The 140,689-nt window shown below is 32.6% G+C and overlaps 9 protein-coding genes, 2 long non-coding RNA genes and 3 pseudogenes across 20 annotated transcripts; 8 read left to right on the top strand and 6 right to left on the bottom strand.

Annotated features, from left to right (window-relative positions):
- The first annotated feature begins 3,250 nt into the window (after positions 1-3,250).
- LOC146941661 (Transducin/WD40 repeat-like superfamily protein) lies at positions 3,251-8,172 on the top strand. Its single transcript, XM_085755481.1, has 7 exons — positions 3,251-4,975; positions 5,086-5,176; positions 5,324-5,481; positions 5,601-5,652; positions 5,764-5,843; positions 5,932-6,025; positions 6,755-8,172. Exons 1-7 carry the CDS (start codon positions 4,097-4,099, stop codon positions 7,285-7,287), a joined length of 1,887 nt encoding a protein of 628 aa, XP_085611607.1. The 5' UTR covers positions 3,251-4,096; the 3' UTR covers positions 7,288-8,172.
- A 1,925-nt stretch (positions 8,173-10,097) lies between these two features.
- Positions 10,098-14,455, top strand: LOC146941662 (heme A synthase COX15-like). 2 transcript variants are annotated; one of them, XM_085755455.1, is made up of 8 exons: positions 10,098-10,289; positions 10,472-10,680; positions 11,423-11,703; positions 12,023-12,248; positions 12,336-12,581; positions 12,694-12,804; positions 13,097-13,228; positions 14,029-14,455. In XM_085755455.1, the coding sequence occupies exons 2-8, from the start codon at positions 10,489-10,491 to the stop codon at positions 14,197-14,199; spliced, it is 1,359 nt and encodes a 452-aa protein (XP_085611581.1). In that variant the 5' UTR covers positions 10,098-10,289; positions 10,472-10,488; the 3' UTR covers positions 14,200-14,455. The 2 variants fall into 2 exon arrangements, with proteins under 2 accessions (XP_085611581.1, XP_085611582.1); XM_085755456.1 differs by having other exon boundaries at positions 10,098-10,269; positions 10,482-10,680.
- A 411-nt stretch (positions 14,456-14,866) lies between these two features.
- LOC146941663 (PHD finger-containing protein 1-like) lies at positions 14,867-22,846 on the top strand. 3 transcript variants are annotated; one of them, XM_085755458.1, is made up of 8 exons: positions 14,867-15,029; positions 17,399-17,464; positions 19,287-19,372; positions 20,691-21,140; positions 21,299-21,550; positions 21,714-21,926; positions 22,010-22,134; positions 22,225-22,482. In XM_085755458.1, exons 2-8 carry the CDS (start codon positions 17,429-17,431, stop codon positions 22,278-22,280), a joined length of 1,218 nt encoding a protein of 405 aa, XP_085611584.1. In that variant the 5' UTR covers positions 14,867-15,029; positions 17,399-17,428; the 3' UTR covers positions 22,281-22,482. The 3 variants fall into 3 exon arrangements, with proteins under 3 accessions (XP_085611584.1, XP_085611583.1, XP_085611586.1); XM_085755457.1 differs by having other exon boundaries at positions 14,963-15,029; positions 17,390-17,464; XM_085755460.1 differs by lacking the exon at positions 14,867-15,029 and adding an exon at positions 22,726-22,846 and having other exon boundaries at positions 17,324-17,464; positions 22,225-22,282.
- Positions 22,847-24,926: 2,080 nt separating this feature from the next.
- Positions 24,927-27,387, top strand: LOC146941664 (small ribosomal subunit protein uS2-like). Its single transcript, XM_085755482.1, has 5 exons — positions 24,927-25,158; positions 25,850-26,112; positions 26,266-26,463; positions 26,589-26,796; positions 27,091-27,387. Exons 1-5 carry the CDS (start codon positions 25,017-25,019, stop codon positions 27,177-27,179), a joined length of 900 nt encoding a protein of 299 aa, XP_085611608.1. The 5' UTR covers positions 24,927-25,016; the 3' UTR covers positions 27,180-27,387.
- Positions 27,388-36,607: 9,220 nt separating this feature from the next.
- On the top strand, positions 36,608-46,218 carry ATXR5 (TRITHORAX-RELATED PROTEIN 5). Of its 2 annotated transcripts, none has more exons than XM_085755484.1 (6): positions 36,608-36,964; positions 42,690-42,773; positions 44,661-44,890; positions 45,020-45,120; positions 45,214-45,426; positions 45,713-46,022. In XM_085755484.1, exons 1-6 carry the CDS (start codon positions 36,619-36,621, stop codon positions 45,870-45,872), a joined length of 1,134 nt encoding a protein of 377 aa, XP_085611610.1. In that variant the 5' UTR covers positions 36,608-36,618; the 3' UTR covers positions 45,873-46,022. The 2 variants fall into 2 exon arrangements, with proteins under 2 accessions (XP_085611610.1, XP_085611609.1); XM_085755483.1 differs by lacking the exon at positions 36,608-36,964 and adding an exon at positions 42,081-42,587 and having other exon boundaries at positions 45,713-46,218.
- Positions 46,219-62,716: 16,498 nt separating this feature from the next.
- On the bottom strand, positions 62,717-74,369 carry LOC146941666 (protein neprosin-like; annotated as a pseudogene).
- On the top strand, positions 68,996-72,897 carry LOC146941667 (Ribosomal protein L17 family protein). Its single transcript, XM_085755485.1, has 6 exons — positions 68,996-69,221; positions 69,323-69,377; positions 69,474-69,524; positions 72,118-72,209; positions 72,296-72,373; positions 72,603-72,897. The coding sequence occupies exons 1-6, from the start codon at positions 69,166-69,168 to the stop codon at positions 72,757-72,759; spliced, it is 489 nt and encodes a 162-aa protein (XP_085611611.1). The 5' UTR covers positions 68,996-69,165; the 3' UTR covers positions 72,760-72,897.
- Positions 74,370-76,141: 1,772 nt separating the features above from the next.
- LOC146941668 (UDP-glucuronate:xylan alpha-glucuronosyltransferase 1-like) lies at positions 76,142-80,518 on the top strand. Its single transcript, XM_085755487.1, has 5 exons — positions 76,142-76,273; positions 76,389-76,502; positions 77,848-78,054; positions 78,208-78,818; positions 79,247-80,518. Exons 2-5 carry the CDS (start codon positions 76,438-76,440, stop codon positions 80,275-80,277), a joined length of 1,914 nt encoding a protein of 637 aa, XP_085611613.1. The 5' UTR covers positions 76,142-76,273; positions 76,389-76,437; the 3' UTR covers positions 80,278-80,518.
- A 497-nt stretch (positions 80,519-81,015) lies between these two features.
- LOC146941669 (putative pectinesterase/pectinesterase inhibitor 51) lies at positions 81,016-83,473 on the bottom strand. Its single transcript, XM_085755488.1, has 2 exons — positions 82,361-83,473; positions 81,016-82,056 (listed from the first exon to the last, which is right to left on the bottom strand). Exons 1-2 carry the CDS (start codon positions 83,349-83,351, stop codon positions 81,347-81,349), a joined length of 1,701 nt encoding a protein of 566 aa, XP_085611614.1. The 5' UTR covers positions 83,352-83,473; the 3' UTR covers positions 81,016-81,346.
- Positions 83,474-89,694: 6,221 nt separating this feature from the next.
- On the top strand, positions 89,695-99,881 carry LOC146941670 (uncharacterized). 5 transcript variants are annotated; one of them, XM_085755491.1, is made up of 6 exons: positions 89,695-89,830; positions 90,543-92,508; positions 93,309-93,682; positions 96,086-97,596; positions 97,756-98,774; positions 99,594-99,881. In XM_085755491.1, the coding sequence occupies exons 3-6, from the start codon at positions 93,348-93,350 to the stop codon at positions 99,621-99,623; spliced, it is 2,895 nt and encodes a 964-aa protein (XP_085611617.1). In that variant the 5' UTR covers positions 89,695-89,830; positions 90,543-92,508; positions 93,309-93,347; the 3' UTR covers positions 99,624-99,881. The 5 variants fall into 5 exon arrangements, with proteins under 5 accessions (XP_085611617.1, XP_085611620.1, XP_085611618.1 ...); XM_085755494.1 differs by having other exon boundaries at positions 96,092-97,596; XM_085755492.1 differs by having other exon boundaries at positions 90,543-91,531.
- LOC146941671 (uncharacterized) lies at positions 91,561-94,607 on the bottom strand. The gene is made up of 2 exons (XR_015032465.1): positions 94,466-94,607; positions 91,561-94,228 (listed from the first exon to the last, which is right to left on the bottom strand). It is a non-coding gene; the product is annotated as an uncharacterized LOC146941671 (long non-coding RNA).
- A 2,263-nt stretch (positions 99,882-102,144) lies between the features above and the next one.
- On the bottom strand, positions 102,145-131,768 carry LOC146941672 (putative F-box protein At5g55150; annotated as a pseudogene).
- On the bottom strand, positions 105,359-108,170 carry LOC146941673 (uncharacterized). Of its 2 annotated transcripts, XR_015032457.1 has the most exons (5): positions 107,818-108,170; positions 107,175-107,337; positions 106,626-106,715; positions 106,218-106,307; positions 105,359-105,537 (listed from the first exon to the last, which is right to left on the bottom strand). It is a non-coding gene; the product is annotated as an uncharacterized LOC146941673 (long non-coding RNA). The 2 variants fall into 2 exon arrangements; XR_015032458.1 differs by lacking the exon at positions 106,626-106,715 and having other exon boundaries at positions 107,818-108,167.
- A 2,517-nt stretch (positions 131,769-134,285) lies between the features above and the next one.
- LOC146941674 (uncharacterized) lies at positions 134,286-135,132 on the bottom strand (annotated as a pseudogene).
- Positions 135,133-140,689: the final 5,557 nt, after the last annotated feature.

Consider the following 140,689-nt stretch of genomic DNA (forward strand, 5'->3'; position numbering starts at 1 on the left):
ATCTGTTATGTTAACGCCGGTAAGCATACTCTTAGTAAATATGATTACATAATTACAATATGATTACATATTACTCTAGGTTGGGTAGTTTATTTGGTTTGAGTTAAGGATTAAAAATTTGGAGAAAATGTGTAAATATTAATCTAACAACTAAGTGAATTAACTACTAATATTTATCATTAAAAAATAAAAATAACTTTGAAAAAAATCTATCCCAAAATATAAATCACTTTACTATACAACAAGTAAACCATATTCTCTTTCAAAAAAAAAAAAAACAAGTAAACCATATTCATATTTTTCTTTTACCCCTTACTATTTATCTTTCAATATTCTTTTAATTTTTTATAATTAATATTTCCTATGTCATTAATGAATGATGTTTTTTTTTTTTAGGAATTTAATGAATGATGATTTTGTAAAGTAACTCATAATTTTTTTTATTCCATTCAAAATCAGCTACATTGAAATGACCGAAAATATTAATAATTTGGGACGGAGAAAGTACATGGTCGAATATTCTTAGAGGAACTGAGTATTTTAAATTTGCTTTATCCTAATTTTGGAAATGAAGAGAAAAGTAAAAAAAAAAAAAAAATACTATGATTGATTGAAGATTATCCTCAATTAGTGATTGTCTTCTTAGCAATACGCATATAAAGACCTCAATTAGTGATTGTCTTCTTAGCAATACTATGATTGATCGAAGATTATCCTCAACTAGTAGTAATTCTCTTAACAATACGCATACTTAGAGAGGCCGGTTGAACATGTGAATGATTAGCTAGCTAATACATTCTGTATGATTTGTCAATTTGTCTAGCTGACATATAAAGACCTATGTTTAAACTTCCAAATTTTCCATGATATTTTTTGTTATTCATTTTAATTATTGGGGGCACATGATATTATACACATCATCACAACTTGGCATTTAACCAAACACGAGTGTAAGATTCTGAAACATATTCATTATATTATACACAGCTATTGCATTCTTCTGTGGTCAGGGATACATTAAGCAGATCACAATGAAGCCAATATTGTTTTAGAATTGAAAGGGGCTTCTCACAGAACACTGTAGTGCTATGGCTCCACGCTGATTGTTGAGGAATACACCAGCCACGGATATTTCTCTCAAACAAATCAATCAATTTAGTTAACCTTGTCCAATAGGATTATTTTGATGCCTATCAAAATATATTATGTGGTCCCGTTTTATATACATAAATACAAGATACACAATAATTTTTTAGAATAATTTTTGTCAAAAAAATAAGACACAAATAATTTTCGCCAAAAAGCTAACATCGTATAGTTTATCATGATATATTATTGCATCATAAACAAGGGTATTATTTTTTTCCCGAAGCATGCATCATAAACAAGAGATACATTTTAATTGTCCTCGTGAGCTTAACTCAGTTGTTAGGGACAATGCATAAAATATGAAAGGTTTGGGGTTCGAACCCCAACCACCACAAAAAAAATAACATTTTAAAAAAATATAAATTTTCTAACATTATTATTTTGGATTTAATTTATATACACTGATAATGTAATTTTTTTTATTGTCTAATCAAATCACTATATAATGTCACTTTTTAAGATTGTTATATAAAATATATGAATCTAAACAAAAAATAAAAATAAAATATATGAATTGTATAAAAATATTTTACACTTATTTATTATAGTGGTTAAGAATATTCTGCATTGGAAATATATGCAGAATAGGAAAAAAAAAATTAGGAAAGATTTTATTGAGTATGGATTAGAAAATAATTTATTTATTTTCAAAATTAAAATAGCAAGACCTATAATTGTGGTGAGATATAATGAATTGGAAAATGAAGGAAAAATCAACGGGTGTAAATGGGGAAAGAAAAGGGTGAACGAACGTGTGGACAGCTGAGGCAAGTTTTGGAAGGTTCGATCCATGCTAAAATGTTGATAATGATTTATACTATGATCCATCTTATCACTTATTATTTCCGAGTATTTTTTATTTTCCTTTCTAAAACATATATTACCATCTAGAATTAGAATTAAGTGAGAAGAGGATATTCTCTTCCGGTGTTTGAAATTGAATGGACTAATTTACACGGGTCCCCTATTTACCTGCCTTGGTTGGGTTGCACTTGAATCAACTGGGTCACGTGAGTTTCTAGTTGTGACTTGTAGTTGAAAAATCCACTCAAAAGGACAAGCCCAATTAAAAAGAAGTTTCTTTTTTCTGTAACCCCCTATACTAAAAAGAGTTATCATCTAGATAGCCTTTCAGAGAAAGAACTCCTAGCTTGGGGCATAGAAAGAAAGTGCCACTACATTAGAAGCACCAAGGTATATGCAAATTAATTTGTTTTCTTTTGTGTCATATCAATGACTTACTTAAGTCGTCCGTAAAACCTAACTCAACTAACAAATGTATTAAATCGAATATTTTTAAGCGACTTAAATCCGAGATATAACAGTTGTGTGTGTGAGTTTCAGATGATGATTGTCAATAAAAAAATTGAAATGCCAACCAAGTCTGTCTATATTAGGAGTACTAAGAAAGACGTAGGATAGGAGGTAGAGGAAGCATTAAAAGGTAGTAGGAGTGAAACACAGAGCCCAAGGAATTAAAAATGTGAGATGCAATGCAGTTGTGGTGGTAGTAATGTTTTGCTGTAATAAGGAGACCTACGAAGGTTCAAAGTGGACACCTATAACTCTTAGACCCTTTCATGTTTCGACTCATCGCTTTCTTTAAAACGGCATTTTTATAGCTCCAGTACTAGTTATTAGTTCTTGTGCCCATCACTTCTAGGGTACTACCCCCACCAATTACTTCTCCTATTTTTATTAGGTATATGTAACGCCCATTAGTAATTAATGCCACTTAAAAACTAAGCTAGGAAGAATATCAATCAATCATGGAATTATATCTACCTGTGTGTGCTCTCAGATTTTTAATTATATTATTACCACATTTTAATTTAATTCGCGTCACGCTCTATTATTACGCTTGACGCGTACGGGCAAATTATTCTTTATATAGAAAATAATTTTAAATAAATTATTTCCTTTTTGTCTTGAATTTAAATTTAATGTCATGATACACACATGATGAATGTTAATCTTGTGCCACTGATTATGATTAAAAATTCTTTCTATGTCTATGTGAATAATGTGTGTTTTGGTTTTTGTTATGACACAGAAAGCGATAGGTGGGGATTACAAGAAGAAGAAAGAAAAGCATGAAGGTGTTGTTGTTATTGTAGTACTAGTATAGAGTGGTGGTTGTTGCAGAGACAGACAAGAGAAGTAGTGGTAGCAGTAGTTGTAGTAGCCTAGCTTGTTCTTGTTTCTCGGGTCGCGCCGCTCGTGTTTCTTTGTCGCTCCTGTGGTGTGCGGGTGTGTTGTTCTTCATCTTCTTCTAATTGCAGTTGTTGTTTTTTCAATCCCAATAACCTCAAATCTCGAGGCTTGTTTTGTTTTCTCAAAGGGTGACACGACACAATCTCTCTTTCTTCTTCCGCCATTTTCTCTAGTGTCTTGAACCAGGGTACTGCCAGCTACACCCTCCCCTTTTCCTTTGGTTCACTGCACTTTGAGGTTTGTACTTAAGGGTGTCCTTAATAGCTGGAGGGTCGGTGTTCAACTTGAATTTTTTGTGCTTTTGCTTCACATTCACAAGACGGGTACCCTTTGTTTTTCTCATTTTTTTAGTTTGATTAATTTTTTATGTTATCGGGTTTTGGTTTCGGGATTAGTTTTTTAATAATAATATTATTATTTTTTACTACTTATTTAAGTATTGGGATCCTAGGTTTGAGTTTTTACACAACATGCAAAAACCTCTTGTCATTGGTTCTTTTCTGAAGCTGTTTCTTGGTTCCTCGAACTTGGTCTCTCTCTCTCTCTCTGCCTGTTGTTTTGACATTGAATTTCACATAATCACCGAGAGGATCTCGGACCCTTGATTTTGGGGGGTTTGATTGATATTTAAGGTGTGTGTGGAGTTGAGAAATTGAAATAATTTGTGAGCTAGTTAGTTGCATTTTTTCTTTTCATGTGGGACATTTTTGTTTGAGGAGGATTATTACAAGATATGTTGATGATCTCTGATGAAGGAGATAATGATGTGTTCTTTGACTCGTTGGAATGTTTGTCACCTCCTAAACAAGACTCTCTTTTGACTAAACAAGACCTTGGGTATGAGTTATGGCTTAATGAGCCTATTAGTGTGAAGGAAAGAAAAGAACGGTTTCTACAAGAGATGGGTTTAGTTGATGCTTCTTCTCAAAACGAAATAGTGTGTTGTGAGGAGAGGATCATGGATTGTAGTGGAACAGTATCAAATAGTTGTATTTTGTCTGATGCTGAACATGTTTATGAGAAGTTGGTTGATCCCAAAGATGATGATGATGATGATGATGATAAAGAGCTATCATGTTCCAGTCAAGATCTGAGACATAGAGAAGCTGAGACACTAGAAGAATCTAATGTTATTGATAATGGTAAAAAGAAGAAGAAAAAGTGGTGGAACAAAGTTCTGAACAGAGGGAAAGTTGGATCAAAATCTGGTAATGTGGGTACGAGGAAAGCTCTTCAAATCAATGTAAGGCACAATAAGAAAAGTTGGAATGAGTTCAGTGCTGTGTATACTGGACAAGAGATTAGAGCACACAAAGGTCTGATTTGGACTATGAAATTTAGTCCTAATGGTCAGTATCTAGCAACTGGAGGTGAAGATGGTGTTGTTCGTATATGGGGTGTTTCATCGTTGAAGGCTTCAAGTATTTGTTTTGCTAAAGAAGACAGTGACATTAGCAAATTGAAACATGACATGTCTTTTTCTCCAAAGAAATGGTCGAGCAAAACCCCAGCTGTTCTTCCAAGGAAAATTCTCAAAATTGAGGAATCCCCGCTGCAAGAACTATATGGTCATTCTAGTGATGTGATGGACTTGGCTTGGTCTGATTCTGATGTGAGTTTTCTGAATCTTAACACTTTTGTCCCTCAATTATGCTATAAGCTCTATTTGTTCTTTTTGCTTCTTATATTCAAATAAAAACTGAACTAGTTTACCTGTTGCAGATGCTTCTTTCCTCGTCTATGGATAAAACAGTTCGCATGTGGAAAATTGGTTGTAATCAATGTTTAAAAGTTTTCCATCACAATGATTATGGTAAATATAAGATCACCTTCTTTTCTTATTAATGTATTTGCAGCATATGCTTACTTCATTTTCATAATTTACTGCGATGTGAAGTATTACATCATCTTTATCACAGAAGTATCACAATAACTGTGTCTCTATTTTAATTGGAAACAGTGACATGCATTCAATTCAACCCAGTTGATGAAAATTATTTCATAAGTGGCTCCATAGATGGTAAAGTCCGAATATGGGGAGTACATGAAGAGCGAGTTGTCGACTGGGCAGACGTACAAGATATCATAAGTGCTATAAGTTATCAGCCAGATGGGAAGGTATGTTATGGATACTTTACTGAATGTATCTTTTCAGAATTTTGTTCCTTTTTTACCTATTGCATTTCTGGTAACTTTCCTTAGTATGATTTTTAACCTATTGCTTTTTATTTATGCAGGGGTTTGTAGTTGGTTCCCTTTCTGGTACTTGCCGCTTTTATGTTGCTTCAGGTATTTACTTATGTGTTACTCATGTGACATTTCTATAGTTATTATGAATACAATGCAAAAGGAATATTGACATGTTGAAAGTAATTTTTAATTTGAATTTTATGATTTTAGGTAAACAATTCCAGCTTGAGGCGAAGATTCGTGTCAGTGAAAAAAAGAGATCATCTAGCAACAAGATTACTGGCATTCAGGTTTTTCTTCTGAAAAAGCTTCACTGCAAACAAAGAGTTCTGCTTTTTACTTCCTTAATTAACAATGGAACACCCAATTTCATTGCAGTTTTCCCAGAAAAACCATCAGAGAGTTATGATCACATCACAAGATTCCAAAGTTAGAATATTGGAAGGCCATGAACTTGTTCAGACATATAAAGGTAGAGCACTAAGTTTTGATACTTCAATTGTTTGATTGGCATTGCAAAAAGATCTTATTTAAGAGCTTAGTTTTGTTATTTCTGACCTAGGCATTGTAGTTTAGTCCCCAAACGCTCTCTATTTTTTATTTGCTATGCATGTCTCGTCATTCTAAGGGTCGTCTTCTCTTTTAATTATGGTAATATCTGTTTTTCTGTATATTTTAAATTATGTAAAAATAAATAGTGGCTTGAATTTGTTAAATTTTTTAAACACATTGCATGATATTGCAGCTTGATCTGCTGTCCTTCCACTGTCACATACTTCTATTTTTAGGCTTCAGCAATGTTTAAGAAAATATATTGCTTTCAGTTTAAGACTTGACCTGTCATATGTATCCAATGAGAATCTTTCTCTTTCCATTTCTCTTCAAGGATAGGTTAGAAGTCTAGATTGTTGTTCATGGGCTAAATTACTTCGGTAGTATAATGTAGGAATTATCGGTTATGGACCTTGTGATTTTGAATCCTTCAGATCAATATAATTATGCATTCTATTCTTTTAGTCTTCTCATATAGTATGTATGCTTTAACTACAAGCTTTAAAGGTTTGTTTTAGCTATTCTGCGTGTAATTGTATATGTGCATTCCTTATCTGATACCCTGTTTTTAACTCAATTGTCTACATTACTGACACTTGCTTTAAATGGAATATTCAAAGTTGTCTGATCATGCTACTACAATTTGCAGGCCTTTCAATGTCAGGAAGTCAGATGTCTGGTTCCTTTACATCAAGTGGAAAACACATAATTTCAGTCGGAGAGGACTCCCGTGTGTATATTTGGAACTTCAATGACTCCGAAGGTTATTTTTCCAAACAGAGAAAAACCGAGAGTTCTTGTGAGTACTTTCGCTCCAAGGGGGTTACTGTTGCAATACCTTGGTCAGGCATGACTGCAGAAAGAAGCTGCTCTCTCAGCGATTTTGCCAACTATTCTTCCGAAACTCAACGACAATGCGTTAGAGAGTCTGAACGTTTTTCTTTTGGTAGTTGGTTCTCCATTGATGGTTCATGTCGAGGTTCTATGACATGGCCCGAAGAGAAACTTCCCAGTTGGGATTCGCCTCTTTCAGAAGTTGAATCTGATGATGAAGAGCTATGTCTTAAGAATCTATGCCATGACAATTGTGTGCCAGAATCATGGGGACTATCAGTTGTTGCAGCAGGTCTTGATGGAACGATCAAGACATTTCACAACTTTGGATTTCCTGCTAGGCTTTAAGACTCTGTCACTCATGGCAACTCTGCATGTTTAGTAATACAGCGACATTGCGGTGAATGTGAAACAGGTAGATTGATCTTCACTCCAGATGTATGGTATCACCGTTTTATCATGGGGACTATCAGTTGTTGCAGCTGGTTTTGATGGAACCATAAAGACATTTCACAACTATGGATTCCCTGCTTTGCTTTAAGACTCAGTTCTCATGGTAACTCTTTGCATGTTTCGCAGAGAACGTGAAACAGGTAGATCAAGCTTCACTCCAGACGTACGGTATCACCGTTTTATCATGGGGACTATCAGTTGTTGCAGCTGGTCTTGATGGAACCATCAAGACATTTAACAACTTCGGATTCCCTGCCAGGCTTTAAGACTCTCTCACTCATGACAACTCTGCGCATGTTTGGTAACACAGTGACATTGTGGAGAATGTGAAACAGGTAGATTGAGCTTCACTCCAGACATACAGTATCACCGTTATACTGTCGGTTTCCAAACTTACAATCCCTCAAATTCAAAGCTCTTTGAATTTTGCATTTTCTTAGTGGCTTTGATTGGTAAAAGTTGAAACATTCCTAAAGGAGTTTTCAATTTCAAGGCATTGGATTCCCAATATAGCATTGCAAAAAAAAAAAAAAAAATTGAAGCACGGTGCTTAGCTAGAACTTAGAAGTAGGATTTTGGTCATAGGTAAATTCATGTTAGATGCAAAATCTTCTGACATGTTGAGGATTTGTACATTTTATGTTAGTATGCCACTGATTGAAGTGGCCTGCTTGTAGAGTCAGGCCACAAGAATTGTGTCGCTTTTTTGTTTTAACATTTTTTTGTGTGAATATTAGTTAACTTATACAATAGATACAGATTTATAAAAAAAAATAAAAATTGTTGAAGTTTTGTTAGCCACTTTTATTAATGTAACAAATTTATTAGCCATTTTTTAGCGTATGAAATTAAAAATAAAAAGTGATATGAGTGTGAAACTGTGAAGGGCTAGAATTCAAGGTGATGTCGACGATGATGATGGTTTTGAGTGGGGATTAAATCAAGGACAGAGTTGCTTTCTTGACCAAAAATAAGGAATCCCTCTCTCTTTAATTATAATATCATTTTGTAACATTTGTTTGTCTTCTCGTATAAGGATCTCTACAAATTTTTGTAGGGTAACGAGTGTCCTATCTTAGTACATTTGTTAAAAAGTAGAATGTTTTCATTTGAGTCAATAATTTTTTAACTTTTAAAAAGTTGAATTCACCATTTTTCTATACAATATTTTCATTTTTGTTTTTTTAACCAGTGATTTTTTTTGTTACAATTTTAACCAATGATTTAAGGATAATTTTTTTAACATTTTTCTTTCTTTATATGTATTATTTAATTTTCTCTAAATATACGCAATGTTTTGCATCCTCCTAAAATTTTACCTTTCGTTTTTTTGTCCTAATGGTTAGTTTATATTCGTGTTTTTTATACTAAAAAGTGGTTCATGTTAATGTCAAAATTATGATAAGTTTTTGCTCAAGATATATTGAACGCTCCTGGTTATTTTTTATTTTTTTTTTGAAGAATGAACGCTCCTGGTTATTAAAATGTATTATATCCAACCTCTATGTATTATATTATCATGTTATGTTCAAGAAGGGTTAAGGACATATAAAAAATCAGCAATGCTATTTGTCCCGAAGCTTTTTATGTCTATTAAGAACCAATTTTTTTTTGATGAAAACATCTTGCTCTATTTTTTAGGAACTAAAATTAAAAATCGGTTCTACATTTTGTCACTATTATCAACAAAGAATAACCACCGTTTTAGAATCATTGAATTACTAATACATCTGGCCGTTTTCTTGCGACTTAAAATTATCTTTAAAATAAAATAAGTTGGGTATTCGAGATTCAAACTCTGTCCTTACATATATTATGTGATGTCCTTACCAACTAAATTAAACTCGCAGAGACAGTTTTTTTTTTTTTTTTTACTTCCGTACAATAGTGATAGAATGAAGTACTTCATCCGTCCTAAATTATAAGCAAAAAAAACTCATTTTCTTTGTCCCAAATTATAAGCAAAAAAGACCAATTTTATCATATTTAATTATATTGTTTCAAAAAATTATCTTTTCCAAAGGAAAATTAAATGCAAAGTGCATTCAATTTGCTCTCTTATTTCAAAGATAACACAAAAAACCATGTTACAAACTACTACACCCTTCGGTCACTAATATAAGCAAAAATCCAATTTCTAGGTCATTCAATTAATGATGTATGTGGTCTTTATTATAGGCTACATACATCATTTATTGAATGAACCTAGAAAGTGGATTTTTGCTTATATTAGTGACCGGAGGGTGTATGTTTTAGTTTTCTTAATAAGTACTCCCTCCGTTCCGTTTTATCTGAGCCAGTTTGATTTTTCACACATATTAAGAAAAATGTATAAATAAAGGGGAAAGTGAAATATATTGTATTGGAATGATGAAAGTAGTATTAATTAGAGTTATATTGTATTGGGAATGATGAAAGTTGTATTGAAAATTGAAATGACTCAGTTATTTTGGGACACTTTTTTTTAGAAAATGGGTCAGATATTCCGGGGCGGAGGGAGTATGATTTTTTTTTTTTTATATAATATGAGATGGAGGGAGGGAGTGTATTATTATGGACTAACTTTTGGATTTGACTAAAAACTTAATTAACCAATTTTTATTACCGAATTGATATTAATTTCACCCATCCTTAACTGGTCTAATAAGAAAAAAAAACATGGATGAACTAGGCGTACAAAACGACACGCGGAGGCAATAAGCGACAAAGAAAGTTTTCGCAAAACAAAACCTTTGGTTAAACCCTCAGCTCAAAGAGATTGCAGTGTGCAACAAACTCGCGACGCCGCTTCTCCCCTCCCCTGCCACGCGCCGCCGCCACCGCCACTGGCTTTTTGATACAGGCTGAGCTTGAGATCCTCTTCGTTCTTTTCTTCTTGTATCATCTTCAAAGACATTGTAAGTTCTTTTCTATAAGCTTATTCATTCCTTTTTTATTTATCACCACCCATTTAACCCCTTTGTTGAAATTTTCATTCTTTTTATGTGGGCATGGTGTTTCTCTTTTAAATTATAGAAATGCAATATGATTTACATATTTGATTTATGTATTTCTATAGTTTTATTTTGACTATTGGCAGTGTGGTGGAGAGATAAAATGTTTGGGAGAGCAATTTTAAAACGCAGCAAGGAAGCATGTTTGATTCACAAGCTCACTGGGAGGAAGACCGCTACGCCCACAATTCCTTTCTCTCATCCTTCTTCTATACAACAACAATCATTCAAGTTTTTTAACCCTTCCATTTCCACCCATTTCTTTCGTACTTTCCGATCCCATAATATTCCTAAGGTACTTTCTTATATTCTATGTATGCATTTATGTAGTATATTCAATTTATGATTTTTATTATTTATTTTTAGTTAAACTAAACACCTAATTCAACTACTTACCCAAAACTTGATCATGTATGTCATCAGAGAGATGCTTCAATTAGTGGATTTAGATGGGAGACTTGTGAATTTGATGACCAATACCATACCCTTTATGTTTTCAATGTTCATCAATATTTTTTTGAGCAATCTACGTGTTATCAAATGGTGATTCAATATGAGTCAAGTAGGTAAAAACAAACATTTTGTTTGATTTATAATTACAAACAACAAAGATTTACGGATGGATATTATCTGGATGCACAATCATGAACAATGTAAGGGCTGCCGTTGCAGTTGGGTTAACATGAACTAAGAAGATCACTCAGTCGTTTAATTGTACCATTTTGTATTCTAGGGATTCAAAAACTTGCAATCTTGGAATTTGATATTGCCAAATAACAGAGGTTTCAAAAAAGTGATGTGTAAAAGATGATTTGAGATTTTAAATTTAAACTCATGAGATGTTACTGTTTTAAAAACTTATAGTCATTGAATTGAAAGATGTTTAGTTGAATTGATTTTTATCTGTGAAATGTCAATGGCATTATGGGAAAATAGTTTCTTTGGTTCATGTTTTTATCGCCAATGTTTTGTGTGAATGTTTAGTATGTATATTGGCTTAGTTCTGACTTATGAGAAAACTGTTGTGGTGCTCTTAGGGTCATCGTGTTTCTAAGACGGTGTCTGCTGGGGCCATACATAACGAGGGGTTGAAACCGCTTGTGACAGGAGGTTCTCATGCACAGAAGGTGGTCGGAATATGGCTCTTTGGCTCTGCTGCATGGGTGTTTACTATGGTCATACTTGGGGGTTTAACCAGACTCACCAGATCTGGTCTTTCAATGACTGATTGGAAATTCACGGGTGAGTTCCCTCCTTTGTCTGATGAGGCGTGGTTGCAAGAGTTTGAGAAATATCAGCAGTCGCCTGAATACAAGCGGTAAAGTGCAAACACTTGCTTCACCTGAGCAAAATCATCTGATTGTGTGTTTAATGCTATATAGATGAGATGATAAGTAATAAGATAAAATGGATAATGTTAAAAAAAAAAGATAAAATGGATAATGATTTATCAAATTGATTTACATATTCGGAACCAGCTTTTTGGAACTGTGCAAAGGAGCAAATTTGTTTCTTAATAAAGTAGACTGCTAGTTATAATTTTAGTATTGACTGTGTATTTGTTATGAAAATCAAAGGATTGATTATGTAGTTTATACTAATGTTATGATAACACTTTGTTGCACACTTTTTTGCAGGGTAAACAAAGGGATGAAGATTGAAGAATTCAAGTTCATATATTGGATGGAGTATGGACATCGTATGTGGGGGAGGGCCCTTGGACTTATGTTTGTTTTACCGTATTCATATTTTCTTCATAAAGGGTATATTACATTGAGATTAGCACTAAGAGTTTCTGCTTTGTTTGGCCTGGGTGCCGGGCAGGGTCTCATTGGCTGGTGGATGGTTAAAAGTGGTTTAGAGGTTGGAACATAAAGAAAATAATATGTTTGTTTCAAGTCCAATTGACTAACTCATCCAGATTCTAATACCATAGTTTCTTTTCCTCAGGAACCACCAACTGAATATTCTCAGCCAAGAGTAAGCCCTTATCGTCTCGCAGCTCACCTCACATCAGCATTTGCTATTTACTGCGGTCTCTTTTGGACTGCACTTTCTGTTGTTATGCCTGAGCCACCGGCTGAATCACTACCATGGGTCCGTGGGGCTGCTAAAGTAAAGAGACTTGCGTTGCCTGTCAGCTTACTCGTTGGTCTTACTGCTGTCTCTGGTGCATTTGTTGCAGGAAATGATGCTGTATGTTAGTTTGTCGAACAATTTTGATGCCTATTTTATTTGTACTTGTAATGATAATTGAGTGGTTGGTGAGGATAAAAGATAATCATTCTGTTTACATGTTGATTGTCAGGGGCATGCATTTAATACTTTTCCGAAGATGGGTGATACATGGATCCCTGAAAACATTCTTGAAATGAAGCCTCTGATTCGAAATTTCTTTGAGAATACATCGACTGTACAGGTATTATCTATGCTAATTTATTGCTGAAAAGTTAAAAATTGCAGTACGTTTGTTTCTTGAATTGTGATCTGGTTGTCCTTTTATTTATTCGGAAAATAGTTTTTTGAAGGTAGTAAATTAGCAATACATTTATTTTTGTAATTATGGTTTTGCAGACAATGTTTACATCTCAGACGTCAGCAGTTCTTTCCTTTGTTACTTAAATTTTTTTGAAACTTAAACTGGACCGCCATTTTGCCTATCCGTGGAAATTTAACAACATAAATTTTTAATACATGTTTTGTTTTAACAGCTCAATCACCGGATCCTTGCAACTGCAACCCTAATTTCAGTGAGTGCCTTATGGTTGTCAACAAGAAAACTGGACATACATCCTGCAGTCCGGTCTGTGATCGGAGGAATCTCTGGCATGGCATCTGTTCAGGTTGTTATTTCAATTCTCAGTTTTCTATGATTTGTACCATTTATCGTTAAATATTGTTAGACCATTTACAATGGTCACCAACATTAAACACCCTTCAACACCCACTTTTTCAATTCCCAACACTCCACATCATCTTCTCTCTCTTAATTCAACACTCATTCAACTTTAACCTCTCCAATGGTTTTTTTTCATTCAACACTCTACCCCACCACCTTTTATTTCTTATTCTTATTTAATTTTATATTTTTGTTTTTATAATTACATAAAATTACAATTATCGATTATAATTAAATTAAAATAAAGAAACACTTAACATTTTTTTTTGTAAAAACAAAATTTATTTAAAAAATTTATTTTTATTTTCTCAGACTTTTTTGTGTGTTTGTATTTTTATTTTCTCAGACTTTTTTGCAATTTTTTTTCCTTCTACCCTTCAATTGAAAAAAATTGATGGATATGGCCCCATGTTTGATAAACAATTTGGCGAACAACAGCTTTTTTAAATTTTTTATTTGATGTTTGATAAATCATTTGGCGAGCATCATTTTCTCAATTTTGCTGTCCAACTGCGCGCCGCCACGTGGCATTCTGTGGCAGATTAAATGGTGTTGAATCTGTTAATCATCTCTCTCTTCCAGCGCCTCATTCAACACAGCTTCAACATGCATTGGACTGCTTTTTCTTGTTGAATGTCAGGTTCAACAGCACCATTGCACATAGTCTTAGGATCCTTCTGAGCGGAATATTGATTAATATTGTGGGGATGCTTTACATGATGTACTTGGTTTGTTTGGTTACAGGTCACCTTGGGAATTACGACCCTTCTCTCATATGTACCTGTTTCATTGGGTACCGCACATCAAGCTGGAGCCTTAACACTTCTGACTTTTATGTTACTGCTTAATCACACGGTTCGAAGGCCATCCTCGGCACTTCTCAAATCGCTGCCTCAGGTTGTCAAGGCAAACTAATTTGCAATAGTTGAGACTATTATTATTCAGGCTAAGCTTGAAATTGAGCTCGTTGTCCAATTGTCCACCAACCGAATTTTTTATTTCGTTTGTACATTTGAAGCGTGAAAATCCATGATGATGCAATTGATATGATAATAATGTCATCTATCATTTATGTAATTGATGCAGAAAATCAGTGTAGTAAATCATTATGTACTGTAAAATTATACATTTTCAAGGAAGAGGAGTCTAGAATGGCTGGTTGTTTAAGGCACATAGTAAAATTTTCAGTCGAATATTATTGATGATGGTTAACACTTAACATGATAATATATCATGTTAACGTGATAATATATCATCTGAGTCAGCAACAAGATTAATTCAGATTGGCAGTTGACTTTTCAGAAATGTTAAAATTACTTTTCACTATATAGCGTAGAAAGACTGGATAAAAGAGTGTGTTTGGATAAAGAACTTTAACTGGGGAATGTAATCTTTTGGAGTATTTGAATTGATTTGGACTAAATTTCACTGATTGGGAAAATATTTAATTCATTTTTGAAATTCAAGATATTTAGATAAGAATTTTTCTTTTCCAAAATTTGAAGCATTTAAAATAACACCTAAATTACAAAAAAAAAAAAATTCTGTCATTTTCATAACACGCGTTTCTCACACTACTCTCATTCTTTTTTCTTGCAATGCTTCTTCATTGTGCTTCTCTCTCCTCTCCGTGGTGGTGACTCTCTCTCCTCGTCGCCGTGTGCTTCTATCTCCTTGCCGTCGTAGTTCCCTTTGCTCGTCGTTCTAATCGCTTATCACATCATCTTCTTCAGATTCTAGCTTAGGTATGGAATTTTTTTTTGCTTGTAATTGATAGATCTCAATGCTTATTGAATTTAAACCGATAGAATTGATTGAATTCAGATTTTAAACTGGTGGAATTTGTTGATTTCAGGGTTTTTTGGATTTTAAATTGTTAGAAATGACTTATTTTATTGTTTTTCTGATTTTAAGTCATTAAAATTTAAAATCGATGGATTTCATTGTGTAAGCCGCTTGAATTTGTTGATTTCGGAGTTTTTTGGATTTTAAGTTGTTAGAGTTGACTTATTTCGTTTTTCTAATTTTGAATTTGTCATAAAAGAAAAATATCTTGTGGCGAGTGATGGATGAATAAGATTACAAGGATATCTTTTATTTTATTTTTTCATAAAAGAAATTTGTCATAAAAGAAGAATATCTTGTGGTGAGTGACGAATAAGAGTACAAGAACAATCGGTTAGGTGTCCAGTCACAAATTTGGATCTTTTGCGGCGGCCGCACAAATGCACACATTGGATTCAAAGTAGATGAAAATTAGACTGGTAATAATAATTTTAGTCACTGACTGTGTAACTAGTAGTCATAATAATCCATGTATCGAAATTCTAGAATAGTCCTTGATTTGTGCACTTTGTTAGCCAAAAGAGTCTCTGACATTAAAATATTTCGTTAATATTGTCATATTAGTCATTCAATATACTTATTTCTTATCGTATCAATCCATCTAAATACTTGATATCGGAGAGAATTTATATATATGTAACATAATATTTTAATTATAATTTATAAACAAACAAAACAATCGAAGTAAACTAATATTTGAAGGAATTTGACTATATGTAACATAATATTTTAATTATAATTTATAATAATATATTTAAATATGAAAAATTCAAGGGTGTGTGGTAAGAATAGGAGAATATTGTTATAACTGTCATCCAAAAAGCAACATTCAAATGTGCGTGCGAGTCCGTAGTTGTTACAGCAATTTTAAGTTATCTTTTTATTTGGGATGCATGGATTTTGATGAATGTCACAAATCTAATGAAGTTAGTGTTGTTGGAATATTTTATTATATTCAGGCATACATCAGAATAATATTTACATTAGTTATTTATCAATTAAAGTTTTAATTGAATAATGATCAAATTAAGTAAAAAGACAATTTAGATTTATATTTCGATAATTAATCATTTAATTAATTGATATGAGTTTAATATAAGTGGATGTAAGATGATCATTAATGGAAGGTGATGTCAATGACTGACGTACATAACACATTATTTCTTCTCCTCCATATGAAGAGTATATGAGACATTAGGAGTAACGACTGAGAAAAAACCAAGTCAACCGTCACTAACCTTTATTGTGTGTTTCAAATCACCACATCTCTATCTATGTTTTAAATGGTTGTCGTTGAGAGGCTATCATCAAAGGTTTATCAAGTGTTCCTAATACTTAACTCCTAACATCCTTGATAAATCAATTTGTAGTAGATGATATTTTATATGCATGCTCCTCTGTTTATTTTGCACTCAAATACAAATATGGTTTTAATCATCATAGAACATGTCTTGTATTGATGAATTATTAAATCAATTTCAACAATTGCAATTTTGACATTAGAATGTTAGTATTTTTTTCGAAAATCCTATTCATATTTTTAAAGGATTATTAAATTCATAGAAATCTTTTCCAAACGACCTAATTTTTCAATTTCTTTTAGAATGACAAACTAGAGTATGCTTGTGAGTAATTAATCATTGTATGGGCAATGCATAAAACATACAAGGTCCGAGGTTCGAATCCCGGCCACCACCAAAAAAATCACACGTCTAAATGATTATTGAATTCATCTCTAAAAAATACGTGTAGTTCACCGGTCAAAATTATTAAAATATTAATTTTTTATTTTGACGTTTAAAATGGTTAGGTGAGTTGGATTTAAGAGCTCACTAAGGTTAGATTAGATCTAAGACTTAAATAACCCTTATAATAATTAATCAACGAGATTGATTTTTGAGCATAAGTTAATTAAAGAAAATCACAATTACTTGTATGTTCTACTAATAATGCTTCAATAGTTGCATTTTAAATTCTCAATAGCAACAATCAAATTAGTTATCAACATGTTACACATAGATGCTCCTCCAATATGTTGAATAATGAAAAAAATTGGGCTAAATTAATGTTTGGAAAATGTTCGTGTATTAGTAACTACTTCTATTCGAAGAAACACACGCATTCCAATGCTTGTTAGAAAACGGCGTTTGATTTTTACCTCTTGAGAAAAATAAAAAGAAAAATATTTAACCAAAAAAAGCAATGTGGGTAAATAAATTGAAGAGTGTTGTGCTAAGATCAGATTACTTACTAATTGCAGACTTTGCAGTTGCAGCGCTTAGTGAGAAAGTTATTCACGATGGTTCCTCAACCGCGCCTCGTTGCCGCTGAAAAGGTACACACTATTTCTTTATTCATTTTCTGTAATTTTTATTTACCATAGTTCGGTGAAACATTTGTGTGATTTTGAATTAATTGATTCTGAACTAAAAAATAAGTTGAAGGTAAAGTGATTATGTTTGTATACATTCATTCATGTAAAAACTGAGTTGAACTATAAATTTCAGTTTAAAAATCAATTATAGAATCAAAACCCTAACTCTAACTTCAAGTTAGAATCAATTCTACGTCCAAAACATGTTAGAATCAATTCTATAGTCAAAACCAATTATAATCAGAGAGTAATCAAACGTATCGAAATCAATTATATACACTTTTTCTCTAAAATCAATTTTTGTTCTTCCAAAAGTGAAATCAAACAAGATTTTTCTTGGTATTTGAGACAAGCATCGTTTGTGTGTGTATACATGAAGACATGTTTGGTAAAAGAAGGACCAAATTGTGGGTAACGCAATAAAAAATCATAAAACAGTGTCCCAATTATCAATCACGTGCTAATTCTTAAATCTCAATCACCCAAATCAACTACTGTTACAACACTATCTCTTTGTTTTACTAAATACTGATAAAAATTTCAACTAAGCTAGGAATAATCCTTTCCCACAATTTATTACAGTTTTCTCCAACAATTACATCAATAGATATGGAATCTATAGTTTTATATATACTCTGGTTAAATTAAATATTGCATTAATTTCGTTGGTTCTCTTGAGAATTATAGGATAAAAACGGATTTTGGGGCAAGATTTTGTCCCCTTTATTAATTATCAGGTGTGTTTAGAATCTTTATATACACTTTTAAAATAAAGTTCTTTTATGATATGGCCTTTTTATAGGCTACTCTTCTTGGAAAGCATATCCAATTATTTAATTCATAACATTTTTAATTAATAAAAAACACTTTTTACTGTTAAAAAGCTTTAACAAATGGCACCATTGGAATTTGAATTCAATGCAATCACACAGTGGAAGAATCCGTGACCGTCTTGTCGAGATCGGGCGGTCCTAGAAAACATATTTAGATATTTTTTAAAACTAATATTATTGACTTTGAACTCTAGAACGTCTGATCTCAATTGAACGGTCACATTGACAAAGTGACTGGATGCAGTCTGTGATTGTACGAAATCCTGGTCCCTTCCATTGACACCGGTTCACCGTGAATCCATATCAGACATCATATCAACCATACAAAGCATAATTTGAAGTCGCGAGTATGTGCATGCCATGAAACTCAATGGAGAGTGTGCTACCAAAAAATTAGGGGCATTTCTTATAACTGTCACCCGAAAAGAAACATTAATGTGTCAGTTACAGCAATTTTCATTAATTTTTCATATTTTTGAGCAAGGTTGCATGGATTTGGAAGAAAGTTACAAATATTCTAATGTTAAAGTAATTTTGACTTTAGAATGTTTGTATTTTTTCCAAATATCCTTTTGATATTTTTGGAGTTGCAACTTCATAGAAATTTGTTGCAACTTGCAAGTGACACAGGCTTTCAGTTCTTTTCTGTCTGGCCTACTTGAGAATACCCCTATTTCTGAACATGTTCCAATAGGGGTTATGCTTGTGAGTTGTGAGTAATTAATCATATGTCTAACTGATTCTTGTGTTTACTTGGTGCATTGGAAGTGTGTGCGGTTCACTAGTAACTACTACAAACAACATATCCTCTAACAAGAAAATATTGACAGCACCCGTATATGTGTGTGGACGCACACGCTTTGCATTTCAAATGTTTTCTTTGAACTTATAGCGTATTTCATGGCTCAGTGTTACAATTGTTTCAATAATTATTTTAATGATCTTCACAGATAAATATCTGTCTAACATGTGGTAGTAAGGGAGATTCAAAGCGCCTCGTATATTGTATCCAGTGTAAATCTTGTGCTCAACATAGGTATGTTTAGATTTGTCATTTTCACTATTCAAATCATCAACAATATTGTGGTTTATGTTTGGAAAATGAGTTGCGATTCTCTTTAGCTGTAATTGAATATAGAAATCTTTATAACCTCTTCAGCCAAAAGTTGTCTCTCTACATTTTGTTAAGAAATATATCTATATATTAGTAAAATTTTGGTCCGATATTTAACTGCTTTATTATACTATTACTCCACTAAACCAGACAGTATTATAATCATTGTTTTACCCAAATGTTAAAATAAAAGATATTTTAAGGCGCACATTCTATTATAATTTATATTGTGTTATTTTGAAATTAAATGAGAGAAAAATATACTTTTAGAAAAAATTATGGATATAATCTGTTTTTATCATTTATGGTTCTCTGGCTTTTCAAGAAAACAAACAACTTGGTGTTTACTTGAAAAAGAGATGATAGACTTGAACTGTGTTTCTGATAAGGTAAAACAAGTAGTATAGTCTTCTTCTTCCTTTTTTTTTTTTGTAAAATTAGTTATATTTTTTGGAAGAAGAAAACTTAACTACCTACTATAAATACTCCTTAATTAGACGACTGATGGACTAATTGACTGTACACATACAATATATTTTCTAACATTACCTCAAGCTTGAGTGCGTGTACACACACCAATCTTGTTACTCGAGGACTTGTAGAAAATATCAGCCAGATTGTCACAATTGCAATAGCAACTTCTGCGTAGTTATATTTTTCTTTTGATGTTCTTTTTGAAATCGACCAGCAATATAAATTTGCTTGGCCCTTTGATAAATGACTAGATCAGATGCTATGTATATAGTATTATAGATGATCACATGTGAGTTTCATTGGTTAATGGCTATTATATAGATCTTTAATATTTGCAGTAGTTATCTCATTTGTATGAATTAAAATGCCGTGGCTCCAATTGGGTATGGGAATTACAGCTTGTGTACTATTATGGTTGAGGTAATTTTAGAATAATATGAAAATATAATGTAATCACTACTAATGAAGCTTATGTTATTGTTAAGCGTATCAACATATAGCCTCTATCATTTCTTTTGTGAAGGAACCAAGCATTTGCAAATTTAAATGATCAGGTAGCAAATATTTCACTAAATTCCTTAGAGGCTCTCAAAGCAACTATATATGTGACTAACTAGGTGCCTACAATGTACCACGCTCTTAGTATTTTAATATTAGTAAAGCTGTATGCTGATTTTAGAACTTGCTATTCTAAGATGTTTTGTGTAACATTTTTGTTGCTTGATATTTGTAAAATATGCCTAATAAGTAGCGTATACATTTGCAGTTATTGTTTAGATAAGATCCACCAGGATGATAATGGGACAGTAATCTGGAAATGCGAGGAGTGTGCTCCAAGTAACCCAAAACGCAAAACGGAACCGTTACGAAAAAGTGAACGCATAAGTTATGCAACTGATGCTAAGTATAAAAGGATGATAATGAAAAAGAAGAGTGGTGTAGTTAGAAAACAACCACTTGTCAGACCAAATGAAGGTGAAAGTTTTGGATGCCTTGCCAAAAAGGACACTGAGAAGATACTGCCAATCCTTGAGAATGAAAATGTTTTTTTTAAGCAGCCTGAATCACCTAAAGATCCTTCGAATATGTCACCTGACAAGCAGGCAAGGGAATGTGAGGTATATGCAGAGTCTGAAGTCGTAATGCCTCTGCTACTACAATATTCAGACTTTGACAAAAATAGCTGTGCTCAGCCACTCAGTGATCCGGTTTTGACGTGAGATCTTTAACTGTGTTGCTGTTGAGTTTTTCCTTTGAATATTTTTCTTCCTTAATTATTGATTTCAAGTTCTCAATAATATTGTTGATTTTCATTTAAGGAGTTATTTATGAAAATCAGTCATTTTCTTTATACTTGTCTCTCCTGTTTGTCAGATCAAATGAAGGTGAAAGTGTTGGATGCCTAGCCAAAAATGACACTGAGAATATATTGCCAATCCTTGAGAACGAAAATGTGTTTTTTAAGCAGCCTGAATCACCTAAAGATCCTTCGAATATGTCATCTGACATGCAGGCAATGGAATGTGAGATATATACAGAGTCTGAAGTCATAATGCCTCCGTTACTGCAGTATCCAGAGTTTGACAAAAATAGCCGTGCTCAGCCACTAAGTGATCCAATTTGGACGTGAGATCTTTAACCGTGTTTCTGTGGAGTTTTCCCTTTGAATATTTCTCTTAATTTTTTATGCTGTGTTCTCAATAATATTGTTTATTTGCATTTAAGGAGTTATTTATGAAAATCTGTCATTTTCTTTATACTCATTTCTCCCTCTCTTTTTCATTTATAGGGGGCAATTTAGAATGCACAATGAAACACATTTTCATCTTACTGCATATATATCAAGTAAAGCGTCCCCAAAAGTGAATTCGGCAGTAACAGTTCTCCCTGAACTGCTTGATTTAGAGATGTTATCAAAGCGTATCATTTGGCCTCAGAGTTTTGCTGACTATCCACCTAATAGTGATTGTATTGGGCTCTATTTTTTCCCCCAGTATGAAAGGTATGCTTCTTCAATGGATTATATTTTGCATACTAATTGGTAAGCTCATGTTCTAGATTTCCCTTGGTTTTTTTGGTAAATAGGGATGAGATGATCTTTGATCGTGTGATGGACAACATGATTGAACAAGATAAAGCTCTCAAAGCAGTCATTAACAACCTGGAACTCTTAATATTTTCCTCGCATTTATTACCTCCGGATGAAAGGCGTATGTCATTAGAAAACTTGTCCTTTTGCAGAAATTTTAGAATGATCTTGTAATTGGGTGTTTGATTCAGTGACTTATCTAATTTTTCAGGAATCTGCACAAAATATTACTTGTGGGGTGTTTTCAAATCAAAGTCAAGAAAATAGTGGTGAACTTCTAATCTGCTTTGTTAACTCTCAATATGTAATATCAAACATCTTCTCACCCATTGAACAAACCTTTGGCGGTGGAAACAAAGTAGTGACTTCCTTGCGAGTTATCAAAGTATGAATTTTAAAATCACACTAACGGTGGTGTGCTATGTTATAGCAGTATGGTATCCAATATCACAGGCTTAGTGTTACTTAATTCAATCTTTTCAATGGTTTTTGAAGAATTGAAACAGCTAACTGTGGAACTATAACGTTACACCCTTGAAGATAAAATGTTAAATGAACGAATATATAATTAAAAATAGAATTTCTGAAGAGGATTCTGGATTGTTTATTTAGTACCATGGTGCTTTTTTTCCTTCTTTTTTGCTTTGATAGCATATTTTGCCTCTCAAAACTTTTATATATCACTCATTTGCTTTTTCTTTATGATATATAGGAATGGATTCTCTCCATTTTTTTCTCTCATGTTTGCAATCTCGCGCTTAAACAATTTTTGCTCATATTTAATATCTCATTTGTATTCAACTGTTCACATTTCACTACTATCTCATGCCAACTGAGAGAATCTATTCTCGTATATAATTAGCTGTCTCTCTCATTGTCACATCAATAGTTATAAATTTGTATTTTTAAATGGTAAAATAATTTTAATTGTAATATGACATGATTGTAATATTTTAAAAACTTTAGACACTTGTAAATTATAGAACTTGGAAATTTCTTTGTCAATATTCAAGAATTGAGAACGATGGAAAATTGAATTTCAAATATGTGGGAAAAAAAATGCGGAAATAATGTGAATGATCCAGATCAGTAAAATATAAATAAAGAGTGGATAGTATTAAAATTGGAAGGAAAAAATGGAGAAAGATTGGTTAAAGGCTGAGGTGTGAAAATTGAGAAAACATAAGAAAAAATGGAAATGATTCATTTCCTCTAAATATTGACCTCACAAAAGGCTTGTTTTCTATGCCACGAAAATTGAAGTAGTGATTTAACGAAAACCAATAAAAACTTGTGAGGTTTTGTGTTGGAACTCCATTAGTATTTTTGGAGAGACGTAAATGTAATTTCTTTTGTAAATCTTGATTATGTGGGACTTTTTTAACTTGAAGGGAGACGTTTGAAATCATTATCCTCAAAATTCCCATCCAAAATTTCCAAGAAAAAAAACTACGAAATATTTCTTTTTACTTCAAAATTTCCATTTACTGTTTGAAATCTGAAGCCTCAACCTCGAATTTTATTATTTTTTATTGTAAATTATTTTTTTGGGTTTTTCTTAAAAAAAAAAAAATCAAAGCCTTTCAAGGCCAAAATATGGCTTTGTTTCACTTTTCTTTAACCTTGATTAAAATTTAGAACAACCACTTTTGCCAGCAATGAAAGTTTTTGTATGAAAAATAAAAATTGATATATTTGTAGGAACAACAAATATATTTAATAGAGTAAATTACGCTCCCCTCCCCTCAAAGATGTTTGAATTACACTCCCCTCCCCTCTTATATTAAAATATACACTCCCCTCCCTTGAAAAATAAAATTTACACTCCCCTCCCCTATAAGATGCTTGAATTACAACCCCCTCCCTTAATAATTAAATATGTACTACACTTTAATCTATTTTAACATAAATAAATATTTGTATAATATATATATTTTTTTTTTGAAAACTTGGTATCCGATCCAATAATCGACTAATCCGAGGGGACCAATCCCACCGCCCACTTGCGGGGGCCCCGTTTAAAGCCAGAGCAAGCTCTGTATGGACTTAGCCTACCGAAATTGGCACCAGAGGGAATCGAACCTGAGACCTCTGGAGGAGCAAACTCCAAGATCCCAAGCCAACCACTAGGCCAACCCCAAATGGGTTTGTATAATATATATTAATTTTGAATCACCATTTAAAAAATATAAATTCGTTTCTTTATAATCTAAATGTCAATAACAATTAAATTTAAATATTTTGTTATTAATTTTATAATTTAGAGTATAAAATTCACTTTTAAATAACCATACTTAATCGACTTTAGTAATTTTTCACATATTTTAATTTTATTTTGGGTTGTTTCATATTTTATAATAGGGTTTAAAATTATATGTTAATGAAATTGTGAATAAACAATAGAGAAAGATATGTATTCAAAATTTAATTATATTAAAATGAACCCGCAATGCTAATTTTCTTTAAGTGTGTTAGATTATTTATTTTTGTTAGATTATTAGAAATAAAAAAAAATTGAGGGACTAAAACGTAGATTTTAACATAAAAGGGGATTGAAATGTAATTCAAGCTTCTCTCAAGGGAGGGGAGTGAAATATTTTCTAATATGTTTTGAATAAGAGGGGAGGAAAATGTATATTTTAACATAAGAGGGGAGGGGAGTGTAATTCAAGCATCTTTGAGGGGAGGGGAGTGTAATTTACTCTATTTAATATTATATTTCAATAGGAGTAATTTTCTTAGAGCATATTTTAATACTTAATGATGATTACATTGCATTAGTACGAAATAATTCACATCGTACAGACATTAGGGCTAAGCATATTGGGCCGGGTCAACATATGTGAACCCATTAAGCTACAGAAGTGAACTACGGCTATTGCTGCTATATATTACGATTTAGATCCCTGAACCAAAACCCTAGCTGCCAAATTGTTATCACAGAGTGCCGCATCCAAGTTTCGGAGATTCGCTCCCGTCGCCGGCAGTAAACAGCATTCAATCATGGCTACCGAACAACTTTCATCCCGTCAGCTCTCTCAAAAAGAAGCTGACATCCAGATGATGTTGGCTGCTGATGTCCACCTCGGCACTAAGAACTGCGACTTCCAAATGGAACGTTATTGCTTCAAACGCCGCAACGATGGTAACGTTCAAATCTCTACTATTTTTATTTTTATTTTTATATTTCATGAATATTAATAGCCTCTAGTATTGTGTTTCTTAATCTTATATATATTGAATTTGACATTTGATTGTTAAGAATCGAGATTAAGTGGATCTGATGTCATTTACTTTCGTTAACAATCTAGTTTATAGGATAATTAATTACAATTTTGGTTTCGATCAATGTTCACTTTCATTTTGTGCTGGCTCTGTTTGGAATTCTGCAAAACGGTTTTTAGGCTCTGTTTGGTAGCGGTTTACTAGCTGATTGAATTTGAATTTGTAGTGTTTAGTAAAATTGAGATAAAAGTGATTATCTATAAGCTTTAACCTATAAAAAAGTGTAGCATTGGTTAACTATCAAAAATTGTTATATGCTCATTAAAATAGCTATAAGCTCATGAGAAAATGACAGTTACTAGACAAGCTTTATTCAGTCATACAAGCTTATAAGCTATAAGCCATTAGCTGATCCATAGTGTTGCGTTTTGTTTGTTTTACGGATAAGTTTGTCTTAAAATCAATTTTGCCCAATTAAGTTACACCTTGTGTTTGGGTTCCTTGATTATATCATCATTACAATCTTCTTTGCTTATACAAAATTATTCTGTTGCAAATGTTCAGTAGACTAAATATGGATTTTTGATAGTTTGTTTTTTGTTTTAATTTAGGTATTTATATCATTAATCTTGGAAAAACTTGGGAGAAACTTCAACTAGCTGCCAGGGTCATCGTTGCAATCGAGAACCCCCAGGACATTATTGTTCAATCTGCAAGGCCTTATGGACAGAGAGCCGTTCTTAAGTTTGCTCAGTACACTGGAGCTAATGCTATTGCAGGTAGACACACTCCTGGAACCTTTACCAATCAAATGCAAGTTTCCTTCAGTGAGCCTCGTCTTCTCATCCTCACTGATCCTAGAACTGACCATCAGGTGAAACCATTATCCTTAACATGTTTGCTTGTTAATATCAATTATGGCTATATTTTTTGTTGTTTTAGGCTTATATATTTCCTTTATTGGTTGATATTTGTGCATTTCGCTTTTATAAGGTTTTGATTTTTGCTTTGTCTTGTTTGTTTGCAGCCCATCAAGGAAGCTGCTCTTGGAAATATTCCAACTATTGCTTTCTGTGACACTGATTCTCCTATGAGATATGTTGACATTGGAATTCCCGCTAACAACAAGGGAAAGCATAGCATTGGTTGTCTCTTTTGGCTTTTGGCTAGGATGGTTTTGCAGATGCGTGGTACTATTCGCCCAGGTCTTAAATGGGATGTGATGGTAAACTATTTTTGATTTTATGTATCGTAATGGTATTTGCAGTCTTCTGTTAATATCAGAAAGCTTAACTGTGTCCCTTCTTTACACAGCACTGTGTCCATTGTCTAATGTTTTTCTTAATGCAGGTTGATCTATTCTTTTATAGAGAACCCGAAGAGGCCAAGGAGCAAGAGGAGGATGAAGTTCCTGCTCTAGATTATGCCATTGCTGACTTCAATGCTGGTGGTCCATCTGATGGTCAGTGGCCTACTGCAATTGAGCAGCCATGGACTGATGCAGCACCACAGCCTATTCCAGCAGCTCCTGGTGTCAACTGGGCTGCCCCAGAAGCTGGTAAAGAACATTTTTTTTTTTTTTTATCTTTTTGAATTCCTAACCTAAACTCAAGATTTTTTGGCATTTATCTTCAACTTTAATTTGGGTTGTCCCTTTGATCTTCAATTTGTTTTAGTGCCGTTATTGTCATCTTTTAAAATGATTTTTTACTTTCCCAAGACATCATTACTACACTCATTAATTCTCTATTTAAGATTTGTTGCGATCAAAATTGATGCAGCATATGATGTTGAGTTAATTTTTTCAGCACCATGTATTCATTTTTTTTATTAATTTAGTGTATTCTTTCAGTTGCAGGGGACTGGGGTGAAGCTGTACCACCACCGCAACAAATTCCCACTCCTGGAATTGAATCTGTGACAGCAACTGGCTGGGATTAAAAATAGTTTTTGATCTTATGATGTTCCCTCACAGTTAATTTTACTTCCCTTCCCCGAAAGTAAAATTTGGGTCAGTTTTTTGGTAGCTTAGTAACATTTTCTTCTAGTATGTTATGGGTGGCAGAAACATTATTTACTTCCTGAGATTTTAAGTAAAATTGTACTATTATTCTTGCAGTTATAATCTTTAATGTGCTGTTTGCATCAACTTATTCCAGTTAACCATGGTTTAATTTCAGAATAAATTTTTAGTGTAGGAATATGGTTTTTTACATGTATACGGTGCTTTGATTTCTAGTATAGGAATATGCCATTTTTTTTACATCAACTTTGGTATTCTTGCACGCATGTTCCATAATAATTAGCATTCCTCTTTTTTTACATTAACTGCTTGCCCAATTTTGTCTGAAATGAACGCCGCAAATCAAATCTGCAAAGTTGCAATAGTTCAGTTTTGTATTTACAGCAATCACTGTTTTTTCGTTGTTCAGTTGATTATTAAATTATCTCTTCTATGATTCAAACGGAGAATACTTCGGTGCCATTAATGGCACCGTGACATTGCATCCTGTCCACACAAACAAAGCATCCTGCACATGTGTCAGAAAATGGATGGTATGGATGGGGTTGGGCAGCTATGGCACGGTGACATTAAGTCACTGAAGTGCTGCCCGATTCAAACCTTGGTTATCACCATTCCTTGAATAAACAGTAAACATATATTGAATTAGGGAATGACAAATGGTCCTGATGTAAGTCCATAGTATAGTAAGCTAGAAACACTATACACTAGCTATCACTCCAAATTCACCATACTCCAGCTAGAAACTAAAAGGTATTATCCCCCCGCTTTCAGCAATTGTGAAACTTGTACCGGTAGAAAATGAAATTGTACAAGTGTTCAAAGCATATTTAGCTGAAGCCAGCCGACCAACTTTATTGAGAAACTTGTTCTTACAAAAGTTGAGGCTGCATTTTCTCTATTATAAACTGGAATTCAGGAATCTTTGCGCTACAAATCCCTGTAGTTTGGGTGCAGTGATTGACCTTCGTGGGAAGGACAACCGAGGAGAACAAGCAGCCCTTAAAACTTGTTAACATTCACGCATTCTTTCATAGTCACAAACACAAATGAATAGTGTTTGGTCACACACATAAAAAAGCTATTCATTCAAATACTAAATCATTTTATTATCAATTTCTTTTTCATTTTTTTTTTTTTAATGTGTGTGTCTAAAGTCTAAACACTATGCATTTGTATTTGTGACTATAAAAGAATTTCTCACAAGGAAATCAGGTTAAAGATAACGGTGAAACCTGGTGATCAGTTCTAGGGTCAGTGAGGATGAGAAGACGAGGCTCACTGAAGAAAACTTGCGTTTGATTATTAAAGGTTCCAGAAGCGCAGCTAAATTGATCAAAGAGAGCTATAGCAGCTCGTTAGGATCTTATACATCGGCAGCAAAAAAACCAATGGGAAAGTTCCTGGCTATCAACTATAATTTGTGCATTTCACGAATTAAAGTAGTGATTGATAAGTGTACTATTAATAGGAATGCATGAAATAAAAAACATTAATAATATATTTTTCTAAAAATATTATCTCCTTACATAAATAGTCAAGGGCGTAAGATTCAAACCAATAACTCGATAAACTTGAAGATCCAATCCTAATTGTTTAAATTGGTTTAGTTTTTTCTTTGTTTGAATCCAAATTGAGCCACACCTGTTAAACTCAACCTCTATATTAGTTTGAGGGTGGCATTTAGTTTGCACCATCAACTAGATGGGTCCAACTTGGACCATTTAATTTGAATCATTAATCAAATAAGACACACAGATCTTATCATAGTTCATACACACATGATTACTCTCACACTCTTCTATTTCTCTCTCCACCGAAACACCATTTTCAGTTCCACCATGAAAATCAATTCCACGTCCATGGCTCATGTCTCTCTTTGCTGCAATTGAAATGCAAAATCATAATGATATAATTATTATTTTCTTAACTTGAATTGTGGTTCATTGTTGATCAATTTTAAGAATATTCACATATCAGAAAACCAGTTTTATATGTTTTATATGTGATTTCCATAATTTCATTCACCTCGTACTGTTGATATTTCACGACCAAGTTGTTTCCAATGTTTTAGGTTTTGAAAATCCGCATGAAACTGAGTATTAATAAAAGTATTGGAGAATCCTTCTATGAATGAAATCTTGTCCATGTTGCACTTGTCTCTCACACCACAAAGCTAAATAAGAAGAAGGAACAAAAAGAAATCGATTGCAATTTTTGAACCATTTTTGAGGAAAGAAAAAAACCACCATTGTTGAAGAAGCTCAAAGGAGAGAGAAGAATTAATGGAAAAGCGAGGAGTTCTTTTTGGTTCGGGAGAGAGAGTTGCAGTGAGAAAGAGATGGAGTTAATGAGTTTGATTTGGTGTGGATGGACCATAGCAAGATTTGGTAGTACAATCTAATCTAACCATGAAAAAAATGGTCCAAGTTGGACTCATCTAATTGGTGGTGCGCACTAAATGCCACTTAGTTGGAGAGGTTTCACATCATTCAAAATGAGCCACTTGAAATTCAAAGCAACAATTTTATTTTACCATTATATTTTATTTCACACTATATTTACTTGTATTGTGTTTTTTTTTTTTTTTTTTTACTAATTTACTTGTATTGTGTTAAAAAGTATGTAGCAATCATGCATTGAATAATTATATATTTCACACTTAAATATGTAGCATATGTACTTGTTCTTTTTTGTGTCTTAATTTTTCGATTTTTATGAGACGGGCTTCCTAATCATTTAGAGTTTGGTCGAGAGACAACTAAAGAGTTTGGTCGAAAGACAGCTAAAGTATAGCAAAAAATTCTTTCAACTAGAAATCAAGCTCTATTTTTTTTCCGAACGATTCAACTTTAAGTGGAACTCATTATCTATTTGAGTCCAATCACTCTGTTAACTTAGATATTTGTTCTAATAATATAGAAAATCTATAGTTTTTTTAAAAAAAAAATATAAGTATATTTAGAATTTTCAAAATAAGCTTGTTTAATGTTTAAAACAGTCAATTCAATTGAAGCAGACCAAATCTAACATGTTTTTCATCAATTTGATTCGAATTTCATAAGAAAATATTACAATAAATTAATAAAATCATACTAATTGATGGCTTCTTCAAAAAAAAAAAATCATACTAATTGATATTGATTAGTTGGTATTCTTTTCCTTCCAAAATTCAAACCAAAACACCTCCTCATTACTCGCACCAAAAAATAAGATACACACACATACTTATCTCCGTTAATATTCGTTTTCCTTTTTTGATGAAATAAATTTAAGATAAAAAGATAATGCCCTGGAAATACTTTACCTTAGGCTCAAAGAATTTACAAAAGTCCTCGTGAGCTTAACTCAGTTGGTATGGACAATGCATAAAATATGCAAGGTCCGGAGTTCGAACCCCGGCTGCCACAAAAAAAAGAATTTACAAAATACAAAAATATTTACATTACAAAATTTAGTATTCCTATCATGACACAAAAGAAAATATTGTAGTGGAGTGAAAAATACATTACTTTTTTTGGGGTGAAATATGCACTTAAATTTTTGGCTTAAATGCACTTTTCACCCCCTATGTTTCAAAAAGTTACGATTTTGGCCCCCTATAAAAAAATGGATATTTTGACCCCCTAACTTTTGGCCCTCTTTTGATCAGCTGATTTTGATGGAGATTATGACAATTTCTCAGTCTCTGATGGTGTAAACTGACATGGGGATAGAAGGATGCTGATAAGTGGAGTCCAAACTTGCATGATGTAACTTTTGGCCCCCCTAAAGAAGGATCCACTTATCATGTCAGTTTGGACACCATGCAAGTTTGGACTCCACTTATCAGCATCCTTCTATCCCCATGTCAGTTTACACCATCAGAGACTGAGAAATTGACATAAAATCAGTTAATCAAAAGAGGGCCAAAAGTTAGGGGGTCAAAATATCTATTTTTTTATAGGGGGTCAAAATCGCAACTTTTTAAAACATAGGGGGTGAAAAATGCATTTAAGCCTAAATTTTTTTACCAAGGTCAGCATTTACTATATATCTATTTAACCATGAGCAGCACTTGGGTGCCATTGCTGCCTAGTAAAAATTAGTTATTTTCTTTGGGTCCCACTCCCACTCCAACCTTCTCTCTATCTCACAGTCCCATTTCACCATGAACCCACCGGCAAGCCACGTCAACCTTCTCTCAAAGTGAGCAAAGAATCCCGCAAGATCATCAAGAACGCGCCACCGCCTCAACAACCTCTCTCAGCCCATCGAAACCACCATGATCCACCGAGAGTTGTCTATTCTGTTGAACCAAGAGTCATTCATGTCAGTCCCCAAAACTTTAAAGACGTCGTCCAACGCCTCACCGGTAAACCACCAGATAACAAACAACCTGAAAGACCCGGTGAAGTGTCACCGGCGGCAAGGCTTGCTTCTATTCAAAGAACAAGTCCCAAGAAGAAACAAAGATTTTCTTGGAATAGAGATGATGATATGATGCAGATGTTGGATGAAGGCGTGCAAATGGGTCAAGTTCCTGGAATCTTGTTACCGGAGTCGACTACATTGCCGCCAATATCGTCGGAGAATTTTCTGCCGGCAACCGATATTCTCAGAGACTTTGCCGCCAACACCATCGTATGTTTTCTCACCAGAGAATTTTTTGCCGATAACATGAGATATTTTCTCGCCGCCGGAGACGAATATGCCGCTGGTGCCATCGGATATTTACCAGCAGATGAATATGCCGCTGATGCCGTCAGAGTTTTACACGCCAAAGACTATTCCACAGGAGTATTTATCGTCAAATACATTACAACAGATGCCATTTGAGGTAACTGTGCCGGAGTTTAACTCGCCGGTGATGCCATCGGGATTTTTCGCGTCCCCAGTTACAAGCATGCAGTCGCAGACGGTGGTATCTTTCAATGACGTTTGGCCTGGGAATAACATCTCTGCAAGTCAGTCGGCTTTTCCTCCCAGCGATTTTCCGCCGCAGATGCCACCGAACCAGTTCCGTCCTTTTGATTTCGACTAAGTTTATTTCTTCTTGTTCTTTAATACATTCTTTATATTCTCTTTAGTTATGATTGTGTATTTCAGAGGCTTTTTTATAATGTGTTATGCATGCCACAGTTTCATGACAACAGAAGATAAATTTTTTGTATTTGCATGCTTTTTATTTCTTTGTATTTAGCTTAACTTAATTAACTCCAGACTCCATAAAAAGAAAGCTTCGATTAGTTAACTTTCACACCAACTTATTGCTTTTTGTTTGGATGATGGATGTAATCTTGGAAATGTTACACAATTTTGATTTCTACTTTCATATACTTTTAATTGAATTATCTCAATTACATTGTTTATTTTGATATTCTTTATTCTTAACATTTTTATTTGGATAGAGTAATTCATTATAATATAAAAGTTGTGTCTATTTGAAATTTTGAAAATTATTATATCAACTTGAAATTTTATAAAAAGATAGATGTACTAATAATCTACAAAAAATGGAAAATGAATAGGACTGATGTGAACACAAAATAGTAAATACCGATTAATCTAAATAATTGAAAAGCTAGTAGGTGGACTAATTTCTGGTTCACATATTTTTGTATTAATCCTTTAATTCATAGTAGAAGGGATCATAGTAAGTCGAGTTTGATCGGAAGTAAAGTTTGACAAAAAATGGAATTCAAATTTCTGAACGATTTGAACTTTTCGTTGACAATTGTATCTGTATCATTACATAATTTAATTGATTGTTAAATTATGTCTTCTTTTATTCAAACCTTGGTTATCACCATTCCAAGAATAAACAGTAAACATGATCAAATGCACAAGTCTCGATCAAACTAAGGAATGAAAAATGGTAATATACCCCCTTTTGTAAAGTCAGTATGGTATAAGCTAGAAACATCATACACCAGCTAGCACTCCAAATGCACCATACACCAGCTATAAACAAAGGTATTATCGCCCTGGACCTAGCATTCAGGAATTGAGTCATGTCATTTGGTAAGCTACTGAAAATCAGTCTTGAAATCCCTGTATAAGTCCTTCAATCATGAAATTTTTGGTTACTTTATTAATTTGATTACAAATTCCTTGAGGAAGACAAAACGTGTGCATGATGGTTAGGGATAGTGTTCAAAACTTATTTAACTGAAGTTAACTGATCAACTTTGTTTATAAACTTGTTCGTGCAAGCGCTAAGTCGAGACTGCATTTTCTCTATTATATACTCGAAGTAAGGATTCTTAGTCCTCCCTTGAAGAATAGAAAAACCAAGATATTTCACCAACGATGTAGTAACAACAACGAGTTTGATTTTGCTTCATTTAGTCTATTTATGAAAGAGATAATACAATTGATAGCTTAGTGAAACCCGCTAGTGGGATCTAATAAATCACTAGTGGATCTTGTAGTAAATGGAGCAAAACTAAACTCGCTATGACTACATGTGGTTTGGGTGCACTTATTGGCCTTCGTGGGAGGAAGAACCTAGGAGAAGAAGCCTTTAAACTTGTAAGCATTCACCTTATGGCCAGAAGAGGTTCTTTATAACATTAATTAATATGAACAAGGATTTGAGGAATTCAAGTTATAATTTATACTAAAGACATAAATAAAAAATTTCAAGTACCGTCGTGAAAGAAATATTTGTTGAAATCAACAACGGTCTCTCTGTGCGCCTCATAGAAGTTATGAAAGCTAGAGAATCAAGAGTCAAACCAACAAAGGTTTTGAAGACGAGAAAAGTTGTGGAAATTTTGTCCCAAGAGCATGTCAACGAAGAAAAACACTTCAAGAATAAATAAAAATTAGAAAATTCGCCAGGGCCACGCACCCTGCCCATTGCATGTCCATAAAGGCCAGTTTATTACTGTCTCAAACGTCTCGCACATGCTGTAGCGAGAAAAACAACCTTTGTGTTGTTTTTAGGTATTTTTGGGCCAGGGAAAAGCCATGTAACCCAAGGCAAAACCAATGTGAATAATGCATGTATAAAAGCCTCTTTCATCCAGAATAATTCATTCAGAAACTTGGCGATTCAAAGGCGGGCAACCGAAGCAACAAAAAGGAGTGTTTTTAAACCTCCTTCCAATTGTTCTAGAGTATGTTTTGTTTTCCCTTGATTATGTATTTACTCGTATACGGGCCGGCCTGATAGGCTTGATAGGCTTTTTATAAGCGTAAGCATGACCTAATTAAATTAATAGGCTTTTTAAAAAGCTCAAGCTCAACCCATTTATTAAAGGAGCTAGGTCGAGCCGGGCTTTTAGTAGGCCGAGCCATAGGCCCCTGACGAGCAGCCTAGCCTATTCCCACCCCTAATCTCATATGTATTTAATTTACATATTTATTGTACTTAATGCTTTTCAAACTAGGAATTGACAACCGACTTGAATGGATCTTAGTTTAGGGTTTATAGATTGACATCTTGCTTTAACCGAAATCATTATTATGTATTTTACTCAAGAGTCGTTAAGAAATTAGGGATTATTAATATGATGGTTAGTGTCTAAGACACGTGTGAGAGTGTAAGTCTTGACTCTGGGAGCAATACAACACTTTGATATCTCTTGCGTTTGTGTGAGAGTGTAAGTCTCTTGACATCTCTAGACTCCCATTTGTTTATCTTTAAAAAGTGAATTTTTAATCACCAGACTACTTGACTAAATAATAAAAAAAAACATTGAGTGGGTTTAATTGTCATGAGTTTTCATAAATTAATATTAATTAATAAGTTGATTAAATATATTTTTTGACTCAATTTGATTAAATAATTAAATAAAATAATATGTAGTTTATATAAAAATTAAAAGTCGTAATGATTATTTAAAATGTAATTAAATACTTGATATCCTCTCCAAATTCAATGCCTTGTTATTTTATTTTATTTTTTACTTTTTTTCATGCTCTAACATGAAATTGTTCGTTTTTTTTTTTTTTACAGAAACATGATATTGTTCTTAAAATGCACATCATTCTTAAGCTTGTATTTTTATTTTTATTTTTTTAAAAAAATTATATCAAAAAAGTAAATGAAAAGAGGCACATCCAATGCAATATCATTGCCCAAAACAACACAAAAAACAGAAAACCTTGTGCGATATCATGGAGAATCACCATCTCATTAAAGATTTACTATTTGTTACAGATATAAGAAAATTGATTTTATGAATGCATGTACTCTAATAAAATAAGAGCAAATTTGGCATATCTAAGTTGTAATAAAATATATCTTTCTAAGAAAAAAAATATGGAATAAAATATAAGCAAATATTAATTTTTTTATAAATAAATTGAGCTTTCTCATATCACTGAGGAGTTTTTTTTTCATACACAAAGGATGTTTGTTTGAATGCCCCTTCTTTGGGTTGAATTAAATTGAAGTTCAATCCAAATGTTTTTTTTTTCTTTTCAACTTTTAGAGATGATAATGTTTCATCTCTTGGTTCTTTTAAAATACATTTTTTTTCTTGATTGCTGAACTAATTGGTGCCATTTGTTTACTAAGATAGTTGTTTGGGAATGATATATAGCACAATTTATGGTTTTAATGTGATTCACAATCGGTCATTCAAGGTTTTTGCAATAACAGGTTGCACAACTATTTATCTTATCATGTACATGTGCTATGGAGAAAGCTGTTCGAAAAGGGTGGCACAATATATGGCTTTGATGTGATTCACAGTCGGTCATTCAAGATTTTTGCAATACTTATACTGTTTATTTGAAATCGAGAAACAGGTGGCACAACTGTTTACATTGCCATGAATGCTATTGAGGTAGATGTTCGGAAAGGGTGGCAAAATGTATGGCTTTAATGTGATTCTTATCTAGTCATTTAAGCTTTTTGCAATGCATATATTGTTCATTGGAAATTGAGAAACATGTGGCTCAACTGTTTATCTTGACATGTATGGTATTGAGATAATTGTTCAGAAAGTGCGGCATAACTTATGGCTTTAATGTGATTTGTGGTCGGTCGTTCAAGCTTATTATAATAAATATATTGTTTATTGAAAAATGAGAAACAGGTGGCTCGAAAGTTTATCTTACCATTTATGTTATTCAAATACTTCTTCAGAAAGTGTGGCACAATTTATGGTTTTAGTGTGATCTTAAGTCAGTCACTCAAGCTTTTTACAATACATATGTTGTTTATTAGAAACTTAGAAATAGGTGGCTTCGATTGTTTATCTCGCGTGTATGCTTTTCATATAGTTTTTCAGAAAGGGTGGCATAATTTATGGCATAATTTATGACTTTAATGTGACCCTCAGTCGGTCATTTAAAGCTTTTACAATATATATATTGTTCAATGGAAATTGATAAAGACATAGCTCAACTGTTTATCTTGATATGTATTCCTCGCCACCTCCCCCTCGTAAGCTAACCAGCTTCACTCGCCGCACACATGCACCGTGCCACCGAAAGAAGAAGCCAACAGACTCGTCGTCGCGGGTGACGAAGTACAGGACGATGACTAATATAATGGCGAGGGCTAAATATGCAGTGGTTGAGAAGGAGGATTACAGTGACTGCATGTGTGAGCGATGTGGATCTGGTGAACAACCTGAGGAGCTTTTGTTGTGTGACAAATGCGACAAAGGTTTTCATATGAAGTGTCTGAGACCGGTTCTGGCTAGAGTTCCTATTGGTTCATGGATTTGCCCCAAGTGTTGTTCTGAGCTGGAGAGAGTGAAAAGTAAGTGATCAATATAATATGGTGTGAAAATAAAAAGACAGACGTTGTGTGACCGTCTTTGCTAAAATATTAGCTATCAATATAATATGGTGTGTAAATAAAAAGACGGATGTTATGTGACCGTCTTTGCTAAAAAAGTAATTGCCCAGTTGTTACAGTCTAGTGGTTTGGTTGTGTGGACGTTTTATGTGGAATCATGGGTTCAAACCTGGGTCACCACATTCCCCCTCCCTATGCATGTATGTTTAAGTACGTGTCAGTCACCAGGCCAATAATGAAAATAAAATATATATATTTATGCATAAATGTCAATGGGTTATTTATCAAGTTTATTGATTGACATTGGCACTTTGATGCATGACAGTGAGTTGATTATTATTCTTGATTCTTTACATCGACACCTTGATGCATAACCGTTAGTGAATCAATTATTAAGCTTGAATGTTTGTCTTGCCATGTATGTTATACAGATAGTTGTTCTGAAAGTCTGACATAGTTTATGACTTAAACATTAAAAATTGAGAAACAGGTGACTCAAATGTTTATCTTGTCATGTATGTTATTGAAATAGTTATTTGAAAAGGGTGGCGCAATTTATGGCTTTAATGTGATTCACGATTCAGATATTCATGTTTTTTTCGCAAAACATGTAGTGTTGAATAGAGATTGAAAAACAATTGACTCAACTGTTTATCTTGTCATGAAAATTTTTATTTTGAAAAACAATTGACTCAACTGTTTATCTTGAAAAACATATGGTGGCACAATTTATGGTTTTGATGTGATTCAGAGTTTGGTCATTGAAGATTTTTGCAATACATGCATTGTTCATTGGAAATTGAGAAAATGGTGGTTCAAGTGTTTATCTTGTCAAGTATGCTATCAATTTGTTTTGAAATTATGGCACAATTTAATGTGATTCATTGTCGGTCATTCATGTTTTTTGTAATACATATATTATTTAATGGAAATTGAGAAATAAGTGACTCAACTGTTTATCTTGCCGTATATTCTCTCTGTAGTTTCATATGATAAAAATATTGCATGAACATTGAATATGCTAGAACATAACGAGGTTTCTTTGAATCAACCTTCATTTGTTTGAATCAAGGGCAAACTAAAATAAGTTGCTCGTGACCATGCTTGTTTTGGAGCTTTTAAAGACCTCGTCTATTGGTTGTTTTGCAAATTAATCTTGAAGTATAATTTTTCTTTGAATACCAAGCTAACTGGTGCCACATATGCTAATGATATAGTTGTTAGGAAAGGGTGGCACGTTTTACGCCTTTAGTGTGATTCGTAGTTAACCATTCACACTTTTGCAATACATATATTATTCATTGGAAGTTGAGAAACAAGTGTGTTGACTGTTTATCTTTCCATGTATTTTATGTAAATAATTGTTCGGAAAGGGTGACACAATTTATGGCTTTGATGTGACTCGCAACATGTTGTTCAAGTTTTTTGAAATACATATATTGTTCATTGAAAGTTGAAAAGAAAGTGGCTCAACTATTTATCTTCCACATATGCTAATGAGATAGTTGTTCAAAAATGGTGGCACAATTTATGGCTTTAATGTGATTCGAAGTCGGTCATTTAAGCGTTTTGCAATACATTTATTGGTCTTTGGAAATTGGAAAACAGGTGGCTCGACTGTTTATCTCGTCGTGTATGCTATTAAGATACTTGTTCAGAAAATGTGCCACACAATTTATGGATTTAATGTAATCGCAAACGATTATTCAAGTTCTTTTGCAAAATATATTTATCGTTCATTGAAAATTGAGAATCAAGTAGCCTAACTATTTGTCTTGTCATGTATGTTATGAAAGTTATGAAATTTTGACACTAAAGTGATTCGTTGTCGGTCATTCAAGATTTTTAAAATGCATACATTGTTCACTAAAAATTGAGAAACAAGCGGATGACCTATTTATCTTACCATGTATGCTATTAAGATAGTTTTTTGAAAGTGGTGGCACAATTTATGGCTTTAATTTGATTCGCAGTCAGTAATTCAAGTTATTTGCAATACATATATTATTCGTTGGAGATTGAGAAACTAGTGACGCAATTGTTTATCCTGTCATGTATTCTATTGAGACAATTGTTCGGAAATGGTGACACAATTTAAGACTTTAATGCGAGTCATAGTCGGGTCATTCAAGCCTTTTGCAATGCATGTATTGTTCATTGGAAATTGAGAAGAGGTGCTTCAAGAGTTTATCTTGCCATGTATGCTATCAAGTTGTTTGTAAATTAGGACATAGTTTATGACTTTAATGTGATTCGTTGTTAGTCATTCATGTTTTTTTTGCAATACATAAATTGTTCATTAGAAATTGAGAAATACAAGTCTTAACCGATTATCTTGCCATATACTCAATCCGATTTCATATTATATAAACACAATTTTTTTTTTCATATACAAGTCTTAACCAATTTTTATTTCTTGTCTATATCTTTTTTGAAGGAATGTTTCTTGTTTATATTATAAACCATATAAGTTAATTATTCAATGAATCTGAAAAAATAAATCTTTGCTAATATGATATCAGAGAGCGTATGATGTTGAGACAGTTGTTTGCAAAAAGGTGACACAATTCATGACTTAAATGTAACTTCTTGTTGGCCATTCAAACTTTTTTTCAATACATATGTTGTTTATTAGAAATTGAAAAACGGTTGACCCAAAAAATAAAACAGAGAGGTGATTTAGGTAATAAAGCGGATTTTTTTTAACGAGGTTAACAAGAGTAAATGTGAATAATTAATTATTTCGATATAATATAATATTATTTTAAATTTGAGATATTATTTTAATAATCATCTAAAAAAGAAGTTATAATTTTTGCATAAACAGTAGTTAATATTCTCAAATATGATATTTCAGGGTCCCCCTAATATGGTCCTTTTGGTTAAGGGTCCGCCCATGGACCTCTCCCATTTACCGGCTATAGCCAGTTCAATTTATTCAGCTTTTATTTATTTATTTTCTGCTTCCTTCCTTCTTCTCCATATAGTCTATCATCTCGATGAAATCTCAGGTCCAGCCTGTACTACTTTTCTAGTTTTGATAAACATGTTTCTTTGTTTAATAACTATTAATTAATCAATATAAACTAATTCAGTTTTTTTGCATTTTTTTAAGTTCTAATTCCTGTTCTATTAACAACTACTGAAAATTTGTAAATCAACTTGATAAAATCTCAAAAAGTGATTTAGTACCTTCCATTCTTAAATCAACATGCTAAATACTGTTTCAACCATGTAAAAAACAAAAACTTTAAACTTGAAAGAAAAAAAAAAGCGGCGGAAATAGTGCTACAACCTACAATTAGTCGATCTACAAATCTTCACAAAAAATGATTCCTCGTAAAAGTAATAATCAAAACTTGAATTCCCTAACTAAGCAATTAGGAATGTGTGGTTTGGAGAAAGGGATACAAGAAAATGGGGGATACCTTTTCATTTTAATTTTAATTTATAAATAAATCAGCCGATTACATTACTTTCTGTGGCATGTAGAAATTAAAGGTTCATGGCTGGACCTTTTTCTAGAGGGTGCATGTTAGGGGCTCCCGATATTTCAATATAATATAGTATGATGTTAAATTTGAGATATTATTTTAATAAAGATAAATCTATATATTGATATTATGAATTTCATTTATAATGTTTTCAAATTGGAAACCACTATTTTCTTCTATATATTAAAGGAAATACCTTTTAGGATCAAAATTCTAAAGAAATCTACTATATTGTCAAACAAAGGAAACATAATATATTTTTTGAGAGGAAATAAAATATACTGTAATAAAAAAAATCTTTACACCAACCGTGCATAAAATTCAATTGTTGATATGACACGGAAATATATAGACATTTAATTCATCTAATTACAACTTATATGATATTATAAATGGCATACATGTTCTCGTGGATTTAACTTAATTAGGAGTATTATATTATTTGAGAGTCGGAGTTTGAACCCCTAGCACCAGATTTATTCACTTTAAAAAGGTGAATTTCTACCTAGAGACAAATGTTGCATACATTTGATATGATAGAACATAAATTTGAATATGCAATTCTCAACTTCTTACTTCTTCCGTCATAAATTATAAATTGTTTTACTCATTACACACAAATTAAGAAATATAATAAATTTTTATGAATAATAGAAATTACGAGTTATTGCAAATAAAAAAAATCATGAGTTATTTTACAAAAGTATCATTCATTAATAGTATATGAAAAATAAATAAAGAATTAAAAGAAAAAGAGCAATGCTATATCTCTAGAAAAATAACATCAAGAATTCTTCAAGAATAAAGAATAGCCAATCACAATGCACTATTTGCCACAATTCAAGGAGGTGTGGCTGAAAAATAGGAAGTGGACAAATAAATCATCCAATTAAAATTTGCCAACTATTTCTTGAAAAATTCTTGAAGCTATTTTTCTTGAGAAGTAGCATTTTCCAAAGAAAAAAGAGTAAAAATAATTAGAATGTAATAAAAAAGTTAACATTATTGTTTCATCAATATTGTAAAAAAAAATTATAAATTGGGATTTTTTTCTAAAACGATGAGTAATATTTAGAACGTTGAAAATAATAAAGACATATCATTAAATTCGAAAACTAATTTAAACATACAATGAATTCAAAATCTTACTTCAAAAACTAATTTAAACATACAATGAATTCAAAAATGTTTTTTGACCAAACAGTTAATGTGATTCAAACTTTTATTTTTCTTCTATTTTAGTAAAAATAATCTTGACCAAAAAATTTATAAAAAAAAAAAAAAAAGTAGTCAAAGTTTGACATCAAACCCAGCCTTTTTTTTTTTGGTTCATTCATGGAATGGAAACGGCTAAGACCAGAACAATGCGCACGCATAAAAGTCTGTGTAAAAAACCGGTGCACGTTAGCATAACCAACCAGAACATTCCACGTCATCAAACATAACATTCACCGGTAAGTGTCTCACTCTCCCGCGGGTGAGAGAGTAACGTAAACAAAAAAAAACATCAAAGGAAACAAAAACATAAATAAAAAAACAAATTATTTATTTTATTATTATTTTTTTCTTTCTATCACCACCATTTTAGAGTTAACACAAATTCTCGTCTTTGTCTATAAAATAGAAAAAACTTTCATCAAAAAAAAATTCTTCAAATTCTCAATTCCACCCTTCGAATTTCACAATCAACCTCACCTGAATGGCTCCGGCGACAGCTCCGGCGTCTCCATCGCCGTCTTCTATCAAGCTATCAAGCTTAATCCGCCGCACCCATGCACCTCACAAAATTCAAAAGAAGCTGTCATACTCCTCCTCTTCCTCCACCTTCGAGGAGGAGGAGGGGAATAAGTTACTATCGCTTGTTAATATATATAAGAGGGCTGAGTACACGGTGGCTGAGGAGGAGGAGGATTACGGTGACCTCCTGTGTGAGCAATGTGGGTCCGGTGAACAACCGGAGGAGCTGCTTTTGTGTGACAAATGTGACAATGGTTTTCATATGAAATGTGTCAGACCAATTGTTGTTCGAGTTCCGATTGGTCCGTGGATTTGCCCCAAGTGTTCTGATGTCAAGGTCAAGAAACTCAAAAGTAAGAGATAAAAATTGTGTTTTTGTTTTTGTTTTTGTTTTTGTTTTTGCTTTTCAGGTGTGATTGTGATTATTAATGTGGCATTGTTTTAATGTGTTACAGAGCTTTCTCAGAAGAAAATTCTCCATTTCTTCGGGCTTCGTAGGGATTCTCTTGATTCCGGGAACAATCGTGCTTCTTCTCAGGGTAATTTACTGTTAAATTCAGATATTGTTTAATATTTTAAAAAAAATATTTTTTTATTGGCTTTATTGTTTCATTATTTTTTAATATGTTTGATGATCATTTTGTCAATGCAATGTTTGGATATTTGATTTGGTAGTTTGAATCAAGTTTTTGATCAGTTGTTGTTTGGCTTTGTGAAAGTGATGTGGATTGAATTTTGTTTATGATATATGTGAACAAATTATTGTACATTGAATCTTGATTCGTGGATTATAAATATTTTTGGTAGATTGTTCTTTCAAATTTAATAGAGATTTGAATTAATTGTCAAAAAAAATTAAAGATATGAATTAATTCTTGTAATGATTATTTGGATTTTGTTTAAATTTTTGTGTGAACGAAGCATGCTTTGGCTTGGGGATTAGTATTTTTCAGCCTTATGAAAGTTGCCCGTTTGTGGCAGTGTTTCTTTACAAATTGTGTTGGACATGGACTATAGATTTTTCCATCATCAGGCTCCACAAATTTTAAGCTTGATTTGTTGTAGTTATTTTGGTGTCTTGGGTTGTGAGTTGAGTAATGCTGTCGATGGCGGAAGGTCAAAGATCCGCCATATAAACACGCCATTGCAACCTAAGGCGCCACCATTTGCCGGCATTCCTTCACAAATTGGTTATGGTGGTTACCGAAAAATCCGCCATGGCCTCCTATTTTTGCGATAGTAATGTTAGTCTTAAGATAAAGCAAACAAACATGACATTAGATGAAAAAAATTCATCTTTCAATTTCTGTTGCATGACAAGTTATATGTAAGGCAGCTATAAGGTCACATTTCACTAGCTTGCAGATTTTGGTGCAACTGGTTGATCAAACCTATTCTGTTGTTTGATTTGAAGGCAAAGGAGGCCCGATCAAACGCCTAACTGCTTAGCAGTTGTTATAGTTTTCTTGTTCTGATAGAGTTCTTAAATAAATAGTATTATATGACCATATTCTTAATCTAACTAGATTGTTTCTGAAAATTTGTGGGGATTCTAGCTATGTGGTTAATTCTAACATCCCTAAATGACTTTGTACAAAATATCAGTGTAATAGTTTGATGTTTTATTAATTTTTTTTATGTCACAAGTTTCAATTTATTTCACATACCAGTATTACCTTAACAGATAGCTCAAGAACCACCTGACAATAGAGATACCATCGTTTAATGGCACTTGAAATAGAGGCATCAAAAGGAAAACCATGTTTAGTGACACAAAAGACTAAGTGATTAAGTTGGAGTCTTCACGGAACAAGAAGAATTGAAATGGATGCTGGACTCACAAATTATACTACGACTTGAAGTTAGAAAGTATAATTTGACATTAATGTGGATAAATTGATTCAAAAGCAGTCCATGATTTGCTAGAGAATAAGTTACTAGGATAACTTATTCATTATAGTATCTAATATTCATGCATTTTCAAAAGAACTAGAAATTTTTTGGCTTACTAGGTGTATAGGATCTCTTCATTATACTAATGAATGAAACATAATAAATGATGCATGTTCATATCCCTTTTGATATTTGTTCCTTCATGTTTTTGCTGAAATTGTTCTTGTATGCTTATGTTTACCTAGAATGGTAAACACATTTACTCACATTACTTCTACTAGATGTACTACGAATCTTTAGAAAATATTTAATTGGTAAATGAATCTAAACAGTTACTTTTAAATACCTTTTTTTTTCCTACAACTTTTTTATGTTTTGATGTCATGTTCTAACTTCAAAAGTACTCGGGTGATCTGTAAAGAGTACTTGAAAGTATAATTCTGCTTCAGCTGTGTTGATGTCTATATATATATATATACATGATATCTAATTGGAAGTTCTTTTCTTCTTAATTTATCCATTCTGGACTTTAGATGCTATGAAGCGTCGGAGACGTCCAAGACCTCTGGTGGTACAGAAGAAAAGGAGAAGGCTTTTACCATTTGTTCCTACAGAAGATCCTGATAGGAGGCTGAAGCAAATGGCTTCCCTTGCTACTGCTTTAACAGCATTGGATATAGAGTTCAGTAATAAGCTGACGTACTTTCCAGGAATGGCTCCTAGATCTGCTAATCGATCCATTTTAGAGAACGGTGGCATGCAGGTCTCAACTAATTAATTTTCTTGTAGTTTTCTCACACTTACAAATGGACCTTTTGCAAACCGTCTAATTAGCATGCATATCTCCGTCATTGTGTTCTAGTTTGATAGACTATTTTTGTTTTCCTCTCAGGCTCTTACTAAGGAAGATACAAAGACCTTAAAACGCTGCATAGCTATGACTAAACGAGGCCAATTCCCTCCCTTAATGGTCGTTTATGATTCATGCCAAGGGTACATACTCATCTTACACTCATACCATAAAGTTGGAAATCATTGTTTATGTTATCTTAACTTTTCTTGGATTTTCCTTGATATGCAATGTAGCTATACTGTGGAGGCTGATAGCCCAATCAAAGATATGACATTTATTGCTGAATACACTGGCGATGTTGATTATATAAAGAAGCGAGAATCTGATGATTGTGACAGTATGATGACGCTGATTATTGCAGCAAAAGCTGCTGACAGTCTTGTTATCTGTGCTGATAAACGTGGAAACATTGCTCGCTTCATCAGTGGCATCAACAATCATACTCAGTAAGCCTGTCTCACTTATTGCATGTTAATCTTAAATTAAAGGGATAGAACACTAGGGGTGATGTGAACGACCATTTTTCTGTGGCATACCATTCATTTTGACATTCTTATTTCAAATAATCCTTCTTGCAGTCCATTTTATATGTTGTTTAGCTTTGGTATTCTCTTTAAAGAACTAAAATTTTGAGGACTCTACTATCGTAAAATGCTAATACCTTTTCTTTTGTGCAATGATATTGCTATTTCTTCGGCTTCTTGTATTAAAACATGTCCAATTTATATGCAGGGAAGGCAGGAAGAAGCAGAACTGTAAATGTGTGAGATATGATGTTAATGGTGAAAGCCGGGTCTTATTGGTTGCTACTCGAGATATTTCCAAGGGGGAGAGGCTTTATTATGACTATAATGGTTATGTGCATGAATACCCAACTCATCATTTTGTCTGAGCGAAGTTCATAAATATATCTTAATAATCCTATAGAATTAGGACCAATTTTTAGACCCTCGGGAAAGAATTTTCATGATTCTCTTCAAAACTTTAACTTATAGTCTTTTCAGATTCAACAAAAAATTTCTTAAAGTGTTACCGTGGGCAACTCGTTGTATTTTACGCCATATAGCTGGCCTAATTATGTGGCTTAGTAATTATGTGGCTTAGAGATGAATAGAGAACCCTAGGAAAACCTTCTTCATTTAGTTTTTTTTTTTAATCTCGAAATATGAACTGAGATATACATGTTTTTATTTTACTATAGTTTCAATCTAAGGGATTGAAAAGTTTTCCGGATTTTACTTTGAAGGTGTTGCATTCAATCTTTATTTTCTTTTGATATCATTTATTATTTCCTGTAAATATCGGTTTTGATTGTAATATTAGCTGATTTGTTTTGTATGCCAAAACCTAATCCTCTAGAGATGAGGGATGTGATTATACTTGAAAATCCATTTTTCAAAATTTATTTTCCCTCCATGCTAAGGGCCCGTTTGTTTGAGTTTTTTTTTTTTGAAAAAAAATCTATTTTTTTAACCAAAAAATCATTTTTTTTTGTTTTATTTTTGTAGCGTTTGTTTTAGATTTTTGAAAAATCCATTTTGTTAAAAAAATCATTTTTAGCCTCAAAATGAAAAATTATTTCTAGTAGCTTTTTCAAAATCTAATTTTTTTTTAAAGATGAAACAAACGCACCCTAAAGAAGGCATGATCATGTTTTTCATTTTTAGGAGTGCTACTAAAACTCTTTTCAACATTCTAACACTATTTTATTGGGTGAAATCAATGTGAGTTATAAACTTTGGAAACAGTCTCACATAAAGTGGCGCGATCCATATTGATTTCACCGAATAATTGAGCGAGTGTCAGAGATAGTGTTGAAAAGATAGTGTTCCTAACACTCATCTTTTTTAAAATAGTAGTATATGCATGGCTTCCTTTCTAGTCTCTAGGATGGAATGAGTTCTATCCTGCTGATACAGACTTCTGAATTAAGCTCTGTTGAAAATTCAAATCCTTGGTGGTTAAATTTTAGGGAACATACAGATACATTTAGTATTAGTATGTTATAGTTTTGTAATTTGTAAGCTTTAGTGAACTCTAAAATAAGGCATTTCAACCATAAAGAGAGAATCAACTGTAAGTATTTTTATCTTAAAGTGAACAATTTACTTTAAAGAAGGCAGATTTATTAAATTATTATGGCTTTAGGAAACTAGACTGACTTTGTAGTTTTAACATGTGTGTTTTGTACTTGACTTGCCATTTTGTACATGAGTCACGCAAAATAGTTTATTTATGATCTCAATTTCAGATGTAGGATTTTGATGTTAGCTTTGAAGATTATTATCCGCGAAGGATTTCATCACTATTTTGTACACCCTGTGGTTTATAATGCAGATATGTTAATAACTCTCCTTCAAAAGTTTGAGTAATTTTTCTTCCTCTTAAATAGAATTAAGGGTCTTGCTTGCGTAAAAAAAAAAAAAAAAAAATTATGGGTCTTGTTAGCATATGTTTGATTTCAAAAATATAAATTTTGTCTTGATTATATTTTTTAAACGTTTGAAAAACATATAACTTATACACAGTTTTTAAACAATGTCATGTTTTTGATTAAAAAGAAATCCAATAGTCCGTGTTGGATAAAGTGTTTTTAAGATACATATGTTCTCTTAGAAGTGTTTTTAAGATACGTATTTTCTTGACTAAATGTTCTTAAGATACATGTTAACATTGATTTGTCTTAAGTTATTTTTTGGTCAATGTAATTTCACGAATGCATACTTTTTGTTAGGTAGTTTCGATGGATTAAAGAAGTCTTCCAGTTACCAACAAGAGTTGAGTGTAGCTCAAGAGATTAGACTCCCACAAAGTGGTGAACTAAGATTCGAATTTTATTGTGAGAGATAACCACATTTAATGTTTGACGTGTCTTGAATAGGATTACTTCCATCGGAAGAAATATGTGGAAAACCAAAAAAAGAACTTCCATTTTTCTTCAATTGAGCAAATTAGTCTCAACGTTGCTAACGTAACATAAGCTGATGTAGATCACAGTTTTTTACGTGGTGATAGTAACAAATTGTGGCAAGATAGATACGCCATAAATTGGAGACAAGATTGTGAACATGATAGATTACGCCATAAATTGTGGCACAAGAGAGAAGATTGTGATTTTTTTTCTTCACTCCAATGAACTAGAGTTAGATTTTTATACACCTGTAAAGGACTGTTGTTTTGCCCACAGAGCATTGTGGGGAGCTTTTCTTTCCCGAATTTGAGAATGAATCATGGGTTTCGACTGATGCAGTGACTCTGTGAAGCCCGGATACGAGATACGATACGGATACGATACTGCACCGATACGCCGATACGGAAAAATTTCAAAAATCAAGATACGATACGGCTGGGATACGTTAATAAAAAAAATTATATAATTAAATGTACAATATAATTATAACCATTTTTTTAATATGCAAATATATTAACAAACACAAGAAACCAGGCTCGTAGCACATTAACATAAATATAAATAATATTGACGATTAAGAGAGTGGTCATTAGTCAATTACATATGCAATATATACCAAAGTTGAAACCCTAATTTCTTAGAAAGGGAAAGATGCAATTGTTTGTGTGGGGTGGTGTGGGTCGTACTGGCACCAAAGAAAGATAACGGAAATGTATATATATTATAGTAATATAATGTTTTTATTCTTATTTTTTGCAACAAAAAAAAAACAGAAATCAAAATAATATAAAAAAACACAAGTATCCGTGTGTATCGGGACGTATCGGAAAATATCGGATAATTAATTTCTAAAAAAATAAAATTTAATATTTGGATACTCTCCGGATACGTATCGGGAATTATCGGGCAGGTATCGGTGCAGGATACGCAGGGGATACGGTACGTCATCCATTTTGAAGTATCGGGGCTTCACATGTGGATCCTACGAAATCTTAATAAAAACTTCTATAGATTTAGGTAATCAATGTTCACTTTTGTTGGCCATGCATATTAATATCAGTATATAGTTTCATCTTCGTAAGTGATCAATAGATGTCTTTGACTATCATTCAGTACCTAAAGATTTTATTGGGTTTTATTTGTTAAGAATTGAGTTGTGGTCTCCAAACTCTTAGTGAAATAAAATGTAGCATTCTGTTTTTTATGTGGAGTATATCGAAAAAATAGGCTTTTTTTTTTAAGGATTTAAAATTTTAAATAAGTTTTTTCCTCTTAATCTTGTTTGTGTTAAATTAGCCGTTTATCTTTAAAAATGTTATACCGTTGAACCAACTTTGATTCTGACTCCACTTTACAAATTTGTTTATATGACCATTATTATAAATAATGTTTCATCATCCAACAACACAATTAGACATTCATTAACAACAACATCAATGTCACAAATTTTAGATAAATACTAAAAACATCATGTTAATTTTGATAGATTAGATATTATAACCTTTATTAATGATATAATTTAGATGTTATATTGATGAATTGAATATGCAATTTACCCTTTTAAATGGCAACTAAGACTTTTGGTAACATACATAATTGAAAAATGATGTTTGATCCAACATTGTTAACATAAATAACTAACTTGGCATGAAAAAAAGATAAATGAAAGTTGGAACTTTAAATTAAATTAAAGGGTCTCTGATATAATTCTGCCAAACGAAAAAGATAATCAAATTCATTCGAGAGAAAAAAGATGCAAGGTGCAAATAAATGCATTAGTGGTGAAAACTATGGCAATGAAGACAGGTAAGTAAGACCAAAAGTGGACAAGTTGGTAAATTAGACAGTGAATAAATTATGAAAGCAAGGACAAATATTATGATGCAAACGTGGAGGAGGTGAAAATCACCTATTAAAGTGAAAAATCCCGAATGTCTTGTTTGGAAAGGTGAAAAATCTCCGATTTGAGAGAACTAAAAAAGAAAGAATGACAAATGTAGAGTGAAGGATTATTATTTTTTATGTTTAAAATACTTAGATTTGGGAAGGATTAACCATAAGCCTAACACTCTTCTCCAAGTGATATGTTCGAGACTTTTTTTTTGTTGCTGATATTCATCGTTATGATCAACATTTACATGGAAAACTTCCATATATGTTGCACACAAACTAAACAAAATTGTAATATTAGCTAGGAATGCAACAAACATCTGAATATTAATCAGTGACAACAAATACGGTAGATGGAAATAGAAACCTTTGATGCAAGTACCGAGTTCTAAGAACACGGTTGATTAAGCATTGTATCCCTATCAGATTATCATACACCACACACTTATACACATATATGAGGATTATGAGTACATTTTGTGCATGGATAGTACAAATGTAGTAAACTAACATTTACCAATGACAATGAATGTTGTTTTATGTTTCTCTATCACACTTCATCACTCTCGTTCATCTATTAGCATAAATAACATGTCATAATTTAAATACATTGCCATACTTCATAATTCAATAGATCTATTGACCATAAATCATATGCCAAAATTAAAATACAATATCACCGTATTTATGTTATGTGGCGTGGTTGGATCCTCAATGACAGAAAATCTTCATGAATCATTGGTAACAGAAGGAATGTGTATCGATGTGGATCAATTTTAATGAGTGTTTTTTATAAGGGATTAATTTTAACGAGTCTTTTGGAGAGTTATTGTCGATATTATAAGATCATAATTTATAATGATGATATTGATATATTTGTATTTTCCTATAGAAATTTTCAATATTTGGAGATTGCTCCATAACAAGCTTCCTACTCATAATGCCTTAATGACAAAGGGAAGCAACATAGCCTATATCTGCAACCTTTCTTGGAGGGATTCTGAATCTTCAATGCATCTTTTCTGTCAATGCTTCTTTTCTAAAAACATTTGGAACTAGTTTACTAACCTTGTTGATTCTGCCATTAACTTCTAATTTCCTGAAGTTCTTGATCTCTGGTTGGTCCCCTCAGTGCATTGGAGAATTGCCATGGTCATTTCACACACCTCTCTCTCTCTCTCTCTCTCTCTCTCTCTCTCTCTCTCTCTCTCTCTCTCTCTCTCTCTCTCTCTCTCTCTCTCTCTCTATATATATATATATATATATATATATATATATATATATATATATATATATATATATATATATACATAACCCTATATATATATATATATATAGGGTTTCTCCAATGCTAATTAAATTCATATTCTATTTTTAAACTTAACACCACCACTAAATTTATTCATCTTTCCCGATTTCTTTTCCAGCCACGTCAACATTTGTATAGATTGCGATGATAGAATACTATCTTTTGTACAAAAACATACAATCTCCTTCAGCATGTGGCATTCAGCCTACACGAGTGCATTCATTTGTGCATCATACAAAAATGAGTTTTCATTATTGATATTTTATCATAAAATTCAATGGCTAAGATTGAAGAAAGGTAGCTTGTATTGTTGTTTGTTATTAGATTATTAAAATTTTATTTATGTACTTACCATTTTTCTGGAAAGCAATGTTTAGACCAACTGACCCTGCATTAAAATGGCAACGTTTTTGGAAAAAGCATCCCGACACTTTTCTAGGATAATGTCGGGTTTAGATTGATTAGTGAAAGCTTTGGGGAGAGAAGTAGGAAATATGCTCGACACAAATCAAGACGGTCTAGCTCACCTAAAGATTATTGAGTCCTTAGAAAAAAAATAGACTTCGCTCAATGGGAACACGATAATTGACGGTTGAAATCATGTCAGCCCAAGGAGGCAAGGACTGCACAATTGTATTAGGGAAGACGTTGGCCTACTCACACTGAAGATCAAAGAGGTGGCCTAATTGTGCCTGTTGTGTCAAGTAATAGAGGTATTTTTAAATTGAATTCCTTGGGGTGATATTGTTGAAGAAGAAGAGTCAAAAAACGACTTTATAGAATCAAACGTTGCCGTAGATCCAATTGACGAGCAACTTGGAAAAAAGGTCTATGTCATTTTTGATGGGCCTATGAAAGGAATTTATAAAAACTGGGCAATAGCAAAACTTCACATCGATGGAAAGCCAGTAAGACACAAAGCTTACTTAACAATGGAAGAAGCAAAAACTGCATTCAACGCAACATACAAAGAAATTGCCACTTCTGTTAACATGGGACAACCATCAACAATGGAAGTAAAAAAGAAAGTCTCAGTAGACTCAATAATCAATCTCCAAAAGATGAAGAAAAGAGAAGTCAGACTTGACGACTTCTTAGCTAAATGGAGATGGCTAGCATATTACAAAGAAGAACTCGCTTTGGAATGCTTCTATCCAGTAAATACTAAACTCAGTGTTAAAGCAAACACAGTTCCAGGAATATCAAAAGAACTCCTCAAAGACTTCTATGATATGGGACTTTTAAGGACCGTCTACCTGGAATAAAAGGAAGGACAAAGGTTTCAAGAACTCAGCAACCTTCCAAAAGAAATTGGTGATGTCGCAAAAAGGTTCAATGACCTGTTCGCAAAAGGAAGAGAGATATTTCTTCAGTTTGAACAGACTTATCCATGGTTTGATGAAGAAAACAACTTCATGGCAGTCGGACCAAGAACAGTCATAAAAATAGGAATTTCGAACAAATCCTATTTACCACCAAATCAAGAAAGTGTTGGATGGACAGTCCACTCGTTCATCTATCAAATGAAACGTTTTTATGATAATCTTATTAGATATGGTTCATCCATTATCAATTATAAGGTTTTATATGTTACATATTATTGTTTAATGGTCTGTGATGCCAAAAAGAAAGTACCAGAAGAACATCATAAGCAAACTCTTCATTTTGAAGATTTTTTTTCAGGATTTGAAAATGGTCTCTACAGAATACCAGAAGAAGTCCAGAAAGAATGTTGTTTGTATTTTCAAAAATACAAAGGACACGTGTGCAAATGGTGTGCGTCAAAACTGTCGTCACTAGAAGACAAAACTACAGAGAAAGATTGAGACACGCGTCATATAGGTGACATGCTGTAATAATGGAACCTTATCATCTGAGTCAGATGGGGTCCATTTAGGCAAGGAATCTTATCACATTAGGTGGTAATGTATTGTTTTTTCTTTGCGTGTTTTGATTGTCATTCTTTTTTAGCTGGCTTGGAAAAGGACATGTGAACCACTTGTGAGTCCTTTCCGCCTATAAATAAGAGCTTTCAGCTCATTGTAACATAAGAGTAAATGAACTAAGTTTTCTTGTATGAAATTGTTCTCTTAAACTCTTCCTAGTTTTTAACTAGCTGATTCTTGAGCTACTGCTCTGAAGGAATCACGTATTTCTTAGAAATACAACCCAAACTATTCAAAAATATAACCTCAGGTTATATCCAAAAACAAAATCTCAAACACTACAAAAAACTTCAAGCTAAAAGCAAATACATCAATAAACCTTCCGGATAATCAAGAGGATCAACAACTTTCAAGCCCTAGCAAAACAATCAGGTATGAATTTAATTACGATTTCTTATAAAAAATACTATTCAGTATTATATAACCAATCCGACTACTATCGACACAGATAATTTTACCATAAAATCATCAAACTAAAATGGAATTTAGTGTAATCAAGGAAGATGCATCAGGCTTCAGAGCTGATGTATTAATAGATCATATAGAAAAGGTAGATTTCACCTTAAAACCTGAAGAAAATTTCAGAGAAAAACAAAAGAATATTATTTCTTTAATAAAAGAAAAAATATCTAGAGAAAACATTCTAAAATATGGGATGATGATAGGAGAAATACCCATATTAATGGAATCAACAGATGAATCTGTTGTTATAACTATGATTGATAAAGAACAAATAGATGAAAGACTGAAACATCTATCGATAGAAAAAAGGAAAAAGATAGGATATATTCATATATCAACTATCCAAATAATCATAAAAAGTACTTTTATGACAGGTATAGATTCAGAATTAGAGCTTCTAATAGAAGATGCTAGAATGAATAAGAATAAATCACTAATAACAAAAGGTGAAGGAAATTTAAAATATGGAAAATTAAAATTTGACATAAATCTACAGATAGGTTTAAGTCTAAAAGATATAGATCTGAATAGATCCATAGTAATCCATTATAGACTTAAAGATCAAGATCTTATGAGGTCAGGAAATCATCCTTTTACTGTATGTTATAAGATGAATTATGCACTAAGCAACTCTCATCATAGCATAGAGTTTAGTGGAAAGGAAAAGATACAGATAGACGGACTATTTGCATCATTTTTAAAATTGGAATCACCAATTCAAAAATCATTAGAAAAATCAAAGTCAATCATGACTATTGATAGAACTCCTTTATTAAGGAGTAATAGTCTAAGGCCAAGACAAAATTCTTTGACAAAATTTTTAGCCCCTAGATCTTCGTTTGGAAATGAAGAAAAAGAAGAGCTTAAAAAAGTTATTTCAGAATTAAAATCAGAGGTTTCAAGTATTAATAAAAAGCTATAATGCCTGGAATAACAATAAAGAACGAACTAAGTTTATTCAAAATAAGATTAAAAACTTTAGTTGATAAAATAGAAGGAAATTTTCTAAGAATAGAAATGAAAAATACCCTTTGGGGAATTCGTGATTTAATTATTCAGCATATTTCATATGTGGAAGAAATATTAATAGAATTGGAAGAAATAGAAATTGTTTCCATCCAACAAAAAGAAAAAGCTGAGATCTTATTATGGCCTGCTGAAAAATTAAGCTATTTAGAAAACCTTTTGAAAAAGGCTGAAGAAAATTTCACCAATAATTCTGTACAAAACCAGTAATGCCTGGATTAGGACTTATAACAGAATTAAAACTTTTTAAGAAAAGACTAGAAGATATAGTCTGTGATATAGAATACTACAATCAAAGAATTGTTCTAAGACAAATTCTTTTTCATTCTAAAGAATTCGTACAATATCATATAGAATATATTGAAGACTTTCTAAGAGAAATAGAAGATTTAGAAAATCTTACAAATATACAAAAAGAAAGAGCTAAAACACTCTTAAAATCATTTCAAGGTTTAATCAAAATCGAACAAATGCTAAATCAAGTTCGAGAAAATTCCGCTGGCGATTCTGCCTCAAACCTGGTATCAGAGCCAGTAATACAATCCTAAGGGATAAAAATGAAAATAAAAATAAAGATAAAAATATTATATTTTCAAAAAAGACAAAAGTCTTTTAAAATCACTTTTTTAAATAACCGATTTAAAAGGTTAAGTACCATATGACACAATCTGGTTCGTTCAAAAAATTTCAACGGACACGATTTGTTGAAAGTCACGTGCCTTTCCCGCCATAAAGTCATGGAAGTGCTGCCCTAAATATACATGATGGAAACAATGATGGTGTTTTGGTTTGGAAATCAAGGTCAATCCTACGAATGCAACAATCCTCTGAAGGTTCTGCATTAGAAGAAAAATGAGCATCATTCTCTGATCTATATGTCATCATGATCTCAAAGCTAAGACATTAAAACGTCAAATCTTCAAGACAACAAGGAATTGATGGTGCTTGTTGAAGAAGAAGGAATTCAATTTCTTCAACGTTCGAAATCAGAGCCATATAAGACCAAGGAATTCAATTTCTTGTTTCAAAAGTGTTGACTTTTTTCTAGATAGAACAATACCTCTATCTTTTATTCTGTTTAAAACAGTTATAACATCTTTAACATGTTGTTCTTTACTTCCTTTAGTAAAAATTAAAATATCATCGATATATACAAAACAAATATGGTCAAGACCTTTAAGCGTATTGTCCATAAATCTTTGGTATATTGATGGTGCTTGTTTTAAACCAAATGGTAAAACATTCCATTCAAAATGTCCTTCTGGACAGCTGAAAGCTGTTAGAGGTTTTGTTTCTTCAGATAACCTTAACTGCCAATATCCAGATTTTGCATCTAAAGATGAAAACCAATTACATCCTTTTATTTTTTCAAAAATGTAATCTTTTCTTGGTAACTTATAAGAATCACTTATGGTTGCATCATTAAGTTTCTTATAGTTAATTACCATTCGAGCCTTACCTCTTTTTATCTCATTGTGTTTCCTGACATAAAAAGCTGGCGCTGAATGTGGACTGATAGAAGCTCTTATTAGACCTTTTTCTAATAATTCTGCTATCTCTTTTTTGAATTCTTCCTTATCATCTGGAGAATAAGGAATTTTATATAAGACTTTAACTTCCTTTTTAGGGTCTTTAAGTTTTATAGTGATTAAATCATGTATCTTGTTGACTACAGAATCTAATGGATTTTCAAAACAAACTTGATCTAAGTGGTGTTCTAAATTTTGTTCGACCGTTAAGTAAAACTTTCTCTTATCCCACATACATCTAAGTGTATTAAGATTTTCTGAAATTGCTTTTAAAATTTCATTTTTTGTTATAATGTTTGTTGTAACAAATTCACTATCTTCTGGGTTATTGACATCAAACCAATTTAATGTTATAGTATCAAGTTTTTGAATAAAAGGATTATATAACTTTAAAAAGTTATTTCCTATTATCAGATCTATTCCAGAATCATGTTCATAAATTGATCTTATATAAAAATATCTATGTTCAATTTTTATAAAAACATGTTTTAGAACAAACCAAATTTGGTGTTTTTCTTATCAGCAATGATAATTTCTTTTGGTTTTTGTAGTCTAATCCATCCTTCCTTTGTTATGGATCTCCTACCAAAACATAAAGTTGCACCAGTATCGATGTAACCCATACTTTTCTTTTTATTCAGTGTCACCTGGATAAATGTTGCATTAGGATTTCCATTTTTTAGGATTTTTCTGCTCATTCTTCAATTTCTTCTTCAGTAGTATATTCAAAAATACTACTTTCGTCAGAATCTATATCTGATTCTATTGGTTCGAAACCTACTTCCCAAATTAATTTCAAGGTTTCTTTTTTAGAATCTCTCTTTTTAGGACATTCATTTGCATAATGTCCTTCTTCATTACACAACCAACATGTGCATGTTTTCTTTCCTTTAGGACACGAATTCTTTTTAGGATATTTTCTATTTCTCCTAAAATATTTTTGTTTATTGAATTTTTTAGGAAATTTCTTTTTTCTTTTATATTCAGAACGATCTATTTTCCTAAAAAAAAATTTCTTTTTCTTTCTTCTAGGTTTACTACAACCGTAGTTTCCTACTTTGTCTCGAATCCTATCACAGCAAACGTTTATTTTTGCTTCTCTTTTAGCAGTTTTTTCCATGCATTTTTCGGATATCCATTTCCTTAATGCAGTTATTCTTGTTCCTAGAGTATCGTCTAATCCTACGATCACTTCTAGATGTTCTTGGATTACTTTTTCCATTATTGTTCCTACAGATGATGGAAGTTTATTGTAGAATAATCCTAAAAGATTATATTGTAATCTCTTTTGTGGAGATATTGCACAATAATATTTGCTAAACTCACATATAAATGGTTCAACATAACACATATCACAGATTCTTAGATTAAAGATTCTATGAATGTTTGTGCTTTCTAGGTCTGATTCTGCTTCTGGTGCATCAAAACCTACAAATTCTTTTTTTAAAATCGAATAAACATGATTTATTACTTCTTCAGTTGTTGATGGAAGTTCTGAGTCTGATTTTTCAGACATGAAACTCCAAGCATTTCCTATAGTGTTTGTCTTTAGATAGTTAAAAATACTTTTTGGACTTAGTTTCCCTAGTGTAGGGTCTAATTGGATTGTTACCATGTGATCATGATACCAACTTCTTAGTTCTTTTTTAACATCCTCACTACAATCAATGTTTAAAACATTATCTTCTTTGTGGCGATTTATAGTAGGTATATATTTAGATGATATATTTTTAAATTTTCTTTCATCCATTTTATCTTGAATGATTTGTTGGTCGATAAATTCTTCTTCACCTTCTCGGCGTCCTCTTTTTCGACCTTGTTCTGATGATTCTGGTTTCTCATCTGTTTTTACAAGTCCTACTTGTGTTCTTCTTCCATACTGAAAGAACTTTCTGATCCGAAGTCGTAGACAAATTTGTTTTCGTCGTCAGACTCTTCTGTTATTTGATTTTTTCTATTAATGTCTAAGGAAGCCATTAATGTTTGTAATTCATTTAGCTGATTAGCTATTTCTTCTTCTGTTTCTTCCATTTTTAAGGTAATGGTGCAAAAAAGTGAACTTCTTTTTCTGATTTTTCAATTTTTTCTGAAATTTCTATCATGTCTCCCCCTTCTTTTTTGACAAAAGTTTGTAATTGTTCTAGAGTTAGACATTTATCTCTTATAGGTAAGAGTTTTAATAGATCGATTAAGTCGTCTATTTTTATACAAAGTTTTTCATCTAATAATCTTTGGTTTTCTTCTAGATTAGATAATTTTTCATTGAGTTTTTCTTCAAACTCTTTTTCTAGTAGGACTTCTACTATTTTATCTAACTGTTTCTGAAGTACTGTTAGATTTTCAAAAATATCTTGTATATTTTCACTTACACCTTTACTAGCCATGTATAAACTTTTGTATTTTAAGGCTTAAAAGATTTGCAAAGTTTTCATACTCCCAATATGTAGAATAATCATTTTCAATTATTAGAAACCAATATGTTGTTTCTCTTAACCAATTAATTTGGTTTCTCATTCTAATTATATTATTATAATTAGGTTCTAATATGAATGGTTGAGGTATTATTTTTCCAAATGGATTTATAAGGCCTTCCATTATCTTGCTAATTTTTTAAGATTATTTCTGAGTTGTTCAGCTTTAATTACATATCTTGAAAAGAGATGATAATCAAAACTCTCTTTTAAATAATAGGTAGCTGTTTCATCGCACCATTTAATCTGTGCTTTAACCAAATAAATTTCTTGGTAATTTGGGTTTAAGATGAAAGGAACACGAACAATTTTCCCTTTTGGATTTTTAATCCATTTTATTATTTTTCTTTTAGTTCTAGCCATTTAAAGCCGGTTTTTGTAGGAACTGATTTTAAAAGATTTTGACATGTGTCAAAATTTTATTGGTTCAATGTTACAAAGGCACTGAGTGCCAAAGGCACTGAAGTTTTCTCCGTATATTTAGGGGGATTAGTCACTTTAGTCCCTGAATCGGAAGGGATTCGTCACTTTAGTCCCTGAATGCAGATAAATTGCAAAATAGTCCCTGAATGGAGACTTTGTTAGTCAATTTAGTCCCTGAATGCAGATTTCGTTAGTCAATTTAGTCCCTGAATGTAGACTCTGTTAGTCACTTTAGTCCCTGAAATTGACCATGCAGGGATTGTTTTGCAATTTCTCTTCATTCAGGGACTAAAGTGACGAATCCTCTCCCATTCAGGGACTAAAATGACTAATTCCCCTGTATATTTATGTTATTATTCTCATAGTATTAACTTCAATTGAGTGGAATGAACATTTTCTACACGTTGGTTACGTATTAGAGTATTCTCTAATTTGTGTTGGCTTCAAATGAAAATTGTTGAGATATCCTTAAGATTCACTTGGCCAAACTGTTAGGTTGACTTGCTTTCACATTTGATCATATTGTTGGTATCTCAATTAGAAGATTGTCGACTGTATGTATCCTGCATACTTGAACAACCAGTTGATAGACAAATTGTTCCTTTACTTTGTTATTCATCAAAAAGCCATTTTGTGAGATATTGTGGCTAAATCAAATTGATTGCTCATTTTGTTATTTATGATCAAAGAAATTAGGAGAATCTTGATAACAACTCAAAGGACGTTCTAGTTGAAAAGGAGCTTACTAGATAAATGAATCTTAATTTTCCCAATGACAAATACCATATGTTAATTATTCAAGAAAATTAAGCAATGGTGAGATTATTGATCGAAAATGGTTAATTTATTGCAAATATATTTGAAAAAGTATATTGTTTTCGTTGTAAATGTTTTAAATCTTCTACTTCTAGTAACTTGATTTTTCTAGTAACTTGAGTTTGCTAGCAAGAGAAGGTGTAAGTTATTGGAAGCATATTAGTCAAAGACTTGAACAACATGAAAATAGTGCCGAACATACGACTAATATGAATAGTTGGAATTAATTGAGAATAAGATTGGATAAAAATCAAACAAGTTATAAACACTTTCAAAATCATATGAGACACACTCAATATCATGAAATTCATCACCATTATCTTGGACATAAAATAAAAATGAATTTATTTTTCTTTTTTCACGAAGTATTAAAAGGTTAATCATTAAAATCACTAAAGAGGCAAAATATTTTTCGATAATTCTTGATTGTACCCCTCATATGAGAACAATTACTCTTATATTTGTTGTGTGAATATGTCAAATAATAAAATAAAGATCGAAGAGTTTGTTTTAGAATTTTTAAAAGTTAGTGATATATCCATATTAGGGCTTTTTAACGAATTATTAAATGTTCTAAGCTCCTGATCTTAATGTTGATGATGTGAGGGAGTAAGGTTCAGACAATGCTTCCAAAAGAAAAACATCATAATCTTAATCTTGGTGATATGGCACATTCTTGTTTTAAGGCTATTGTTTTAAGGCTATTTTATTCTTTGGAGTTATTCAACACTTGTATTAATTGTTTTTGGGATCTACAAAAAGATGTAAAATTTAGCTTGATAATGTTTCTAGTTTAACTATGAAATATTTGTCTAAAACTCATTGGAAAAGTTAAATTAAGAGTGTTAAAGTCACTAGATTTCAATGTCCTTAAATAAGATTGACTTTGTCGAAATTAATTATATGAATGTTATGATAATGATGCAAAGACAGAGTGATACAGAGAATTTGAATAATGCAGTAGAAAGTTTTGAATTTTTACTTAGTATGTTTGTTTAGTATGATATTTTATTTTCCATTGATATGGTTAGAAAAATGTTGTAATCTAAGTCTATGTGCATCAACGCTACAATATAACAATTAGAACATGTGTAATAATATTTTGTATAATATATCAAAATGAATGTTTTATAAAAAGTACGGATCTTGCAAAAAGTGTTGCACTTCAAATGAATATTGATCACGTATTTCCAACAAAACGTCGTGTGACTAGAAATAAAAAAAAAAATTATGGAGAGAATAATGAGGAACATGAAAATCAGTCGCCAAAAGAATCATTTAGAGTCGAATATTTTCTTATTGTTGTTGATATGAAAATTACTTCTTTTGAAAAATTGATTTGAGGAACTCAAGACATTTGAAAGTATCTTTGAACTTTGTATGATTCACAAAAGTTAAAGTCTTTCGATGATAATGAGTTGAATGAATGTTTATCGGATGTTGTTGTAGAAGATCTTTATACTAACTTAAAAGTGTTACTATTTATTTTACCAACTGAAATAATGTTTACCTGAATATTCTTAAATTTGCAAAGCTTGAATATTGTTATCTAAATATAGAAATTTCTTATAGAGTTTTAATAACAGTGCTCGAGACCGTAGCATCGATAGAAAGAACTTTTTAAAACTGAAGTTGATTAAAACCTATTTGAGATCATCAATGACACAAGAGAGATTGAACAGTTTGAAAACTTTGTAAATTGAGAATGATATGTTGGAGAACATAGATGTTGATTTGATTATAAATGATTTTTTATCTCAAAAAGCTTGGGAAAAAAAAATACTTCTTATGACTTCATGAGAAAATAGACATTTTTTTTTACTCTCTCCGTTTTAAAATGAGTGTCGTTTTAGCCAAAAAAATTGTTTCAAAATGAATGTCACTTTTAGTATCCAATGCAATAATATTTTTTTCTTTTCAATTGTACCCTTCAATTAATACTATATACACTACTTCCAAAATATTATTTTTTTCTTTAATGAAAAACAAACAAATAGTTGATTTGGATAATTTGGTAAAATAACATCTCTATTTCTTTTAATTAATGCATTTCTTAATATATGTGTAAAAATCTTAAACGACATTCATTTTAAAACGGAATGAGTATATTTTTTTAAAACAATTGTAGATTATCAGTGGTGTTTTATTTTTCCTAGTTTTATTAGGATTGATTTGCTTAGAGATAGAATTAGTATGTCTACCTATCATTTTTTTTTTTGGTAGATAGACGAAATGGCAAAGCCATTATAAACTCACACACATAAGTGGAGGTACCGGGGTTCGAACCCCGGTCATTACATCCGGCCTAACAATTTCGGCATTTTGCCAGTTGAGCTAGGACTTCTGGATTATTAATAGACATTTTTGTTCCAGACATTTTAATGACTTTATGCCAATCGTGAGAAGATGACCCCTTTACATAACTATTTTTTAATTTAAAATATTCAATAAAAGACAAAAAGTAATTTATTTTATTTAATATAATACGTCTTAATGCATTAGTTATGGATGTTGAAATCACAATTATGTTGGTACCTCAAGTCACTATAATACGATGTTTTGACTTCTCAGCTATGCTGGAATTCCAAAACCTTCTTTTCTTTTTTATTAATAATATATATGATGAGGTGCATTTGACATGCGGTGTTTTGGAATTCCAAAAACGCTAATGTGCAGTGGGATGAAATTAAAAAAACGTAAACATCAAAACTTGAAATCTAAAAATAAAAAATTTCATCTCTTTATCCCTCTGTTTTTCTTCTTCATCTCTCTGCCAATTTCATGTTTTTAAGAACTTTGATTTTAACATAGGAGTAAATCACCCCAACCAAAAAAAAGGCAAAAAGAAAAATTTCAAAAAAAATAAATAATAATTCACCATATTATTATTATTATTATTATTGGGTACAATTCACCTTATTATTCTTATTCTATATTACTATTTAATATTCCCTTAGGTACATTTTTCATTTCGACCAGGTCCACCATAATAAAGGTATTTTCCATCCCTATCATTCTCCTCGTGTATACTATAACAATTAGGGCTTGCTACAAAATATTTGAGATTTGGAGATGCCATCACATTACTATCTGAATCGAGAACTTGCATATCCGCAACATACGAAGCTTTTCCATAACCCCCTCCGCATAATGTCCACTACCCATTTGGGTGGAAGTGTGAGAGCCTGTTGACTTTTTATTTACTATTTCTCCACCAAACTCAATTTTATCTGCATTATCTTTCAATTGTGTGAGCAAGGAGGATGGCCAGTACCCAAGTGTAATCCCAGGTCCAAAATCAAGCCACCAATTCCCACCCTTTGGATCCTTCACACACAAAAAAGAATATGTTATCTTACTCAAACATAGACATATACATAATCATTATTAAGAACATGTTAGCTAGACAAGTAAGACAGCATGAGAAATGAAATGAATAGGTCAAAAAGAGGAAAATAAATGTGCCAACTGCCAAGGTGGTAAGTGATTAAATTACCTTCCAAATCGATAAGGTAATAGTCCATGGCTTTCCATTATACGTAGAAATTGGAGATATTGCAGCTCCAAGTGCAAATTTTTTGCTAATTTGAACAAAGCCTGGGCATTTTAAATTGTAGCACCCAGTATGTTGATACGCATCAGCCTGCAATGCAAGTATTATTTACTCGTCATTTTTGCTTTTACTAATTCATAAAGTTTTTATTTATGTGTCTGTATATTATTACACCTTCGATCAATTTACTTACCGTCCAATAAATAAAAATTCTAGGGCGGTTGTCCCCGTAGATCTGCGGGAAGACCTGCATATAAAAATTACTTACTTCAGCTTAATGTGCTTAATTAAATTAAGGGTTAATTATGTTTTTGGTCCCTACAAAATTGCAACCTTGTAAGTTTAGTCTTTACTTAATTTTAATAGCATTTTTAATCCCTACAAAAAAAAAATTTACTTATAATTTTAGTCCCTGCTAAAATAAATTTTGTTTAATTATCCTTAAACTCTTAAATTTTTTAACGATTCTTTTTATACAAGTTTAGAACACTATAAACGGTTCATTTACTAAAATCTATAATTTTTTAACATGAAATAAATTAAATATGAATTTTTTGAAACGACAAAAGTTTAAGATATAAGTAACAAAAATATGGACGTAGAAATCAAATTTTTGCGATATTTTTTTCGGAGGACCTTTTAATAACGTTCTTAACACGCCTGTAAAAAATTGTTGAAAAATTTAAGAGTTTAAGCATAAATTAAACAAATTTGGATTGAGTAAGGACTAATATTGAGTGCAGAAATTTTTTGTAGGGATTAAAAATGCTATTAAAATTAAGTAAGGACTAAACTTACAAGGTTGCCATTTTGTAGGGACCAAAAACATAATTAACCCTTAAATTAAACTATTAACCTAGTTGGTTGACATATAGATATTATCCTTCTTAAAAAAAAAAAATATAGATATTATCCTAATATTTTATAGTACCAATTAACTGGTAAAAAAAATGTATACCAATTAAACAAATAAAAAGACTATGCATGAGTATATGAATGAATTGATTTGAATAAAGTAATTAATGAGAGTAATAAACATGCCTGCCATCCAGCTTCAAGGGAATTTAGATCTTTTTCAAATGTGCCAGAGAGGACCCATATTTGACCCAAACTGAATTCTTGACTTTCTTCCACATGTGGGGCCCACACGCTTAGGGTTGCCTTTGCTCCTTTGTAGACACCCCCATCAAGATACCCAATTGAATGCTGTGTAGTGTAGAGCAATATCAGAAGAACCCATATGTTAATGTTATTTAATTTTCAAAATAGCATAAGTTTAATGTTGGTTTGTGTTTAAGTTTCTTGCTATAGAAGATAAAAATAAGTTGGAGCAAAGATATAAATAAATGAATTCAAAAGATAGACTCTTGCTTGTATGTGCATGATGAAACAATAATTTAAATAGGGGCCATGAAACTCATTGATCACTTTAAATGAAAAAAGGATAATGATCTCTACAAAATTATCACTTTAAAGAAATAAGTTTGTCTAATATGAACCCCTCAAAAATAATTTAAAGGAGAAGATATATAATATTGAGTTTTATAATGATAAAAAAGAAAAAGTATAGAATATTTTATTAAAGAAAGAATTTGATAGACGAAAAATCGAGTTTCTACACGTACATACTTCATGGCCATTGCCTACATCGATAAATTTTCTTCCAAATTTGTTTGAAGAGCTAGCTCTTAACATGTCTTGTTCTGTTGATCTTCTAATTGGAATTGTACCTTCAGGACATGATTCACCGGATAAGCTCCACAATTGAAAGATGTCACTCAAATTGCTTATTTGGTTGTGCCATTTTGGTCTTTCTGGAGGATCCTGTATATATTTATAAATATGCAAGGAAAATATTCAAGTTGTAAAGTTGGAATATAATAGTTTGCTTTCAAAAATTAATTCCAAATTTTTCTTATTAAATTCACACAAAAAAAAGTACAAAATACCAATGGTTTTTGCCCTTTCAATAGAGGATGATCAAAAGCTGGTTGTTTATGCGATAAAACACAATCTATGATATCACTGTCAGGACTCTGCTAAAATAAACACAAACATATAAATTAGACTCCGAGATTTAAGAGTGTGTTTAAAATACTAGAGAATTTAAAAATGAAACTTAAAAATTCAAATGTTTTACCGTATTCCTTCGCGATTATAATTATTTTTGTTTTGATAGAATACTTTTTTATTTAAAGTTTCAAAAATTTTGGGGTAAAAAAATATAAAAATAAACAAAAGTGATTAATTGTTTTTAGAAAATGTAATCGTTGAAATTTTGCAAAAGCTCAGGAGCCGATTCGCAAATTTTATAGCAATGAATTTGTAAAAATACAGAAATCAATTTGCAAATTTGAAAAATTAGAGTGGCCGATTCAATTTTTTAAAAAACATACGGAACAACATTGTAAATTTTGAAGGAAAAAAAAATCACAGTGACCATTTTAAGATTAACACATTTTATAAGGTGACGTGGGAATTTCAAAATTCTCATGTTTTAATTTTTAACATACGTGAATTGTCTTCACAGCTGGCTTGTTGATTCGTTGAAGTTCAATTGCTATCATCTTCTTCAACTTACGAAATTCTTCATCTGATCGAAAAGTTTGATTGATCAATTGATGATTGCTTGTTTCTAAAGAATTAATAGGATAAACCAAAGAAACAAGGACAATCAGATGTAGAAGAATGGAGATGATTGCTGGTCCACATTTGTGTTGTCTTTTTACATTGATAAAACAAACTTCTGTGTTCCTAGAATTTGGTTTTGTGCGTGGAATCAAATATAACCCCATAGTATTGCTAGTACTAATATTGTAAGACCGTTTAATTACTTGAGACCGAGTACTAATATATACTAAATGCTATACAACATTATAATGAATGTTTTGTCGGACAAATATACTATAATGAATGTTAAGGAATGCATTTAAATTTCTGTCAAAAAAAAAGAAGGAATGCATTTAAACATTTGACCCAAAAAAATAAAATACTACTATATGCAAACAAGTGAACAACTATTAAGAAAATAAAATATTACTATTTAGAGTATTATACTACTATTTTTTAAATAATCAAAATGTACCTCTAAGAAAAACGAGTAATCAAAACATATTTGGGTCAAAAACATTTAAGGCTCTGTTTGGTAACACCAAAAAAGAGCTTTTAGCTTTTAGCTCATAGCTTATAAGCTCGTCCTACAAAAAAAACTCTGTTTGGTAACGTTTTTTTACAACGAGCTTATAGCTTATTTCAGGAGCTTATAAGCTATTTTTCAGAAGCTACTTCAAGTAGCGTTTGAGCTTATAGCTTTTAGCTTATCCTATTTTGTTCAATTTTTACCCTTACTTTTTTTTATGTAAAATCCATGTTTACCCATTATATTTTATTACATCTATAATTTAAAATACCACGTCAACAGACTTTGTTTCTAATTTTCTTTATACTACAATATACCTTTTTTTTTACGGAACAATATAATATAAGTGTTACTTCAAAAAAAAAAATACTATATCCTCTGACGGAAAAATATATATGTTATTAGTGTTATTTTTTTTTTATTCTCCGGCCTTTCGTTGTACTTTCGGGTTACTGTTTATTGTTACATTTAATTGTTTTATAAAGAAGAAACACTTAAATAAAAATAAATATAAAATAAAATTTTAGTGAATAAATTTTAATTTAATATATAATATAAAAGATATATTAAATTAATAAATTTAAAGTACTTTTTTAAAGAAAATTTAGAAGACAAAATTACAAATACTTAAATATGAATTGATATAAATTTTATTATGAATTAAGAATGCCCTTTATGTCATTTTACATTTATCAGCTAATTGAACCGCTAGTTTTACCAAACACTTTAGTTAGCTTATCAGCTATCAGTCATCAGCTATAAGCTATCAGCTAGCTTATCAACTATCCGCTATTTTTACCAAACAGAGCCTTAAGGAAATACTAAGTTAAATGCACCTTGATCCTTAAAAAAAAAAATTAAATGCACCTTGCTCTATACATAGTATGTTAAGGGTGTTCGCAACCGAACCAATTTAATAGAAAAACACGCAAACTGAATCAACCCAAACCAAAACTGCAGATAACCACATTTGTTTTGGATGTATTCATATCACTTTCTTACTCAACTGCATGGTTTGGTTTGCGGTTTTTATTTTACCAACTGAACCAAACCAAACCAAACCAAACCGCAATCTAAGAAGAACACTAGCTAGATATATGCCACCAGAACCAATACTCATAGAAATTCAATAAAAACTTTTATAAAATGACTTTTTTTTTTTCTTGTTAAGTTTCTTCTTTGCTATTTATTTTAAATATGTATTTATGTACTACTTGAAATTTTAGAGAATGATAAAATTTTAGTTACATTTCTTACATAATAGAATTACTTTTCGCACACGTTTTTAATTTGGTATATGTTGTTTGGAGAAAATGAAATTGTAATGTTGAATTAAATTAAAAACATTGTCGGAAACATTGTTGAAAGTATGTTGTGTTTTACTTTTTAACTCGATTTTAATGTTGGAAGAGGAATGCTAGTAACATTCTCTTTTAAACACTCTCTAGCACTCACTCTTTTATTGAATGAAATTCATGCATGTCCCACCACTTTGTGTGGGTTCTATTTCCAAAGTGTGCACTCACAATGATTTAAACCAGTAAGAGAGTGAGTATTTGGGAGAGTATTCAAAAGAGTGTTGCTAGCATTACTAATGTTAGAAACAAAAAATTGTATTGTCTTGAAAAAAAATGCACCGTCCGATCCAACCCAAACCACATTGGTTTGATTTGGTTTGGATTTCATTTTAAAATTCAACCAAACCAAACCGTGTGTTATTTTATCTTGCGGTTCAGATGACTTTTCACCTCAAAACCGAACCAAACCGATAGATAACTACCGAATTATTGCCCATTTAACATGTTATCTGCCTCCGGTGGATAACTACTGAATGTAGATAACTACCGGATGCTCCTTTAAAAAATTCCATTTTGTAACTTTGATAGATAACTACCGAATTATTACCCATTTAACATTTTTTTACATAACAAACATACATCATCCAAAAATTCTCTCTCATCTTCTCGCATCTCTCCTCCAGCTCACTTCCTCCCCCATTTCACTCTGATTACCTAATCCAATTCATACCTAATCGAACCACCAATCTCAACCCACTCACCACACGTGAACGCCAAATCCGCACTGTCCAATTATCTACCATCATCAAAACCCCACCAAATATGTTAATTGATCGCAATTGAGTGAAGATTGACGCTATTTGTTCTATTGATTATGATGAAAACACAAAAAATCACTAAAAATCGTAAGGTTTAGAAGCATATTCAAGTTGAGTACAAAATAGGAAATAACCGCTTAAAAACTGCAATCTGGTTTATATAATGAGTATTTCGGTAGTCATCAACCAAAAGATTCAAAAACGAAAATTTTAAAATGAAGTCATCTACCGATGTACAAAATGAAAATTTTTAAAAATAATATCCGGTAGTTATCTACCATATGTAAAAAAATTAAAATTTTTAATATGAACATCCAGCAGTTATCTACGTGATGTGTTATTAAGAGCAATGTTAGGGGTTCTAAAGAGATACAAGGGGCCTAAAAAGAAATCTTCAAAGAAAATTTGATCAAACAGCCCCCAGCCCATGAGTTTTCTTTTCTGATTTCTATCAGCACGGACGCCGCGTTTTCTTTTCTTCTTCTTTCCAACCTCACAAGCACGCCGTGAGAGTAATTGAAATTGAAGCTCTTGTGCATAGCACAGTGTAAGAAAGAAAGATAGGGTTTTAGCTTCGCTTCTGCATCTGCCAAAATGACAAAGTTCAGGAAGCTCAATCGAGATACGTCTCACCGGTTATCCATGTTCAGGTTAACATGCTTTCAATCCAATCCTCCAATTCCTATATTTTTTTTCCATCCAAATTCTCAATTGTGGGTACTCATTTATTTATTTTATTTTTTTAATTTAGAACCATGGTCTCGCAATTGGTGAGGCATGAACGCATTGAAACTACTATTACCAAGGTAATATGAATAAAATTTGATCGTAATCATGTTCATTTTCGGTTTAAGAGTTTGTGAATTTCAATTAAAGTTTGGTGGTTGTAATTTTGATTTTAGGCTAAGGAGGTTAGAAGGCTTGCGGATAATATGGTACAGCTTGGTAAAGAGGTTAGTTCATTGTTTCATGTTGAATTGAATTGATTTACACAATTAATTTAACTATTTTGCATCTGGGTATGCAAATTTTAAATGGACTGTGAAATGTGGAGTCTAGCAAGCAGTGCATTTTTAGTTTCAAAAGGATCTAACTTCTATTGTTTCTTGTTCTTGGTGTTTAATTTTAAATATTGATCATCTTATGCAATGATTCTGATAATCTTATTTAGAAATGAATTTAAATATTGCTCTTTTTCTTTCATCATTGAACAAACAATATTTTTTCAAACTGGTTTAAGTTCCGAAAGAGGTTTAAAAAATGTCAGCCCTGAAGATAAATGTTGAGTAAATCAGTGGTTAGATACTGATGAAAAACCACCAGGGGTTATTTAATGCAGTTTTTCCCTAACCCAGGTTATTTAATTGAGTCCTAAACTATCTGTTGAAAATCGGTTCTGCAAAAGTTATGTGCATGTGAATAAGTCTCATTGATAGAACTCAAATGGACGTTTTATGAAATAGTTGTTGATAGGCATCATTTTGATTGCCTTGGTTCGGTATAGTGTTGCAGCAGCAAATGCTGATAAAAACTTGTGGTTTTTATCTGTCATTACATTTATTAGAAGCATTGTCCTCCTGTCCGTTTTCCTGAAGGAATATATTTTGTCTGTTGGTAGACATAAAATTGAGCTTATAGCTTATAAGCTTGTATGATTAAAAAGGACCCGTTTGGTAATTGTCATTTTGACACAAGCTTATAGCTTATTTTCACGAGCTTATAGTGGTTTTTGATTAGATAATTCAAGTGGCTTAAAGCTTATAGCTTATCACTTATCTCCATTTTACCCCTGCAATCCTAATTGAAAAAAATGAATATTAATTAAATGCACATTTTTTTATGTCATTTCATATTTATAAGCTAGTTTAATCACTAGTTTTACCAAACACTTCAAATTCAATCAGTTAGTTTATCCGCTATCAACTATAAGCTAGCTTATCAGTCATCTGCTATAAGCTCATCCGATATAAGCTAGCTTATCAGCTATTACCAAACAGAGCCATAGATGTTCTTTGGCTTTGTAATTTCCTTCATCACCTTTCATCTGCTTTTGAAACACGTTACACGTCAACGCCATGCATCCACTCTCACAAAACATGTAGTCAGAACAGAATGACATGCTTATAAGAAAGAAGATGGTAGTTTTTCACGTTTTCTGTAGATTATATCCTTTCTCTTTGGGATATTTTATGTTTCATTAGATATTTTCATTCTGTGCTAGCCATTTTTGTTAGATTTTGAACTCTTTTTTGTTCTCTATGTGATTGAACTTAAACTTCCTTTGCACTCTATTTCTGTTATTTGGTTATTTGATTACTTTCAGGTGCTATGGTGGTGAGGCAGGGATATGCTTGCGGTTCTCCTCGTTAGTATATCTCGGTCTCAACACCGGATCTCGCCATAGGAGGTTTTAAGGGGTTAGGTGTTCCGTATATTTGCGGCACCTTGTATGTTACCTTTCCTTTTTTACCGCGAGTTCTAATGCTTCTTGCATTTCCTCGTCGAGAATAAATTTGCCATTAAAAAAAAAAAAGTGTGTTTGGATGGGGGAATGTTTTGAGGGAATGTAATATTTTGAGGGAATTCAAATACTTTGAGGTGAAATTCATTGTTTGGATAATAATTTGATGAATTTTCAAAATGATGGAAATTTATGAAGTATTTTGTTCAACTTAAATTTAGAGAATTTCAAATGACACCTAAAAGTTAAGAATTTCAAAATTCTTCATTGTTATAATTTTTCAAATTTTACACTTTGGTCCATAAATTTTCCAAAATTTGCAAATTGATCCCTAATTTCAATTTTCTCATTTGGCCCAAAAAAATTAAAATTTATAAAAGTTGTCCAAAAATGATGACTATGAATTTTTTTATTACTCCATCCAAACAAAAGTATTGAAAAATGAAAGCATTTTAATTGAATCATTTAAATTGCCTAGAATTCTAAATTCTTTTAAATTTCTCATTTACTTCATCCAAACACACTCTTAGGGAGTCATTGTTATTTGTTTGCTGGCTTAAGTTAACGTTCTAACCTGGATGAAAATCTAAATGCTTGAAATATAATCAATGGTGACAGTGCGACACTGGCAAGCAATCAAATAACAATTAACTTAATCCGGGGAATTCTAATAGTTAAATATTAATGATCCATTTAGTAAACTGAATTACCTGGGCTTCATAGTTTGGGGCCAGTTTCTCAACCTTTTCTGCACTCACTTCGCTGTTTTCTTTTAAAATCTGTAGTTTGTTTTCACCTCAATCAGGGGATATGGCTTGTGGGCTTCATAGTGCTTGTACGTTTGGGTTTCTATTATGTCTTTTTATTTACCTTCCACATGCATGTTTGTTACAGTTTACATTTGTCTGACACAGTTGCCCTTTTCCACCATTAGTTCCCATGATGAGTCCCATAAAACCATGGCTATGGATAATTTTTATTTTGCCTTGATCTTGAGCATATATTTGATAGGAAGATAAACATTTCATCTATTTATCTAGCTTGACTACTTGGATTGACTTATAGTTTACACGATAAACTGTTAGGGATCCGTATGTGCTGCAAGGCGTGCTGCTAGTTTCGTGCGAGGAGACGATGTTCTTCACAAGCTGTTTACAGAACTGGCTTATCGATACAAGTGAGTATTAAACTTGATGTAATATCAGTCACTAATTTATGACTGTTAATTGTGTTGTGAGACTGAACAGACATTGTGTTGTGCAGGGATCGAACTGGTGGATACACTAGGGTGCTACGGACTCGCATTCGAGTTGGTGATGCTGCACCAATGGCCTATATTGAGTAAATCTCTCTTTTCTTTCTGATATTCATTTGTTTAACTGACTTTGACAGTTCTGTTATTTTGTAACCCAGCTCGAGTTCACTAAAGAAGTGATTTCTTTTCATTGTTGTTGATATTGCCTGTCTTTTTAATCTATTGTGTTGTTATAGTTTATCCTTCAAATCATTTAGGTTGCTTAGAATGAGGATATTAAGATTTGACCTTGCAAAAAAATGTGATTTGAAACAGGCTTATTGATCGCGATAATGAGCTTAGGCAGTCAAAGCCACCAACTCCTCAACCCCCGCAGAGAGCACCCCTTGATCCCTGGACACGATCTCGTCTTACCAGGCAGTTTGCGCCTCCCAAAGTGGAAAAATCTGATTCTGATTCTGATTTAATCTAATTCTGATTTGTGATTCATTCAAATGTATTGCGGTAACTATGTTTTACCCCCATAGTTTGAGATGCCTGAATTTTGTTTGTCTTTGCTTATTTTATAAATCTCCCCATGGCTTGCAATAATAAAACACTTCTCTGTCTACTACTATTACTACAGGAAAGTGTTCTATAACATAATTTGATTGAAACTGTAATCGATGCGGGAAAAGAAAAGCTTAAAATATCGATGCTCACATTTAATTGAAACTTTTATATTTTTATTGTAACCCTGAACTGGCAATTACTGTCGTAATGTCAAAACCATTACAATGGGGAATGTATAAACAAGACTGGTTAGATTGTGGAGTCTGCTTACTTGCTAATAGTTTTTGATTGAAATACATATTGTTTAATGGGAAGACAGGGATGCAATAACAGTCCCAAGCCATTAGAACTTGATTTCCATCCTTAAAAAAGTTGCTCACTGTATTGGCTTTGCTCCTGAACATGCCTCCTGAGCATGCAATTTAAAGCTTCGTTTCACGTTTTCTATTTGAGAAATACATTATTTCAATAGGAAAAGGTTAACAAAGAGACTGCATGCTAGAGGTTGCTTGACAAGGTTATGCACGTGGAGAGGGACAGCCTAAGTCGTGCTCTCTTTCTCACGTATGTATAATTGTGGGATAACATGTATCCTCCTTTTTGTTTCCACTCATTTGTAGATGAAGTTTCAAATGGACAAGTAATGCTGCACAGGGCAAAGCTCTCAGTGGGGTCCAACTCCTACGCATGTCAAAAATCAACCTTATCCAGCAACGAAATGCAAAAGGATTGATCTAGAAAGCACAAAATCCTCTTTGCCATAGTCTGTATGCCCATAAAAGCAAAATCTTTCTTCACCTTTGGAGTTGCTTTACTTGCAATACAGTATACATACTACCCTACGTCTCCATATTATCTGCATATAAAGAAATTCTATATTTATCAATGACTTTAGTAGTAGTAATAAACTGTTTGTTACTTACATTTTAAATATTACACTGTATATGTAAAAATAAAAGGATATGTTGAAATTGTATATAATTTGTAGACTTAATCTACTTAGTAAGAAGTTTTTATTTCAACATTTTAATGTGATCATAGTTTACAAAATATTATTGAGATTTATGTATTCTAATTTTATACATATATAAAATATGCTGCATAGGATGAAGTTGCTGGCATACTTAGCGATGGGTGCAAGGCTTCCATATCTTACTCTAACTATAACAAGTAGTAAAGTGCCATTCTTTTTCAATTGAACCATTGAATTGAAGTACAAGTCAGTTCAGTTATATCACCGCCTCTGGTTCAATTCAGTTAGACTGTTAAGACTTAAGAGTCCTTCAATTAATAAATGGCAATTTCTTCCCTATACTATTTTCCTCTATGTCTTTACTTAAATGCAAAGACTAGTAAGACAAATTAATACAAGATGTGACAGAAGGGAACAGATAAAGCTGGTCAACAGGTGATATGTGTAATGTTACTTTGTGATTGATAATAAGTCCTTTATTAATTTCGGCTTATTAACATTATTATTGCAGTTTTGACGAAATTTGATTGTGCTAAGTGCTAACTGCTAAAGACCATGAGTTTGGTGAAATAGTCTTAGAAAGGACATTTAAACAAGTGTCATTAATTTGATGGACGATTAAGCGTAATAATAATCAGGTTGTAAGAATAAAGAAAATAGAAGAGTGACATGTGTTGTGTAGTTGTCTTGGCATCTAATTAGGTGTTTGATGCTGCCATTCAATTTCTTCAAATACAGATGAACTTCATTAGTCTAAACATTAAGAGAAAATTATTATGATAATGAAAAGAATGTTTACCTACCATGGATATTAAACTTTTTTTTTTGGCAATTTTAAGATAAGGGAATAAATAATAATAAACCCTGATCATTTATAGAACAATTCATGATCAGGGGCCAAAAGTCTGATATATAGTAATAGGATTGGATATATATTATCAAAAGAAATTTCCGCAGTTATGCTAACAAATGTCATAAGGAAATTGTTTATTTTTTTTTTGAGGAAATAAGGAAATTGTTTATGAAATCCATTAAAAGAAATTTTATCTTAAAAATATAAGTCAAATACATGTAAAAGTTATAATTACACAAGTTTCTACGTAAAAATTACTACTCCCTTCGTTGTCAATTATAAGCAAATTTTGATTTTTTTTAATGCATTCAATTAATAGTGTATATGATTTATATTATAGACCACATGCATCATTACTTGAATGAACCTAAAAAATCGAATTTTAACTATAATTGACAACCGATATAATACTTTTAGTTGCTCAAACGATATATCAAGGACATTTGTTAACATTTTTCGTAAAAAAATAAAATAGGGTTGGATATAAAACTAAAAGCATAAACAATCTTTTGTGAAAAGTCGGAATAATTAGGCTTTTCCTAATTGACAAATGATTGGGACATGTGGTCACCTTTACTCCAAATCCAATGAACGATTGTTTTCATTAACCTAATCTTTTTTTTTCTTTCTTTTTTTTGATAAAACATTACCCTAATCTTTAGCCAGTAGCAAAAACTTTTACCACTATAATGGCAACTTTTTTTATATTAAAAAGGATATGCTTCTATTTACATTTACAACCCAGCCCAATTTAATGGAGAGTTTGATACTTTAATAGCGAATGTAATACATTAACTCATTTGTGAGTTTCCTAAAAAAAAAACCTCATTTGTGAGTAAGGAATGACAACATGGAAGTGGTTAGCTGGACATTTTCTGTAATTACTCGGATTTAAACCCGAGATCTCTCTCACATATTGTTAGTTTTTAAGTAGTGTTTGTCACTTCATCTAAAAAAAACTCATTTTCACTCTTCAATACAAAAATATGAAGAAAAATATATATGCACTTACATTATCAGTGCATCACAATTAAACTCTAAAGAAATTATAAATTTTAATCCATTTTCACTATAGAAGAATTGAAAGATTTTGGAATTATTACTTGGGCCATGCATATATATACTTTGCAAACTATTGACTTCCAAAGCAATTAACAATACATAAACGGTTCATATAATAATGACATATTCTTTGTATTATAGTGGTTTTTTTTTTTTTTTGAAGGAAGTATTATAGTGGCTTGTCAACTAAAAATTAATAGCTTATAATACATCTGCATAAATATGAAATGGTAATTGAACAAGCAAACAAAAATGAGAATTAAAAAATAATAAAATAAAATATGAGAGATAAGGCAAAGTAGGTGACTACCCAAAAAATTATAATGAAAAAAATTGTGAAGGAAGTTACTTGGTCACTCTGTCTATATTGTGACTCAAACGCCCCAACAATGCTATCAATTGATTAGTGTTTCTTTCCTACATCACATTCTTCACATTCCTCTTTCTTGTTTCTATCTGTGCTTCACAACAACAATTACATTGAAACCACGTTTTTACTTTGAGAATTTTGTTGCACATGTTGGAGCACCACGTACACCTCAATATGTATATTGTTTTCCATTATCCATATAGTGTTGTGTTTTATATTTGATTGAACCATTTCATTTTGTTTCTTTGTATCAATGCATTTATTAAACTTGGTTGTTGATGGTATGTGCAGAGATTGATGAGATTTTGCATTGCATGGCTCTGTAGATAGTTAGCTGAATATGAGAGGAACAATGGGAACTTCTCCTCGTTCTGTTGAAGCTAGACATCGTTTGCCTTCATCCATGTGAGTTCCTTAATTTTCTTCTTCATAGTTCTGCATCACCTTTTCTTTCTTTTATGATAATCATCATAAAATCAGGTTCTATAAGCAAAGAGTTTTGTTTACTCGTTAACTTTAACAGTTCTTTCCAATAGTCATTTGTTTTTAGGACTAATTATCACAAGGAGAAGTCAGCAGCTTTACTATCTCTTTTTTTTTTTTTTTTTGATCAAACTTTACTATCTCTTAAATCAAGTTTCATAGATGATGGATAAATCACTAAACTTTTTATAATTTATTTTTTATTTCTAAAGAGTCTAAATGCGAAACTCACACATATGGTTGATAAGTGAAAAATCACATGTTTACGCCTCAACGTATTAAACGTTCTTACAATCTTTTACCATGTAATTACTGGTCATAGAATATAAAATAAGTGTCCTCTGAAGTTTTTTATCATTGTTTAATAAAAGTGTATATGGCATTAATCTTGATATATATTTAAAACATATTAAATGATTTTAGATCTACCATCCGTATAAAAACTTACATAAATTATTGATATGATATAAAACTTTTGTTCCAATAATGAGTTTTGTAAAAAAATGTATCTGGTAAAAAGTTATCAAACAATATATCAGTATTCAATATTAAAAAGGTGCAACTTGGTAATTAACTACTTGTATCTTACATTTCACCTTGTTCATAAAAAAAATCTTACGTTTCACCTTATAGCTATCTAACACATACATTTTGCATTTTTTTTAAAATTAACTTTTAATTTTCATAGAAATACACTCATGCACCTAATAGGATTTGAAGTATACATTTCGTAATGTTGTTGAATCATTATCAAACCACATGAGGGGACCTGCATACAGTCCCAATTGTGATCCGTATCATATACCCTTCCTGTCTTTTATAAATGACAACGACATTTTTATATCAATATATTTCTTGTTTACATTCGAAGGAAGCTTAGCAAGATACTTGGTTCATATCAATATATCACTCTCAATTATTTATAGCTTGTACGTAAATAAATACATATAATCAGCGATTTATAGTTTTGACAGCGTTATCAAGTCTGCATCAACAGTTAGTCACGTAGATAAGCAGCATTTGTAGGGACCAACTATATTAATTTACAAAATATATATTTGAATTTGAAGTATTTTGAATTAGACATTTTAATCATCATGTGTATGCTATGAGACCAGAATGTAAGGACATAAATTACAATATTAAAGACAAGTGACATGCATTTAGGCTTATAAACTGATATATCTGCAAATCCAATTGTTTGGTGAATTTTTTTTTTTAGCTTATTATGCATACTAAAATTTGTTTCATTAATAACGAGGTACAGTGAAGATTTATACAAGAGAAAGGTGTCAAGAAGTAAAGTGAAAGATGTAGAGAAGCCTTTCCACTTATCTATCCAAGATAGAAACTTAAGATGCAAGTTTTCTTTCTTAAAACTTATCCTATTGATAACCATTTCCGCCACTTTTGTAATGTTCCTCTACTCCCCAGAGATTTACAATACCACCCATTTAACAGGCTCTAGCGCAAGGTATGTTTTTGGTCAAAACCATAAAATGTAATTTCACATCATCAAATGTAAAATCATACTAAATAATAAGAAAAGATCACCACTATTTTAGTGCCTGTTCTCTTCTTAGCATAGGGGTGCAATATTCAAGTATCTTTGCAATTTTGTGAACAGGTGGATATGGGGTGGCTCAGATCCTCGGTACATATCAAATGTAGATACTGATTGGGGTGATATAATGAAAATCACAGAGAAACTGAAAGAAAAAAATGAATTTCAAGGCATTGGACTTCTAAATTTCAACAACACTGAGATTTCTAACTGGAAGCATAAATTTCATGATGCCACACATGTTGCTCTACATCTAGAGCATGCTGCAAACAGTGTGACATGGGAGTCTCTATATCCAGAATGGATTGATGAGGAAGAAGAAACTGAAGTTCCTGTTTGCCCTTCTCTACCAAGTCTCGGATCTCCTGGTACAAGACTCAATCTCATTGCTGTTAAGCTACCTTGTAAGAATGGAGCTAATTGGTCTCGAGATGTTGCTCGTTTGCACCTGCAGCTTGCAGCTGCTGGCCTTGCTACCTCATTCAAAGGCAATTACCCCATTTATGTGCTCTTCATTACCAACTGTTTTCCAATACCGAATCTGTTTACCTGCAAAGAACTAGTTGGACGTGAAGGAAATGTATGGTTATACAGACCAAACTTGAGTGTTTTGAGAGAAAAGGTTCAGCTTCCAGTTGGATCATGTGAACTTGCACTTCCTATGAGAGGCAGAGGTATGTTATACTCAATTGCACCACGCGTCAACTTCTTAATCTAACAAGTGTCAATTTCATGGTAAACTTTTCCTGTTATATACCTGTGTTGAACACAAGTTCTCTCAACCAGTGACTTTAGAAGATAGTTATAAGTGTTTGTGTTTCACCAACAATGACACTTTTAACATATACACTTCTGTAATGTTATTGCACAGTAATTTTTTTTTTTTAACAGAAATGAAGGTTTAAGATAAGAACCAAGAAAATTAATGCCTCTTTTATTTCCTGCTTAAACATATTACATTCTCTGATCTCATCCATGACCATGAGAAATAAAGTTTAATCTTTTCAATGTGAATATTGTGTTTGCATGTATTACTATACCATCATGTTTTTCTCATTAAATTTTTCTTGTCGCAAAATTGACGGAATGAATTCAAATGCAGAACTGGTTTACAATGGAAATGCTCCAAGAGAAGCCTATGCAACAATTCTGCATTCAGCTCATGTTTATGTTTGTGGAGCCATAGCTGCAGCACAAAGCATCCGAATGTCAGGATCAACTAGAGACCTAGTAATACTTGTTGATGAGACAATCAGTGGATATCACAGAAGCGGTTTGGAAGCAGCAGGGTGGAAGGTTAGAACAATAAAGAGAATCAGAAACCCCAAAGCTGAAAAAGATGCTTACAATGAATGGAATTACAGCAAATTCAGGTTGTGGCAGCTTACAGATTATGACAAGATAATATTCATTGATGCAGATTTACTCATACTCAGGAACATAGATTTTCTATTTGGGATGCCGGAAATCACTGCTACCGGTAACGATGCCACTCTTTTTAACTCGGGTGTCATGGTGGTTGAGCCATCAAACTGCACATTTCAGCTCCTGATGGATCATATAAATGAGATTGAGTCCTACAATGGAGGGGACCAAGGGTATTTGAATGAAATATTTACATGGTGGCACAGGATACCAAGACATATGAACTTCTTGAAGCATTTTTGGGTTGGTGATGAGGAAGAGAAGAAGCAAATGAAAACCATGTTGTTTGGTGCTGAGCCACCAATTCTCTATGTGCTTCACTATTTAGGTTTGAAGCCATGGTTATGCTTCAGGGACTATGATTGTAACTGGAATGCTGATATATTTCACGAGTTTGCAAGTGATGTAGCACATGCAAAGTGGTGGAAGGTGCATGATGCAATGCCTAAGCTTTTACAACAGTTTTGCCTGTTGCAGTCAAAGCAGAAGGCACAGTTGGAGTGGGATCGGAGCCAAGCGGAAATAGCAAACTACACAGACGGGCACTGGCGAATCAAAGTTAAGGATCGACGCTTGAAGAAGTGTATAGATAATCTTTGTGACTGGAAAAGCATGTTGCGACATTGGGGAGAGAGTAACTGGACAGATGATGAGTCCTTTACTCCAACACCTCCCACTGTTACCATGTCACCTCTTTCTGCTTTATGAGCTGTCAAATTCATTTTCTACTTTACTTGCCTATTATAAGTTTCACAGCAAACAAATTTTTATCCCATTAGAGATGGGATCGGCATAAGAAAAAAGGGATAAAGGAAAAAACATTCCGTGTACACATTTTTTATTCTTAAAAATGGTCTGTTCTGCAACTTTTTTACTCTGATAATGTGGAAGCAGATTCCAGCACAATTCAATTTTTGAGGGATTTCCCTAAATGAATCAATATTGTATGCTCTCTGGTGTTTGGGTACAAAAGAGAAACAATGTAATATATGCAAATGTGCAACAATCATAAACGGGACAGAGACACAATTCAGAAGCATAAAACATACTTGAAACAAATGTCACTAGTGTTTTGAAATTCAGAAGTTGTGAGGCAAGAAAATCAAGGACAACACTAATAAATTAAGAGAGGACAACTACGTAGATAGGTACCAGGTAGAGTAATGTTCAAACCATTACCAACGATTTTATTCATCAATTTAATTTAATCAAGTCACTTGGTTTGGACGAATGAAATGAAACTATAAAGGTTTTTGGATTTGGCTTAAAATTTGAATGCAAATGCAGCAAAAAAAAAAAAAAAAACTTCAACTTCGACTCGATTTCTTTTTTTAAAGGAAATGGCTATGATATAATTCCTCTCACCAGAGACTGGAATCATGGATAAAACATTGATATTGTCCTTGCTACAGTTCTATAATTTGAAAAGAAACTGAGATTAGAACGTCGCCATAATGGAGTTTCCTTCCATATCCTTGTTGTCTAGTTACATTGTAGATGGAAAAAGCTTTGTAATTAAATTTACTAATTTTACAAGATCAGATCATTATTCTATACCACAGCCATCACATCATACAAAAAGAATATGCAGGGACAGAGTAGGATCAACCAAGAAGAGTATCTACCAGGAAAACTGATGCATTGGAACTCCTTTCTCCCCCATGGCTTTTTTGAAATCATCGTTATATCAACAGTTTGCATAGCAGATGTGGAAAACAATATGCAAAATTCCCCATTTACTGATGCCTCATATTCGTAATCATAGCTCTACCATCACTTAATCCCATCCATCGTAGAGCGAATAACCGATACGATGAACCCAATCATCACCTTGAATGAAACCCTGTACCGAATATGTGGACACATGTTCAACAGGAACCTGGCTACTCCAAGACACTCTCTTAGTTAAATTAGAACCAGGTCCAGAGTTGTCAAATTCCCCATAGTAGAGCGTTCTCAGTCCAAAATCTCCACTCCATGGCAACCAACCCTTTGGTGTGATTATGGCTGCCAAGAACGAGTTAATAAAAACTGTTCTAGAATACTCCTTCCATGGCCTTCCGAGATAGTTCTTGTGTACTTTAGGATTGTCATTAAACAATTCCATATATTTCTTGGTGCCATTAACCAAGCAGTTGTGGAAAACGAAACCTGTTGACTGAGCAGGATCTGTCCTACCATGTGCAGTAATGGCATTGTTCTCCCCTTTCCTTGGCCTTGCTTGCCTCGGCTGGACTAGTATTTCACAGTCTTGGAAGAATGAAGCCGAGTTTCCAAAAATAAAGTCCACATTGCCTATAATCCGGCAAGACTTATAAAACTGCCGCAAGGAATGAGCATAGAGAGTATCTTGATTGCCTATTAATTCACAATTCTCAATAACAGAAAGATCACTGTCTGATCTGAATGCTACTGCTTGGTGAGCATTCGCACCTGCTGTGTTTTGAATAGTAAGATCCTTTGCCATGAATCCATCCCCAACAACCCCTGCAAAGATTAATCAACCAACTCATTAAGAATATAACAACGCTGCATCAAATATATGTATTTTAAGTAAAAATCTCTCTCTATCAAGGAATTTCACACATATGGTTCTCTGTTATTTTCTATGAAGCACCTTTAAACAACTCATTAAGAATATATCAATGCTACATCAAATTATGTATTTTAAGTAATCTTTTGATTAAGGAATTTCACATGTATGCTTCTATTCTATGATAATTATATACGAAGCACCGACACAAACACCAAATGACACGATCTTTCTTAAGTGTCGCGTAAGTAATCTTACCTACAGTGGCAGAGTTATAGGTTGTCATCCCTTCCTGTAGTCCAACATTAGCAGAGCCAGTAATAACAGTTTTACCAATGCCATCACCCAAAAACACAACATTCCTCTTCCTTAACGGAACCCTAACCCTCTCTTCATAAACCCCTTCCTTTATATGTATCACAAATCTCTCTCCAACTGGCAAATCATCAAGCGAAGCATCCACAGCTTCCTGCACTGTCTTATAACACCCACTGCCCGCGTCCGTGTAAGCCTCTTTACACACTCTAACATTTGGTGTAAGATCCACCGGTACAGACGGTCCAGACCCAAACACACCCGACCCAGAATCCTCCCAAAAACCATCCCGTTCTGTTCTCGGCGGCCGCCACGAATCAGTGTCATTACCAAAGAGATCGTAGGAGAGAATCATGCTAAGCGCATTGCTGGATAGGTTGGTGAGAGATTCAAGAAACGACATGGTTTTGAAGACTAATTCAGTATCGTTAGCGTATTTGAGACCAGACCAGCAGTTATACTGATAAGCCAAAGCAGCACTCATGAAAGCACGTGCGTCTTTGGTTTTACCACGTGAGAGAGCTTCGAGGGTGAGAGAGGTACGGTGGTAGGAGTATTTGAAAACCTGGAGACAGCTTTTAGCGAGGGTGGTGCGCGTGTGGTTGTGCACGGAAGCGTGGAGGATGGAGTTGAGTAATGATTCTGCAGTTTTGAGGTTTTGATAGGAGAGTGAGATGGCGGAGTGGATGATTTGAAGGGGGGTGGGGTTTGTTGGGTGGGGGTGGGAATAGAGGGAGGTTTGGCATTGGTGGGGGAAGCGGGTGGATTTGCATGCTTGGTTGATGAGGTTGAGGTTTGGGGAGGAGTGAGAGTGGGAGTGGGGTAGGGTGAGGAAGAGGAAGAAGAGGAATGGGATGGTTGCCATGGAGAGAAGGATGATGAGGGTGGATCTTATGATCGAGAAATGGTGTTTTATGGGTTTTTTGTGGATCATGGTAGGTTTAGATTAATTGTAGGAATTCAGAACTTATTGTTTATTGTTTGCTGTAAGAGAAGGTGAATTTTAATCTCTGATTCAACTATTTGTTGGGAGTTTTGGTTAGTTTAGTTACTAATGAACTGCTTCTTCTAAGATTAGGGTGTTTGTTGATCGTACCGGTAAAAATTGAAGCATTTCGCGCGTGAAGCAAGTAATGACAAGGAAGATGGGTCTTTTCACTTTGCGGATCCGATTTAGGCTTACATCTATCTATCTCGTCTTCGTCCGTTTGTGTGAAGTGAAAAGTGAAAATGATGATAGTCAAATGTGGCCACATGGAGTGTTTTATATAGTGTCGGCATAACTGTGTGATCAATTCATAATTGAAAATTGTTTTTTTTTTTTTTTTTACAATGAATACTTCCTTTTGACACAAGTAAATGACGTTTTTACCCCTCAACGGTAGTTAACCACCATTTGAAAAACCGCTGGCAATTAACTGCCGCTGGTGCCAGCGGTAGTTAACTACCACTTAATTCATCCTCCTCACAACTTTCTCATTTTTTTCATTCCATGTTTTTTCTTCATTTTTCTCCAAACCGAAACTCTTTCAATTCAATATCCACAGCAAAAACTTTATGCATACAAAATCAAAATACAGAGAAACCACAATTGGATGTGTTTCCAATTGAATCACAAATAACATAGCCCATATTCTTTTCCACAAATTCTTTTTCAATTGGATGTATATCGATTTTTTTGGGCCAAATATTGTACTGTTGGAGGAGAGAAGAGAAGGAATTGAATCATATGGGATTTCAATGGGTCCATCTCCTCCTTCTGTTGTGATTGTTGTGGTGATATCAGCAAGCCTTGCGAGTGATGATGAAGTTGAAGGAGGAATGGCTGGAATTGAAGAAGAAGAAGAAGAAGAAGAAGAAGAAGAAGAAGAAGAAGAAGAAGAAGAAGAAATAGGTTTTAATAATTCTTGTTAAAATAATTGAACAATAACCATAAAGGATTGCAAATGTAATAAAGAGATCGAAATGGAGTGTGACAATTAGAAGCATGTAAACACAATAGATCGTTACTAGAATTGATCAAATCAACATGCCTATGGATATGAACAATGGTAATCATAGTTCTTGTATTCTGTTATCCAAATATTAGAAAAATTTGCTATATACATGCTCCACGGTAGTTAACTACCGCTGGAGCAATTTTTTGTGTGCTGTATACTTGGAACGGTAGTTAACTACCGCCGGATCAATCCAGCGGTAGTTAACTGCCGATAGGGGTAAAAACGTCATTTACATGTGATATTATGAAGTTTTAAATGTCAGAAAAGCAATTTTCTTCATGATTTCATCTCCTTTTCCATTTTATGGGCCCTTTCTTTTGGTATTTTTGAAAAGAATGATATTCATTTAATAAAAATTCACTTTTTTATGTCAATTTATTATATACTCGAGTTTGATGTATAAGGTTTTTAGAGTTGGTTTGAATTTTATTGATCATGAAAGTTCGAAGTCAAAGGAATGTGGTATGAGATGGTAACATGTGTGGATGTGTGATTGGGAGAACTTGTGAGTTGTCATGTGTAACGCCCGTCTTAATTATTCGATTATTTAAAAATATATTTATATATATGATTTACGTGATTTTCATGATTGATATGTGTGAATTTTATGATTCATGAAGTTGAGTGGGTTATATGATTTATAACTGAATTATGTGGAGTATTTTGTTGTGGTGAAGTTGTTATGTTGTTATGACTTATTTTATTATTAAATAAAATAAGATATGAAAAATAAAATAAAAATATTAGAATTTGGGCTGTGGTGTGAAAAGAGTATTTTTAGAGGTGTAAAGAGAAATTAGAGTGAGGTTATAAATAGAAGGAGTTAGGTTGAGAAAAGTTTTTAGGCAGAACGTACGTTTTTGGAGAAAAAGGGAGAAAAGTCAGAAAAGAGGAGAACAAGAGGGAGGCCATCGATTTTCATCTATAACCAGGTAAGGGTGAGACTAACTTTCAATATTATTAAGAGTATGATTCTGAAAAATGGATTTAGCATGATTAGGTTGAGTTTTGTGAGAATTGATGAATTAGGGTTTGAGGGAGTTTGAGGATTAATTGATGAAAGGTTGTTAGATTGATGAAGAGACTGTAATTAGACCTTAGATAATCCCCATAATGATTATCAGAAGTAATTTTGAAGCTAAAACTATGTGATTAGATGAGATGTCGGTGAGTTTAAGAATTAGGGTTGTGAGGTTTTGGAAAACGATTTTTTTGAGTGGTTTAAACTTGAATTTTTCTGTAGAATATGATAGAGCTTAGTGTCAGGAGCGCGTAGGCGAAAACGGCATCGAAAACGGATCAACAGTTTGAGTTTTACGGCCGAAAACGTGAAAGGTAGAAAATCTGAAGTTGTCTGTCGAACTATGAACGTGCCACGATGGAAGCCCAACGTGCCACGATTTTTCCAGAACCGAAACCATTTTTAGGTTGTCCAAACGTGCCACGATGGTACCTCAACGTGCCACGATGCAGTGTTGACTTAAACTATATTTGACCCATTTTTATGCCTCTAAAGGGTTCCTAAGATGTACAGTAAGGCCCCAAATCAATAAGCTTAATGAGAGGGATTTAATTAAGGGTTATAGGAGTAGTTCCTTGCCATAGTGTAACCCACCTTGCGAGTAAGTGATGCTTAGTTGCCTTGATTAGTTTCCTTGCGATCCTTTCGCACATGTAGTCTTGAGATGACCTTGGGATAGGGATGAAAGTTGTTCATGAGATTATAAAGTATTCAGAGAGCTTAAGCTAAGATGATTTTATGTTAGTAGAAGATGATGAATGATAATAATATATGATTAATATGTGATTTATAAAGATGCTTATAATGTTGTTTCTCATTGAATGATATTGCTATTTTATGATGCTAATTATGTGCTGCTATGTTACTATTACTATTGAATTATGATGATTAATGAGACGATTAGTGTGCTAATGCTATATGATTATTATGTGACTTATGTGCGATGTTTATGACGTTGTTGCCTATTGATTGATGTTCATTATTATGCTATTCCTGAGTTATCATGTTGCTGTTAATTGATTATGTTGCATGAGTCTACTTGAGATGTCGTCCAATTTGTTGGAGTCTTTAAGAAGTTGTCCATTTTAATGGAATTGTATAAGATGTTCATGTTGTTGTTCAAGTTGCATTTAGAGTTGTGTTGTTGCATAGTCAGCGATGGGGGCTTAATGCCTGACAGGTCCTTTATGACCTTAGCGATGGGGGCTTAATGCCCGACAGGTCCAATTATGACCTTAGCGAAGGGGGCTTAATGCCCTGGTGGTACCACATGCATGTTGAAGTTGTCTAAGTTGTTGCGAAGTTGTCTAAGTTGTTGTCGAAGTTGTCTAAGTTGTTGTTGAAGTTGTTGTTGCATTGCAGAGTCGTCGTAACTTATATTTAATGAGGATCTAACGATTTGATGATGATGGTTGTTTATGCTTTGATTATGTTTTGATGATGATAGTTGTTTATGTTTTGATGATGATGTTTGATGATGATAGTTGTTTATGTTTTGATTATGTTTTGATGATGATAGTTGTTTATGTTTTGATGATGATGTTTGATGATGATGTTTGATTATGTTTTGATGATGATGTTTGATGATGATGTTGTTTATGATTGATGATGATAATAATATGACACTAAATGAATATTAATGCTGATGTTATGATGTCTTGAGTTGTTAAATATATGATGATACTTGGTTATGATTTAAAGATGATTTTGCTTATGAATTAAGAATGATATTTGTTTACGAACTAATGATGATATATGATGATAATAATTAATTATGATTTGTTAAGATGCTAAGTGATAAATGTTTAATATGTTAGAGATGTCTTACGTTGTTAAATGCATTTTGATGAATTATATGCTTAATTTGTTGACTGTGAAATCTCACCCCTTCTGCGTATATGTTGTCTCGACCGTGGGTAATGTGCAGGTATTAAAGATTAGAAGTGTTCGTGAGAGGACTCCTCACTTGTGTCTAGGTGCTCTGATACGTAACGGGATGGGGCTTGCTTTCTTATCTATTCCTTACGTGTCTTTATGAACTTTTTACGAATAAGTATTGAATCAAATTATGAGATTTTCTGATAAGGCCTGCGTGCCAAGACTTTGTTCATGTTGAACTATTTTCGCTGCGTATTTTCATACTTTTATGATGTTGAACCTGGAAGGATATTTATTAATATCTATTTTATGACTTAAAAGTAGTATGTGACATTCCGTTTATGAATTAAATACTCTGATTTTAAATGAAATTTTCAAGTTGGGAAAACGGGGTGTTACATCATGTGCTTGTACAAGTGCTAAGAAATTGAAGAATGGAAAACCAAACCAACTCGATTTCATGAGGTTACATTTAATGATGATTTTCTTGTAAAAGAAGGTAATCTTCAAGTTTATATTGTAAACGAAGATAACTCCTTTGCGTACGCCTCACTAATTGTTATTGAGTGGCAAAAGTGGTCTCTATAAAATAAAAAGTTCTTCCATCCTAAAGTATATTGGAGTGTATGCATATTCAACACCTTCTTCGGGGGCAAGTATTGCAGGATCTTTGAGCCTCTGAATTACCAACAAAGGATCCACAACATGTTGTCCATGTTCCTCCTCTATGCGAACCTCACGACATGCTCCTTTATGAAAATGAATAATTCATAAAATTGCCATTAAAATTAAAATTAGTTTAATTAATATAATAAAATATTATAATCAATGTCATTTGAATTTAAAATTGATTATTAAACGTGATGGTTATTTCGCCTTTAAGTATGCGGTCAAGAGGCCGATGTATAGCTGACCTTAATTTATCTTTGTAATGGGTAAAGGCTAGATGCCTCAACTGCATCCCAAAACTAAATGATATTTTTTTTTTTTTTAAGAAGGTCCGTTATTCTTTTACCATTGCTGATGTACCTAAGGGCTTTGTCAGGTTCCTAAAAAAATTAACGACAAATCAAATAAGAATGTTCATGTAATTATTTAAAAATATACCAAAAAGAATAAGAAATGCACAATCAAATACTATTTTAGAATTTTGATACATTAACGGACTATTATACTTACTCGTTACACATTCAAAGACAAAAAAAAACGATTATCCAACGAATCATTCATATACCATTAACAATTCCTAAAATTTAACAAACCCTATAATATATATTTCATCAACAACATAAACAACCTTACAATTTAAAAAATAAAATTGACAGATGTGAACACATGTTGTGTTGCAGAGGAATCTAGCAACAAATCCGAAAAATGACGTATATATCTTGTTGGAATCAAGATTTAAGAGAAGTGAAAGTGAGTAGCAAAGAAAATGTTTTGCATTCTTGAAAACTCAAAAAACCGTAACTGGCAAAATAATTCAATGTTTTGTCGTATAAATTGAACCGATTGAAATCTCTTATCTTTTATTACTTAAAGTTAACCCGTAAGCAATATTTTACCCTAAATTTACCCTAATTTCTCTGCTTAATTTTACTATATTAACCCTATCTCTTATTCCAATTAAAAGATCAAAATCTGTGTCGGGTCGATGTCATGTTACAATATCAAGGTCGATGTCATGGACATAATATGATATGGTACAATACCAATGTCTATAATAATTAATATTATGAATTTAATTAGAACAATTATGACATTCAAATAAACTATTTTGTTACATATTACTGTCAAATATTACCTTCGCACGGGTCGATGGTCTAGTATAATTTATGAAATCCACCCAATTAATTCATATCTCTCAATTACGTTCAGGTGCAAAACGAAAATTGTAAAGGGGCTAGAAGGGGTCGGAAGAGCGCATATAAAAAATATACACACAAGTCAATTATTATTTTTTGATTAAGTAATTTAGTCCTCTCAAAAAAAATTAAGTAATTTAGTGATCAGAAATACATTTTTTTATAAAAAATAAATGGACTGGCCGAGATTCGAACTCTAATCTCTGTATATATTATACAATGTCCCGTCAATTTTTTTTTTGAGAGACCAGTCAATTATTTGAAATCTCCTAAAAAACAATAATTAATTAATTAATTTTTAATATCCCGTCAATTTTTTTTTTTGAGAGACCAGTCAATTATTTGAAATCTCCTAAAAAACAATAATTAATTAATTAATTTTTAATATTTTTGATTTTTGAGTGTGCTTAAATCTGTTGCCCTCTCAGTCTCATAGTAACACATTCGGCCGTGCGATTAAGGTTTTAAAATCGAAAAAATAATAAAACACGCAATTGTTATAACACAGAGAGCAAAGAAGAAAAGGCAAATCCATCGTAGATCTTTGTTTTGTTGACGAATCTCTCTCTCTAAGCAGCTTCGACATGTCAAAACTCCCCGCCGACATCTAGGGTTTCTATCTCCACGCACCGTTCATCATCACTCACTTGTAAGTCTTCTCTCAACCTTACTATATCTTATCTAGGGTTTACTTTATCTCCCTTAATTTCAACTTCACCTTGTTTTGAAACCCTAATTTACTTTAGTTTATCGTTAATTGGTTTTGATGCGTATGTGCTTGAATTTCAATGTGCTGTGATGATATTCGAATATATATTGCTCGTGTATGAATTCTTAGTCTTATCAATATCGTTTATGCGGAAGATTAATGCGCACCGTATTCGCCAATACTAGAAGGGAACATTGGAGACACGAGAATGAGGATCCATTCACAAATTCAAAGAAACTTCTCTTCTTCTCATCGCGGTAGCTGTGCTTTCTTTTAGACTAACAATAACAACAATTTTCTATTGTAACTTATTATCGAGTGAAATCACTGTCTTGTATGCCGCAATTCCCCCTAATTATTCAATTTATATCGATGAAACGAAACTTATTTGGTAACTTCTACTTGTTGACAGTACCATTAACCATTAAATCTGTAGACTTTATTATTATCATCATCATTATTTTTGAACCCACATTCTTTAGGCTTTTGATCCATGAAAACTGGCTGCATTACCCAGATGCCTGCCAAGACATTAGTCATTAGGTAGTTCCGTAGTTGGGTCGGTGGTCTCCTTCCTATGTGCTTTAGTTCTTTGTATCTCAGTAAGAGTACGTTATTCCAAGTGCTAATATGAGATACAATTTTTCTGCAGTAATTTCATGTGATCAATGCGTGGAGGTGTTACCAAGCTCAAAACAAGTAGCTGATGTAAAAGTTTCAAACGACACTTGATCCTTCCACAAGAGCAATTTTGGATATTTAACTCATTAATCAATTTGATATTGGATAGTTTTGGAAGGGAGGATCCTTCAATATTTTCCAATAGTTTTGGATGGGGGAATCATTCAATATATTCCAATTTGAATAAACCACCAGCTAGTTCAATGACGGAAAATGACGTGTCACCTTATATATTAAGTTTTACCTGACTCATTAGTGCCCTCTGTGCATCAAAGAAAAGAATTGGAGAAAATTAATGCAACAAACATTGCAGCTTTGATCTGAATTTAAGTGGTCAATTTTTGAGTGTTTTGAAAATCGAAAGAGATGCATCGAATCCTAGATGTTTTAAAAATGCTGTACAAATGCCATCACATCACAAATATAGATCTTTCGGTGTTTGAAGAATATACATAGGCTTTGGAAGAACTAGACTTGTGTATTTGCCTGACTGAAGATGAAAAGCATCTTCGTTATCTTCTTGCTCAAATAAACTTGACATCAGTTTTGCTGCCCTGGCATATGCCTCATTATTAATACAGCAACCAGTAGCGTGTGACCAGGAAGAGTCTCCATGTGACTTGAGACTTGCAAGCCAGTGGCATTGCTAAAGGTTTATGTATTTAGTAGGTTTTTGCATTCATTAAGAAATGCTTAGATTGAGTTTGATGTATCATATAAGGAAAATATGATTGTGAGCAGTGAACAGTATCAGAGGTGTTTGGTATTATGGTGAAAGCTTGTTATCCCAATTCAACCTCACAAAACTATCTTCTCATGAGTCAATTTATAGGATACCCATTCAACCTCTACTCTTTGTCTCTCAAACAACTGCCATTGCTGTGCTATTTAGATCCTCTTTCCATGTTAATCTGGTGTCATCAGTGAATTATTCATACTCGAATTCTCCCATTGGTATTGGTGAGGCTCTTTGGAAGTTGATTTCAAGGTTTTTTTTTTTACCTCAGATGAGATTTAATTGGCTCGAGGACATGGAGAAAAAAGGATAACTTGGTACTGCAGAGACCGTCCCACGTATTCCATGGAACAAAGATTACGAAAAAATGTGGCATGGAAATATAAAGCTTCACTCTAGGTTATGTTATTCGAGGTCATGCATAGCTATGCTATGTTTTTTATTTGTTTTTGCCTCCTTGGCTAAAGTCCAGCCTCCATTTCCTGTGGAAGGTGGATTTGTTCTGCTGCAATGTTGAAGGCAGTACTCCCTTCTCCCTCCTCTTAACATATCTAAGTAAATGGGCAGTTTCGTTATGATTAATATATTTGTATTTTATAGGAAAAATCTTGGAGATTGAATCACTGTTGACTACGGAGAAAATTAATTAAAAATAAAATAAAGTAAGATCAAAGCTCAATATCCGGTCCCAAACTCAGCGGAAAAGGCGAAAGAAACTCCTCCTCCCCAGACTAACCGTCATGTTTGGAAAATCCCCACAAATCTATTTTCTTTATACCTTATTTATAAATTAGAACTGATTTTCCTGCAATAGGAATTAATCCCCACTTATCCGCGGGAATAAACTTGCAAAAGTGTTTTGGGCCTAATTTTGATATTTGTGTCTGCGGTCTGTCATATAGTTTTATTTTTTATTATGATAACAATGACCAAATCTTTTACTATGAGGCCTTGTATTTTTTGATTTTTATTATTGTGTAATATGCCCTGATGCGCCCTGTCCTCCTTATTGACTAATCTTATCGTGGTATTGGAAGAATCTTTGGGCGACTCTTTATAAATCTGGTTTGACTCTTATGGTTCTAGTTTTCACTCTTGTTTGCTTTGAATGAAATCTTCCACCTCCCAATTTTGAATTTTATCTCAGACCTTACTTGAAGGTGGAAAATGGAACATGGAAAGCAGGGAGGGTAAATGAAAGGTTGGATTTTTTCCTCATTTTGGATAATGAAAGGGTTGAAAATTAATTTCAATTCTATTGCATAGTAGAACTGAAACTCAAGGAACATAAATATTTATGATCAATGCCCAGTTGCTCATTAATAGTTTTTAGCCAAAAGATATTAAGATTATAGTGCAGACAAAATTTGTAAAATCCATCCGGATTTTTAGCATGAAATCATTACAACGTTTTGTAATTATTCAAAATGCAATCCGTATTGTTTGTACTATTGGCATTGTGTCTGCGTCAAAACAACACCTGATTTTGATGAAATCGTAAATACAAAAATTGGTTGGATAAAATGTGCCTTTTAAGTTAGAAATCGCGTGTTGATTTATTCCCTTAATAAAATTTATATTTTACCCCTTTTCTTATCTTTCTAGCACGTTTGACCTGCGTGATCTATAGAACAGACACACTTCTGTTTTTGGTGCTAGTTGAAAATCCTGTTGGTTGTTCCTTATGCGAATTCATCCAATCTGTCTGCTGTACTCTGTGAAATTGGATTGATTCTAGCATAGAACTTGAAAAAACAACTTAATATTTTTTTCCTCATTCCGTTATATCCCTATGAAGTGTATAGAACTTGCAGCGAATTGGTTCTCTATGGGATAGATGTTTTTCTTTGCTGCTTGTTTTTTTTCTTCTTTTATTGATGCTTCTTGTGTATTCTTTCCTAGTTTTTCTTGTATCTTATAGTCTCATGTACAAACATTAGTTGAAGAATGAGGATAGATTTCAGGTTTCTTGTGATTTATAATTTGTTGTTGTTAATTCAGAGCACACTGCATTATTCAAAGAGAAGCTCTATTGTTGACATGAGTGGAGCTGGCAGAAAGCACTCTTCAAAGTGGGATTTGAGTGATGAGCATAAATTCTCACCTGGTAGCAAGCAAATGCGGTCTGGACGGTCCTCTGCAGATGTTGCTGGTAGCAATAGTTCAGAATGGGCTTATTTGGAAGGAAATGATAAATTAAGACCTGTTACGGGGTTTTCATCAAAGGAATCTTATTATGGAGGCAGAGGTTCAAATGAGGACGATGCTATGAATAAAGACCATAGAGTTTTTAATTCAAGAAGAGAATGGGACACTGATGGAAGTTACAGCAGGAACATGAGACACAGTCAGTCCCCTAAAAATGACTGGAGCAGGTCAGTCTGGTTTTATTTTCTGAATATTGATATTGATGGAAACTTGATAATTTTTTCTTCATATTATACTGATGGTTTGTTGTGGGAGCATGACTCTAGACAAACTTTATTGTGTATATTATAATATGAGATTTACTTTTCCCACCCTGATGCCTTCTCGCGACCCCCGCAAAATTTACAAATATACCCCCGGTCCGGAGCAGATTGTTAGTGATATCCGGAAAACGAAATCCGGACTAGATGTTATGTGCTTTTTTGTGTCTTTCTTTGATGTCAAGGGTCTCTGTTGACCGTTATATGAACCCCACACAAGCTGCAATGCAATTGCAGGGTTCATATGAACGGTCAACAATGACCATGACACCACGGACACCCCTAAAAAACTAAAAACATTTGAAGAAAATGGAAGAAAAGTGGTGAAGTGAAGAATGAAGGTATTTGTTGAAGATGGAAGCCTATTTATAGCCTAAAACAAGTCCTAGGTCATTAGTACTGTCAATGAAAACGTTAGTGGTCGTAACCGTCCAAACCTACATTAATGGCTCTCTTTCAAAAGAATCCAATGCTGAAGCTTTCCGGATTATACAATCCGGAACGTCCTTAACCCTACAAGAAGTGCCATCTTTTCCCTCGTTCACCATTATCGTAATAATCCGGAAAATATATTCCGGAAAACAAAGGTACATTCCAGATTATATTTTCCGGACTGCATCAGTGTCGTGGCCGGTGGTTTGCACCACATGTTTTTGTCGGTGGTCAAAGTCAAAAAACGTGTTTTACCACGTTTTTTGACTACATTTATGACCTCCCAACCGTTTTTGACCCAACCCCACCGTAAAACACGTTTTTTGACTACATTTATGACCTCCCAACCGTTTTTAACCCACCCTCCCTATAAATAGCCTTCCAAACCCCACCATTTCTCACACCATCCTCTCCCACCCTCTCCTCCTCTTCTTCCTTCTACAACCATGGTTTTCCATCGTTGGCCTTTCATAGATAAGGGCCTTGTTGAAAATTTTAAGGGTTTGTATGAACGGTCAATGAGGATGGATCCGCGCTGCAAAGAAGTGCGGTTCATCTGGGGGTCATGTGGGTCAGTGTGGTTCTTAGATTGGTCTGTCTGGGCGTAAGTTTGAGCACCCCTTACCTCCCTCAGGGGCATTGTTCTCTTCTTCCCGCTCTCCTCTTCCCTCCTCCTCCGGTTGCCCTCCAATAGGGAAACTACTGCTATGTCCTATCACATAGCAGTGGTTAGGCTCTTAGGAGATTAGAAATAGAATTAGGATCTTATGTAATAAGCTTAAAAAGCTTGAAAATTATTGTAATGTATTGTTCATATATTAATAAAATGAGTTGTTTTTATGTTTGTGTCTTTTTATTTCTGTTTTTTTTCTTTATTTGCATTTTATTTTACGAATTTCAAAGCTTAAAATTGTAAAAGTTCTGGAAGAAAACCATTCCGGATTTTAAAATCCGGACACATCTGCAAAATTCTAACAATGCAATCCGGAAAACGAAATCCGGGCCAGGGGTAAAAATGGAAAAAAATAGGGCGCGCGAGGAAAGGCATAGGGTGGGAAAAGTAAATCTCTTATAATATAGTAATGTTCAGAAAGACCAAAAAGATACACCTTTTTTTTTTTCTTTCTTTCTTCTAAAGAACTTGCACTTTACTGGAGGAGCTGTGCACTCTCGGTAGTATTGTTGGGATCTAATGGAAAATTAAGTTACTACCAAATATTAATACTTTATTCGTTTAAAGACATTTTAAACATGTCTTGGACATTTTTTCAGTTACTTTTCTTTATTACGAACACCTGATGCATGCAATCACAGCCATTGGATACTTCATGAAAGATTATGTGATAGTCACATGACATCTATTTGATCTGGACATCATAGTGATCTTATGTTCAAATTCACTATGTAGGAATTGTAGAAATTGTATATCTTAGTAAAAGAATGAGATTACAAGGAAATATATACACTATACTCAAACGGACTTATGGGCCCAATAACCTCAAACCTAGTAGTCTAACAGTTATGTCTTCAACTAAAACAACAGTTTTATCTTCTGGAGTAGAGCTCAGAAGGTGCAGTTTTAAAGATACAATTTATCTTTTATCTATTATGCCATGTTCTGCTTCTTTATTTGTAGGATGCATCCCATGTCTATATTTGTGTTGAAGAGCTTTTTCTTAATGAGTATTTGTTTTAGTTGAGTACATCCTCGAGCTAGTTTATATTTTTGCCGTGGTATTCATTGTTTTCAAGTTATGTCATTATTTCCACTGTTAAATATATTGATGATAATATTATGGCTGTTGTTGTAATATTTCTTGATGCAGTTATTTTTTTGTTTTAATTATCTGTCTTTACTTGGATTTTGATCATTGTCAGGAACAGTCTGAGCCGGAGTCGGAGCCCTCCTCGTGGTTTCAGGTGGGATTCAGGAGTTGATGGTAGAAAAAGGACGAGGGTTGGAGGATCAACACGACCGTGCAGAGATTTTGCTGTTGGAAAATGTAGAAGAGGTAGTCATTGCAATTTTCTGCATCATGATAACCAAAATCGTGAGAATAGTTGGGAAGGTAGGCACAGGGAAGATGGAGCTCCCAGATACTCTGCTACCCATGAGAGTGTTGACCATTCTCTTAAGAGTGGTAGATCTAATGAAGCTTGTATAAATTTTGCAAAAGGCAGCTGTAGAATGGGAGCATCTTGCAAGTTTGTGCATGATTACGATTCTGATGGATATGGTAAAGTTTCTATGGATGAGTTCACTAGAGAAAGGGAAGATGAAGCTCTCAGATATCCTGCTAACCATGAGAGCAGGGACCATTCTCTTAAGAGTGGTAGATCTAATGAATTCATTAGAGAAAGGGAAGATGGAGCTCGCAGATATCCTGCTACCCATGAGAGCAGGGACCATTCTCTTAAGAGTGGTAGATCTAATGAATTCACTAGAGAAAGGGAAAATGGAGGTCCCAGATATTCTGCTACCTATGAGAGCAGGGACCATTCTCCAAAGAGTGGTAGATCTAATGAATTCACTAGTGAAAGGGAAGATGGAGCTACCAGATATCCTACTACCCACGAGAGCAGGGACTATTCTTTTAAGGGCGGTAGATCTAATGACGAATATGGCAAAGTTTTTATGGATGAATTCACTAGAGAAAGAGAAGTTGGCAGAAGGCACAGAGATAATTCTTTTCAGCAGGGTGGTGGCCGGCATGTGCCTAACCGCACTATTGATGCTCCTTGCAAATTTTTTGCTAGTGGAAATTGTCGAAATGGTAAACATTGTAGGTTTTCTCACGATACGCAAGCATGTAGGAGCCCTATTAGAAGATTAAGGGATGATAGATGGACAAGAAATCCAAGTAGAGATCATCAAATGTTGGATAGACGAAAATTGAGTGACTCCATTAGTCCAAATAAAAGGCTAAGAGATGATAGGTGGGGTTCAGATAGTGACATGGCTGATCCAGATAGAGTCGAGGACAGTCCAAAGCAGAATGATACAGTTTCTGGCTCTGATACAACAAAGCTGATCGAGAATAAAAGTGGAAATGTAGGTACCACAGAGCCAGAATTTACTGATTTGCCTATAACGGATGGATGGGGGCATGGTTTAGATAAGAGCGGGCTGCATGCTAAACCACCAATTTTGAGTGATAAGAAGGAATCTGATCTTTGGATAGCAGAAAATACTGGTGCCAACATGCATGGTTCCCAGTCAATAGGTACAACGGACATTTGGCCGGGTGATGCAGAAATGTCTCCTGATTGGAATTATAGGATGGGGTCTTCCAGCCATATGGAAGAACATAAACAGAAGGAACATGATGTAAGCCAGGGTGGTACATATCTAGCCATCTCTGAACACAACAGAATACAACTTGCTCCAGGTAAACACGTGCTTGATCTTCCTGTAACTGTGCAGCCCTTGTAAATTTAACACAAAATTTAACAAGTATAATGTTTTTTCATTGAAATGCGATGATAAATGTGAAATAGAGCTGCAGATTCTCTCACAGACCTAATACTTTCTACTGGTGTTTTTCTAGGACAAAACATCAATCAGAATACAGAGAATGTAAATCCTTTGCATACTTCCAGCTGCCATGCAGTTGGACAAAGTCAAGTGGATGTTCCCATTCTTTCTTCAAGAGAAGGCATTGTTGATGCTATACACAGCCAGGAAGTATCTACTGAGCAAAAGTACACCGGAGAACCAAGTATTATGGATTCAGGCTTATCACAAGTTAGTTCAATAAATCCTCCAGTTCAAAACGCAGTAAGCAATGAACAGCTTGCTCAACTCACGAATCTCTCAGCCTCTCTGGCTCATATCCTTGGAGCAGGTCAGCAGCTGCCGCAGCTATATGCTGCTTTAAATTCTCATGAATTGAAGGACAGTCCTTCCCAAGCAAAAATTCAAGTGCCTGCAATGCCTGTTTCAATCACATGCATCAAGCCAGATCCTGCCGTTGAACTCCCAAAACAGTATGATCCAATGAATGATAGTATTGAGCAAAAGAATGCTGATGCAAGTGGCGTACCCCCAGCCATTCCTCCAAGTAAAACTATTGCCGAAGTAGAAATTCTGTCGCAGTTGTCTAACCCAGGAAGAGAAAACTTGGGTAATTCAATTAAGGGTGCCTCCTCAGAACATGTCAAGAGTGATAATCTAATCCATTTGCAGCCTGGTCAAAACACGGTGGTCAATAAGGATAACAATGAAGAGGTAGCTAAGGAAAGGAAAAATTCTCAAGATGGTCATAAAAGTACCAAAGAGAATGGTCCTCAAAACATGGTCCAAAATGCTGGACCTGATGATGCCAAGCAAACAAAGGAAATGAAAGGATCACGTGCATTTAAATTTGCATTGGCTGAGTTTGTTAAGGAGCTTCTGAAACCAACTTGGAAAGAAGGTAAAATCACTAAAGAAGATTATAAAACGATTGTGAAGAAAGTTGTTGATAAAGTAACGGGTACCATCCAGGAGGCCAATATTCCGCAGACACAAGAAAAAATTGACCAATATTTGTCATTTTCAAAACCAAAGCTTAACAAACTTGTACAGGTCAGTCAGTGGTCTTAACTTATTGCCATTTTGTTTTTGAAGAATTCCAAGTCATCTTCTACTTTTTCTTTTGAAATATAAAAGTGAATTTAGATGAAACTCCGGAAATCATTGAATTTTTTTAAAGCATAATCTTGATGTTATGGGATTGGGCACTTGCTGAAAAATGGGATAAAAATTGAGCAGAGAAATGTGCTTGCCCAAGATTTATATATGTAGATCAATTCAACCGTCACACTTCCTGAAAACAATAGAAGTAGTTTTCGCTTAGTTTGATGATCTTTTTTCAATCGAACCCTTGATGGTCCAGTTTAGATAATCTAACATGTGTGAAAAAGACTTGTAGTTGTAGAAGTATTAATGTGGGTACACCAAATAGAGGATGGTCCAATTATTACAATATGGCGTTTGATCCATGCATCTAGCATACAGGGAAAAGGCTTTGCTGCTGCTGTTTGCTAATAAATTTACACAATCTCTTAATTTTCATCCAGTCTAGTTATTTTTCCAATTCAACTAAATCTCACGGCACTTTATTTTCTCTATTAAGAACAAATTTAATTTGAACTTTAACTTTTCATTTTCAACTAATTGATCTTAATTCTGAGCTCTATGTTTTACTGTAATTGTTGCTAAGGTGTAGATTTATATATTTCAAATGTCTGAGCTGTATTTAGCCGTTAGAGATTTATGATAGCTTCTGAATCTACATTTACGTTTGGGACATTGGTCACCGTTTGATTGGTGTGCAGCTATGACTATTGTTACTTGTTTCCTTTCCATCATTTCCTATAATAACTCTCCTCTTTTTTGTTGCAGGCATATGTGGAAAAGGTTCAGAAGGGTTAGTGCAATTATAGAAATTTGGCCGCCAAGGCTGTTTATTCGCTTCAATGTGTACTCTTCCTATTACCTCTGGATTTGTTTTGCCCTTTGTTTGCGTATCTTGTTCCTTTTCTTTGCATCTCTTGCGCACGTTTAAGAGCTTTCTTTTTTGGCTTTAGTTTTTCTTCATTGTTGTGGGATAAAATGTTGGTTATCTGTATTCTGTACCATTAGTTTGTAACCTAAATGTTAGGCAATTGCCGTGGGTTTTTCTTTTCAAAATCAGTTTTTATTGTAATAGTAGTAGACAGCCGTTTTTTTTCTTTCTTTTCTGAAACAGAGACATGGATGAAAGCAAATGATCACGACTCATGAGGCTTTTAAATTGGATTGAATGCTGATTCTTTCAAGCTTTTGGGTGGCCCTCAAACGGAAAGTCTCATTTGTCAATAGTCTGGTTGTGTGGCAGTCTTTCTATCTAGTATTTATAACCATAAACATTTTGCAGTCTGAATTTGTTAGAATAAATCTTGGAGCAGAAGAGTATTCTTACTGATTTTTCGTTATAAAGATGTAGCGGCGAAAATCATACAAACTATGTGTACGTGTTGAGATGTGAGAAATTGTAGGTTTTAAGCTGCGCCCAAACATATAAAATATCCTGAAGCATTTTAACATGAGCAGTATCTGTGATAGTATTTTTACTTTTTTAATTAATCCAATATATTACCTCTGGATCTATACATAAATTTGTCCAATTGGTATATTACTTGAACATAACGTGCTACAATGGAACCAACAATTGAGTTTTGGTAACAGTTACAAATAAGCATTAGGAAAGGAATATTCTCAGGAAAAACAACTATGGGAATAATAGAGTAGATTTAGTGCATGTTTTGTATTTAATTTGGCATAATCAAGGTGAGCCACCATGATTTTACAAAAGCCATTCAATGTAGCTTTTTCAAAAACACCGTAGCTCATTGTGATTATAATAAATCCATACCAAATATGCATTTTGGATTGACGATATTGGAATGAAATAACATGACATTCAATTGTTTGACGATAAGTCTAGGAGATTCCTCTAAAAAAAAGTCTAGGAGATTTAAAGAGGTGTGGTAATAAGGAGGTTGATGGTTCTATCTTGATCTACAACGTTAACAACTAAATACATACTAACATTAGCCATTTCTAAAAAGAAATTAGCATCCTTAAAATACCTGCAATAAAGAATAAAGTTTTGGAGACATGTATTTTAAAGGTGTAGTACCCAACCAAACATGCAACCAAAATATATATTTGACTGTAATTACAGTTGTGGAATCAGAAAGTTGTAGTATGTGCGTGTCAAATTTGTTGTCAAACTAGAAAGTAAATTGACGTATTTGCGGATAACTACCCTAAGTGTTAAGTACAATGTTTTTTGTTGTTGGGATTTTTAAGCTACTCAACTAAAAAATGAATAAAGTAAAAGATAACGACAAAAAGGTAAATGTGCAAATAACTTTTGATTGATTGTGTGTGCAATGAAATGTACAAGTTCGGTATTTATAGACAAACACTAGTTGTATGGGCTGAAACGACACAATCTACAAAGATTAATCTTGCTTGGCTATTTGCACGAGTAGTGCGTAAGTTTCCCCACGTTCGCCTAGCAGTCTTTCACTCAGTGGTGTGCAACCTCCAACAAAACATGCCTCCCTGCTCATTGCTTCTTTAGGTTAGTGACCCTATAAACACGAATCACAAGTTAAATGTCTCATTGTCTAGCTCCACCGAGCTTTGATCAAGTCTAATGTCTTGAAGACATTCATACCCTTTAGTAGACACGAGAAACGAATCAACCGACCCTTGTTTGACTTTAATAGTGTGCGCCTAAATATATTATCTCCCAATTTCAGTTAACATGATAATTATTTTTAGGTATAAACAAAGACAAAATATGATACAATTATCTTGTCTCGTCTTTTACCCTGCACATCAAACATGTCCTTAAACTATACAATTTTTAATATTTTTTTTCTCAAATACACCTTTAATTATTTTCAGTAATTTAATATCTTACTTAAAATTTAACTAACTAACATCATGTTTCTACCTTCCCTGTCGGCTATTTATAGAGTCTCCTTTTATTCTTTTGGTTATTTCCATGAAATTTAATTAATTAAAATCAAACTATCAGGGAATCTCTATCCGCATATACAATGCTCAATACAAATTTCCATGAAATTTCTGCGAGAGAATGGTCCACCATTATTGGTTAAGGTCTATGGATGAATAAGTCTTATCATTAGAATAAATATGATAAGATTTATTGATCTAAATTAAGATTACAGGGGTAAATTAACATAAAGAATGATAATTAATAAACTTCTTGGATTAATTTATCAAAAAACGATATAAATAAAACAGTTTTTTCTTTACGTAATCGAATAAACAAACTTGAGATGAGAAAAGGGAAAAGAATATTTTTTGCAGAATTAAATAAATAAACTTCGACAAAAACATGTTAAAATAAAGTAACATACTTCAATTTAAGCTATCAATGCCACTGAAATGGAGGAAGAACCCATAGTGCAGGTGGCATTCGTGTGAACCAATGTTGATAAGAGCAATGTTGACTATGTTGTAGATTTAGATGTGGAATTATCATGTATAAGAAGAAATTAACAGAAACATGATAACAAATAATCAAGACCACTAATAAAGAGAAATAAAGTAAAGGAACTTATCGAATTTGGTTGCCGACACAGCTCCATCAAAATCTTCACAAATCAAATTAGAAGAAACCTGCAAAACAACACACTCTTACGTAACCTGAGGCGTGACATAGTCACTGTCCTTGAGGATTTTATCCGCCTCATAAGCGCATATCCTCCCAGGATACAACAGTTCTTCCCCGTTATGAATCATAAGCGGAGGTGACAGAACAGCTCAAATTTATCTTAGAAATATCAGGAGATGTAACCCAGAAACTCAATATTTTGGATCAGAAAACATAAGTTGTGTATCAGACTTATAAAAATCTTTTCATGTGAAGCTTGAAACATAAAAAGTAAAGAGGGGCTGTTTCTATGTAAAAAGAAAAACGTTGAACTACTAACTAATTAGCCTATTAAAGGAGATAATTGTTTTGTATTTATAATGCACAAAACCAAGTCAAAAACGTGTGACACATTTAGTACGTGAGTCAAAATTGTTTTGTAGGCAAACTGTAACTGTTGAGTTCAGAAAAATAATGCCTTAAAATTGGCTAATAAATAGGAACACGTTATAGTGATGCCAAGACCAAGCAAAACAGGGCAAAGTAATTTGAAAAGTAAGTTCCACAAATCATGGCAACGTGATATTCTGCCAAATGAGCTTCTTATGAATAAGTCAACAAAGCTAATTTTCTCAATAAAATTAATTAAACCATTTTTATAATAAATAGAAAATAAATAACTTTTGAAATATCTCAAATATACAACAATCCCCCACATATTTCAAAAGTTAAAATAAAAAGTTAAAAAGAGTTTCTCTGGGTAAACATCGTAGATGTAATGCATCGGAACGGTATAGCAAGCTATGGAACCCGTCCTAGACTAATAAGACTTAACACACAGTGAATTGGTTTAGCAAGCTATGGAACCCAAGAATTGGTTTAGCAAGCTATGGAACCCAAGACACTTGTTGTATGTTAGAGGTCTTATAATCACACTACACCCCCACAATTCTCGCTGTTACGCGGTTGTGCGCGAATAGGCCATGCGCGTGCCTGGTATTCATGAGTGCTCTAGAGACCCGCCACGGTCTCATGCAAGCGGCCCCACTCGACACCCATATAGGCGATTTCATCAAGTGTATGCTGCAAGTCATACACCACCCATAAGGGATATGATAATCGTTGAAAGCATTATAGCTTATCCTCTCAATATTGCAGTGTCTAGCACTTACTCAAATACACCATAGGAAAGAGACTAGGATTAAATTTAGCGCTAGCAGAACTAACATGTGACTTGTTCTTACCACATTGAACCTTCTTCATGGGATCTCCAATCACAAAGGTTGGGTTCCTATCACATGTCAATTTCGATTGGCTTAAGTCTCAATCCCCTCGATGCTCACAAATTTATTTCATCCCAGGGGCTTTATTAGTACGTACTTTACACACATTGATGAAGACAAAAATTTCATTCATCAAAGAATATTGACTAAGACGTCTCTCAGTCAATTAATCTCATATTTACCAAGTTAACAATTATAAACTTGTTCTTCATAATAAATTCATACAGGTCTGCTTAGTTGTCTACTAAGCGACAACATATTCATCAATAAGATAAATCAACTTATAAATTTATTCTCATTGGATTCATATCTAATTAACGTCATTGTATTATTTGAATACAATGGTTTATCCACTTTTAAACAATATCGCATATATTGTTAAACTGACCTTTTGATATATGTTATCGGGTCTACTTAGATAAATTCTAAGCGACAAACCCCCACATTGGGAAAATAAATCCACTCATATAAATAAATCAAACATCATTGTATTATTTTAATAATACAATGGATAATCCACAATACATGATATCTCTCAAATATCGCTTTCTTATATCAAGTGCCATAACAATATACATGTCTACTTAGATTATTTCTAAGCGACAACATCTCAATATTGCAATAGTTTCAAATATCTCTGTAAGTTTCTTAACCCAAGTTTGGTGCCAATAATAAAATTAAGTATTGTTTCACAATAAATAAAATATCTCAAACCATGATATTGACATAAGCGAAGTCAAAATAATTCTCATTATACATATAAATTTCCCCACAATAAATTGATCACATTATTTGTGCAGCTATAAAAACGTGACAATTTCTCACTAATATTTCATATTCATATCCAGTTTTCACAAATTTAAGATGCCCTAAACATGTATAAATCAATCAATAAAATAAAGAATGATCCCTTCAAATTTAATAGCAATTCATACACGTTTTTGCTAAAATTATAAGTCATGTAAACAAAGTCTCTATCATTCTCAAATAAATTTGTGAATAGTCTATACTCAAATTGTAGGTTGTGATAGAGTCTCAAATCAAAAAAAGAATATTTGAGTTAAATGAAAAATAACATTACCGCATGTATGACCCCACATTTTTAGAGTTGCATATCGACCAAAACAAAATAATGTCATATAAGGAGTACATGACACAAATATACATGTAATAAGATGGGCACAGTTTGGCATAGCATAAGCATCCAACAAACTAAAATATAGTAAAGGATTTTGCATTACATAGTATAGGATAGGATTATGCATTAGTAGATGATCACTTTGAAACTTTATGGATTCATGTCAATACAGTCTATCACCGTTTTATTAATCCAAGAGAAAATTAACTACCATCATATCCTCCTTAATATAAGAAGATTCAATGTTGTGGAAAAACCCAAACTGGTCATCCTATACAACTGACACGTCCTAAATTAAGGGGTAAAAGAAGTCTAAATAATGCTTTTTGTAACTAAATGAACACCTAAGTACCAAGTTATGTTTGTTTGGTTTCATTGCACTTCAAAATGCTTTTCCCGGTTTAATGCTGACTGAAGATGGTTGAGTACGTTTGAGAGGCAAATAAGATAGTTTGCTTTTACTAGAAAAAATTGCAACTACCAATGACAGCAGCTGATTTGTGTCAGTGTGTCTCAAATCAAAATATTTAATGTGTCCTCTACACAATTACCAACCAAATTTGGGGGCAAGTTCTCAAATTCAAATTCAATCAAATTAATTTTGAATATATATACAAGTGAATACTCATATACTCTATCTCACCATTCTCTTATTTTCATCTTCTCTCATTCAACAAAGTTCAAAAAATGTTCTACACATGAAGATTTTTTCAACTCTATCTTCAAGCTTCAAATACAAAATGAGCAAACCTGCAATACATCAAGGTAAAAGACTTTGTAGCAACACACTTTTATGAAAGATTCAACACACTTTTATGAAAGATTCAATACTCCATTTCATTCATTGTTCTTCATAACAAAAACTTTTCTTTAACAAAAACTGTTTTCTTTGCTAAAAAGTATTTTTCATTTTTTTTCCATATCATCATGACAGTTCTACATCAAAGGTATACAAAACAACATTCATGATTTTGTATTTCTTTTCTATTACTTTTTCCTTCTTTATTGAAAAAAATAAAGAAAGCGAAAATACACACAACAATGGATAAGTTTTGGTTCTATGCGACAAACTTCAAAGAGATTATTATGCAGAAATAAACTACCTTGATTTTAGTCCAAAATAGTTCTTATTTTATTCAGGAGTTTTAATCTTTTATTATTTTATATCTAAATATATCTATTATGTCAAACAAAAATTTTATAAACCTACTTTTGTAGATCTATATAGATATATTATATAACAAACTGTATTTAACAAATTGTCCAAAAAAATTATTATTTCTCTCTAAATTATATTAAGAAAATCATTATTGCTCTCTAAATTATTTTAAGAAAATAATGAAGAAGAAATATAGAATCCAAAAACATTTTCAACAAGAACATCTTATACTTCTCTGATTGAGAGCTTTTGTTCACTTTTTACTCTTTACCTTTTGCTAAGCTCAAATTCTGTTCTTCCACTTCATTTTGCAGGAATTAAAAGTTTCTCTCCTTTCTCCTGAGTCATGTAGACCGATTTTCTGTAAAATATGAATAAAATATATTATTATTTTTTCAGTCGGTTTTCTAAAAAGTATTTTCATATTTTTTTTAATATCATGTAAAACTAACTACACTTTGTATTTCTTTTCAAAATTTTGTATTTCTTTTCTATTACTTTTTCCTTCTTTTTATTGAAAAAAATAAAGAAAGAAAACGGAAATACACATAGCAACAAATAGCAGTATAAAAAAAATGTTTTAAACCAATGGATAAGGTATGGTTCTATGCTACAAACTACAAAGTTTTAAAGATTTAAACCAATGGATAAGAGTTTTTGTGAACATTTTCCTCTTTACCTTTTGCTAAGCTCAAATTCTGTTCTTCCACTTCATTTTCTAGAAAGTTAAGAGTTTCTCTCCTTTCTCCAATCAACGGTGACCGATTTTCTGTAAAATATAAATAAAATTAATATTTTTCAACAAACAAAAATCACATGAAATCAGGGTATAAATACTCTTTTGAATTATTAAAATGAATTATTATTTTTTAAAATAAGTTTAAAATTTGTTTTTTCTGTGTACATAAATAAATCATTTAAATGATAGAAAAAAATATTAAACAAGGTTTACACATAATTATTTTTTTTGTCTATCACGTAAATAATCAATTTCATTGAAATTAAACAAAAAAAAAGTTCTTTGAAAACAACAACAAAATAATTTACAAAACAATATTTACCAGCAAAACATAATTTTTTTTGTTGACTTATAACCAATTTCGTTTCCTCACAATAAACTTATCTTTTCCTTTAATAAATGTGATTTTGTTGTTGCATGTATCAAATAAATAAATAGTGATGAAGAAATCAATTTCATATAATTAAGGATATGAATATAAAAGCTGACCTTAAAAGCCTTTGATTTGTTGTTGTTATTTGTTGCATGTGTGAAAGAAGTAGATGATGAAGGTTCCAGATCTGCTGCACAATTCCATGATTGAGATCCAAGTTTGTCGAAAATGGGAATTATAGACTTTTGTAAGCTGTCCATTGAAGATTCCATGTCAAAACTACAAAAAAAAAAAAAAATAGAGAAAGAGGGATGAGTTGCTCGTGTTCTGACTTTCTAGAGACTCTCCAAAAAGAATCTATTAAAGAAAGAATTTTTTTCAAAAAGAAAAAACAGAGTTGTAACTTTTGTTAAATAAAAAATAAAAAACAGGGATCGTATATAGAAGGAAAAAAAAAAATTGATTTGCAAAAGAAAAATATCATTCACCAGAAAAAAAAAAACCTTATTTCCTGAACAAAAGTTTCATTTTATATTTTTTAATTCAAAATTGGAATAAAAATGATAATTTTTTGTGGTAAAGAAACCCATCTATTTTTGCATGAACCAAAAAATAACTCCAAACGAAGTCTTCAAGGAAATTGCAATATAAAAGCTTCTTTATCAAAGATCCAGGAAAAGGATTACCAAAATAATAACATTAGTATTAGATCTAAAAAAACCTAAAACAGATTCATTAATCTACAAAAACAAATCTTACATCTCTTGAAAATATTAGTCTTTCACTTTGATTTTTGCAGAGGAGGCTAACGATGGCTGCAAAATCGGAGAGAAATTGGACTCAATATTCATACTTTCCTTGATCTCAAAATAAATAAGGGGGTTTTGTATAGGATAATGAGACGATAAAAATGGTGGCTTTATTTATATGTACGGTGGTCGGAGTAAGTTGCAGATGAAGAGAGAAGGAGGTTTTCGTGGTTTGAGGGGGCAGACAAGAAGAAGATACGGCGGAGAGAGAGAGAAGAATTTCTTCTGTGTTTTGTTAATGGGAAATGAAAATTAGGGTTTGTTATGGAAAGTTATCTATTGGGCCTAACCATTACAATTAACCTATTTTTTAAATTGCTTTTTAGACTCCTATTTTTTTCAACTATAATTTTGTTTTGAAGATTGATATTTATTCTTTATTATCTTTAATCATATTTTTTAGGGTCCTTTAATCACATTCTTCATTGTGAAAGTCCTCTTTTAAAATGATTATTATACACGTAACAAGTTGGCTAACATATTCTAAAATTGTATAGGTCAATTATTATTATACACTTGAGAAATTGTCGTTTCTAAAATTCCATGCAATATAAAAAAGTCCACACAACATAAGAAAGAATAAGTTGTTGCTGCTATAAAGTTAAAAATATTAATCATGCACGGCACACGTTGTTGCATATGAAGTTTTAAAATGATTATTATACACTTGAAAAGTTATTGCTACTAAAAATTTAAAAATTCCTTGAATAATTAAAATTAAAATTATTATTATACACGGGACGAGTCGTCACTAATACAACTTTTATAATAATTATTATTCACATGACAAAATATCATTTCTAAAAAATACATGTGACATGTGGTCACTAATACAATTTTTAAAATAATTATTATACACGGAATGAATCGTCACTATACATGAAAGATGTTCTCATAACTAAAAAACTTAAAGTAATTATAATACACGAGTCATGTTGTCATTGATATAAATTTTAGAATAATTATTATCCACGTGACAAGTCGTCACTGTACAAGAGACATGTTTTCATTGATAAAAACTTAAAAGTAATTATAATACATGATTCATGTTGTCATTGATATAAATTTTTAAATAATTACTTTACCTGGGACAAGTCATCACTAATACACACAAGTTGACAAACATATTATAAAATTGCATATGTCGAAAATTATTATACACTTAAATAATTATGGTTGCTAAAATTCTATACAATGTAAAAAAGTCTGCATAATATAAGAAAGGGATAAATTGTTACTGCTAAAAAGTTAAAAATAATAATTATACATGGAATATGTCGTCAGATCATGTTTTAAAATGATTATTATACTCATTACAGGTTGTCACAAATAAATTTTTAAAATGATTATTTTATACTTGAAAAATTGTTGCTGCTAAAAATATAAAAATTATCATTATACACAAGATAAGTCGTCACTAATACAAGAGACATGTTTTCATTGATATAAACTTAAAGTAATTATAATACACGAGTCATGTTGTCATTGATATAAATTTTTAAATAATTATTATACTTGGGACAAGTCATCACTAATACACACGACAAGTTGGCAAACATATTATAAAATTGTATAAGTCGAAAATTATTATACACTTAAATAATTGTCGTTGCTAAAATTCTATACAATGTAAAAAAGTCTGCACAATATAAGAAAGGGATAAATTGTTACTGCTAAAAAGTTAAAAAATATTTGCTCAAAAAAAAGTTAAAAATAATAATTATACATGGAATATGTCGTCACATCATGTTTTAAAATGATTATTATACTCATGACAGGTTGTCCCAAATAAATTTTTAAAATGATTATTTTATACTTGAAAAATTGTTGCTGCTAAAAATATGAAAATTATCATTATACGCAAGATAAGTCGTCACTAATACAAGAGACATGTTTTCATTGATAAAAACTTAAAGTAATTATAATACACGAGTCATATTGTCATTGATATAAATTTTTAAATAATTATTATACCTGGGACAAGTCATCACTAATACACACGACAAGTTGGCAAACATATTATAAAATTGTATAAGTCGAAAATTATTATACACTTAAATAATTGTCGTTGCTAAAATTTTATAAAATGTAAAAAAGTCTGCACAATATAAGAAAGGGATAAGTTGTTACTGCTAAAAAGTTAAAAATAATAATTATACATGGAATATGTCGTCAGATCATGTTTTAAAATGATTATTATACTCATTACAGGTTGTCACAAATAAATTTTTAAAATGATTATTTTATACTTGAAAAATTGTTGCTGCTAAAAATATAAAAATTATCATTATACACAAGATAAGTCGTCACTAATACAAGAGACATGTTTTCATTGATAAAAACTTAAAGTAATTATAATACACGAGTCATGTTGTCATTGATATAAATTTTTAAATAATTATTATACTTGGGACAAGTCATCACTAATACACACGACAAGTTGGCAAACATATTATAAAATTGTATAAGTCGAAAATTATTATACACTTAAATAATTGTCGTTGCTAAAATTCTATACAATGTAAAAAAGTCTGCACAATATAAGAAAGGGATAAGTTGTTACTGCTAAAAAGTTAAAAATAATAATTATACATGGAATATGTCGTCACATCATGTTTTAAAATGATTATTATACTCATGACAGGTTGTCCCAAATAAATTTTTAAAATGATTATTTTATACTTGAAAAATTGTTGCTACTAAAAATATGAAAATTATCATTATACACAAGATAAGTCGTCACTAATACAAGAGACATGTTTTCATTGATAAAAACTTAAAGTAATTATAATACACGAGTCATATTGTCATTGATATAAATTTTTAAATAATTATTATACCTGGGACAAGTCATCACTAATACACACGACAAGTTGGCAAACATATTATAAAATTGTATAAGTCGAAAATTATTATACACTTAAATAATTGTCGTTGCTAAAATTCTATACAATGTAAAAAAGTTTGCACAATATAAGAAAGGGATAAGTTGTTAATGCTAAAAAGTTAAAAATAATAATTATACATGGAAAATGTCGTCAGATCATGTTTTAAAATGATTATTATACTCATGACAGGTTGTCACAAATAAATTTTTAGAATGATTATTTCATACTTGAAAAATTGTTACTGCTAAAAATATAAAAATTTACATTATACACAAGATAAGTCGTCACTAATAAGAATTTTAAAATAATTATTATACACGGCATGAGTCATCACTATACACGAGAGATTTAAAATAATTATTGGTAAAAACCTTAAAGCAAATATTCATTACCCCATATTGATTTATGAACTGAAATTAATTATCTAACATAGAAATATTTATGACAAATAAACGAAAAAATTATTACATAGAAGACAAGTTGTTCTTGATAAAGATTTAAAAATAAAAAATAGACGTGGACAAGTTATCGTTTATACAAGTTTTAGAAGTAATGTAAATGTACGGGATAAGTTGTCGTTGACTAAACAAACTTTGATACACGAAACCTCATGTTATTTATAAAAAATTGGTATTGCTAAAACTTTCATGCTATTTAGCCATCCCCTGACTTAAATTCTATAATGATATTGAACCCTCATGAACTAAATACTTAATGACAAGATTATACTGCATAAATTCGTCCCCGACCAACCAGCACCCGTGCGGATGCACGGGTATCTTACTAGTATGGCCTTAAAATGACTAAGCATGACAGTGACAATAAAAAATATTTTAAAACAAATGAAACAACCATGTTCAACATGCTTAAAAGGTATCATGTAAGCTTCAAAATATCACTATTTTGCATACATATTCAACAAGCTCTCGCAATTTGAACACACAAAAATAATATACCAATTCTTTATCATGACAACTAGTTCTCCAACTAGTACTATAGCAACTTGCTAATAATATGATAAGCGTTAACAAAAACCAGCATATCAAAGTATTCATATTAAATGCTAAAACACACACCTCATATAAATCAATCTCATAACTCAGCATATAATAGCATATAATGATCTTGCATGCTGATAACTAAATCATGGTCGACGTTAATGGAATGCACAGATTCAATGGATTACTTTATAAATTGATCTTTATAAGAAGGTAGCGTACCTTGTAGAGTGACACAACAATAATCTTCTATTTATCCTTGTGCTGGATTATAATCAACAGAAGGTTTTCAGGACAGATTTAGGGTTACCTTATTTCGAGCAATTACACCTCTGGTTCAGTTAACACAAACTACAAGCTTCTCTTTGACTTGATTAATTTCAGCCAATTTATTATAAGTTCCTCCATTCACAGATGTCCTATAGCAGCTTGCGGTGCAAACCCTATCATCAACAGCCATGAAATAATTAGTAAAATCCTCAAGATTGTTGTAGATTTAGATGTGGAATTATCATGTATAAGAAGAAATTAACAGAAACATGATAACAAATAATCAAGACCACTAATAAAGAGAAATAAAGTAAAGGAACTTATCGAATTTGGTTGCCGACACAGCTCCATCAAAATCTTCACAAATCAAATTAGAAGAAACCTGCAAAACAACACACTCTTACGTAACCTGAGGCGTGACATAGTCACTGTCCTTGAGGATTTTATCCGCCTCATAAGCGCATATCCTCCCAGGATACAACAGTTCTTCCCCGTTATGAATCATAAGCGGAGGTGACAGAACAACTCAAATTTATCTTAGAAATATCAGGAGATGTAACCCAGAAACTCAATATTTTGGATCAGAAAACATAAGTTGTGTATCAGACTTATAAAAATCTTTTCATGTGAAGCTTGAAACATAAAAAGTAAAGAGGGGCTGTTTCTATGTAAAAAGAAAAACGTTGAACTACTAACTAATTAGCCTATTAAAGGAGATAATTGTTTTGTATTTATAATGCACAAAACCAAGTCAAAAACGTGTGACACATTTAGTACGTGAGTCAAAATTGTTTTGTAGGCAAACTGTAACTGTTGAGTTCAGAAAAATAATGCCTTAAAATTGGCTAATAAATAGGAACACGTTATAGTGATGCCAAGACCAAGCAAAACAGGGCAAAGTAATTTGAAAAGTAAGTTCCACAAATCATGGCAACGTGATATTCTGCCAAATGAGCTTCTTATGAATAAGTCAACAAAGCTAATTTTCTCAATAAAATTAATTAAACCATTTTTATAATAAATAGAAAATAAATAACTTTTGAAATATCTCAAATATACAACAATCCCCCACATATTTCAAAAGTTAAAATAAAAAGTTAAAAAGAGTTTCTCTGGGTAAACATCGTAGATGTAATGCATCGGAACGGTATAGCAAGCTATGGAACCCGTCCTAGACTAATAAGACTTAACACACAGTGAATTGGTTTAGCAAGCTATGGAACCCAAGAATTGGTTTAGCAAGCTATGGAACCCAAGACACTTGTTGTATGTTAGAGGTCTTATAATCACACTACACCCCCACAATTCTCGCTGTTACGCGGTTGTGCGCGAATAGGCCATGCGCGTGCCTGGTATTCATGAGTGCTCTAGAGACCCGCCACGGTCTCATGCAAGCGGCCCCACTCGACACCCATATAGGCGATTTCATCAAGTGTATGCTGCAAGTCATACACCACCCATAAGGGATATGATAATCGTTGAAAGCATTATAGCTTATCCTCTCAATATTGCAGTGTCTAGCACTTACTCAAATACACCATAGGAAAGAGACTAGGATTAAATTTAGCGCTAGCAGAACTAACATGTGACTTGTTCTTACCACATTGAACCTTCTTCATGGGATCTCCAATCACAAAGGTTGGGTTCCTATCACATGTCAATTTCGATTGGCTTAAGTCTCAATCCCCTCGATGCTCACAAATTTATTTCATCCCAGGGGCTTTATTAGTACGTACTTTACACACATTGATGAAGACAAAAATTTCATTCATCAAAGAATATTGACTAAGACGTCTCTCAGTCAATTAATCTCATATTTACCAAGTTAACAATTATAAACTTGTTCTTCATAATAAATTCATACAGGTCTGCTTAGTTGTCTACTAAGCGACAACATATTCATCAATAAGATAAATCAACTTATAAATTTATTCTCATTGGATTCATATCTAATTAACGTCATTGTATTATTTGAATACAATGGTTTATCCACTTTTAAACAATATCGCATATATTGTTAAACTGACCTTTTGATATATGTTATCGGGTCTACTTAGATAAATTCTAAGCGACAAACCCCCACATTGGGAAAATAAATCCACTCATATAAATAAATCAAACATCATTGTATTATTTTAATAATACAATGGATAATCCACAATACATGATATCTCTCAAATATCGCTTTCTTATATCAAGTGCCATAACAATATACATGTCTACTTAGATTATTTCTAAGCGACAACATCTCAATATTGCAATAGTTTCAAATATCTCTGTAAGTTTCTTAACCCAAGTTTGGTGCCAATAATAAAATTAAGTATTGTTTCACAATAAATAAAATATCTCAAACCATGATATTGACATAAGCGAAGTCAAAATAATTCTCATTATACATATAAATTTCCCCACAATAAATTGATCACATTATTTGTGCAGCTATAAAAACGTGACAATTTCTCACTAATATTTCATATTCATATCCAGTTTTCACAAATTTAAGATGCCCTAAACATGTATAAATCAATCAATAAAATAAAGAATGATCCCTTCAAATTTAATAGCAATTCATACACGTTTTTGCTAAAATTATAAGTCATGTAAACAAAGTCTCTATCATTCTCAAATAAATTTGTGAATAGTCTATACTCAAATTGTAGGTTGTGATAGAGTCTCAAATCAAAAAAAGAATATTTGAGTTAAATGAAAAATAACATTACCGCATGTATGACCCCACATTTTTAGAGTTGCATATCGACCAAAACAAAATAATGTCATATAAGGAGTACATGACACAAATATACATGTAATAAGATGGGCACAGTTTGGCATAGCATAAGCATCCAACAAACTAAAATATAGTAAAGGATTTTGCATTACATAGTATAGGATAGGATTATGCATTAGTAGATGATCACTTTGAAACTTTATGGATTCATGTCAATACAGTCTATCACCGTTTTATTAATCCAAGAGAAAATTAACTACCATCATATATGGCCTTAAAATGACTAAGCATGACAGTGACAATAAAAAATATTTTAAAACAAATGAAACAACCATGTTCAACATGCTTAAAAGGTATCATGTAAGCTTCAAAATATCACTATTTTGCATACATATTCAACAAGCTCTCGCAATTTGAACACACAAAAATAATATACCAATTCTTTATCATGACAACTAGTTCTCCAACTAGTACTATAGCAACTTGCTAATAATATGATAAGCGTTAACAAAAACCAGCATATCAAAGTATTCATATTAAATGCTAAAACACACACCTCATATAAATCAATCTCATAACTCAGCATATAATAGCATATAATGATCTTGCATGCTGATAACTAAATCATGGTCGACGTTAATGGAATGCACAGATTCAATGGATTACTTTATAAATTGATCTTTATAAGAAGGTAGCGTACCTTGTAGAGTGACACAACAATAATCTTCTATTTATCCTTGTGCTGGATTATAATCAATAGAAGGTTTTCAGGACAGATTTAGGGTTACCTTATTTCGAGCAATTACACCTCTGGTTCAGTTAACACAAACTACAAGCTTCTCTTTGACTTGATTAATTTCAGCCAATTTATTATAAGTTCCTCCATTCACAGATGTCCTATAGCAGCTTGCGGTGCAAACCCTATCATCAACAGCCATGAAATAATTAGTAAAATCCTCAAGATTGTTGTAGATTTAGATGTGGAATTATCATGTATAAGAAGAAATTAACAGAAACATGATAACAAATAATCAAGACCACTAATAAAGAGAAATAAAGTAAAGGAACTTATCGAATTTGGTTGCCGACACAGCTCCATCAAAATCTTCACAAATCAAATTAGAAGAAACCTGCAAAACAACACACTCTTACGTAACCTGAGGCGTGACATAGTCACTGTCCTTGAGGATTTTATCCGCCTCATAAGCGCATATCCTCCCAGGATACAACAGTTCTTCCCCGTTATGAATCATAAGCGGAGGTGACAGAACAGCTCAAATTTATCTTAGAAATATCAGGAGATGTAACCCAGAAACTCAATATTTTGGATCAGAAAACATAAGTTGTGTATCAGACTTATAAAAATCTTTTCATGTGAAGCTTGAAACATAAAAAGTAAAGAGGGGCTGTTTCTATGTAAAAAGAAAAACGTTGAACTACTAACTAATTAGCCTATTAAAGGAGATAATTGTTTTGTATTTATAATGCACAAAACCAAGTCAAAAACGTGTGACACATTTAGTACGTGAGTCAAAATTGTTTTGTAGGCAAACTGTAACTGTTGAGTTCAGAAAAATAATGCCTTAAAATTGGCTAATAAATAGGAACACGTTATAGTGATGCCAAGACCAAGCAAAACAGGGCAAAGTAATTTGAAAAGTAAGTTCCACAAATCATGGCAACGTGATATTCTGCCAAATGAGCTTCTTATGAATAAGTCAACAAAGCTAATTTTCTCAATAAAATTAATTAAACCATTTTTATAATAAATAGAAAATAAATAACTTTTGAAATATCTCAAATATACAACAATCCCCCACATATTTCAAAAGTTAAAATAAAAAGTTAAAAAGAGTTTCTCTGGGTAAACATCGTAGATGTAATGCATCGGAACGGTATAGCAAGCTATGGAACCCGTCCTAGACTAATAAGACTTAACACACAGTGAATTGGTTTAGCAAGCTATGGAACCCAAGAATTGGTTTAGCAAGCTATGGAACCCAAGACACTTGTTGTATGTTAGAGGTCTTATAATCACACTACACCCCCACAATTCTCGCTGTTACGCGGTTGTGCGCGAATAGGCCATGCGCGTGCCTGGTATTCATGAGTGCTCTAGAGACCCGCCACGGTCTCATGCAAGCGGCCCCACTCGACACCCATATAGGCGATTTCATCAAGTGTATGCTGCAAGTCATACACCACCCATAAGGGATATGATAATCGTTGAAAGCATTATAGCTTATCCTCTCAATATTGCAGTGTCTAGCACTTACTCAAATACACCATAGGAAAGAGACTAGGATTAAATTTAGCGCTAGCAGAACTAACATGTGACTTGTTCTTACCACATTGAACCTTCTTCATGGGATCTCCAATCACAAAGGTTGGGTTCCTATCACATGTCAATTTCGATTGGCTTAAGTCTCAATCCCCTCGATGCTCACAAATTTATTTCATCCCAGGGGCTAATTTATTAGTACGTACTTTACACACATTGATGAAGACAAAAATTTCATTCATCAAAGAATATTGACTAAGACGTCTCTCAGTCAATTAATCTCATATTTACCAAGTTAACAATTATAAACTTGTTCTTCATAATAAATTCATACAGGTCTGCTTAGTTGTCTACTAAGCGACAACATATTCATCAATAAGATAAATCAACTTATAAATTTATTCTCATTGGATTCATATCTAATTAACGTCATTGTATTATTTGAATACAATGGTTTATCCACTTTTAAACAATATCGCATATATTGTTAAACTGACCTTTTGATATATGTTATCGGGTCTACTTAGATAAATTCTAAGCGACAAACCCCCACATTGGGAAAATAAATCCACTCATATAAATAAATCAAACATCATTGTATTATTTTAATAATACAATGGATAATCCACAATACATGATATCTCTCAAATATCGCTTTCTTATATCAAGTGCCATAACAATATACATGTCTACTTAGATTATTTGTAAGCGACAACATCTCAATATTGCAATAGTTTCAAATATCTCTGTAAGTTTCTTAACCCAAGTTTGGTGCCAATAATAAAATTAAGTATTGTTTCACAATAAATAAAATATCTCAAACCATGATATTGACATAAGCGAAGTCAAAATAATTCTCATTATACATATAAATTTCCCCACAATAAATTGATCACATTATTTGTGCAGCTATAAAAACGTGACAATTTCTCACTAATATTTCATATTCATATCCAGTTTTCACAAATTTAAGATGCCCTAAACATGTATAAATCAATCAATAAAATAAAGAATGATCCCTTCAAATTTAATAGCAATTCATACACGTTTTTGCTAAAATTATAAGTCATGTAAACAAAGTCTCTATCATTCTCAAATAAATTTGTGAATAGTCTATACTCAAATTGTAGGTTGTGATAGAGTCTCAAATCAAAAAAAGAATATTTGAGTTAAATGAAAAATAACATTACCGCATGTATGACCCCACATTTTTAGAGTTGCATATCGACCAAAACAAAATAATGTCATATAAGGAGTACATGACACAAATATACATGTAATAAGATGGGCACAGTTTGGCATAGCATAAGCATCCAACAAACTAAAATATAGTAAAGGATTTTGCATTACATAGTATAGGATAGGATTATGCATTAGTAGATGATCACTTTGAAACTTTATGGATTCATGTCAATACAGTCTATCACCGTTTTATTAATCCAAGAGAAAATTAACTACCATCATATATGGCCTTAAAATGACTAAGCATGACAGTGACAATAAAAAATATTTTAAAACAAATGAAACAACCATGTTCAACATGCTTAAAAGGTATCATGTAAGCTTCAAAATATCACTATTTTGCATACATATTCAACAAGCTCTCGCAATTTGAACACACAAAAATAATATACCAATTCTTTATCATGACAACTAGTTCTCCAACTAGTACTATAGCAACTTGCTAATAATATGATAAGCGTTAACAAAAACCAGCATATCAAAGTATTCATATTAAATGCTAAAACACACACCTCATATAAATCAATCTCATAACTCAGCATATAATAGCATATAATGATCTTGCATGCTGATAACTAAATCATGGTCGACGTTAATGGAATGCACAGATTCAATGGATTACTTTATAAATTGATCTTTATAAGAAGGTAGCGTACCTTGTAGAGTGACACAACAATAATCTTCTATTTATCCTTGTGCTGGATTATAATCAATAGAAGGTTTTCAGGACAGATTTAGGGTTACCTTATTTCGAGCAATTACACCTCTGGTTCAGTTAACACAAACTACAAGCTTCTCTTTGACTTGATTAATTTCAGCCAATTTATTATAAGTTCCTCCATTCACAGATGTCCTATAGAAGCTTGCGGTGCAAACCCTATCATCAACAGCCATGAAATAATTAGTAAAATCCTCAAGATTGTTGTAGATTTAGATGTGGAATTATCATGTATAAGAAGAAATTAACAGAAACATGATAACAAATAATCAAGACCACTAATAAAGAGAAATAAAGTAAAGGAACTTATCGAATTTGGTTGCCGACACAGCTCCATCAAAATCTTCACAAATCAAATTAGAAGAAACCTGCAAAACAACACACTCTTACGTAACCTGAGGCGTGACATAGTCACTGTCCTTGAGGATTTTATCCGCCTCATAAGCGCATATCCTCCCAGGATACAACAGTTCTTCCCCGTTATGAATCATAAGCGGAGGTGACAGAACAGCTCAAATTTATCTTAGAAATATCAGGAGATGTAACCCAGAAACTCAATATTTTGGATCAGAAAACATAAGTTGTGTATCAGACTTATAAAAATCTTTTCATGTGAAGCTTGAAACATAAAAAGTAAAGAGGGGCTGTTTCTATGTAAAAAGAAAAACGTTGAACTACTAACTAATTAGCCTATTAAAGGAGATAATTGTTTTGTATTTATAATGCACAAAACCAAGTCAAAAACGTGTGACACATTTAGTACGTGAGTCAAAATTGTTTTGTAGGCAAACTGTAACTGTTGAGTTCAGAAAAATAATGCCTTAAAATTGGCTAATAAATAGGAACACGTTATAGTGATGCCAAGACCAAGCAAAACAGGGCAAAGTAATTTGAAAAGTAAGTTCCACAAATCATGGCAACGTGATATTCTGCCAAATGAGCTTCTTATGAATAAGTCAACAAAGCTAATTTTCTCAATAAAATTAATTAAACCATTTTTATAATAAATAGAAAATAAATAACTTTTGAAATATCTCAAATATACAACAATCCCCCACATATTTCAAAAGTTAAAATAAAAAGTTAAAAAGAGTTTCTCTGGGTAAACATCGTAGATGTAATGCATCGGAACGGTATAGCAAGCTATGGAACCCGTCCTAGACTAATAAGACTTAACACACAGTGAATTGGTTTAGCAAGCTATGGAACCCAAGAATTGGTTTAGCAAGCTATGGAACCCAAGACACTTGTTGTATGTTAGAGGTCTTATAATCACACTACACCCCCACAATTCTCGCTGTTACGCGGTTGTGCGCGAATAGGCCATGCGCGTGCCTGGTATTCATGAGTGCTCTAGAGACCCGCCACGGTCTCATGCAAGCGGCCCCACTCGACACCCATATAGGCGATTTCATCAAGTGTATGCTGCAAGTCATACACCACCCATAAGGGATATGATAATCGTTGAAAGCATTATAGCTTATCCTCTCAATATTGCAGTGTCTAGCACTTACTCAAATACACCATAGGAAAGAGACTAGGATTAAATTTAGCGCTAGCAGAACTAACATGTGACTTGTTCTTACCACATTGAACCTTCTTCATGGGATCTCCAATCACAAAGGTTGGGTTCCTATCACATGTCAATTTCGATTGGCTTAAGTCTCAATCCCCTCGATGCTCACAAATTTATTTCATCCCAGGGGCTTTATTAGTACGTACTTTACACACATTGATGAAGACAAAAATTTCATTCATCAAAGAATATTGACTAAGACGTCTCTCAGTCAATTAATCTCATATTTACCAAGTTAACAATTATAAACTTGTTCTTCATAATAAATTCATACAGGTCTGCTTAGTTGTCTACTAAGCGACAACATATTCATCAATAAGATAAATCAACTTATAAATTTATTCTCATTGGATTCATATCTAATTAACGTCATTGTATTATTTGAATACAATGGTTTATCCACTTTTAAACAATATCGCATATATTGTTAAACTGACCTTTTGATATATGTTATCGGGTCTACTTAGATAAATTCTAAGCGACAAACCCCCACATTGGGAAAATAAATCCACTCATATAAATAAATCAAACATCATTGTATTATTTTAATAATACAATGGATAATCCACAATACATGATATCTCTCAAATATCGCTTTCTTATATCAAGTGCCATAACAATATACATGTCTACTTAGATTATTTCTAAGCGACAACATCTCAATATTGCAATAGTTTCAAATATCTCTGTAAGTTTCTTAACCCAAGTTTGGTGCCAATAATAAAATTAAGTATTGTTTCACAATAAATAAAATATCTCAAACCATGATATTGACATAAGCGAAGTCAAAATAATTCTCATTATACATATAAATTTCCCCACAATAAATTGATCACATTATTTGTGCAGCTATAAAAACGTGACAATTTCTCACTAATATTTCATATTCATATCCAGTTTTCACAAATTTAAGATGCCCTAAACATGTATAAATCAATCAATAAAATAAAGAATGATCCCTTCAAATTTAATAGCAATTCATACACGTTTTTGCTAAAATTATAAGTCATGTAAACAAAGTCTCTATCATTCTCAAATAAATTTGTGAATAGTCTATACTCAAATTGTAGGTTGTGATAGAGTCTCAAATCAAAAAAAGAATATTTGAGTTAAATGAAAAATAACATTACCGCATGTATGACCCCACATTTTTAGAGTTGCATATCGACCAAAACAAAATAATGTCATATAAGGAGTACATGACACAAATATACATGTAATAAGATGGGCACAGTTTGGCATAGCATAAGCATCCAACAAACTAAAATATAGTAAAGGATTTTGCATTACATAGTATAGGATAGGATTATGCATTAGTAGATGATCACTTTGAAACTTTATGGATTCATGTCAATACAGTCTATCACCGTTTTATTAATCCAAGAGAAAATTAACTACCATCATATATGGCCTTAAAATGACTAAGCATGACAGTGACAATAAAAAATATTTTAAAACAAATGAAACAACCATGTTCAACATGCTTAAAAGGTATCATGTAAGCTTCAAAATATCACTATTTTGCATACATATTCAACAAGCTCTCGCAATTTGAACACACAAAAATAATATACCAATTCTTTATCATGACAACTAGTTCTCCAACTAGTACTATAGCAACTTGCTAATAATATGATAAGCGTTAACAAAAACCAGCATATCAAAGTATTCATATTAAATGCTAAAACACACACCTCATATAAATCAATCTCATAACTCAGCATATAATAGCATATAATGATCTTGCATGCTGATAACTAAATCATGGTCGACGTTAATGGAATGCACAGATTCAATGGATTACTTTATAAATTGATCTTTATAAGAAGGTAGCGTACCTTGTAGAGTGACACAACAATAATCTTCTATTTATCCTTGTGCTGGATTATAATCAATAGAAGGTTTTCAGGACAGATTTAGGGTTACCTTATTTCGAGCAATTACACCTCTGGTTCAGTTAACACAAACTACAAGCTTCTCTTTGACTTGATTAATTTCAGCCAATTTATTATAAGTTCCTCCATTCACAGATGTCCTATAGCAGCTTGCGGTGCAAACCCTATCATCAACAGCCATGAAATAATTAGTAAAATCCTCAAGATTGTTGTAGATTTAGATGTGGAATTATCATGTATAAGAAGAAATTAACAGAAACATGATAACAAATAATCAAGACCACTAATAAAGAGAAATAAAGTAAAGGAACTTATCGAATTTGGTTGCCGACACAGCTCCATCAAAATCTTCACAAATCAAATTAGAAGAAACCTGCAAAACAACACACTCTTACGTAACCTGAGGCGTGACATAGTCACTGTCCTTGAGGATTTTATCCGCCTCATAAGCGCATATCCTCCCAGGATACAACAGTTCTTCCCCGTTATGAATCATAAGCGGAGGTGACAGAACAGCTCAAATTTATCTTAGAAATATCAGGAGATGTAACCCAGAAACTCAATATTTTGGATCAGAAAACATAAGTTGTGTATCAGACTTATAAAAATCTTTTCATGTGAAGCTTGAAACATAAAAAGTAAAGAGGGGCTGTTTCTATGTAAAAAGAAAAACGTTGAACTACTAACTAATTAGCCTATTAAAGGAGATAATTGTTTTGTATTTATAATGCACAAAACCAAGTCAAAAACGTGTGACACATTTAGTACGTGAGTCAAAATTGTTTTGTAGGCAAACTGTAACTGTTGAGTTCAGAAAAATAATGCCTTAAAATTGGCTAATAAATAGGAACACGTTATAGTGATGCCAAGACCAAGCAAAACAGGGCAAAGTAATTTGAAAAGTAAGTTCCACAAATCATGGCAACGTGATATTCTGCCAAATGAGCTTCTTATGAATAAGTCAACAAAGCTAATTTTCTCAATAAAATTAATTAAACCATTTTTATAATAAATAGAAAATAAATAACTTTTGAAATATCTCAAATATACAACAATCCCCCACATATTTCAAAAGTTAAAATAAAAAGTTAAAAAGAGTTTCTCTGGGTAAACATCGTAGATGTAATGCATCGGAACGGTATAGCAAGCTATGGAACCCGTCCTAGACTAATAAGACTTAACACACAGTGAATTGGTTTAGCAAGCTATGGAACCCAAGAATTGGTTTAGCAAGCTATGGAACCCAAGACACTTGTTGTATGTTAGAGGTCTTATAATCACACTACACCCCCACAATTCTCGCTGTTACGCGGTTGTGCGCGAATAGGCCATGCGCGTGCCTGGTATTCATGAGTGCTCTAGAGACCCGCCACGGTCTCATGCAAGCGGCCCCACTCGACACCCATATAGGCGATTTCATCAAGTGTATGCTGCAAGTCATACACCACCCATAAGGGATATGATAATCGTTGAAAGCATTATAGCTTATCCTCTCAATATTGCAGTGTCTAGCACTTACTCAAATACACCATAGGAAAGAGACTAGGATTAAATTTAGCGCTAGCAGAACTAACATGTGACTTGTTCTTACCACATTGAACCTTCTTCATGGGATCTCCAATCACAAAGGTTGGGTTCCTATCACATGTCAATTTCGATTGGCTTAAGTCTCAATCCCCTCGATGCTCACAAATTTATTTCATCCCAGGGGCTTTATTAGTACGTACTTTACACACATTGATGAAGACAAAAATTTCATTCATCAAAGAATATTGACTAAGACGTCTCTCAGTCAATTAATCTCATATTTACCAAGTTAACAATTATAAACTTGTTCTTCATAATAAATTCATACAGGTCTGCTTAGTTGTCTACTAAGCGACAACATATTCATCAATAAGATAAATCAACTTATAAATTTATTCTCATTGGATTCATATCTAATTAACGTCATTGTATTATTTGAATACAATGGTTTATCCACTTTTAAACAATATCGCATATATTGTTAAACTGACCTTTTGATATATGTTATCGGGTCTACTTAGATAAATTCTAAGCGACAAACCCCCACATTGGGAAAATAAATCCACTCATATAAATAAATCAAACATCATTGTATTATTTTAATAATACAATGGATAATCCACAATACATGATATCTCTCAAATATCGCTTTCTTATATCAAGTGCCATAACAATATACATGTCTACTTAGATTATTTCTAAGCGACAACATCTCAATATTGCAATAGTTTCAAATATCTCTGTAAGTTTCTTAACCCAAGTTTGGTGCCAATAATAAAATTAAGTATTGTTTCACAATAAATAAAATATCTCAAACCATGATATTGACATAAGCGAAGTCAAAATAATTCTCATTATACATATAAATTTCCCCACAATAAATTGATCACATTATTTGTGCAGCTATAAAAACGTGACAATTTCTCACTAATATTTCATATTCATATCCAGTTTTCACAAATTTAAGATGCCCTAAACATGTATAAATCAATCAATAAAATAAAGAATGATCCCTTCAAATTTAATAGCAATTCATACACGTTTTTGCTAAAATTATAAGTCATGTAAACAAAGTCTCTATCATTCTCAAATAAATTTGTGAATAGTCTATACTCAAATTGTAGGTTGTGATAGAGTCTCAAATCAAAAAAAGAATATTTGAGTTAAATGAAAAATAACATTACCGCATGTATGACCCCACATTTTTAGAGTTGCATATCGACCAAAACAAAATAATGTCATATAAGGAGTACATGACACAAATATACATGTAATAAGATGGGCACAGTTTGGCATAGCATAAGCATCCAACAAACTAAAATATAGTAAAGGATTTTGCATTACATAGTATAGGATAGGATTATGCATTAGTAGATGATCACTTTGAAACTTTATGGATTCATGTCAATACAGTCTATCACCGTTTTATTAATCCAAGAGAAAATTAACTACCATCATATATGGCCTTAAAATGACTAAGCATGACAGTGACAATAAAAAATATTTTAAAACAAATGAAACAACCATGTTCAACATGCTTAAAAGGTATCATGTAAGCTTCAAAATATCACTATTTTGCATACATATTCAACAAGCTCTCGCAATTTGAACACACAAAAATAATATACCAATTCTTTATCATGACAACTAGTTCTCCAACTAGTACTATAGCAACTTGCTAATAATATGATAAGCGTTAACAAAAACCAGCATATCAAAGTATTCATATTAAATGCTAAAACACACACCTCATATAAATCAATCTCATAACTCAGCATATAATAGCATATAATGATCTTGCATGCTGATAACTAAATCATGGTCGACGTTAATGGAATGCACAGATTCAATGGATTACTTTATAAATTGATCTTTATAAGAAGGTAGCGTACCTTGTAGAGTGACACAACAATAATCTTCTATTTATCCTTGTGCTGGATTATAATCAATAGAAGGTTTTCAGGACAGATTTAGGGTTACCTTATTTCGAGCAATTACACCTCTGGTTCAGTTAACACAAACTACAAGCTTCTCTTTGACTTGATTAATTTCAGCCAATTTATTATAAGTTCCTCCATTCACAGATGTCCTATAGCAGCTTGCGGTGCAAACCCTATCATCAACAGCCATGAAATAATTAGTAAAATCCTCAAGATTGTTGTAGATTTAGATGTGGAATTATCATGTATAAGAAGAAATTAACAGAAACATGATAACAAATAATCAAGACCACTAATAAAGAGAAATAAAGTAAAGGAACTTATCGAATTTGGTTGCCGACACAGCTCCATCAAAATCTTCACAAATCAAATTAGAAGAAACCTGCAAAACAACACACTCTTACGTAACCTGAGGCGTGACATAGTCACTGTCCTTGAGGATTTTATCCGCCTCATAAGCGCATATCCTCCCAGGATACAACAGTTCTTCCCCGTTATGAATCATAAGCGGAGGTGACAGAACAGCTCAAATTTATCTTAGAAATATCAGGAGATGTAACCCAGAAACTCAATATTTTGGATCAGAAAACATAAGTTGTGTATCAGACTTATAAAAATCTTTTCATGTGAAGCTTGAAACATAAAAAGTAAAGAGGGGCTGTTTCTATGTAAAAAGAAAAACGTTGAACTACTAACTAATTAGCCTATTAAAGGAGATAATTGTTTTGTATTTATAATGCACAAAACCAAGTCAAAAACGTGTGACACATTTAGTACGTGAGTCAAAATTGTTTTGTAGGCAAACTGTAACTGTTGAGTTCAGAAAAATAATGCCTTAAAATTGGCTAATAAATAGGAACACGTTATAGTGATGCCAAGACCAAGCAAAACAGGGCAAAGTAATTTGAAAAGTAAGTTCCACAAATCATGGCAACGTGATATTCTGCCAAATGAGCTTCTTATGAATAAGTCAACAAAGCTAATTTTCTCAATAAAATTAATTAAACCATTTTTATAATAAATAGAAAATAAATAACTTTTGAAATATCTCAAATATACAACAATCCCCCACATATTTCAAAAGTTAAAATAAAAAGTTAAAAAGAGTTTCTCTGGGTAAACATCGTAGATGTAATGCATCGGAACGGTATAGCAAGCTATGGAACCCGTCCTAGACTAATAAGACTTAACACACAGTGAATTGGTTTAGCAAGCTATGGAACCCAAGAATTGGTTTAGCAAGCTATGGAACCCAAGACACTTGTTGTATGTTAGAGGTCTTATAATCACACTACACCCCCACAATTCTCGCTGTTACGCGGTTGTGCGCGAATAGGCCATGCGCGTGCCTGGTATTCATGAGTGCTCTAGAGACCCGCCACGGTCTCATGCAAGCGGCCCCACTCGACACCCATATAGGCGATTTCATCAAGTGTATGCTGCAAGTCATACACCACCCATAAGGGATATGATAATCGTTGAAAGCATTATAGCTTATCCTCTCAATATTGCAGTGTCTAGCACTTACTCAAATACACCATAGGAAAGAGACTAGGATTAAATTTAGCGCTAGCAGAACTAACATGTGACTTGTTCTTACCACATTGAACCTTCTTCATGGGATCTCCAATCACAAAGGTTGGGTTCCTATCACATGTCAATTTCGATTGGCTTAAGTCTCAATCCCCTCGATGCTCACAAATTTATTTCATCCCAGGGGCTTTATTAGTAAGTACTTTACACACATTGATGAAGACAAAAATTTCATTCATCAAAGAATATTGACTAAGACGTCTCTCAGTCAATTAATCTCATATTTACCAAGTTAACAATTATAAACTTGTTCTTCATAATAAATTCATACAGGTCTGCTTAGTTGTCTACTAAGCGACAACATATTCATCAATAAGATAAATCAACTTATAAATTTATTCTCATTGGATTCATATCTAATTAACGTCATTGTATTATTTGAATACAATGGTTTATCCACTTTTAAACAATATCGCATATATTGTTAAACTGACCTTTTGATATATGTTATCGGGTCTACTTAGATAAATTCTAAGCGACAAACCCCCACATTGGGAAAATAAATCCACTCATATAAATAAATCAAACATCATTGTATTATTTTAATAATACAATGGATAATCCACAATACATGATATCTCTCAAATATCGCTTTCTTATATCAAGTGGCATAACAATATACATGTCTACTTAGATTATTTCTAAGCGACAACATCTCAATATTGCAATAGTTTCAAATATCTCTGTAAGTTTCTTAACCCAAGTTTGGTGCCAATAATAAAATTAAGTATTGTTTCACAATAAATAAAATATCTCAAACCATGATATTGACATAAGCGAAGTCAAAATAATTCTCATTATACATATAAATTTCCCCACAATAAATTGATCACATTATTTGTGCAGCTATAAAAACGTGACAATTTCTCACTAATATTTCATATTCATATCCAGTTTTCACAAATTTAAGATGCCCTAAACATGTATAAATCAATCAATAAAATAAAGAATGATCCCTTCAAATTTAATAGCAATTCATACACGTTTTTGCTAAAATTATAAGTCATGTAAACAAAGTCTCTATCATTCTCAAATAAATTTGTGAATAGTCTATACTCAAATTGTAGGTTGTGATAGAGTCTCAAATCAAAAAAAGAATATTTGAGTTAAATGAAAAATAACATTACCGCATGTATGACCCCACATTTTTAGAGTTGCATATCGACCAAAACAAAATAATGTCATATAAGGAGTACATGACACAAATATACATGTAATAAGATGGGCACAGTTTGGCATAGCATAAGCATCCAACAAACTAAAATATAGTAAAGGATTTTGCATTACATAGTATAGGATAGGATTATGCATTAGTAGATGATCACTTTGAAACTTTATGGATTCATGTCAATACAGTCTATCACCGTTTTATTAATCCAAGAGAAAATTAACTACCATCATATATGGCCTTAAAATGACTAAGCATGACAGTGACAATAAAAAATATTTTAAAACAAATGAAACAACCATGTTCAACATGCTTAAAAGGTATCATGTAAGCTTCAAAATATCACTATTTTGCATACATATTCAACAAGCTCTCGCAATTTGAACACACAAAAATAATATACCAATTCTTTATCATGACAACTAGTTCTCCAACTAGTACTATAGCAACTTGCTAATAATATGATAAGCGTTAACAAAAACCAGCATATCAAAGTATTCATATTAAATGCTAAAACACACACCTCATATAAATCAATCTCATAACTCAGCATATAATAGCATATAATGATCTTGCATGCTGATAACTAAATCATGGTCGACGTTAATGGAATGCACAGATTCAATGGATTACTTTATAAATTGATCTTTATAAGAAGGTAGCGTACCTTGTAGAGTGACACAACAATAATCTTCTATTTATCCTTGTGCTGGATTATAATCAATAGAAGGTTTTCAGGACAGATTTAGGGTTACCTTATTTCGAGCAATTACACCTCTGGTTCAGTTAACACAAACTACAAGCTTCTCTTTGACTTGATTAATTTCAGCCAATTTATTATAAGTTCCTCCATTCACAGATGTCCTATAGCAGCTTGCGGTGCAAACCCTATCATCAACAGCCATGAAATAATTAGTAAAATCCTCAAGATTGTTGTAGATTTAGATGTGGAATTATCATGTATAAGAAGAAATTAACAGAAACATGATAACAAATAATCAAGACCACTAATAAAGAGAAATAAAGTAAAGGAACTTATCGAATTTGGTTGCCGACACAGCTCCATCAAAATCTTCACAAATCAAATTAGAAGAAACCTGCAAAACAACACACTCTTACGTAACCTGAGGCGTGACATAGTCACTGTCCTTGAGGATTTTATCCGCCTCATAAGCGCATATCCTCCCAGGATACAACAGTTCTTCCCCGTTATGAATCATAAGCGGAGGTGACAGAACAGCTCAAATTTATCTTAGAAATATCAGGAGATGTAACCCAGAAACTCAATATTTTGGATCAGAAAACATAAGTTGTGTATCAGACTTATAAAAATCTTTTCATGTGAAGCTTGAAACATAAAAAGTAAAGAGGGGCTGTTTCTATGTAAAAAGAAAAACGTTGAACTACTAACTAATTAGCCTATTAAAGGAGATAATTGTTTTGTATTTATAATGCACAAAACCAAGTCAAAAACGTGTGACACATTTAGTACGTGAGTCAAAATTGTTTTGTAGGCAAACTGTAACTGTTGAGTTCAGAAAAATAATGCCTTAAAATTGGCTAATAAATAGGAACACGTTATAGTGATGCCAAGACCAAGCAAAACAGGGCAAAGTAATTTGAAAAGTAAGTTCCACAAATCATGGCAACGTGATATTCTGCCAAATGAGCTTCTTATGAATAAGTCAACAAAGCTAATTTTCTCAATAAAATTAATTAAACCATTTTTATAATAAATAGAAAATAAATAACTTTTGAAATATCTCAAATATACAACAGACTAAAGGTTCCATCTTTTACGTTATAGATCTTCATATCAAATGGTCCATTAGGGTAAGGAAGTGGCACGTCGTCGTAAAAGTCATCAGTATAATAGATTGAATCCTTTTGTAGGCAATTAGAGAAATATGGAGCCGATAATGATAAGGAATCACTATCACCTAAGAATAAAACATTGTCTCCCAAACTATCAAGTTTTAACATTTGTATAAGTTTACCACTTTGAATATCCAATTCCAACTTATATAATTCAAATCTTTTAGTACCACTACTATGGATGAATCTATCATCATCGCCATCAACAAGATCGGGATAACCAATAAATTTTTTCACAAGCTACAACTCACCCTCCAACGATTTCACAAGATAAGCCCGATGCGCATAAACAGTCCCCCAGGAAGAAAGAACATTAGGAATTACCTTCTCATCCTTGGAGTAACACACATCGAAAGTGACAATGTTATTCCATCGTCCCACAACATAGACAAGACCTTTATAAAATATAACATCTGTGAAACAAAAGTAGTTGTAATCAATATAAGTCCAAATTTTTTGTCCGGCTTTTATGAAAGCAAGACAATTACGCATGCTATATATTGCCACAACAACATAATCATGTGGCCTAATTGTAGGATTGGTTGATAAAATAACCTTATGCACATTACATTCACAATTTTCCCTTCTTCTATCAATATCCAACATGTAGATAGGTGGTAGAGGGATGGAAACTAATTTTTGGAAAGGATTTAATAGGGTTATAATTGTAGTAGCTTTGGAGTACTCGACCTTTGCTAACCAACCATGACTGGAGCCACAAAACCTCTTGTTATAAGGCACTTGTAGTTGGAAGTGGTAAATTGTGTTGGATGAAATTCCATATAAACTTCTCTTTGTTCTGCACTTTCTTTTTGTGGGAATCAATAGCATGGGCAAAACATTATTTTTGATTTGGCGATTTTGATAATTGACCTTTGCAATGGTATACCAATTCTTGCATACCACACTGAAATAAATATGATCCATAAGCTCTACCAACTTGTCGAAAATCATACTTAGAGGAAGTGCTTCTAAATTTCTCCAATCCACCTCCATCGAAAAGAAAGATGTTGAAATCAAAGTATATGAAATAAGAAAAGGAGGAAGGTTAAAATTCTGAGGAAATCAAGGTGTACCTAATTGTTGCAGTTTGGACGAGAATTCTTATTATATATAACCAGAACTCAGAAGCCAAATCTTTTTTCTTTTGGTACAAATCCAAATCTTATTTTATTTGGACCTGAAATATTAAGATTTGGAATTTAAATATTAATAAGATGGTTTTTTTTTAATTTTATTTTTTTTATCAAATATATAGTAATTTTTTTGAACAAGAATATATAGTGATATATTAAAAAAATAAAAGATTTGGAAATAAGTTTTGTGTAATATACACTTATAAAATAGTCTTGAACCAACAATGATTTGGTGGAAGTAGTAAGTGATTTGAATCCAATTATAAAATAGTCTTATTAATACCAACAATGAATTGATGCATTCGAGAGATCACTAGTCTTTTTATTATAATTGGAGCGTAAAAAATAAATATTTCTCTCTCTAAAAACTAAATCCTCTGTCCTCTCTCTAAAATTTCTTAGCCGCCTCTCTCTCCCTCAAATCCAAACTCTTTCCTTCAAGATGTAGATCTCTCCGATGGTGGTGCGATGAGGTACAGCCTCCGCATCACCTCACCTCCGGCTATACCTTAGCACTGATAGCTTTAGGAGGCCGGTTGGAGCAGCTCGCGGTGGTGACACCCACAGTGCCATGGCCACACGTTCGTTAAAAACAGAGTGAGGTAGAGCTAAGCTGCATCAGCATACAGTGAAGATTATAGCTTGTTCTCAATTCAGCAAGGCCACAGATTTCGGTTACTTCTTCTCTTCCTTTCATGTCCTTATCTGCCATTTTTTCCATTTCACCTCACCTTCGACGGTGGTTTATTGCTGCTGGTGGTGTTTGTTTGTGATTTGTGGTGGTTTCCGACGGTTTAGTGGGTGGCGGTGTACGTTGGTGGTGGATCTCGTGGCTATGTTGGTGGTGGTAGTTTAGGATCCGGATCTGAATCCGAATCATTGGCGGCGGGTTTTGTTCTTGATTCAGTTCGGTTTTGCTTGCATGCTTCAGCTTTGGCTTGCTGCCTTACTTTAATGGAACGTCCGCAGCTCTCTGTCATCCCAACGTGGCTTTAGCTTGATCCATATTATTCCGTGAACATACTTTTGTGGGTTTTATTTGTATTGCACTAGCCTAGTGTGACTCAATAGATGCACAAAATTTGTTATGGTGGTGACTATGGTGGTGTGGAGATGTTGAGGATGTGATGGTGGGTGTCGTGGTGGTGGGGCAATGAGGTGAAGAGGTCACAGTTGTGTGTGGTGTGTTTTGAGCTTGGTGGGGATGCTGTTTAGGTTGTGTGGTGGTGGTGATGTGGTGTTAGGAGGGTTTTGGGATCCGGGAAGTGCTGTTCAGATCCGCCGTTTTCTGCTCCACCATTGGTTCTCTTTTACTACGGTGACGAACGCTTTCTCCTTGTCACAGACGGCCGCCTTTTTATGGTCTAAGTTATGGTTCCGCTTCAAACCGGCGTCGCTGCCCGTGTTTTGTTGTTGGAATTCGTCTTCCTCTAGATTTATGTTTGTGTGGTTGTTTGTTTCTTGGTGAGGATGGTCGGCGGCGTAGTGATATAGTGATCGTGGTGGTGATGCGCAGTGGTGGTGGAGGTTATTCAATTGTGGTGGGGGTGGTGATGTGTGGTGGTGGTGAAGTGTGGTGGAGGTTATGATGTGTGGTGATGGTTGGTGTTTTAATTGAGAAGGTGGGTGCTTATTTGGGTGATTCCCTTTGGAAGCAACTCTGTTACACGGGTCCTTGTTCGTTCGTCGTCCCTTTGAGAAGGTGGTTTGTGGCTTTTGGGTGATTTAGGTGTTTTCGGAGTTTGAAGGGTGTGTGTCCCATTGTGTTAAGCCTTTTCCTTTTGTTATGTTTGTTGTTTAATCTTCGCATGCCATGCTTTCGTCTTACATATTGTTTGCTGGTTTTCGGTGGGCCGGTTCATTTGGCTTTGAGATCGGGAGTCGGGGTCCAGCTGCAATCTCTGTTTGACTTGTTTTGGTTTTTCTCTGGTGTACCGGGGGCGAGGGGTGCCCTGCTAATTTGGTACTAAAGTCTGGTGGGCCGATCATTTTTGATTCGAGATCGGGAGTCAGTTCTTTGATTCAAGTTGGTTTTTGGGCTTTTGTTTTGTGCTCTTTCGGTGGATCAGGGGTCGCGAGGATGTGGCAGCTGCATGATCCTTCGGTCAAGTGCTTTTCGAAATGTGGCTTAGCTTGGGTGTTTGGGTATTGGTGTTTTATTTTGAGGGTGCTCTTTAGGGGTGAGTAGGGACGATGGGCGATGGTGAATACCGTGTTTACAGTGCTTGTTTTTTTTGGAGTCTTTTATCCACTTTGTGTATGTCACAAGTTCTCCAACAGAGATTAGTCACTTCTAAACGTCGGTGCACTTTGTGTACGTCACAATTTCTCCAATAGAGATTAGTCACTTCTAAACATAGGTGAAAACTTCGTATTAATATCATATGCATAAGGCAAGACTTATCACACTTGCACATTGATATAATTCTAATTAAATAAGGATTTCAATTTCAATTTGAATATATTTTTTCCAAGAATTTGAATTTAATTTTAGCTCTATTATCGAAATATATAACCAGAATTCTTTTTTTTTTTTTGTTACAATACTAAACAAGGACAAAAGAAGAAGAAAAAAAAAACAAACTACTCTCTAGAAAAAATAGTTTCGGCTGCATCGATCCTCAAGAGACTCCAAAAACCTTCTGGAGGAGATGCATGATGGCATAAGTCAATATCCAAAGATGCTCTAAGCTTGGCTAAAAAATCTGCACATTGATTCCCTTCTCTCAGAGTAAGACAAATAGTAACATTCATATGATCAAACAACTTCTTTATGTCATGAATCAATACTGCATAAATGTGCAACCTCATTGCTGGCCCTTTAATGAGATTGATGCAATGCAATGAGTCCAAATAACAAACAAGATCAGCAATATCCTTTTCCTTGGCTTACATATGACTCTGATAAATTGCAAAAAGTTCTGCATAAAGGATGTTGGTTGAATTTTGGATGAAACCTAAAAAACCTGTCACATAGTAACCTGCATAATTTCGAAAAAGACCTCCATAGCCAACTCTTGTATTGGAGCCAAGACAACTTCCATCAACATTTAGAAGAGTGGTTATTGTTATTCCACTTGGTGAATCTTTCTTCAATGGCGCCATTTTAGTTAACAGCAAGGCAATTTTTGAAAGTTTCTATCATACTTTGGATGTTGAAAACAAGTCGAGTTAGAGTCCAATTTTCATGGCTAAGGCACATAATGTTTTGGTGGCGCCATGCCCACCAAACTATGGTAGCAAAGGTGAAGAAGTGGGCTCCTAACATCCCCTCTTTGAGCCAATCACAAGGAATCAAACAGTCAAAGAAAGATCAATGATTAAAATTAAAATGATACCAAATATTCCTCGAGAATTCCCAGTCACGACCACAATGTAGAAACATCTCCTCATGTTGACCACACCTGGTACAAGTAGCAGATGTGGATATATTTCAGTGATTAGGTAAGGATGGGGTAGGAACCGAAGAGTGACAAGCTAACCAAATGAGGAATTTAATTTTTTTTTTCTGGGATTTTTAACTTCCAAATCCAGGACCAAGAGTGATTTTGATTGGAGGTTTTGAGAGATCAACCAACGATATCCACTTTTTGTAGTGTAGATACCATTTTCATTGCTAGACCAAATGAAACTGTCTTCTATGGCATCATTGAAATTCATAGTGCAAAATTCGAAGCCAGGTATATTTTATTTTTGTACAATCCAAATATCTGAACTATATAAACCAAAGTCTCTGAACTTATTGCTAAGTGCACTAGCTCTTTCAAATCCATATTGGTTGTGGATCCAGATTGGTTGTGGATAATTGAAGGGTAGTTGTGTGATTTTCCCTCAATAAACTGTTTTGCATGAAATAAGTTTTTTGAATAAGCTGTTTTTTAAAAAGAGATCGTAATAAGTTGTTTTACATAAGATAAACAATTTTGAATAAGTTGTTTTTTTTTTTTTTTAAAAAGATCGTATTAAACGGTTTTGCATAAGATAAGTTGGAATAAGTTGTTTTTTAAAAAGAGATCGTAATAAGCGGTTTTGCATAAGATAAGCTGTTTTTTAAAAAGATATCGTAATAAACTGTTTTTGCATAAAATAAGTTGTTTTTTAAAAAGAGATCGTAATAAGTTGTTTTTTAAAAAGAGATCATAATAAGTTGTTTTGCAAAAAATAAGTTGTTTTTTAACAAACAATTGATAAAGATGAGTTTTTTTTTTTTTATAAAAAATTTATTCGTTTTGGTATTTTATTTTATGAAATAAAAAAAAAGTATGGATGGATTGGATGGATTTTATTTTTAATGGATTGGATTAGATTGTATTAAATAAATTTAGTGATTTGTAATGAGTTAACGGAATTTTATTATCCATCCATTTTGCCACCCCTAATACTAAGCTCCGTCAATGAGACACTCATACAACATTAGATCACATTCATGCAAGTCGCCACATTTTGCTCAACAATAATATCAGAAATAATAGGATCGAATAGATGTAGATTAGCTTCATAGGAGAAGTATGATGATTGATAGGAAGAAACATAGTATTGTATTGAAAAAGATTAATGAATGAGTACATGGTTGGTCCTTTTATAGACCTCAATTACCCTAACTACTTGTTACTAACTCTAGTTATCTCAACAAATAAAAAATTATGTGCCAAGTGATTGATTTTAAAGAATTCAAGTTCGATTTTTAAATAAAACAATTATTTATCAAAGTTTACTTACCTCTCAATTGAGCCTATAATTGCTAGGCATCCTCCTCTAAAGATAAGGTTAACACAAAATAAAAATGGACAATGCTATATCTCCCGAGGAAAAATCCAGTGAATAGTTCACGAATACAAATTTGCTATGGTAACAAAATAAGAAAAAAATCCCACTTACCATACATGTCAGTTACTAAAATACAACTTGTGTTTTCAGTTCGTGAAACTTTCTTGAATATAAGTTTCATTATAAACAACATTATTCTTAAAAAAATAATATTTAAACAACTAGTATTTTTTAATAATTTTTGTGACAACTTTCTCTCTCATACTTACATTATGTTTTTAATTTTTATGACAAATTTAATCTTTCTAAAATGTTGATTATATCAAAAGTTGTTATATAAATAAATGTTGAAACGACACCGCTCTAAAAAAATATGTAGTATATTGATTTCCGGTGGTTGATGAAAGGAACACGATTTTTTCATTCCTAACATTCCTCCGATACGGTCGATATTGTTTTTTTTTTTTAGAGGACAGTCCATATAGTTATAGAATTATTAATAATTTTTTAGGTCTCGTTAGCGAGTGCCCTAGGACACTCTTTATGTATTCTAATTCAAGAAATTATCCATTAAAAAATTAATTGTTTCAATTTTCAATGCATTAAATACAATAATTCTCATAAAAATTTACAATTTAAACGTCTTAAAGAGTGTTCAGGGTACTCGTTAACATTTCTCATAATTTTTTCTGTCAAGTAGTCTAATGACATATTAAAAATGAATAAATGTGGCATCTGTGATTCGAACATCAACCTCTACATATGACAATACATTGTTCTTGTTAATTGATTAAGCTAACAGAGACTTTGATTAAGCTAACGGAGACGGTATATGATGTTAAAGATTTATTTTAAAAGCGGTAAAAACACATAATACTGATCAAACAAACAATACATGACACAAGAAGTACCACACACAAACGTCAAAAACAAACCACTGAGGTTACAAAAAGAACAAAAGCACCTATAAACCAACCCTCGCTTTCTACCACTGAGGTTACAAACTATGAACAATTTCAACTCACAAAATATACATGAAAGGGCATGCCAACAAGATGTGTGATCGATCATCATTAGTTGGTCAGTAAAAGAATAATTATTAAGTTGGACAGGACAATATTTGATTCTTTCTAATTTCAGCATGATACAATGAAAATCTCCTAAAATTACTTATAAGCCAGTTGTGGCACACATAATTTATTTTTCTTCTAGTTTATTTTTATAACTAGTGTCACACATCTTTGAAATCTTAGATTAATTTGACTAATATTTTTTTTTAGGAATAACTTGATTAATATTTAAAGGAGTTTCTAACATATATGGGCCTCTTAAAAAAAAAAATCAAAGGTGAACCTTTATTAATTTTTAGTAAAAACTTATTTTTATAATAATAAAAATTTATAAAAAGTTGAAGCAAATATATTAGTATTGCATTGAAAGTTGTGATATCAACTCCTCAAAAGTTGAAGTGTGATGTTGTTTGATTTCTGATATTTGTACGATGTTCGTTTAATTTTTCATCTTGGTGTAGTGTTTATTTGGTTTAAATTGACACCAACTTGATAATTATTGAATTGTCACATTATTTTTAGGCATTTAGTCTTTTTATGTTATTAATTTGGATGTTGTGAGTTTTTTTTTTCTTCCATATATATATATATATATATTACCACTTAAAATGACTTTTCTCATTAAATTAGCAAGATCTTATAAAACATATGAAGAAAAAATAATTGGTAAATATAATTGTATTTTGTTTAAATAGAATAAATGAAGTTAGTAATTATTGTTTTTTAAATACAAGTAATATCGTTTTCATAGCATTAGAAAAGAGTGCTTGTGATATACGTCATAAAAAGAAAGAGAAAATAACACACTACAATAAAATTGGGAGGACTTACATGCTAAAACCGTTTTGAATCAAAAATATCTAGTTATTATTAGTCCAACTTACAGTCTTACACAGTCCAAGTAATGATTAATCGATCAAACCATATCTCCAGCTGTACGTTTATTGTTTTCACCTTGATCTCAAAAAATACTCATGCCTATATAAATCACATTGAAGCTATATACTTCAAGATCAAACCATATGTATCTCATATAAAAAAGTTAGCATTGGTATTTTTTTTCAGCATGGCTTCAGGCAGCATAGAGGGCACTAGAAATGACTACAGAAACCATTGTCATCAATGTCGAAATACATTTCCCACTAAGAAAAGCTTTGAAAATCACATGAAGACATATAAAGGGGACTACAAGTGTTTTACATGTGTGAGAGTTTACTTGACAAAAGTTGAAAGAGATGAGCATGTGAAGAATGGAGGATGCAGCAAGAAATAAGTTTAGTGTCTGATATATGCAAGTTTATATATTTTCAATGTTTGTTCTCTTAGAATGTTGTTATTGTTGGTAAGAGTCAATCTCTATGTTTGTGTCATGCTTTAGTTTTATTTTACATTAGTGTTAATGTCGTCGTCTATCTTTCTATGCATTTATCATATTATGTATTTCAATATTTGAACAAAAAATGGAAGATCCTTTGCTTTCAATTTGGTGTGACAATTCTACATGTTATTAATTTATGGTGGTTTGTTAGTGTGATTTTCCTCTCTTTGTTGTGGGGATGATCAATATATAACCAAATGAATATATGGATAACCTTTTCATTTTCATTTTTTCGAAAAATTACTCTACAAGTGATTTAGCTTAATCTGAACTTTCATATTTATTTTTATATATTTCTCTTCTCCAGTTTGTAACAATATGTCGTTTCTGGAAGAAAAAAAAAATATGTCGTATAATTTTTTTTTTTTGTGAACGGAGAGAATACCAATACGACCTTTTCGTAAAAAATGTAACAATATGTACCTTTGCAACAATTACCTTAAGAATATGTATTACTGTAACCTTTGAAAAAATATGTATTACTTTAAATTATGATAGATTATAAAGAGTAAAATTAATTTTTGAAAATTAATAAGGGTAAAAATGAAAGAAAAAAAAATGACAAGTTTTAAGTTATTTGATCAAACGCTATTTGAAATAGCGTCTAAAAAATAAACTATAAACTCGTGATGAAACGACGATTATCAAATATGATTTTTTTAGTCATACAAGTTTATAAGTTATAAGGTACTATAAACTATGAACTCATTTATCGGCCTTACCAAATAGGCCCTTAAAGGAAGTTGTAATGGCATCATGTTTAAGTCCACTGGTTCGAGTGGTGGGCCGAGCTTTACAATTTTTTTTATTTATTTTTTGGTCTTAGATGAAGTGGTAATCCACTGAAATTAAACTCACACACAACTGTGAGGTCCCAGGTTCGAACCCGGATCACGACGTCTGACCTTGCAATTTCGGCATTTGCCAGTTGAGTTAGGACTTCTAGACAACTTTACAAAATTTTATGGCCGGACAAAACAAATTTTTTTATCAAAGGGAAAAGGAGGCCAAAACAAATTAAAAATGCATAATTTCAATTTAAGACGGAGGAAGAATTAAAGAGTGTCAAGTTAGTTAAGGCCTGAGGGTACTTGGAAAAGGGGGGCACATGGTGAAGCAACACTTTTGGACCATGATGATGAAGTCACTAATGAATGGTATATATGTAATTTTAAAAACGAATGGTTGAAGACTGCAAACCTATAAAACCAGTCACTTGCATACAACTAAAATATTTGTTATAAATAAAAACGCAGAGACTACTTAATTGAAACCCACATTATGTTTAATTTTAGGGTTAATTAAGTTTAGTTTTTATAATTATATCGAATTTTGTTTTTAGTCTTTATAAAAAAAAGTAACAGATTATCACCGTGAGCTTATCTCAGTTGGTAGGGATATTTGCATATTATATGCAGAGGTCGGGATTCGAACCCCGGACACCCCCACTTCTCCACATTAAAAATGTGTGATCTCTAACCACTAGGCTACTTGACCCAAAAAAAGTAACAGGTTTCGATCTCTATAAAAAAACAAAATTAGAACGTAGTTTTAGTCATTGTTATATTAATATTTTTTAATTTTCTTCAAAAAAAAAATTATTATTTTTTAATTATACTTTATTTTTTGAAAAAATTATTAATTTTTTGAATACATATTAAGTATATTGAATAAACTCTTTTATAAAAAAAATAGAATTTTGGATCTAAAAATCAAATTTTGAGCTTATTTTTTACTCATGAACTTTTTATAATATTTTAAACAAGCATGTA

Source organism: Medicago sativa, chromosome 3 (genome assembly GCF_051527215.1).
Source record: "Medicago sativa cultivar Bolivia chromosome 3, Bolivia_mono, whole genome shotgun sequence".
Taxonomy (NCBI): Eukaryota; Viridiplantae; Streptophyta; class Magnoliopsida; order Fabales; family Fabaceae; genus Medicago; species Medicago sativa.

Excerpts from the sequence above, each read along its gene's own strand:
- LOC146941670 (XM_085755491.1), top strand. The coding sequence starts at position 93,348 with ATGAGTGGAGCTGGCAGAAAGCACTCTTCAAAGTGGGATTTGAGTGAT. Across the intron at positions 97,597-97,755 it reads CAGAATACAACTTGCTCCAG|GACAAAACATCAATCAGAAT; the intron begins GTAAACACGTGC and ends GTGTTTTTCTAG. Across the intron at positions 98,775-99,593 it reads AGCTTAACAAACTTGTACAG|GCATATGTGGAAAAGGTTCA; the intron begins GTCAGTCAGTGG and ends TTTTTGTTGCAG.
- LOC146941664 (XM_085755482.1), top strand. The coding sequence starts at position 25,017 with ATGGCTACCGAACAACTTTCATCCCGTCAGCTCTCTCAAAAAGAAGCT. Across the intron at positions 26,113-26,265 it reads ATCCTAGAACTGACCATCAG|CCCATCAAGGAAGCTGCTCT; the intron begins GTGAAACCATTA and ends GTTTGTTTGCAG. Across the intron at positions 26,797-27,090 it reads CTGGGCTGCCCCAGAAGCTG|TTGCAGGGGACTGGGGTGAA; the intron begins GTAAAGAACATT and ends GTATTCTTTCAG.
- LOC146941669 (XM_085755488.1), bottom strand. The coding sequence starts at position 83,351 with ATGATCCACAAAAAACCCATAAAACACCATTTCTCGATCATAAGATCC. Across the intron at positions 82,057-82,360 it reads CTATAACTCTGCCACTGTAG|GGGTTGTTGGGGATGGATTC; the intron begins GTAAGATTACTT and ends TAATCTTTGCAG.
- LOC146941662 (XM_085755455.1), top strand. The coding sequence starts at position 10,489 with ATGTTTGGGAGAGCAATTTTAAAACGCAGCAAGGAAGCATGTTTGATT. Across the intron at positions 10,681-11,422 it reads GATCCCATAATATTCCTAAG|GGTCATCGTGTTTCTAAGAC; the intron begins GTACTTTCTTAT and ends TGGTGCTCTTAG. Across the intron at positions 12,582-12,693 it reads TTGTTGCAGGAAATGATGCT|GGGCATGCATTTAATACTTT; the intron begins GTATGTTAGTTT and ends GTTGATTGTCAG.
- LOC146941661 (XM_085755481.1), top strand. The coding sequence starts at position 4,097 with ATGTTGATGATCTCTGATGAAGGAGATAATGATGTGTTCTTTGACTCG. Across the intron at positions 5,844-5,931 it reads ACAAGATTACTGGCATTCAG|TTTTCCCAGAAAAACCATCA; the intron begins GTTTTTCTTCTG and ends ATTTCATTGCAG. Across the intron at positions 6,026-6,754 it reads ACTTGTTCAGACATATAAAG|GCCTTTCAATGTCAGGAAGT; the intron begins GTAGAGCACTAA and ends TACAATTTGCAG.
- LOC146941668 (XM_085755487.1), top strand. The coding sequence starts at position 76,438 with ATGAGAGGAACAATGGGAACTTCTCCTCGTTCTGTTGAAGCTAGACAT. Across the intron at positions 78,055-78,207 it reads TTAACAGGCTCTAGCGCAAG|GTGGATATGGGGTGGCTCAG; the intron begins GTATGTTTTTGG and ends TTTTGTGAACAG. Across the intron at positions 78,819-79,246 it reads ACTTCCTATGAGAGGCAGAG|AACTGGTTTACAATGGAAAT; the intron begins GTATGTTATACT and ends ATTCAAATGCAG.
- ATXR5 (XM_085755483.1), top strand. The coding sequence starts at position 42,197 with ATGGCTCCGGCGACAGCTCCGGCGTCTCCATCGCCGTCTTCTATCAAG. Across the intron at positions 44,891-45,019 it reads TAGAGAACGGTGGCATGCAG|GCTCTTACTAAGGAAGATAC; the intron begins GTCTCAACTAAT and ends TTTTCCTCTCAG. Across the intron at positions 45,427-45,712 it reads GGCATCAACAATCATACTCA|GGAAGGCAGGAAGAAGCAGA; the intron begins GTAAGCCTGTCT and ends ATTTATATGCAG.
- LOC146941667 (XM_085755485.1), top strand. The coding sequence starts at position 69,166 with ATGACAAAGTTCAGGAAGCTCAATCGAGATACGTCTCACCGGTTATCC. Across the intron at positions 69,525-72,117 it reads TGGTACAGCTTGGTAAAGAG|GGATCCGTATGTGCTGCAAG; the intron begins GTTAGTTCATTG and ends ATAAACTGTTAG. Across the intron at positions 72,210-72,295 it reads GAACTGGCTTATCGATACAA|GGATCGAACTGGTGGATACA; the intron begins GTGAGTATTAAA and ends TGTGTTGTGCAG.
- LOC146941663 (XM_085755458.1), top strand. The coding sequence starts at position 17,429 with ATGGTTCCTCAACCGCGCCTCGTTGCCGCTGAAAAG. Across the intron at positions 19,373-20,690 it reads AAATCTTGTGCTCAACATAG|TTATTGTTTAGATAAGATCC; the intron begins GTATGTTTAGAT and ends ATACATTTGCAG. Across the intron at positions 21,141-21,298 it reads CTCAGTGATCCGGTTTTGAC|ATCAAATGAAGGTGAAAGTG; the intron begins GTGAGATCTTTA and ends CCTGTTTGTCAG.